At 32.6% G+C, this 144,179-nt stretch overlaps 1 protein-coding gene and 1 long non-coding RNA gene across 2 annotated transcripts; one reads left to right on the top strand and one right to left on the bottom strand.

The window, feature by feature from the left end:
• The first annotated feature begins 6,347 nt into the window (after positions 1–6,347).
• Positions 6,348–110,044, top strand: LOC124357496 (neuropeptides capa receptor). The gene is made up of 7 exons (XM_046809350.1): positions 6,348–6,457; positions 43,912–44,218; positions 71,301–71,391; positions 81,659–81,833; positions 92,025–92,295; positions 103,099–103,403; positions 109,834–110,044. The coding sequence occupies exons 2-7, from the start codon at positions 43,960–43,962 to the stop codon at positions 110,017–110,019; spliced, it is 1,287 nt and encodes a 428-aa protein (XP_046665306.1). The 5' UTR covers positions 6,348–6,457; positions 43,912–43,959; the 3' UTR covers positions 110,020–110,044.
• Positions 16,458–23,379, bottom strand: LOC124357497. Its single transcript, XR_006921953.1, has 2 exons — positions 23,217–23,379; positions 16,458–16,923 (listed from the first exon to the last, which is right to left on the bottom strand). It is a non-coding gene; the product is annotated as an uncharacterized LOC124357497 (long non-coding RNA).
• Positions 110,045–144,179: the final 34,135 nt, after the last annotated feature.

The following is a 144,179-nucleotide window of genomic DNA, read 5'->3' on the forward strand; positions in this document are numbered from 1 at the left end:
GTCTATGTATAAATAAATGTTTATGCAAAATTTAAAGCCTACAAAAGACATTTTACTCGAAATATTTTACCAAACGGTAAATTCACGTATTTGTTCCTAATGTTCATAGTATTGTTGAAGTTATTAGAGATCCAGTTGGGTGGGGTGGCTAGTACAAATCAAATCTTGTCACTGACTTTTAACATTATTTTTCTTTCTTATTATATGAATACAAATGACACGTGTTAAAATCACACATGAATGTACTCTATTTGTTATGCTATTTTCCCATTGTTGCAAATATGTAAGTTGAAATATTTTAGGGTCTTCTAATATTGTAATGTCCACGTATAGGTAGAACGATCCAAGTGTGTAATCCTCTATAGTCTATTGGTAAAGAGTTAATTAAGGTAATAGTGCGCTTAGATCACTAATAGTTTGCGACAAGTACGCCAGCGCCAGCTCGAACTTGTCCATTAGAGTGTCGTAACTTTCACTAAGTGTCATGATTTAGTGGTGAGCAACCAAGTGTCATAGGGAATGGAAGGTGGTGTAGTGATTATGCTAGCACGTCCTTTATTGACTGAGAGTAAAAGAGCCTTTCCTGTAAATTCGGAAAAGTTGTTTGCGTCTGTAACCTCATTGTAATGATTGAAATATTCAGTAATTTAAAGCTGTTTATGTACACCGCTATTCACACAAAAGACATCAATCGCTTTTGATTACTGCAGATCGATAAGAATGCAAATTGTTAAGGAAAATATAATTATTTCTATATCATATTATATAAAATTCATGTTAAAATATCAAATACACATTTAAGTTTCCAATTTTTATTGCGATTTGTACAGTATTTTTTCTAGTACGCATTAGCAAGTACCCCTACGGGTAAAAGAGCTTAGAGGTCACTGACCGTCTGCATCAGTTTTTCAGAATTATATTTCTAGCCATTAATGTAGGCTACTGTAATGCTTCCAGATTGTAATAGACAATATCATTATCAGAAAGATTCAAATGCACTAACACCGTAAAGTGTCTATGGAAAAGTTCTGAATAAAAAAAATTGAAATCTTAACCAAATTTCTTGCAATCTTGAAGAAACATAACTTTGAATGAAAAATAGAAACAAATTCTAAAGGAAAGAGTAAAAAAATAAAACTGTAAGATGAAGACATTTTAAGGTTCTATTGTTTTCCTATGATAATGGACAGAGATCATTAGCGAGGAGTGGTGATGTGTTATTACACTACTCGTAATGAGTTCTTAATTACTCTGAGAAAGTTCCTAGTTTGGTTAGCAAAATCCTTTATAATTTTTCCTGAAGCCAGTAGGGATTTTAGATGTCCGAAGGAAGAAATTGTGCCATAGGCAATCGCAGCAATTGCTGGAGTTATTTTTGTCTTTTTTTTAAAACTGACACATCAGAACACATATTTGCCTTATTCTTTCACATTCGACAGCATAGTTGTGTTATTCTCCCGAACGCATTCTTAGAGTATGATTAAGGCATTCTCCTCAGGAACAAAGGAGCATATAGAATTTTCGAGACCTTCGGAATATGGAGACAATGCAACTTTTAGGCTATCAACTGAAAAGTCAGCTAGTTTGATCCAAGCACTGAAAGCTAAATTAAAAAATGATGAAATATGAAAGAACGAATTCTACGTGTCCTTTTACACCAAATATTATAGTAAAAACATTGTGATACGTTCTATTTATTTGAGATAACATATTGTTTTCATTGTGATAGAGGATTTTAATTTATATCAAGTGAGCTGATCTGTTCTCAGTTATAAGGGTATTGCTACAATTAAACGGTCCCTTATAATCCCCATGGCAACGGTCAAATGGAACGACTGAGTGGAATTATTTGGCAGACTACCTCTCTTACCTTGATAAGTATAAATCCACAATTTAATCAATGGAATGAAGTCATAAATGACTTCTTGAACACAGCGAGATCTGTCCTGTGCACTATTAGAAACTCGACACCACATGCACCATATTTATAGATAGCAACAGCTCATCACAAGTGGTCCATTCAAATCTTAATTAAGAATTCTTGCACAAATATCTTTTTAGCTATTCGCAGAAAGGTATATACGGATTCTCTATATTCTATGATCCGAGAGCCAATTAGCACTGTGTAAGCACAAAACATTGTTTTTTTTTTAATAAATAGATAGCGGAATTCAGTGGAAGATAAAAATCGTACATCAGCCAAGCAAATTTTTGGTTGAAATGGGCAGTTATTAATATGAAACGTTTTTTACAGTCAACCATCAAATACCCATCAAAATCACATCAAATAACCACATGCAGATCTTTAACTACTATACAATACCTGTATAGCTATAAAACATACAGTGGAAACTTTCAGGCTCTTTATCTAGTTGTCTGGCAGTAATACAGGTATTATTTGTACTCCTGATTGTTGAAATGTATCAGACTGCCAATGATGCATCATTGTTCCTGATGCATCAACCTTTGAAAATATAATCCAAGAAAACAAAACCGTCAATAATTTTAATTCTTTGGATAACCTTCCATTTCGACTTTCACCAAAATTATCGCGGCTGATCATCATTTATTTCTTAGAAACATTGATAAATCGATTTCGAGAAAAACCAGGTGATGTGCAGCAGACTAAAATGGTATAGACAAGTTTCACTACAGCGCAAATTGGCTCTAGGCTCCTGAACTAATGGTAGATGAACTTACTGTTGCTCAACCCGTACAAGTTATCTCCACTTGTCTACTCAAGGTATTTAGTAAATGCTCTTCTTTACTAGAAAATGGATCTGCACATACAGCAAACCACTACTATTCGTTCCACATCAACAATGTCGTCACAAATCTGTAGAGATCAGTGAGAACTTTCCATATTCCATGTTCATATTGGGGTGTAAACTCACAGCATTACATTTAAACAATAAAAGAATCAACAATTAACTCTCCTAAAAAGGCACAGTTGTGAACAGGAGAAGTAATGAAAATCCTTAACTTAGATGATCCTATAATTGGAAGCATTCACTTCACTACCTGAGAAACTATTGTACAAGACGGTGAAAAGGAATTTCTAAAACATACGTGATTAAACGTGTATCTGAATACTTTAAATTCTATACAATAGAATGTGTTTACTTGTTATGTTACGATATTTTCCTTATAAATTTGTTGTAAAATTATTAAAACTATCTTTTACTAACAGAGGTTTTACTTAATACATAAAGGATTACATATCTAAACTATTAGACCAACACAAAACATGAGAGGCCAACTGTGACTCCTAATGGGACATCTCAAAACTATAAGATTTGTGTATAAATAATACGATTGGTAATTCTATATTAAACCAATCCAATTATATGACCACTGATGTCCGAATGAGCTCATTAACATTGTTATAGTAGTACCTAGTAGACGTCATTAGTCTCTAGATGGTTACAGAACAACACCCTACTTTCCGTAGTACACGGTGTTAATCCTTCTAATATCTTTGATGGTGCAATTTTATTATTCGTTTTACATAATGTACCTAGTCAGATTATCTTCATAGGATTATAAACGCCTGAATAATTCTTGTACGTCTCTAGCTTACAGTAAAAAATCAGATACAGCTGAGAATCTAAGGTCTCAATCTAGATGGTTACAGAACAACACCCCCACTTTCCGTAGTATACGGTGTTAATCCTTCTAATATCTTTGATAGTGCAATTTTATTATTAGTTTTACATAATGTACCTAGTCAGATTATCTTCATAGGATTATAAAACGCCTGAATAATTCTTGTACGTCTCTAGCTTACAGTAAAAATCAGATACAGCTGAGAATCTAAGGTCTCAATCTAGATGGTTACAGAACAACAACACCCCACTTTCCGTAGTATACGGTGTTAATCCTTCTAATATCTTTGATAGTGCAATTTTTATTATTAGTTTTACATAATGTACCTAGTCAGATTATCTTCATAGGATTATAAACGCCTGAACAATTCTTGTACGTCTCTAGCTTACAGTAAAAATCAGATACAGCTAAGAATCTAAGGTCTCAATCTAGATGGTTACAGAACAACACCCCACTTTCCGTAGTATACGGTGTTAATCCTTCTAATATCTTTGATAGTGCAATTTTATTATTAGTTTTACATTAATGTACCTAGTCAGATTATCTTCATAGGATTATAAACGCCTGAATAATTCTTGTACGTCTCTAGCTTACAGTAAAAATCAGATACAGCTGAGAATCTAAGGTCTCAATCTAGATGGTTACAGAACAACACCCCACTTTCCGTAGTATACGGTGTTAATCCTTCTAATATCTTTGATAGTGCAATTTTATTATTAGTTTTACATAATGTACCTAGTCAGATTATCTTCATAGGATTATAAACGCCTGAACAATTCTTGTACGTCTCTAGCTTACAGTAAAAATCAGATACAGCTGAGAATCTAAGGTCTCAATCTAGATGGTTACAGAACAACACCCCACTTTCCGTAGTATACGGTGTTAATCCTTCTAATATCTTTGATAGTGCAATTTTATTATTAGTTTTACATAATGTACCTAGTCAGAAATTATCTTCATAGGATTATAAAACGCCTGAATAATTCTTGTACGTCTCTAGCTTACAGTAAAAAAATCAGATACAGCTGAGAATCTAAGGTCTCAATCTAGATGGTTACAGAACAACACCCCACTTTCCGTAGTATACGGTGTTAATTCCTTCTAATATCTTTGATAGTGCAATTTTATTATTAGTTTTACAGAATGTACCTAGTCAGATTATCTTCATAGGATTATAAACGCCTGAATAATTCTTGTACGTCTCTAGCTTAGAGTAAAAATCAGATACAGCTGAGAATCTAAGGTCTCAATCTAGATGTTACAGAACAACACCCTACTTTCCGTAGTACACGGTGTTAATCCTTCTAATATCTTTGATGGTGCAATTTTATTATTAGTTTTACATAATGTACCTAGTCAGATTATCTTCATAGGATTATAAAACGCCTGAATAATTCTTGTACGTCTCTAGCTTAGAGTAAAAAATCAGATACAGCTGAGAATCTAAGGTCTCAATCTAGATGGTTACAGAACAACACCCCACTTTCCGTAGTATACGGTGTTAATCCTTCTAATATCTTTGATAGTGCAATTTTATTATTAGTTTTACATAATGTACCTAGTCAGATTATCTTCATAGGATTATAAACGCCTGAATAATTCTTGTACGTCTCTAGCTTACAGTAAAAATCAGATACAGCTGAGATCTAAGGTCTCAATCTAGATGGTTACAGAACAACACCCCACTTTCCGTAGTATACGGTGTTAATCCTTCTAATATCTTTGATAGTGCAATTTTATTATTAGTTTTACATAATGTACCTAGTCAGATTATCTTCATAGGATTATAAACGCCTGAATAATTCTTGTACGTCTCTAGCTTAGAGTAGTAAAAATCAGATACAGCTGAGAATCTAAGGTCTCAATCTAGATGGTTACAGAACAACACCCCACTTTCCGTAGTATACGGTGTTAAGCCCTTCTAATATCTTTGATAGTGCAATTTTATTATTAGTTTTACATAATGTACCTAGTCAGATTATCTTCATAGGATTATAAACGCCTGAATAATTCTTGTACGTCTCTAGCTTATAGTAAAAATCAGATACAGCTGAGAATCTAAGGTCTCAATCTAGATGGTTACAGAACAACACCCCACTTTCCATAGTATACGGTGTTAATCCTTCTAATATCTTTGATAGTTGCAATTTTATTATTAGTTTTACATAATGTATCTAGTCAGATTATCTTCATAGGATTATAAACGCCTGAATAATTCTTGTACGTCTCTAGCTTAGAGTAAAAATCAGATACAGCTGAGAATCTAAGGTCTCAATCTAGATGGTTACAGAACAACACCCCCACTTTCCGTAGTATACGGTGTTAACCCTTCTAATATCTTTGATGGTGCAATTTTATTATTAGTTTTACATAATGTACCTACTCAGATTATCTTCATAGGATTATAAACGCCTGAATAATTCTTGTACGTCTCTAGCTTACAGTAAAAATCAGATACGGCTGAGAATCTAAGGTCTCAACATAACATAAAAAAAGAGGCACCGCATAGATGGACAGAAAGACAGACGACAGTTACACGATTTTAAGAAGGCCATGATGGGGCCTTCCTTAATAACCGTTACAATTCTTGGAAGATAAACATTTAGCACTTTAGGACAAATTATTAGTCATCAATGATCATGTCGGTGAGTTGAGGATGGAGCGGCACAGAAGTGTTTGGGGTTGTCGGGTGGGGGTGTGGGTGGGGGTGTGTAGAAGGTGGGGTGGGCGTCACATTCACACGGCGCTTCTAGCTGTCAGTGCGCGGTCTGGTGACGTCCGAGATAACTACATACAACCTGCGTGTGTTTGGTGACAACCGCAACTAAATTGCGAGTTACGTTCCAGCAAAGTAAGTTACAACAATGCAAAAAGATACATTATACACTAAAAAGTTAACTTTATTTTCAAATAAAATTACGAATAGAAATGTTATAGCTATTAATAATGCCAATAAATAATTGTTTCGTAAATAATAAATTATATTAGTTAAACATACTCACAGACTAACATTTAGTAGCCAATATTAAAGGATTTTGGTTAATAATAAGCTACATTATATTAAATTACTCTATAGTGTATAAAATCTTTTAGTTCAAATTAATGATGGTCAGTAATCAACACAAATACAATTTAACACACACATTTTTGTGTCTTTAGGAATGTGTATATGATATGTTATGCGATTATCAAAAGTAGTTTAATAAAGACGAAGATCGGTATTATTTCAAGTTGTGTATCAATGATTCATATATTAAATTACTAATTAATTTTATCAAGATATAATAATGACGATCACAAAACCAGGGACTCATTACAAAAATTAATATGTTTAGTGGAACAATTTTAATCTCTATATAAATTCAAACAAAAACCATTCTTCCAAATAACATTAAAGCAAAACGCAATAGAACGTTTAAGATATTTCACAATGTTAATTAAAACACGAATATGGTCATGAGAAAGTGAAAATTACAAGGTAGTGTACAAAAGTGTACTTTATTTGAATAAAACTATATTGTTGAATCACAATAACTGGAGGTTATATTTCTACCATCTTTAACTCTTTTCTAATTGTAATCTAAAATAATGAATTTTTATTCTCCATAAATGTGATCTAAGATTAATTAATATATAAATAATTGGCATTAGATTTCAATAATTACTTAATTATTATATTATAATTTGCTGTAGATTACACGGGAATTGAGTAACAGTTATAAGTCGTACAGTTTTATTTTGATTGCACACTATAATTTTTAGAGCTCTTACAAACGATAACTCATACAATAAGGGAAGTTCAATGAAGTTAGTAAAGGTAGAATACTTTATATTGACAATGTAGTTTATTTGCGTCTAAATAATTATTTTTCATATTCAACTCAGTCCAAACATGTTATTTTATCTAAATTGTAACTCAAATTTGTAACATCACTATCCAAACAATAAGGAATTCCGCGAATTTATATGCATTAATTTGTTATATTTCTGATATTACGTTGGATTTTCATCTATATTTGAAACATATTCTGTTCGTTGATTCTGGAGTGGCCTGTTATTGTACGTGGTTCAAAATTACACTTTTTTCACAGACACTTTTTAATTAATTTTTCAACTTTTACATTACATTAAACAAGTCCTTGGAAATCATATTGATTATAAACGTATTAAAAACTTCAATTCTAAGTAAATATACGGTTGTACTACACTAAGGTGTGAATTCAACACGTAGGTATCATATCCGACAAGATGTGACACATTGCGGTAAATCTCACCTTTAATTAAACGTGATAATGGTGCGGCCTGTTCATTGGCCTTGTAATTAGTAGACTCGGATCAGCTAATAAGGGAAATAAGCCATTGGTATTACTCTCGATTACACTGGTTACACAAAGGAGTATCAGTCAAGTGACACACAACAGTGAGCAGGCTAAACCAATCTTATATTTTAACACATGTGGAAATCTTAGTTTATTATCAACTTTTATTATTGGCTGAGCGTTAGCGAAGTCTGTAACTTGACGAGTGGGACAATATTCATTGTTGTCTGTTTACATGTCCCAAAAATTTAACGAGAACAAATTGACCTATAGGTTTGATATTTTGTACGAAGTTTCATCTCTATATAAGAAGCATCGAGTTAGATGCTAGTGCACGACCCTACATGGGATTTGACTGAACCTTAGCAAAAATCTTTACATTAATTACACAGGTATCCATGATGGAAACGAGAATCATGTCAAATTTTGTCATGTAAAATGGCAACCCGTATAGCCTTACTAGCCCAAAACCTCATAACTTCATGACTCGGTCCGTGGACGTTTATTATTTTTTAATTACCACAGTACTCCAACTTATTAAATATAAATGTGAATATAGTATGTGACAAGATATCTCAAGAAAAGTTTTATATGCAAATTCTACATTGAACATTCTGGTGTCTGTCTATCCATGGGATTTATTTGAGCGCCATGGAAGTATATCACTCAGTACGCTAGCACAATTTCTTTCTGTTTCTCGGGTCTTTTATAAATGTCGTTTAAGTGTGACAATTATCAGTTGGTTTGTCTATATGCACAAAATCTTAATAATAAATGAGCTATGGTCTGGAAATTGTACATTGAACTTCAGCGAAGACTTTTACAAGTCACGATGTGTGAAGTACTCGTATCTCGTAGAGTATGTAAGTATGTGTATTTGTGTTGTGGGTGAGAGTAAACATACATAACGTTTAAAACTGATTTCAACAAGCTCTTCAAACTTCCTCTCTAACGAAGTGAACCCATGATCTTAGATGGGTTCATTGGTTGGCGAAAACCGATTGAGAACAGGTTTACGAATTTTGCTTGCTAAAATTTCAGTTTGTTTTGTATGTACAAAGATTTTTCCAAATGATAACTTAATGATGACCAAACTTAAACCTAAAGGACTCAATAACAAATGTTCGGAAATGATAAAAATGCCAGAAGTTATATTTACACCCTAAAACAGTTATAAGATGTAAAAAATAATAATGATTTCCACCAAAATGAATATTAAAAGTAATTTTTCAACCCTTATTTGGGAAATTTCATATTTGTACTATGTTTTACCTTATAAATAAATTCAGTTATGTTTCATAAAGTCATAGAGTATGTTTATGTTTTGTTGGATCAGTAAGGTAAGCCATAATACAACATAAATAATATTACAGCCATAATTGTGAAGTTTTGGTAAAAAGCTACATGATGAATTTAAAGAAGAATTGTAGTTTTCCTATCTTAAGGGTATCTAATGAAATCTCGTAAACCAAATTAATTATTTCGGAATAGTTATACTGTAACAGGTTCACTAAGAAAGTGGTCCCCCTCCAATTTCAAGTTTTAATTTTTTGTAAATTTCAAAATAAATGTCAAATATTGAATAGAAAGTTCACTACCGAGATAAAAGTCTTTACATCTCAAAATAAATGAGATGTATCGGATTGGAAATTTTATGCAGAGAAAAAAATGTATTTTTTACGTTTAAAACTTAATGAGATATATTGTATTGAAATTTTTCTACAGAGAAAAAAAAAGTTCTTCAGATTTCCAATTGAAATGTAACTACAGATAGAATACCATGACATTTTCTGAAAATGTTTTCACTTAACAGTGATTACTAATTATAAAGCACCACCGATGTTTAAAACTAAAACTAAGGTGAAATATCTCAAAATAATGGAAACAGATACCCTGGAGTTTTCAATACATATCCAGGAAACTTCAGACATGCGCAATAAAAACGAATCGACCTACTTTAGAGCCGTGACCCACTGGCATTGACATTCAATGACTCGGAAGTTGTTCCAGGGACGGGAATATCTCCAATAACTACCACTCAAGAACCATTGGGATACTCAGACACAGAGAATTTTAACAAGAGGTTGCCTGTGATACTTCTGTGTGGGCATATCATTTGGACAATTCATCATAACATGCTCCTGTACTGAGGGACATATAATAATACTATTGAATGCGATATCAAGACATTCAAAAGCATTTAATCATCTAAATTTCATTCTTGTCTACTGTGTAAACTACATAAGATAACTACACACACACACTTAATGAGCACATGCAACCAGGGTCGATCCTTTACATTGCTATTCATCATATTTAATTAGAACCGCTTAATAAATTGCTTAACTCAACCTGAAATTATGGAAACACATACACTGAATTTATAGTTGAATTACAATTTCAAACATACAAGAACCTACGATGATATAATTCAAGTTATTACTGGATACAAATAGATTAAAATATCACGATGAGTGTAGCCGTGGATAAGAGTTAAAATAAACACGGTTTGAAAAGAAAATACAGCTACATAGTAAGCATTACAGAGAGTAATGCAACCACAAAGACATTGAACGACCTACATCTAGAAAAGTACTGGAACACCGGTGAACATCGTTGTAGATTTATTTATCAACCTATCAGTCAACGTTTATAAGTTTTACTTTCAGTGGATGTACTTCTTTATCTTGTTTAAAACAATTTACACTTTAGAGACATTGAAAAATAGTATTTGTATAAGAAGTGTTTTATATAAGTTAAAAATATTATTCTCAAAAAAGTAAAACGTCGTTTTACCTTATGATTTATCTATAAATTTTTCCCAAGAAAATGAAAAACGTAACTGAAAGTGCGTTGGAAGTGAAACAGTTTGAATGAAACAAAATGAATAAGGACTTGATTTAAAAGCTGTCACCCAATCAGCGTTAGTTTTGTTACTCTTAACAACTTTTACTCTAATAATAGTTTATTACAACAGACTACAAGTTTTAATTAATAAAGTCATATTAAATTTAAATAATAACTCATAATTGCTTTGGCTTAATTTAGTAGAGTTACAAGAATATTTCTTAATTCTTGAAGCATTCTTGTTGATATTAAGTACATGGTTTTGATTTTATTTCAATAAATCTTATAATGTATGTATTGAATTTAATAAACGATGCAATTTTAGACAAGAAGATGGGGTTCAATAGAATGTTTATGTTTATACCGAAAGTATTGGTACGACTGTTTTAAAAACATCAAGTAAAACAGACACATTGTTTATGAATTTTGTTAAGAAGAAAATAAAATATATTTTGATTTTAAAAGTGATTGAATGCAATAATAATAATAAAATGTTTACCTTAAACGTGTTGAGATTTACAAGGTACTTCGTCAATGGTATAATCGAAATCATTAATGAAACTAATCCTCAGCAACTTTTGTACTGGGTACTTTAGTCTATTACAACCCTAGTGTAAAATAACACTACCGTACCTCTAATCATTTACTACATGTTTTGTTAATAGCCCTACTAATCTGCAGCTGCATTTTAGGCAATATAGCTGTGTAGATGACCTTTACTACTGTAGTGCACAAACCATCTTGAGACTGTAATAATTGTTCGACGTCATTTACACTGCTCGTAATATTCTGTTCTGCTGGTAACGGATTGATTAAGGTTCATAACGAATGTAATATTGCAATATCGTACTGTGGCTATAGCCAGTAAGGTGCTGATTTATCAGTGTCATACATTATAGCCAGTGAGGTGCTGATTTATCAGTGTCATACATTATAGCCAGAGAGGTGCTGATCTATCAGTGTCGTACATTATAGCCAATGAGGTGCTGATGCATCAGCGTTGTACGCTATATACAATTAGGTGCTGACGTATCAACATAATACATTATAGCCAATGAGGTGCTGATGCATCAGCGTTGTACACTATAGTCAGTGAGGTGCTAACGTATCAACATAATACATTATACCCCGTGAGGTGATTATGTATCAGAGTCGTACTCTAAGCCACTAAGGTGTTTCAGTGTCGTACATTATAGCCAATGAGGTGCTGATGCATCAGCGTTGTACACTATAGTCAGTGAGGTGCTAACGTATCAACATAATACATTATACCCAGTGAGGTGATTATGTATCAGCGTTGTACACTATAGTCAATGAGGTGCTGACGTATCAACATAATACATTATACCCAGTGAGGTGATTATGTATCAGCGTTGTACACTATAGTCAGTGAGGTGCTAACGTATCAACATAATACATTATACCCAGTGAGGTGATTATGTCAAATCAAATCAAATCAGCTTTATTGCAGCGACAATATTACAATGTATAGCAAATGTCACAAATTTTAATCTAAAATTTCTTACATTCATGCCACAAAATTCTCATTTACACATACAATTTTACACTTATGCATCTTTCATCCTTCGCCAATATATCCCACTTTAAACAGCAGAATCAGTCGTGTAATTGGGCGGTCTCCCAGTTAAATGCTAAAAACTCCCCTGCATTATAAAATGCTTGTGACACCAAGAGGTGTTTAAGGCGACTTTTGAACGCCTTGGGCGTTAGGGAATTTGTTATTGAATTTGGCAGTCTGTTAATAAAATTAACACCTGCCTGTGAGGGCAGGTGTTCAAAAACCACTGTTCTGTGGCTAGCAGTTCGTAGTAATTCTCTACCTCGTGTCTCGCGTATGTATGTCCCGGCCTCTGGTTAAGGCACACTTATACATACAAAACAAAGTGGTTTCTAAAATGTACAGACACGGGAGAGTTAACAGCTGTAATTCCTTAAAAGCTTGCCTGCACGACTCTCTGAATTTTATTTTTGCAATTATTCGGATAGCTTTTTTTTGGAGTTTGAATGCTCTTTGAAACTGAGAGCTTGCACACGCTCCCCACAGGACCACTCCGTAAGACAAATGGGGGTAAATTAAGCCATAATACGCCGTTATCAGTACCTGACTTGGGCAGTATTTTGCTAAGGATCTCAAAACATAAATGCCTGAGGAAATTTTTGCGCAAACATGATTGATGTGTTCATTCCAAGTCAACCCTTGATCAAGGTGTATTCCTAGGAACTTTGAAGAGAGGACTTCTTCCAGTGTGGAATCAGCTAACAAGACGGCGGATCCACAATGGTTGCCTACATCGCGCAAAGCAAAATTTAAAACGTTGGATTTTGAGGAGTTTGTTGTGAGATTGAGGCTTTGGAAGTATTGTATACAGTTATTGATGTCAACAAAGGCCTGTTGTTCCAACACTTCACTTGATCTTGCACTAAAACAGAGAGTCGTATCATCAGCATACTGCACTAGTCCTCCATGCAGAAGTGATGATCCTATGTCGTTGACATAAAGCAGGAAAAGCATAGGACTGAGAATGGATCCCTGGGGAACACCGTACCTCAGTTCTATTGGTTTTGACAATTGATTTGATATTTGGACAACTTGGGATCTATGACTTAGAAATGAGCTAAGCCATTTAAGGGGCACGCCTCTGATGCCATGGGACCCAAGTCTGTCGAGCAGTATGCTATGGTCAACGCAGTCGAATGTTTTGGACAAGTCTAAGAACACACTCATTGTGTGGTTCCGACATTCTATTCCCTCTACAATCATATCGACAAGATTTGGAGACATCGTATGCTTTCGCAGCTTGGATCACTTTCTGGTAAATTTTTTTGTATTTTTTGAAGAATGTTTTGAAATTTTCATTACAAGTACGTTTGTTAATTTCAGAGAAAAATTTCACTTTCTCTCTCGAGATCAGAATACCTTTTGTGATCCATCAGTTTTTTGACGTTTTTTCGCAAATATTAATCGTTTTTGTAGGACAGCATGTGTTAATATGGAAATTTAGGACGTCGTTAAATGTTTTGAACTGCTGCTCTACAGATTGAGAAGAGTGAAGGAAACTCCACTTTTCTGTTGACAGGGAAGTGTTGAGGTGAGCGATGTTTTCTGGCCTTGTGTCTCTTATTGTTTGGTTAATTTTGGGCTCCCTTTCAAGTTTCATTCCACTGACGACAGCTTCTTGCCCGTAGTGGTCAGATATAGCTGTGTTTACCACAGACACCGCGACACTTGGATGGTTGGTGATGATGTTGTCGATAGCCGATTGGGTTGTAGCCGTCACTCTCGTCGGAGTTTTGACTAACAACTCCAGGTCGAATGACCTAAGTAAATCAACTAATCGAACTGTGAAATGGTGTGTGTTGTCCAACGCGTCAATGTTAAAATCCCCCATCACGACATATTCCTGACGTTGATCAGTCAGGTCTGTCAGTAATTGTTCGAATTTTGAGAAAAAAAAATATCTTCGTTTTTACTGGGAGACATATATATTCCGATCACTACTAATTTTGATTTGTATGTATCAGCGTTGTACACTACAGTCAATGAGGTGCTGACGTATCAACATGATACATTATACCCAGTGAGGTGATTATGTATCAGCGTTGTACACTATAGTCAATGAGGTGCTGACGTATCAACATAATACATTATACCCAGTGAGGTGATTATGTATCAGCGTTGTACACTATAGTCAGTGAGGTGCTGACGTATCAACACAATACATTATAGCCAATGAGGTGCTGATGCATCAGCGTTGTACACTATAGTCAGTGAGATGCTAACGTATCAACATAATACATTATACCCAGTGAAGTGATTATGCATTAGCGTTGTACACTATAGTCAGTGAGTTGCTAACGTATCAACATAATACATTATACCCAGTGAGGTGATTATGTATCAGCGTTGTACACTATAGTCAATGAGGTGCTGACGTATCAACATAATACATTATACCCAGTGAGGTGATTATGCATTAGCGTTGTACACTATAGTCAGTGAGTTGCTAACGTATCAACATAATACATTATACCCAGTGAGGTGATTATGTATCAGCGTTGTACACTACAGTCAATGAGGTGCTGACGTATCAACATAATACATTATACCCAGAGAGGTGCTGATGCATCAGCGTTGTACACTATAGTCAGCGAGGTGCTGACGTATCAACATAATACATTATACCCAGTGAGGTGATTATGTATTAGCGTTGTACACTATAGTCAGCGAGGTGCTGACGTATCAACATAATACATTATACCCAGTAAGGTGATTATGTATTAGCGTTGTACACTATAGTCAGTGAGGTGTTAACGTATCAACATAATACATTATACCCAGTGAGGTGATTATGTATTAGCGTTGTACACTATAGTCAGTGAGGTGCTAACGTATCAACATAATACATTATACCCAGTGAGGTGATTATGTATCTGCGTTGTACACTATAGTTAGTGAGGTGCTGACGTATCAACATAATACATTATACCCAGTGAGGTGATTATGTATCAGCGTTGTACACTACAGTCAATGAGGTGCTGACGTATCAACATAATACATTATACCCAGAGAGGTGCTGATGCATCAGCGTTGTACACTATAGTCAGCGAGGTGCTGACGTATCAACATAATACATTATACCCAGTGAGGTGATTATGTATTAGCGTTGTACACTATAGTCAGTGAGGTGTTAACGTATCAACATAATACATTATACCCAGTGAGGTGATTATGTATTAGCGTTGTACACTATAGTCAGTGAGGTGCTAACGTATCAACATAATACATTATACCCAGTGAGGTGATTATGTATCAGCGTTGTACACTATAGTTAGTGAGGTGCTGACGTATCAACATAATACATTATACCCAGTGAGGTGATTATGTATTAGCCTTGTACACTATAGTCAATGAGGTGCTGACGTATCAACATATTACATTATACTCAGTGAGATGATTATGTATTAGCGTTGTACAATATAGTCAGTGAGGTGCTGACGTATCAACATAATACATTATAGCCAATGAGGTGCTGATGCATCAGCGTTGTACACTATAGTCAGTGAGGTGCTAACGTATCAACATAATACATTATACCCAGTGAGGTGATTATGTATCAGCGTTGTACATTATAGTCAGTGAGGTGCTAACGTATCAACATAATACATTATACCCAGTGAGGTGATTATGTATCAGCGTTGTACATTATAGTCAGTGAGGTGCTAACGTATCAACATAATACATTATACCCAGTGAGGTGATTATGTATCAGCGTTGTACATTATAGTCAGTGAGGTGCTAACGTATCAACATAATACATTATACCCAGTGAGGTGATTATGTATCAGCGTTGTACATTATAGTCAGTGAGGTGCTAACGTATCAACATAATACATTATACCCAGTGATGTGATTATGTATCAGAGTCGTGCTCTAAGCCACTAAAGTGTTTCAGTGTCGTACACTATAATCACATACGTGGATGTACCTCACTTCATTATATGTGATGTGTTGACGTAACAACATCATACGCTATATTCAGTGAGATGATAACGTATCAGCATGGTACACTATACTCATAATGCGTGGATATACCTCCCCTTTATGTTATCTTTCCATTTACACTTAATGATTAGTTGTATAAGGTAATGCCTCTCAAATAATACTTCATAGTAAAAACTTTACTCAGTAGATGTATGGGGTGGTCATCCAGGATCGGGTTTGCTCCACTGACCTTGTTTCTCCTAATTAATTCAGATTTTTTACATTATTGGTGGTTGTAAAAAGTTAAAAAACAAATACCTAGACAGTTCTTAGATTATGAATCCTCTTCTTGGCTATTAGGAATAAAGGGTATTATGTTGATATTGTTGGTGTTTCCTACTGTTGAACAAAGTTTTCCGCCACAGTCCGTCTTTTATGACATCACAGAATGCAATTAGTTTCTAATATGCCTCTGGCTATGCTGACATCATATGCGTAGTAAAAGCAGGTAGGTATATTTTTGGTTAGTTTACCAACACAACAAAGAGTCTCTGTTCCTTCACCATTGAGAGTTGATCCTTTCTTACAAAGTGAATTTTCACAAATAAAGAAGCTCTCCGCTCATCCTCTTCACCCGTCCTCTGATTTCTGAAACACCACCGGTCCATGTAGCTATGGATTTATGAAGCTATGACAGTGATGGAGATGAATTATACATGAAGTTCGACAGCCTTTATACCTACTCCATTGCTTATTGCGTCATAGCAGATTGCTTCTACTAATTGGATTTATGTTAAACAGATTGCTTTGTACCATAGAATAATGTATTACATAAAAATAAAAATATGGTAAGCAACCACTTGCTGTTTTTCAAAAAGCAAGACAAAGGAAAGCATCACAGAGAAAACCAAAGACAGTTTTGATTGAGAATAATATAAGATGTTAAGAAATTAACTAAATTGTCTGATACGTAATGCAAAAATATTTCTTAAAATAAAAACTCCCTAAAGACACGTGGACTTTTGAAGTAATACGACATAGTTTATGTCACATTAACCCACAAGAATCTTCACGTTCTGTAGAAAAGTCTTGGCAGTTTCTGGTAGAGTGTTTGTTGGGAATTCATTGAGGAGGATGAAATTATATACTAGATATAAAAACCAAGTTAGAATTGAGTATTGTGACATCCGATCTTATCAAATTGAAAATTATGTCTCAGGGTTGCAGTCTTGGGCCTTTGCTGTTCAACTTGAACACCTGATTTCTTCGCGCGAGTTCAAAATTTATATTAGTAAAAATGGTTGAATTCTAAATGGAATTATTGTTTAGAAATAACCACTTTAATTTTCAAGAATTTCATTAGTGTTATGTATTGTTTTCTATATAATTTTGTTCATACCTGTATTTGTGACAATTTTACCTCTTTGGTTATATTTTTCACCACTTGATTACCTATTACATGAGATACTAGATTTTAATCAGCTAAAACTGTATGTACAAAACTGACGTTTGTTAGCTAAACGATCAAATATACTTAGTTTATTTAGATCTGTTGACCATCTGTATAATGTAATAATTTTAAAACCCTTGCATGAGTTCTAATACTGATTGGGTTAAAGCCCTATTATCACAGCAGGCATTGGTAAAGCGACTGCAGCCGGATGTCACGTCTAGGATGGCAATAAGTAAACTGTGATTGCTTTGGACCCTGTCTTACACAATCTTAAATCCCAAAGGATCACTAGAGACTTTATAACAAAAGCAATGAAGTAATTAAATTTTTCTAGTAGATAGCTTAAAACGTGTCACAAATTTCTTAAATTTTAAGAGTATTAGTTTGAAAAAATAAAATAAATAATTAGTTAATACAAAATTATAAGCAAAATTACTATAATTAAACTAAATTAATACAATTCCTTTTCAGGCACTAAAAGCATTTTCTATTTTCGTTGACCTCTTATGTAGAAAAAGTAACCAACTTAAATCAATTGCAAATTCTTAACCGTAGTAATATGAGTAGTTTTAAAAAACATTATCTAAACCCAATAATAAAAAAAAAAAACACCATTAGTATTTTTCCAATTAAATAACGTTTGTATGAATAGGTTATTTAGTTAAAAAGGTTATTTAGTTAAAATGGGAATGCCGGTGGCCGAGTGGTCTAAGACGTTGGAATTTGAGTCTGAGTTAGAGATAGCGCAGGTTCGAATCCTGTCTGTGACCGTTGCACTTTTTATCAGTACCAGCGACTTATATGTACTGTATCGACTCTCCCCCTTATTCTGTTTGATAAGATCCTCGCACAGGCCAGTGGCCCATAAGGACGGGCAGAATAAGGCTTAAAAGGGGATCGGCTTCTCCTTTAAAAAAAAGTTCTATTTAGGTTGTTGTCGTAAAAAATAGTAAATAAGTCAAAATGTTTTGCTCTAAAACTGTAAAAATATCTCCATTAAGCTTCAAAGTGGTTTAGCGATTTTTATAATCTACGTACATTTCGTTTTATCTGCTAATAATCCATAATATAGACTCTATACTTGATTTTGTGCATTAAAAACTAGATTTTATCTGTTGAATGGATTTATTAAAACGCATGGTTGTCTATACTATTATCTGAGGATTACCGTTATAGACATTTCCCCATCACAAAGGGTCGCATTTAAAACATTAAAGTTCTTCGTAAAAAGAATAGTATAGTTTTCTATGGGAAGTGCTTTAAGGTTTTTGGATATAAGACAAAATTTCGTTGCAGTGTTCAGAAATTTATATAAAAAATCTGTTCAAAGCACAGAACGATCAAAGCAGAAAGAAATACAGCAAATCGTCGGAAGGTGAGTTTACCATAAATGTTTACAATAAAGGATGTTTCTTTCGTCTAGTTGGAAGATCCAAACAAATTATTTCGATAAGAAAGAGGAAAGAAGTTGAAGGAGTAAAATTCCAACACATTTGTTCGTCACATTCACAAAGCCTAATTTATGTTGAAGCTTCTTCGTACAATTTAAATGACACGACCACAGTTTTCAGTAATGGTTTTTTGCTCCGTTACCATTTCTTCAAGCTAAATTGACAAAGATTCAGAACGATAACCTGATCCTTAGATTTTTGAAAGTTATCAATTTCAAAAGTTACTAGATCAATTTATCAGAAATAATAATGCATCATACGCAGAAAAGATGGTTGCATTGGTTGTGAGTTTATACACTTGGTTGTTAAATGCACGTCATATTACATAAAATATGAATTTATTGTGCACAACTGATTAAATCTGCAACTGGCTTGCCTTCGGACGAAGCTCTTCAGAATCCCTTACAGTAGTAAACAACCCGAATTCACACATACGACGATATTTTCCACAAGATATCAGAATATGCTGACATGACACACAACTGATTTGTGGCCAGAGCTCAAAATAAAACACCTTTCTACAAGCGCGGAAGCTCTAGTTTTGCTACTATACAAATAAATGAAGTTTCATAATTATACTTTCCTTTTTTATATATTTTTATAACTATCCCACACAAAAAATCAAAACGTAATTTGTGCTAGTTACATATTTGAATTTAATGTATATGATAAACATAATATATAGTATTTTAAATTGTAAAAATAAATTCAAGGCTTATCGCGCTTAGGTATGACAAGGTAATTAAGTCAAAAGTTTAATTTTTATTTTTAATTTCATTACATTTTTTTATTTTACTATACATGGAATTAAATCCTACGTTAAAAAAGGTGTTTAAATTCTACTAGGGGTTTTGCGTTTGATGAAATTCAAGAACTAATTCAGCTGTTTTAAAAGTAGGATGATTAGGGATTTAGTTAATTTGGCCAGATTTCAAACAAACTTAGTGGCTGTTTGATTTAAAACAGAAACTTAACAATGGTGTTTGTGTATTGTTTATCTCAACCGATATATAGATGTCATGGTACACTTTGATATGTTACGAACGTATTAGCTATACTTAACATGAACAAGGCTGCAGATTACAAATCGTAATTATATTACACAAATAATATAATAATATAACACAATTATATTTTATTATATTACCTTAATACTTATTCAACACTACGTCTTACACGAATATACTTATCTACGTTAAATGTGGTTAGTATTTTTAAGTAACCAGCAACCTCATAAGTAGCTTCCCTTTCTACAATATATACTATACAGTTCTATTATGAAAGTAAACTATAGTACATATAAATTATACGTATACACAGACGTATAAAATATTAATGACAATACAGGACAGTATTGTTATTCTAAGAGAAACACTGCCAAAGTGGAGAGTGTGATACTCATTCAACTCATATCAGTGAGGGTGGCTTCACAGCGCAAATCATAGCCTCGCTTGAGCTTGGGTTCCTTGTAATTTGGATTGCTACAGAATTATAATGTATATTTCATTAAGGTAATTATATTTATGTATTTGTAATCTGAATTTCATTACTGAACTGGATTTGTAATACAGCTAGTACTTATCGCCTGCAATTGCTCTGCATTGCATTGTATCTAATATTCCATTCCATTTCATTGAGTAGTCTCATCGATTTCAGTAAAACCTGTACTATTTTATACGAATGCGATGAAACCCACCATACGAAGTCAATAGCTTCTTAGTGAAAGCATTTGTGATATAATAAGAGTGGAGTGTTAAATGGACGTAATGTCATTTTACGATTTTATGTCATTAACAAATTGCATTTAGTGACTGGTGTACTGTTTTGTGTTTCCACTTGCAGTGCAGTTACCCGCGGCTTCGCGCAGAATTTAGTAGGGTTTGCATGGATATGAATGAGAACTTCTGGTTCGAGTGGATTATATTTCCGACGCCAATGTCGAAGTTATTAAATGCCACGATTTAACGTGTATTTATGGCCATTGTAATTTACACGGGTCTTAGTAATTTTTTAATCCATATTTGGCTTTGTCTTGTATTCCGATGGAGAAAATTATAATACATAGATATGTGGAGCCTAACTCTGTCAAAAGACAACTAAGATGGTTTAAACAGTCTTCAAATTTACTATCTTCATTACAGTACTAACCAAGCACTGCATATATTTGCTCAATTGTACAGTTAAAAGGATAATTTTTATTTATATTTTCTAAGTGTATGCTCAACAGCGGTTTCAGAAAAGTTTAAATAAGAATTATTGTTACTACCAAGCTTACTTTTTGTTTTCAAGAGTACAAATCTAAACAAATGAAAATAATGGTTAATTAATCACAATATAAATATGTTTTTGCTGTCATAAAACAATTGTTACAAAAAACAGATGATTAAATTGATCAAACTCTTTCAATTAATAATATTGGTTTGCTGTAATGCAAATTTAAAGATCAATATGGTATTGTTCGCAACTATAGAGACCAGTGGGGCGTAGCCCGAAGGGACATCCGAAATAAGAATAGGGCTATATTCATACCAGGGACCCTAAGCATGTCTATGTAAAAATATACACAAAAATATATACATTTGGTTGAATAGTTTAACAGTTTGAATAGTTTGAATGGGCTTAAAACAATGTCGATCTCTTCCTAAGTGAGTAACCTACCTAAGACATAACTACGATATTAATTAATATAAACAAATGATAAAAAGACGTTGCGACATCCTATAGTTGACAAAAACGTGTGTTGTCAGCTCTATGCTCATTATCTCCAAAAGAAACTAAATACCAATTCAAATGAATTAATATAGAAAATACAGGTCAAGATATATCTGCTCGCTACAAACAACCACTGACAACTGATAAGTAGCCAACTCGGCCAACTCGTTTCATGAGGCATATACCGATGAAAAGTCGTAAAATCTCAATACAATGAAGTTAGACGTGGATAGATCTGACTTCAACCTTGATTTCAATTTCTTCTAATACATTGGCACTTGTAATAAAATGTTATCACTATACCATGGATTTACATACAAAAATCTTTACTTTTGACGCACAGATGTAAAAACCCCCATGTGTTTTTGTTGCCCCATATGTAGTTCTGCCTATGAATAAGTTCAAATATCTATTGAATTTAATTCGTTCTTAATGAAAGGAATAGTTTTCATAATGCATTGATTATCACTAAACCAAATTATGCATTTTCATATTCCTAAAACATGATTGCAACATAACGATTTAGATCAACCTGTCTGTACGTTATGCTGGACTTCAATTTAATTTAAACTTGCACACAAAAGATCCATATAAAGTGTGCATGGAAATTTTTCTACACGTGTGAAGCAGAAATATTACATAGAAGATTAAAATGTCAATTCTAGAACAATAGTTAACAACGCTTTTCTGACGATGCTTTAATGAGATGTGAATAACACTGAATGTTAATGACAATGTCTTGTACAGTCTGACCTTCAAAACTTCGCCCCTAGGAGACAATCAATTTCTTTGTTATTAATGGAAATTATCTGATCTTCGCACAATTTCACAAAAAAGTTACAAAAGGAGTTAAGCACATTAAAAACTTGTGCTTTACAAGGTATAACTCCAGTATTATCTATGACTGTAATACATTACAGTTATCAGTTTTTTTTTGGCTGTTATTAATAAAGCGTCGACAAGAAATAAAAGCAAAAGTAGCGGATGACACTCAGAGTTAAAAGATTTAATACATGGTAATACTCAAATGATAACAGTACTTTTAACACTAAATTTTTTATGTAATTTAAAATTATTTCCTTGGTTTTTATTTAAAAGTTTACACGAAGTAGACCTATATGTTAAATTCTATGGTTGTTAAGATTACTTTATTTTAATATTGAGAGAGGACTTCGAAATAGAATTTTACTATCGAGTGTCGCTCAGAGACGTTATAAAACATGAAAGATAGTAAATTGAAACATGCAGTAATTTTATATTATTTATGATATATTAAAAAATATTTGTAGAAAAAGATTTTTAATTTATTAGGATTTAAGACTTACTGACTCATGTTGACTTAAATACTTAAAATACACAATTTCAATGTTTTAGAGTTTCTATACAAATATATCAAATATTTTGGATAGGTTTCCTGAAACCAAATATATCCACTTTATAAAGTTCAAGCCACTATAATAATATTCAGTGTTTGTTCTCTGCTGACAGTTTGCCTCATCAACTAAAACTGTCTATGTATATAGAAGTTATATACATGCCTTATCGCATATTGCATAATCATGTTAACATATCAATAACATGATTATAACATATCAATACTGCATAATAGCAGTATTGATACGATCATGCCTTGCAAGTTTACGTTAAACCAATAGTCGCTTCTGACTGAAAGCCTATTTTTAGTCTTTGAAATAAAAAAATACACAACCGGAAATGGATTTTAAAATATTTTATATTAATGTGGTATACTCGGGCTTCAGAAAACATCTTTTTACTAGAACTGGAGCCACGAAAAGTGTTTGATATAAATGAACAATAATAAAACTTTTAAGACTTTTGTAGATGTAATGTGTACACTGTACAAATATTTTTATTGATTGATTGATAGTTAATTCCTGTACCATTTACTGATTTTTCAGTCATTTAGAGAAAATTAAATTGGCACAATAATTTATTTAATTAATCAGCTGATTATGTAATCGTTTTATAACTGATTCGTCATTATATTATATGTATATAACGTATTAAAATGTGCGTTATGAGCATAGTTAGAGATGTTTAGCCTACTATTATGTGTTTTATTTTTGTCCGTTTCGACGCTATAGCTGCTGCGAAGTTAATACTGAAATGTTGTCTCACACTGTTGTTTGTACCTGTCCCAGGAGTCGGAGTGTGTCTATTCCGAGTCTCCCTCCTTTATTATACAATACATAACTAGAGGCTATGCAGTATGTGAACTAATAATTCATACATGTGGTAAGCAACTAGAACCACTTCTCATACATAACCACATATTACATAACGGTGATAGGCAGAACTACGTAAACTCCTCTCAGCATTTCATTACTTTGTTCTCAAATTATGTGTCTATTTTATATATGGTGGTTTATATGTATTGATTATAGCAGCTGGGAAACTATAAGACTTTTAAACGTTTATTGCAACGCTGAGTTAAGTAGGAAATGATTGCCTTTAAAATTAATTTTTAACAAGGCCACCACGATGCCACAAGACACTTGCCACCACACACCAATCTCCCTAAGTTCGTCTTTGTCACAGTTATCTCACTTCACTTCGCCCTTCCTGCGCACAAGCAGGATCCATGCTAACATATCAGGTACGCAGATAACAAGAGGATGAAGTGACTCAGGGGTGCAAAAAGTAAATACAAGGTGTTTTATATAAAGTTTCTGAAATTTTTTGTTTGAGACCAGATTATCCTTGAATAGTGAAATAAACCATTTCACTCCAAAATCTAAAATTTAACCTTTGAGAATAATTAAATAGAAATATTTTCATTAATTTTGAATGTGTCAAAATTTGGAGGTAGGGGTGTGAATTTATTCACTTCTTTATAAATTTGAACACATATCGTAAATTACTTCAAAGGAATTTATTTATCTGAAAGTCATTCATTGGAGAAAACGAAACTTAATTATCTATTTTGTTTTGGAATGGCAGACAAATAACTATCCAATGTTGGATTCTATTAATGGGCGTGGAATTGGATATAACACATCAAAGTTTCAAATTCTTCATTGGCCTAATATGGAATGAGAGTTAGATAATACATTATCAGGGTCCCAGGTATGAATATAGGCCTATTATTATTTCGAAAAATTCCCCGGGGTAAGCCCCACTGGTTTCTAACGTAGGGAAAATCCCATCTTGGTCTCCAAAGTTGGGAAATATTAATTAGAAGAACCTGTTAAATTCTCTGCAAACATTGTTTTGTAACTGCACAATCACATGTTTAATTATTTTAACTACTATTTTCAGTTTATTTACATTTATAGTGTGTAAGCTTGATATTAACTACACTCCTTGTTTCAAAACTTCCTGCAACCGCTGTTGAGCACAGAATAAGAAAATATCCACACACAAAATCAAAAGTTTTGGTAAAATATACTTTTAACTGTAGATTTTTGGCAAATGTTTACTAGCTATTAATTAGATATAATGGACAAAGTTATTATGTAAATAACAATATTATAAATTTAAAGACTGCTAGAAAACCTATGTTAGTTGTTTTTTAGCAGAAGTATTCTTCTAAGATCTGTAAAGGTATACATGTACTCTCTTAATCAAAAAAATACTAAATCGACTATGGCAAAAAATAATAAAACCGGAGTACAGTAAAATGGCCAAAAAACCAAGCATAGCATTATCAACACCAGCAAATCAATAATGAATAAATCAATCGAAAGTAAGTAGTTGCACATAGTCCAGACACGAGTGTTTTGTATTAGGAGTGTCGCACAAGACACTCAAGGATATTGGATACAACAGTTGGTGGCGTTGGTGACAGGAGAAGTGCCGGTGGTGGATGGATTGCAATTGCGCTTCGCAGCACTAGGAGTTAAATAACAACACCTTTTCTTGCTCCTTATGTTTTCACAGCAAGTGATTAGAATAGATTTGGGACAAATTATGCACACAGCGTTGTAAATATATTGGTTTCCATTCTAGATATACTTCGTTAGTTGAAACAACAATCATGTTGTTATATCAATAACAACGGATTATGTCCGGAATTTCAAAATTTTACATTTGCTATAAAGGAAACGAAAATAAATAGTTGTAAATTACACTCTCTTCTTTTAACTCCACCAGCTGCTAATTGTATTACAGGCCTCGAGTGGAAATCAACGCCTAATAGTTTTCTCTGGTCGGTGAGTGAAAACATGAGGCACAATAATATCATGAACTGATAACAAAGTTGCAGACGTTGTTAAATGATGTCAATAGTCACATGAAGAGTCCATGAACACTTTTAGAAAAGGTACAGTTCCTGGTGCTATGATTTCAATGTTGTCATTAATACCGATAGAAAGGGACGTTGATACTCATGTAGATAGATTCATTGCTCCGTCGCGTTGGCGTGACAAATAGTTCTGGGGATCGTTAATCAGCAGTTCATGAAGTGCGGTATTGTAGTGAATATCAATGATAGAAAACTACAGTAAACAAGTATAAGAAATCGTTGGAGTACCAACTGTTGTTTTATTTTACTTTGGCGAAGATAGGTGCTCAATCAATACATCCCAGAGTGACCTCGAGATCACCTACCTACAGCAGAAAACAAGGCAAACAACCAAAACTCAATTTCAACAGTTACGTGAAGCCGTTGAGACAAGTACAAAACAAGTCTCTCAGACGCCATCACCGTACGTCAGATATATAGTACGTTAGAGAACAGTGTGTAAGAAATGCCTGGTTGATTGAGCGTAGTGATGGTTTGCAAAGGAGACGGTTCGTAACCAAAAAAATTAATTGTCAGTGTATAAATCAATTCTTCATAAAAGTAATTTTCATGGATAATAAACAATATTTTATAAAAATAAAAACCCATTACTAAATGAAAAAACCTCTTTAGGTTGTATTTTACTGATTAAAGCCCTGATAAGATTGAAAATAGAGATAAACATAATATATTGGAAAAAATGAAAAGGTGCCGTTAATATTACGTGCAATACAAGTACCGTATTTTGTTTGTATATCATGTTTTGTGAATAAAGTTATTTTGTTCTCTAAAATAGACTATACTACAATGTATTATCCTATCTTGCATTACATTAACCTTTGTTCCAAACTCGATCTTTAACATTTATTGTACTGGATATTTTCCATTTTGTTTTAGTTCTTTTTTTTAACTTATGTGCGCATAGTCTAATAGTCCAAGAGACAGCTCGGATAAGCAAGCTTTTACTGAAAGTAGCTTTCACAAAAACACTGCAAGAATTTGTTGGACCAGTTATACAACCTTTGAATGATTTATCAGGCGTTTCTTGAAGACTGTTAGGTATTTTTCGGAGATCAAAGAAGGTGAGATTCGGGTAGAAGGAGATTCAAAAGTCAAAGGGATGATCGATTACTGAGGAGAGTCAGCAACGATTACTGAGGTGCAAAATTTGCTAGCAAAAGTAAGAAATGTGCGGGTTTCAATTATAACCCTTCGAAGGTGTCTTTGAGACGTATACAAGGCCAGCACGGGACCATAGCTCACCGGAGACCATCGGCTAGATTAGCTAAGGTTTGCGCGGGTTCTATTTATAGATGAAACAACAATAAGTTTAAGTACTCCAGTGGACGCCAATGTGGAGAAGTGAAAGGGCTGCTTAACACTGCATTTCTTATAGAGTAGTGGGTCTCATGTTGCTGTAGCTCGTACATGAGTTTGTAGTCAAACCAAGGCCAGATCATAACGCTGAATAAATGCGGTATCCTTCAGTTCTAGATTTTATCTTAATGTATGACAATGCCCGCCCACCCTCTGCTGCAGTGACAGACTGCTTTTATAAAGTGAGCATTGAAGCATTGAATTGACCACCTAGGAGCCCAGATCGAAATCCGATTGAACATATCTGGGACAACCTCAAGAGCTCGCAGACATGGCTGATCTAAAAGTAGCTGCTCAAGAAAAATGGTATAAAAGAACATTGAAAAACATCCAACACCTGATCTCAAGGATGTAAAGGAGGCTAATCTTATTAAGGCAAGGAAAGGTACCAAAGGCAATTATAATCACGGAGAATTGTAATCCTAAAGGTTTCTAATGTAGCTAAAATTTCCTTAACAAAAAACTTATCCCAGTAAGGTGATTGATTCATCGTTTTTATTTAATTAACACCTCAATTAAAGTATTACCTAAATTATTTTGTCCTTTATTTACCAAAACAGTCAAGAAATAACAACCGATTTTGAAAATATTTTCATCTTTAAAATAAATTTATGAAGACAATACAAATTTACGATTATCGACTACATTTATTTAAGTTGTGCGTTTTTCCTAAAAGTGTAGTTTTCTGTCAACGTTACTGCTTGTTATAAATCTTGCTTTGTGCATATGCTATTTCTTTAAATATTTTACACCTATGACAAAACTGACATTTCAATAGGAAAAACTTTAATAAACTCCTATATGTAATTATAATGCATAACCTAGATCTTCCCTAGAAAAAATAGATTATGTTCAAGATAGTATCTGTTTGGGTGGCGTGAACTTAAATACAAATGTGTAATAATATATCAGCGATACAGAACATTATTTCATCATATGTATTTATCAAAATAATGTATTTATAATCATGAACTACAAAAGGAAATGTAGTATATACAGTAAAATTTATGTTTTTCAATACATTTAGTGAGAATATCCCGGATTTAAAATCTTGTAGACCTATTTAACTGTCTCTTATAGCAATTAAGACGTGAAAACCTTGTCTTTCCAACAATTTGGCAACACTGAAAAATTCAGAAATGTGCCTTAGTACAAAGAGCTTAGTACAAAGGACGCTCAGTCGTCCTTTAGTGCGGTCTTGTAAAGCGTCCTCTCCCACTGTTGCAATTCTCTCCCGCGTTTTATAATACACTGGCAATACAACTAATGGAAATATGAGTTGGACAGTGGCTAAACACATTAGTTTGCAATTAGTCTAATTGTCCCTGTGTAATATAACAGTAATTTAACATTTGTTAAAATTGTATATTAATTTAAATAACTAATTACTTCACTGTGATTCTCTATGAACAGTAGATATCACAATATTAAAATATCATCTGACTCCATTAATTTACACAATAATATGAGTAAGAGAATATTAACTATAATAAAATGATACATTTAGCAAACTAACTCACCTATTTTCAACATATTAATAAGTCGTATAAGTAGGTACAGCGAAGCTGAAAATACCATGCACTTCGGTGCTCTATAAATAGAACGTATCTAAATTTCATAAATAAATATATCTAATAAAGTATATATACTAAACCACTTATACTGTGATATACAATATACTAAGCTCCTACATAAATAAACATATTAATACATAATGTATATTACCTCTCGCCAAGATATACATACAGCCATGTACAGAAGCAATAAGAGGAGCCCCTTGTCACTGAAATCTACAATACAAAACTTAATAATATACGTTGATAATATTAGGAACTGAAAAACCCCAGGAGAGACCCCTGCACTAGTTTAGTGCAATGTTTAGTTGTTCATTTCACTAAACTCATTTAATTAACTATTAATCAAGTTTGGTTTCACAGATTGCTTTATATATGTGTGAAAATATGTAGGTAACTATAATTATGTAAGAATATTGTAACCAGCCATATAACTATCAAACAGCATAAAATCAATTCCTCGTATTCCACGTAACAGAATGGAAAGTCAATGTTAAAGTCGGTGGGAAGATTTTATGGGGACTCTTGCGTTGTAGACCACACCGAAACTTTTATTATTTAAAGCTATGACACATTAAACACAGCTATGAAACTTAACACAATTAACAAAAATGTGTATTTATCATGTGGCTAGATCGAGAAAGATCAAATGTAGACTTCAACTTGCATGAAATTCATTTTACTTAGGCAAGAAAGAGTTGTACTATACATGCAAGAATTGTGCATGTCCATTTCAACCATGGAATTTGGTTGAGCGTCATTAAAGCTCTCAGTAGGCTGAAAGAATTTCTCTTTTGTCAGCAGTAGGATTTACAATTCTTTTCTGTTTGATTGCCTGTCTGTTTTTTTGTCTAAAGGACATCGCGAGGATGAAATAAGCTCTATATTTGAAATTTCGTATGTAATCTCTCGTGGCGTGACGTACTCCTATGTTGTTCTTAAGTCATATTCAAGGACATGGCCTATACAAATAGATTGGAATTCAAAGGGAATTGAGAAGTAGATTAAAATTTAGGTGGTAACTTTGTCTTTGATATCTGCAGCACTCGCTAAGTATCAAGAACTGCCTACGTAATATTTCCTAAAATTTACAGTTAACAGTACATTTATAAAAATTTACAGTAAAAATGTATTTATCTAAAATTCCCAGTTTTACTATCAGGGTATATTCTGTGATCAACAGTGATTACAGAAAAGATTGATATAAGAAGTGTTATTACTTTTAAGATAACTCTAAGTTTGAAGACATACATGTAAAGAAAATTAAAGTAGCACTTACATTGGGTAAACACATGATTGTGTTTTCACACAATAATGTTTACGAAGAAAACATGTTAACGTTTTAACAGGCTCTTTGAATTAGTAAGATGTGTTTTCAGCAATTCATGTTTTATGGTGATTTTCACTACTTTAGAGGCAAGTGGGAACGAGCCCTGTGGTCGGAGAGAAAATGCTCCCTAGTGCGCCTGTAGGACAGAAGATACACTTATGTACCAAATTCATGTATCTTTCTTGATTTTTTTTGTACTTTGATGAATCAGTCAGCCATTTTAGCACCACGGGTCGACGCGACAAGTCCGGAAGACAAAAGAGTTTAAGTATTCACTGGTCTGACACAATTTAAATGCTGACTAAACTGTAGTAATAATGAAAGACAACCAGAAGAAACAGTCACTTTTACCTTCTAGTTGAACCTACGCTGGGTACAGCAAAGACCAGGGTGTCAATCAAATCTGGGTTACTCTATGGATGGCAAACTACTGACCGTAAATGTCGAGATACTCGGGTGCATGGTCGGATGGATAGGTCTACTACGGATGATGACTGTTGGCGTGGGTGGATCTCCTTTAGTTAAAGGGTGTGCCTAACCTGTACATGGAGTGCTATCTCTCTTTGGCTGGAAACGCTGGAACAGATATGGCTTCCCCTTCTTCCAAGCTGATATAACAGATATTGTACAAGCCAACCGTCCTCTCGGGATCTCGACAGGAAGCAGTCTCTAACCCTACCCCTCCTAATCTTGAATATCGTATTACTCTGGAAGCAAGAACAAAGGCCATTTTAGGACTATACGTATTGAAGGGGTTTTCAGCTTCTTTTCCTAATTTAACAAAAACATTTTTTAGGAAAACTAAGTTCTCGTTCCCCTCTCACCTTTGTAGCTGACAACTTTTGGTAGTGGGTAAGAAACTTGACGCGCGGCACGATCACGAACCGTTAGGCATAAAATATTGTACCCATACTGATTTAAAGGCAAAACATATTTAATTACGAAAATTGTATTATATAAAATTAATTTCTTTAATATTTTATGAAATTTAAAGTAATAAATGACAAGATTGTTACAGAAGAAAGCTTTAAGAATATCCTAAATTGGTAAAACCTTTCTAGAATTATTTATGACGCGTTTTTAGTAGAGCCACATACCACAGCTACCTAGTTTTATAAGGATTCATCAATTGCATTGCTGCGTTTTAATAAAATATTTAGCCAATATTAAACTCTGATACTATATCTAAAGTTCCTTTTCATTATAATGTACATTATATATATTTGTAGGATTTCCATTCAGTATCTAACTGATAAAGTCTATAAATTGCATTGAATATGACATACAACCCAAACTGTCAAAAACTAATTTCCAATATATCAGTAGATGGTCAACCAACGATAGACAACAACTCGTATTGGACAAAACCCGCCCCTGATATTTATCATTTCCTTTAATAAATATATTGTAATTTTGAGATGGATAAAGAGAAATTTCCCATTCATTTATCTCAAATGTCAGTACGCATCAGGCTTATAAACCAAAATCAACAGTTCAAGGAAAAAGATTTTCAAAATGTGCTCTGCAATGTATAAATGCTTTGATGTATACAAACTAATTATGCTTCCTAGTTATATAGTCTTAACATAATTCATATATAAAGGGTGTACAAAAGGTCCCCTGCCAGTCCTTGATAATTGCCGAAGGATTACAGGTAAAGCAATAAAGCTTGGTACATCATTACTTCACTCATAAATCTACTTTATGAAATATCAACCATTGACATGTCAGGAGGATGGCCCGCAAAGAGTTAGAACAGATGGAAATCTTAAATTAGAGCATAGGTCGAGTAGTACATTAAATTAAAGGTCTCTATTAGCAGAGTACGATGCCACAAATCTGATCTGAGGTTCTTTCTTTAAGAAATTACGCTGCTTTAAGTTTAAAACACAACGTAGGTCCTTTTCTAGGTGGTGTAGTATTCTTGTCTTGACTCAAGTTGTGAAAGTTAAACTTATTAAATAATTACTGGACTTAAGAAATAGTTTTTAGGTAGTTATTGAATCTTCACATCCAATGGAGGACGGTCTATAAATTTAAAATAACGTACATCTTGGGATATGCTTACTTCAAAATGTTTTGCCGAACACCTTGTAGATCATTCTTGTAGATAATTTATAAAAAAGCAACATATAATTTAAATTTAATATATAGCACAGGCTATGAGCCAATAATTCAATCTTTTTTAATAATATTATTTTTTATTTAAGTGCTATACAGTGTGGCGTACATAAATAAATAAATCACATAATAAGAAAATATCCATACCCAAAATTAAAAGTTTTAGTAAAATATATTTTTAACTGTTTTTAGCAAATGTTAACTAGATATTAATTAGATATAACGGACAAAGTTATTATTTAAAGACTGTTATAAAACCTATGTTAGTTGTTTTTTTAACAGAAGTATGCTTTAAGATCTGTAGTGTATATATTCTCTTAATAAAAAAAAATACTAAATCGACTATGGCAAAAAATAATAAAACCGGAGTACATTAAAATGGCCAAAAAACCGAGCATAGCATTATCAACACCAGCAAATCAATAATGAATAAATCAATCGAAAGTAAGTATTTATAGTTGCACATAGTCTAGACCGTAGTGTTTTGTATTAGGAGTGTCGTAAAAGACAGACTCAAGGATATTGGATACAACAGTTGGTGGCGTTGGTGACAGGAGAAGTGCCGGTGGTGGATTGATTGCAATTGCGCTTCGCAGCACTAGGATTTAAATAACAACACATTTTCGAGCTCCTTATGTTTTCACAGCAAGTGATTAGAATAGATTTAGGACATAAATTATGCATACAGCGTTTTAAATATGTTTGTTTCCATTCTAGATATACTTCGTTAGTTGAAACAACATGATATAACAGCGGATTATGTCCGGAATTTCAAAATTTTACATTTGCAGACTATAAAGGAAACGAAAATAAATAGTTGTAAATTACACTCTCTTCTTTTAATTCCATCAGCTGCAAATTGTATTACAGGCCTAGAGTGGAAATCAACGCATAATAGTCTTCTCTGGTCGGTGAGTGAAAACATGAGGCACAATAATATCATGAACTGATAACAAAGTTACAGATGTTGTTAAATGATGTCAATACTTACATGAAGAGTCCACACTTTTGGAAAAGGTACAGTTCCTGGTGCTATGATTTCAATGTTGTCATTAATACTGATACCTTTAGAGCCAAACATAAGTAATTATAATATGGTATTATGAACTAACACTTTTCTGGGACGAACTGCTGACAGTCTATGAAAAAAAATTTACTATAGCCCTGAACACTTTCTTTTTTACCAATACAAGGTTCTTAAACGAATTTCCTAATAAAATATCTACCGTTAAGTCTTCTGTATGCATGATCATGCAAGCTAGTAACCTCGAAATGTTGACTACGAAATGCTGACCTCAAAAATGTTAACCACAGAATGTTGCTAACGAACCAACCTAAAAAACCACAAACTAATTAGCTTTAAGCCGCAACGTTAATTAATAAAATGAAAACTGCTTTACCGGAAGTGTTAAGCACGTGCAAATTCGTCCTTACTGCCTTTCATAAAAAACGAAAAGGTAAGAACTGAGTTTCATAATTTTCATTTACAGTGCAATACAACACTGAATGTTAATACTAAAACGAAATTCCCGGCTTGGTTACTATGCACCAAATTAATACTTACGGACACAACTCGGGCAATTTGGTTTCGTGTCTGAGACGGGCTAATTTTTCTTACAGACATTAGCTCACTTATCTCCAATGTGGTTGTTTAACTCAGCAACGTTAGAAAAGGACTAGAGACCGTGTTACTGATTTTATCATATTATCCTACATTATACTATAACAGGTATAATGCAATCTTAAAATGACTACATTCTTAAAATCGACCATTTACTAATTAACAAAATTTCTCCGTAAATAACAATTGTTAAAATAAAACTTTAAAATACAACATAATTATTTTTATTTTTAATTAGTTATTTTAATCACCTCATCAGTTAGGAGCGGATATTTAATATCGTAGTAGTAGTAAAAACAACCTAAAATATAAACCTGTAGTGACAACTTTTACCACCTATACGGCATTACCCTTTAGCTCATTAAAGATTAATTGTGTTCAATTATTTTATACCTAACTTGATTACATATATTACTTTCACATGAAATAGTACACCACTCATTTATAGGGAACATATCAGGAGACAATGGAAAGCATGAAGTGTCCTTGAATGTGCACTCAGTTCACCTTTATTTAGTAAAACACATTGAAAGAACTCTCTTCTTCTTATTCGTTTTTTTCAAGTTCAAAAATATTTGTTTAGGAAATCGTTGAATACATGCAAAACATATACATTTCATGCAGAAGATTCAGAAAACTAATACATGCAGTTTTTTAATACCCCCATGCACCTTTTAGGTGCGTGCGGGAAGTAAGCTGGCATAACTTGATAATTATAATAATATATTTAAATCTGGGCAATAGACTCTTAACAAGTGTTATAATTTGAAGCTATATTTGATACGTAAAAACCTTTTAATTGATATATCTATTTCCTTCTTTTCTTCATTAATTGGACAAGATAAAACACGTTCTACAGATACAAATTAGAATATCTTTTTCCTTGAACTTATTAAAAATACAGCTGGAGTATTTGTATTTCTTACTTTGGCATATGCTATACATCTCTATTCCATCTTAGTCACAATTAATTATATTATACATTAAGCCTTACCTCATTACCTTATTTACCTTATGAATGAAGAACTTGAGGCCCACAGCATCCATTTCCAATATGGTTGACAGAAGACGTACGAAAACAGCGCATACGTTAAACACTAAACTCATATACAAATAAAAAATATCTACATACATACAGCTTTAGAAACACTTAAATTTCATATGGAAGGAAAACGTTTTAATAGAATAAACTCATGAGAAATTAACGGAAGTTCACTAGTCACGTCTACTCCAACTGACCGTTGGATGAATGTAGCATTTGTACGAGTAGTATTATTCTTTATTAAAATGGGGCACACTAAAATCGTACATATAAAGTACTATTATCTATTATTTATAGAGCTTATATTTCAAAATGCGCATTGTTATCAACTCTTTAATAAAAATTCAAATTTAATTTCAATTATTTGTAATCAACCTTTTTACAAAATGACTCTCTCGTTTTGATTTTTCGCGTTTAAATAAAAGAAGTATGGGAATATAGAGCTTACTACAGTAGCTATTTGTAAATTATGATAACGAAAAGGAAATTTCTCAAATGAAAAACTCCAAAAAAGATATTCTTGCAAATCAAGTAATATTTTTTTCTTAATTGAACATGTTCTGTAGAGTATCCTCCAATCAAATCATGTCAATCAAAAATCCGTATAAATTGAATAGGAAGCAAATCACACCTTTATTGAGGTCGTAACAATAAATACGTATTCAAATAACAGTAGCTCATCTGCAATGGAGTCAAAACTACGAGAATATAGTATATTTCATTCGGGATATTCTTATTAATTGTTATAATCAATTAATGCCTTCAGACTGATAAAATGTAAAATATTCTTGTGGGAGATAGTTTTTAAATTTTAAGCTTGGTTTAGTTGAGGTGTACTGCAGATGCACGTGGAAGAAATGATATTAGCATATTGCTCAGAAATCAATGCAAACGGGACTATTATTACCTCTTTTCTTCGAATTTTTAAAACGAGTTTTATTGCAGTGCAAATACAATAGCGTTATAACAAATTATTAGTCTATTAGTATATATATATATATATACTATATATGTATGTACTTAATTTACTTGTTTTGATACCATATGTTTTTGTTGTTTGAAATGTTTTTATAACCTTCATTCTTGTGTTTGTTTATATTTTATTATATACATGCTTTTGATAATGTTACTGAAAAGTAACGAAATATTAAGCATTTCAATTTGAAGAAACGTGTTTTGTTTTCTTTTATACATATATATATATATATATATATATATATATATATATATATATATATATATATATATATATATATATACGTATATATATATCATTAGTTCATGTTATCTAGCCTCACTTCTTTTATGCTTACAGATTTAGATCAATTAATACGGGTTCGAATCCCCTGAAAGTAAAAAATATTATTTGTGATATGAAATACAATTATTGGTTGAGTGTTAAGAACCTTATGACTGAAGTGATTGGTAAATTTTCTCTTATGCCTATCTTTGTACTTGCAGGATATCTCGAGAACAAATTCAGCTAAAGGTAAAGTTTCACATCAAGTATTGACACACACACACACACACACACACACACACACACACACACACACACACACACACACACACACACACACACACACACACACACACACACAATATCATTATTTGGATGTTTACCAACAGCAAACAAGCAATCACACAGAAGAGAATATTTTCACATCCCCCACAGATAAATTAGAAGTTCTGCTAGAATACTAGTTTATTAGCATGGCCAAATCCCATTGATGGAGAATTGGACATGCACTATTTACAACTCATTCTCGTCTTTGTAGAAATTTCATGTACAATTTTAGGTTTACAGATGAAGTCTTTCTCGAGATATCTTACGGACAGATAGGCTACATCCATTACTATGTTATGTGTTAAAATGCCTTACATTTAGTGTACAAATTTATTTATTCTGCGATTACATCGTTATCATCTTAGTTACGCACAATACCGTTAAAATCGGTTCCAAATATCATGGAGTGACATGCACCATCCCAGAACACGATGTTGCCTATATAGAAATAAAGTTTCATGGAAAATGTCATGTCTAAGGATAATTTCCATAATTAATTTCGGATTTTATAATTTTAAGAACTTTCGAAAAATTATATAAAATATTTACCTCTTTTCTGCAGTGAAGAAAACCGGGTGTAACGTTTGTACGAAATTATTGGACCGAGTTGTAGAGAAAGATACAAAAATATACAATAACAGGGATTGTTAGATTTACAGCAAATACAAAGGTGCAAAAGTTTGAACATTTATTAAATCATATTTTAAAATGTCCTTTATAACACACGTTTTTAATATAATAATATAAGTTGATAGCATATTTATAGCTTAACTAATGTTTTTTACATCCAATTAAACATTATTTGAATTTAATTATGTTACTCTAGTAGCCACTTGTGACACTCGTACTAACATTATTTAAAACGGTACATCTTAAGAAACGGCAGAAACTAATACGGAATTCTATTCTAGACGATAATATGCGAGTCATGTCTTCTTCCGACAATAGGATGCTGAATATTCCTGGAATTCGCATGTACTGGGACTGATTTTGCGAATTATGTATGAAGTAGTTCCGTTATGTAACGAATATTTCCTTCTTCTAAAAATGAATATGAATATAAAAGTAAGTCTAATTAAATACTATTAGACAAATTCAGATTTGTAATAAATTTGCAGTGTGCAACACACATCCTTTACTCTAGTGTATTTGGCATCATATTTTCTACCAGTTCTGTTATAAAGAAAGTATGTGAGAAATTGTGATCACTCACGTAGTTAGATGATAGTTATTTATTGGAAAACAATGATGTGAAGGAGCTGGTATCTGCTAAGGATGAAAATATCTTATAGGATTTTGTCCATAAACAATGGATATTCTAATACTAAATCCTGTTTGCTTTTGTCTTATTCAGAGGTTACAGCAACTTCTGACACAATACGTCCCTTGGAAATGCAACTTACAACTTTCTCTGTGGTACTAGACTTAAATTTTATTTATGAACAGGAACTTCTTCCACTTGTACATATCTGCTCTAATATATACTACAGTAGTATATTAGAGGCATATTGTCTCACTGATAATTTAGCGGGAAGTTACGAAAGTCCTTAACTACAGTAGACCACTCTGGCCCAATCTTATTCCTAAGCATAACGAAGATATGGGGGGGGAGGGGGATTATGATTAAATACGAATGTTAATTTCAGGTCCATTCACCTCCCGTATAGTGCACTGTCTGGGATCTTCTGGGATAGTGATGATTTGGGATCGTGTCTGAAACATTGTAGTCTACTCAATTGTGCACCTAATGAGTCAATGAGGACACTAGCATCTGGGTGTCTCTTATGCAAAGAGTTTTATGCTTCCTCATCGCCTACTTTTATAGATGTCTTCAGACTGACGTTGATTCCAAACTTTAGTCACAGCGCGAAGTCTGTGACAGCGGCAGATTTCAGACTTTAGTCACAGAGTGAAGTCTGTGACAGCGGCAGATTTCAGACTTTAGTCACAGAGTGAAGTCTGTGACAGCGGCAGATTTCAGACTTTAGTCACAGAGTGAAGTCTGTGACAGCGGCAGATTTCAGACTTTAGTCACAGCGTGAAGTCTGTGACAGCGGCAGATTTCAGACTTTAGTCACAGAGTGAAGTCTGTGACAGCGGCAGATTTCAGACTTTAGTCACAGAGTGAAGTCTGTGACAGCGGCAGATTTCAGACTTTAGTCACAGAGTGAAGTCTGTGACAGCGACAGATTCCAGACTTTAGTCACAGAGTGAAGTCTGTGACAGAGACAGATTCCAGACTTTAGTCACAGAGTGAAGTCTGTGACAGCGGCAGATTTCAGACTTTAGTCACAGTGTGAAGTCTGTGACAGCGACAGATTCCAGACTTTAGTCACAGAGTGAAGTCTGTGACAGCGGCAGATTTCAGACTTTAGTCACAGAGTGAAGTCTGTGACAACGACAGATTCCAGACTTTAGTCACAGAGTGAAGTCTGTGACAGCGACAGATTCCAGACTTTAGTCATAGAGTGAAGTCTGTGACAGCGGCAGATTTCAGACGCTGCACTAAGCGGAAGATAAAATAGAGCTGAACTTAACATTCATACTTATTCTTAAGGCCGCATGCACGGTCCCTTAAAGTTCAACTGTTATCAATTCCACCAATACTTGGCCATTCAACAAACATCTCCTACGCCTTGCCTCCCGAGCAGGCTTAAACGTAGTCTGGACTTGAAGACCAGAAGAAACAGCCGGGAGGGAGGGGGGTCACTGAAGATTGTTTTAGCTTATTAACCTAGGTCTTATGGTGATTTATTTAGCAAATCGGAATTAATTTTCTCAAATTTATAATTTAAAAAAGTATGAATATTATCCACTCCTTTCATGAAAGGCCGACTTAATTTCGAATAACCCCAAGCTATTTCAGGGGTGCCGTTGAGCCCTTGACTTTATAATGACGTAAGAAAAAATTACTTAAAATTTAGGAACTTATTATACAGTACCGAAATTTCCAACTTTGGGTCGTTTATCATATGTTTCGTTATTTCGTTGTTATTTTTCTGTTGCGTCTCTCCTAAATTTACAGGTACAATGTTTATATTTTTGGAACAGATTTTTCTTAAAATTTTTTTAATTTGGTGTGTTTTGTTATATGTCTGAACTTTTTACGCTTTTGGGCGATTTACGTTATGTCTTACCTAAAGAAGAGAGCACATTTTTCAAAACGTCGTGCTCTTTTTTGCTTTCTACATAACGAATGGAAATGCCTTTATTACTGTTATACTTTTAAATCATTATCTTCAATAAAGAACTTTATAAAAGAACATACATATACATGAGGATAAATAAGACTTATCCTCATAAGGTTGTACCTTATTTATCACGACGCGCGTGTACGTTTCAACCTCTCAGAGCTTATTTAGCCATTACTTGTTGTGTGTATTGTCATGACAAGACAGCTCACGGTCCTTGTGTCACGTAAAGATCATTCATAACAATAACATTTTATAGTACACACCATGTGTTTACCTAATGTTAATGTTAAGTGTTTACAGTAAACTATATTGACATTCCTTGTTGTGTGTATTGTCATGACAAGACAGCTCACGGTCCTTGTGTCACGTAAAGATCATTCATAACAATAACATTTTATAGTACACCATGTGTTTACCTAATGTTAATGTTAAGTGTTTACAGTAAACTATATTGACATTACTTGTTGTGTGTATTGTCATGACAAGACAGCTCACGGTCCTTGTGTCACGTAAAGATCATTCATAACAATAACATTTTATAGTACACCATGTGTTTACCTAATGTTAATGTTAAGTGTTTACAGTAAACTATATTGACATTCCTTGTTTCTTGCTATTTGTTATAAAATTAAGGATATCACTTTGATCAAAATAGAGGTGGACTTAGTGTGTGCGTATCATCTATATATCATGACACTGAACATGCATTATTACCTTTAATTTGTATTACCACACATTTTCACACAGTTGTTGCTTTGACGTATTGCTAATGAGTGGCATTTTAATATATATACACACATATAAGTCTCACCTTCTTATAAACACAAAAATTACAATATATTAAAATAATAATGAACTCATAAGTAAAATTTCTAAAAATGTGCACTTGATCAGATTGCAATCAGTTAGATATGTTTGTAGACGTACTCACTTGTATTGATTAGACGTTGTCGTACAATGTTTGCACAAATTTATACGACAACAACGTTGAAATCTTATATAAAAAACTTGTAGAAACAGCAGAATTCAAAAAATCTTCTCTAAGTTCCCTAATAACTAGGATATAATTCCTTTCATAATATTTGAATTGTCACCATCTGAAAACCTTGAGTTGTAAAACTGAAGTAAATACAAAATCTATTGTAATTGCTCAAAATTTATACAGATATATCATTTTTGTCAAAAAACGTTTTGAACAGATGTGTACACCATTATCTATAAATTTTAATTAGATTAAGATGAGCTAATATACTTATCCAATATATTTAAGTACTATCTTCACACCAAGTTTAGTTTCAATCATTTAAGATTACAGCTATTATTGTGTTTATTCTTATTTCCGATATTAAATATTTACATTATTATGAAATTATTACATAGCGGAAATAAAATTAAACTCAATAATAGCCGTAATTTTATTTTGTTAACTCTCATTTCCGCTATGTTACTGTCAAATTCTCAAAAGTTTTTGTATTGCCACTGTCTTACAAACTTAAAATAAAACTGATTAGTAAGAACAGTAGTAGTTGTTAATTACTTGAGAATTATAAAATCCTTTCTCGTTTTGCTCTATGATGTTACTGAAAAATAACCATTCCACTTGAAAACTTTGAACGGCAATCATCTTAAACCTTGAGAGGTATCAAAGAGAGCGTTATTGGAACTGTTTGAAATTAGTTGAAATTTTATTTTCATATTTTGTATATATTGTTATATAGCAGGGATAAAAATACTGCTACCTAGACATTTGTTCTCTAGCACTAAATAAGTTTGGCCGACATAGCTCTCCGTACCAGGTTTAGTATAAACCAGTTAGGAATTACGGCAGTGTTTTATGCACATTTGTGTAAAACACAAAGTAAATATTGCAAAAGTAGTGATTTTGGATTCCCAAGATCTAATAGTTGCTTTATAGCTGTAAAACCAAGAAAAATATAACCTGAAGAAATTATAATATCATTACAATTATAATTTTAACTCTTCTGATACTCTATTTACCTCCACCAAAAACACTAGCGTGACTGACGATATTTTCTTTTTCTTTGGGGAAATGTATTTCAAGAAAAACCAGGTTTTATGCTTTTACAATGCACGATGGCTCTCGGCTCCTGGACGCATATATCCACCGAGTCGCATATTTTCCGATACTGCATCACGAATTCGCTTCAGCCTCGTGACATTTAGATCATTTCCGCTCACGCCTTCCTTTCCCTTCAGATGGCTTTCTTTATCTTCTTTTTTATTTTCCTCTGACTGGTGAGAAATGTTTTGCTTCTTAAATCCGTCTTTCTCGAATTCCGAGTGGTACTGGCCAGAGTAGGGTTGGTTAGTTATTATGCATGAACTTTGGTAGAATAATAGCTTCTCGTCCCAAAGGAGAATATGTATAAAGGTGAATATTACGGATAATAAATTCTGACTAATCGGAATATAAGACCGGTTATATAGTATGGTGAGCAAAGGTACATAACCTTACCTTCTACTACCTTCTTGTTTTTATTGGTGGAGGAATTTCTTACATTTCTAAACATGGATCAAGTGAAAGAATAGGTACTGAAAAGAAATCAGAAGAGGGTTGTAGGATAGTTTTACGTTTATAGCTACAATCTCAATGTTTAGGTAAGAGCGGATGTTGAGGAGCACCTTGAATTCAGAAGGCTCCGCTTAAATGTTTACTGACAGCACCCGGTTACGTATTTACCGACTGTTTACATTCTTTTCTTTGATATAAACGCTAAAAGAAAAAACAACACACACGAATAACAAGAGTAGTTAAATAGAAGAAGGTTACATAGAGAGAGGGAAAAGGGACCATTAAGTTGAAATAATGTCAGCCACAGACATAAACAGTAATAGTATTCTGGGTAGTAGGGAACATCGGGCTTGTATCTATTTCAGTACTAAGGTAATCAGTGTTTGCGAGATCTCTTGTGGACTCAAGTCTAGGATCCACTGGGATTAGTACACTCTCATCTTAATCAAACGGCATTTACCAATTTCCCAAATGGTTAATAGTAGTTATTAAAGTATGAGTAATATAATTGAATATCACAGCTAATCATTTAATGACATGTTCGTTGTCATGCTATTTACTATTCTACGTATTATAAAAGTCACCATTATTAACATAGATGCAGTTCTTAGCCCTAAATTCAAGAGGGACACTAACTTCAAGTGATGTATTGTATAGTACATCTATAACATTGTTAACATATTACATTGTTATGTAGAACTATAGCTATAGATGTGTTGTTATACATACTTATCATGAATATTATACATTTACTATTATGATATATTGATGTATACAAAAAGTTATACTGTTAAAACAACCATTGTATAATGGTTTGAAACATTTATAAATTTTAATAGATATGGTGCACGTCTTGAGATAAATAAAAACTTTTTAAATATTAAAAATCTAATATGAAAGAAAAGAAAGTAATAACTGTAACAAAAAAACAACAAATATTATAAAATAAATGCAATGGATCAGCTACCAAAAATATTTAAAAATTTCCTTTGATAAATGATTAAGTAGTAGGAAACATGAATATTTATCTTAATTAAGGCCTCTTGGATGTGTGTTTGCAGAACTAGTTTGTATACATTCTTTGCACACACGTGGGGGCGCGCGCCCACACACACACACACACACACACACACACACACACACATACACATATTGATAATAGAATATTAAATTATTTACTATACCAATGAATCAATTTTTATTTAATTCAAGTAAATTAGTAATATGTGAACGAGTAAATCGCATTCTAGTAAAATTAATAGCTGTGGAAATTCAATATTTAAATATGAGTGTTTTCGTTCACTTCAGAGATATAATATATGCAACTGCTATATTGAATAAGTAATTAAATGATCACTTGTGTGTACTACCTTACAGGTATACAGCATTCAAAGATCTATGAGTTGTACATTTTCCAGGTACACTGGCTAGAACTGCTCAGAATGCACAACTGTCGTTAGAGCGGTATGTCATTGGACGAACTATGGCTGAACCAGACACTGAATATGACCTTGGAAGAGTACCTGATGATGATGCGTGGCCCCAAGCGTCTTCCCTTGGAAGTGGTCGTACCCATCACAGTGATCTACTGCACGATCTTCCTGACAGGGGTCCTCGGCAACCTGGCCATATGTGTGGTGATCGCCACCAATGCCAACATGCACACCGCCACCAACTACTACCTGTTCAGTCTCGCGGTCTCTGACGTCACGTTGTTACTTCTTGGTAAGTCTTGTTTCATGCTGTATTATTTACATGGAATTTATACCCATGCTTAATAAATTGTGTTAGAAAATTATAAAACAGTTACTATTGTTTTGTATTTTTATTTGTTTTTACAATACCTAATAAATCTTTTATAAGCTTGATTTCAATTTCAATTTATAATTAAATAATACATAAATAAGCACTGCAGGACTATTTGATAAGAATACAAAGAGTTTAATTTAATAATAAATTAAAATATATATGCAATTAAATTAGGAAATAAGATGATCATAAGGATAATTAAGGTAAGTTAATGTAATGAGTGGGTCATACCTTTGTGATTCAATACAATATGTTTATAATATGCATAGTGATTGGCAAGAATAAGTAAAATATACTTTAATAATGAGCTACTACTGAAATTTACACTTAATTATACTTTTAATTGTGGAAAATAACCAAAGGAAATTACTAAGATTTGTTTGCTATATTTAGTCATTATAACACATAGTGTACCTGCCAGTATGACATTTTAACGCGTTTTAAAGTTACGGTAAATAGATACTACGGTCACAATTGTGTTGTGTCAAAGCACTCAATATGACATTTCAGTCAGTAAGGTTTTTTTCCGACGGTTTCTATTGTATCCTAATTAAAGGACCTTCTTCTTCGTTTAACTATTTAACTCACTAAATGCACATCTATAGGTAATTTCAAACATAAAATAAAACAATTGCATAATGTTTACAAAAGTGCTTAAATTTATTACTTAACTGCTTTAAAAATATACAAAATATTATTGAAATTTAAATGAAACTAAAATTTAAAAATCAATTACCGCTTTAGAGAAGTAAACGCAAATAAAAATAATAGATCTCTTTTTCTCAAGATATATTAATATTTATAGAAAAAAAATTAGTAAAAAGGCTTTCGTTTTGTAATACAATAATTTAGTTTTACGATTATAAAGATTATTTTACAGGAATATAAATTATTCAAATGCTCTTCATTATTTTATGAAATTTTACTACGTAATAAAAATGAATTGAATTTTATTAGTTGTAATTTAAATCTATATAACATCTAAATATGACAGATTTTATTCTAAACTAAGGGCTGTAAATCAGTGAGCAAATCTAATGGTAAACGGTTTCTTAAAATCACACCAGTATTTAATATACTATATATGTATATACACACACACACACACACACACACACACACACACACACACACACACACACACACACATATATATATATTGAATCGTAAAAAGTGAGGGCTCTATGGTGTAATGGGTAGCACATTCACATTCACTGACAGATCCGGGTTCGAGTCCCAGCGGAGCAAATACTTTTTGTAATTCAATGTTAATTGAAAAATTATATATATATATATATATATATATATATATATATATATATATATATATTTATTTATTAAAGTTTCTTTACACATTTTCTTATATTTTAGTTTTCATTTTTTGGAAGTCAAGTTCAGCTACCAGGAGTAAAACTTTGTAATAAATTATTATGCATCTATATGTGTTATATTCAGCAAAAAAATAAAGCTTGTAAATATAATATGAACATATAAATACTAGGAAGTTTCTAAATCTAATTTACTAGAATCCAATTTTTAAGATGTATTTAAATATAAGTATAATCAAAAGGTAAAATTAAAAGATTTGTTTAAACTTCCAATCCTGAGCTATTACATATTTCTTAATATATGGTTGAATACCCAAAGTATGAGATATAGTATACTCAGAAAGCAGAATTTAAAATTGTATCCAATAAATAAACAGGACTCGAGGTCAAATAATAGAACTGAGTATTACACTGAAATGTGAGACAAAGATTAGTCTTTCAAAGTTTCCACATATTTTGGCACTTTGATGCGAGATACCTCAATAGGTTGCAGCTGATAATGTTTCATGAATCCTTGCTTTTGTTTCATTTTACGTATGTGATGATTTTTTAAAACAAACTCTTATTGCAATTTCAGACACTTAACTTTCTGACGCTCTCCAAAACTCACTCACAAAACACCTGGTGTGACAGGGTTATGAAAGATAATCTAATCTTTTCTTTTACGGATATAGTCCAGGAGAAATAGCAGTTTAAAAATGGTCAAATAAATAAATGTTTTCTTACAGCAAACTAATGGCACAATTTAGTCAAATACATCATAAATAAATAAAAAAAACCATTCCGAACCAAAATCGTCCTATTAGGGGGTATAGGAGGGGTGGTTTTTAGGGGGTGAAAATGGTTTTTTTTGCAATTTGTGAGTAAACAATGCATCTTATTGAAAAAAGTTAAATGTAAAAGTTGTTGGAAATAAAAAAATCTACAACTTTTTTGTAGTAATCATTTTTGCCCTAACCTCAAAAATTTCCCCAAAAAAATTCAAAAAAAACCGTTTTTTTTGTTTTTAATTTTTTTCTTTTACAAAAATGGTTCGATTGAGCTGAAAGTTTTATGAAATATACTTTGTGCTATTCTAAAAATACTGTATTTTTTTCATTAAGAAAATATTCAGCCGTTATAATAAAATTTCACTTTAAAAAAAAATTTTGATAATTTTCAATCACCATTTTGAAACATTTTTTTTTAAAATCAAAAAAGGTTCTCTGACGGCTCATTATTTTAGTTTTTTTTTGTCTATTTTGAAGAAATTAAATAAAAAATATGAAGTATAATTGAAAAAAAAACTGCAGAGAAAAATTGAAAATAAACAAAATATTGACATTTTTCATTATACATTGTATTATTTTACGTGGAAAAATTGTTATTATTTATTTAAATTATAATTTCTTTTATACCAGTGTTATTTGTAAGCATTAGGCAAAATAATAATGAATTATGCATATTTAACAACTACGTGGAAATTTTTAAATAAATCAAAAAACAGGATTCGAGTCTTAGTAATTTTTTTTTTAATTTGTATTTTCCATCATATATTTTTTATTTCTTTAAAATATTTTTTTTACAATTCTTATTGAAATTAATCAAGAAACCATTATTTCTTTTCCAAAAGTTTTTTTTTTTGAATATTTATGTTTTTTTTCAGTGAACTTAAAAATATAAAAATATATTTTTTTTCATATTCTACGTCATCTGATCGTGATTCATACCATATTCTACTCAATTTTTTTCCCTGCTTTTTTAAAATGTAATGATTGTATCTCCTTTCATTGAAGGAAACACAAGATCGTTATCAAAACTATCACTCAATTTTTTTTTTTAATGTATTTAATGTTGGGATAATCACCAATTTCGTTGGCAAAATTGGCACTCGGATGAATTTTTTTAAAGTAATACACGCAGTAACTTATGAAATCTTTAGAATCTACACTCGCTGTATGTCTACAAGATGTTGAGCTTGTCCCCATCATAAAAAGATGACATGCACCTATTATGATAATAAGCTTGAACTTCATCTGATTCTTTGAGGAAATTCAGTCTAACTAACAGACTTTTATTAAATGATTCTGAAACATCTCTTCCCTTTAAAGTTGATAAAATTTTTCATTAGTCTCCAGCCTTCTGCATGCCGCGAAATGCTCTATTTTGGTTACAAGGTTCTTCACAAAAAACACAATGATGCTCAAAATTAAAATCACATGCTTCTTTCATAATCTTCTTCCCAATAGATTTTGATCGAGGTCTATTGTATGCTGGTCGACAACCATCATGAATGTGTGCTTCAGTCAATTTCTGAAATGTTTTGTACCGCTGATCTTTGCTTTGTTTACTTGACGAAATAAGAGTATCTATCCCTCGACTTTTTATTTTCACCAAATCTCCATCGCGGCTTTTACAAATGATACAAGAAGGTACCTTTTCCACCATTTACATGAGTCTATAAAAATGCAGAAAGCACGATAAAATTAGTATACTGAAAATACGTAAAAATTACTAGATAAATAGCATGCGTAAAATTGTATGCACAGAGACAAAGATTTATGATCTGTATTATTTTTAATAATTTTTTATTGAATAATTTGTATAACATTTTTGTTTTGCAAAAGTTTTACTTACGATTTGTATTTTATATGGACAAAAATCTTGTAAATTGCTAATCACGAGGCTTATTTCACGACACTACTCCAAATATAACTTGACTGACGACAAAGCAGCTGTTTATTGAATGCTTAGAAACATACTGAGACCCGTATAAATAGAAGAATAGATTGACCCCACCCCTTTTACTTCAAGGACACTATTAAATACCTGTACTATATATACCTGTAATCCAACTTCCACATTCAACAATGTTTCTAAATACTTTTTCAAAATATTCGAGAATTCTTCAACATTAAAAAAAATTATAATTTTAAATAAATAATAACAATTTTTCCACGTAAATAATACAATGTATAATGAAAAAATGTCAATATTTTGTTATTTTTCAATTTTTCTGCAGTTTTTTTCAATTAAACTACATATTTTTTATTTAATTTCTTCAAAATAGACAAAAAAACTAAAATAATGAGCCGTCAGAGAACCTTTTTTGATTAAAAAAAAATGTTTCAAAATGGTGATTGAAAATTATCAAAATATTTTTTTTAAAGTGAAATTTTATTATAACGGCTGAATATTTCTTAATGAAAAAAATACAGTATTTTTAGAATAGCACAAAGTATATTTTCATAAAACTTTCAGCTCAATCGAACCAATTTTTGTAAAAGAAAAAAATTAAAAACAAAAAAAAAAAAAACGGTTTTTTGAATTTTTTGGGGAAATTTTTGAGGTTAGGGCAAAAATGATTACTACAAAAAGTTGTAGATTTTTTTTATTTCCAACAACTTTTACATTTAACTTTTTTCAATAAGATGCATTGTTTACTCACAAATTGCAAAAAACCATTTTCACCCCTAAAAAAACCACCCCTCCTATACCCCCTAATAGACGATTTTTGGTTCGGAATGGTTTTTTTTTATTTATTTATGATGTATTTGACTAAATTGTGCCATTAGTTTGCTGTAAGAAAACATTTATTTTTTCAATCAGGTAATACGACTGGACTAATATTATACCTCAAAGTTCTGACCGGCGAATCGGTCTTTTTGGAATCTGAAATTGTCTTTTTTTTAAATATTAACCTTAATATTACAAAATTTTCTGACTAAGTGCTTAAACATGATGTTAATGTTTTAAAGAGGCATTACATTTATCACCGCACTCAATTTATTTTAGATTGGTGATTTAGAAATGCTTTAAATATAAGAAGAATTGAATTGTATCCATTTCAGTTAAAACTTTCCTTTAACTTAGATTTCTTAAATCCTATGCACGAAAACTGAAACATCGTTAAAAATTACCTCATTTAAACCTCATTTAAAGGAATTTTACAAGCAAGATCCAAAATACAAGCCGCTGAGTAAGTGTAGAACTGGCAAGCAACAAACAATTGTGCTGGGATCAACTAGGATTAAGTGGGCTATGTTTCCACAGCGGCAGTAACTTGCACCTAACTGAAGTGGCAACCCTAGTAATTAGTTGATCAATAGTAAATGTGCACAAACTGTACAGCTTCAAGATTATTTTTTAGACTAATACTCGCATTTTTAAATCGTACCAAAATTCCTGTGCTGTGTATATTTGGTTTTGCTTCAAATCTTAATTTAAATTGAGTGTTACGTAAAATCACGTAAAAATTAGAGGAATACTGAAATTAATTAATATTTCATATCTCAACATGAAATACAATATTTTTTAGCTATAAAATATTTTGTATTTTATTTACCGTGTTAATTTGAACTCAATAGTGTGATTGGTTGTGATATCATAACACTTTTAGTTTTTTCTGGTTCTAACTCTAAAATGACATTACAATGCAGATAAGAAGCATGTTTGTATTATAGGAGCCTATACGTAAAAAATTCTTTATGAGATTATTAATAATTATTTATCTTAATATCTTGACAGAAGAGATGTCATGTGAGATATTTTATGCAAAATAATTGGTAGCAAGAATGCTGAATTATATGGTGATTTTAATATTTACATTTTTACCGTAAGCAACAAATTTGTACATATGATATGGTGATTTGTGTGGTTACTCAGGTTGTATCACAAACACTTGTTTGTTTGGAGATTCATTTGGAGGCCTATTAAACTAATGTAAACATCAATAATTAGTCATTTAATTATCGTAAGACGTCATATCTACAACGATAGTTAATTATAGTCATTTGTATAGATTATAGATCCGTACCTATTCACTGACTTGTTTTGTGTAGACTTTTAATAAATACTTACCCGCGTATACTTATTTTGTAGTCCCAATAAATATTCTCGAGATAGCAACATAGTGAAAAATAATTATTCGTTTTAGAAGAAAATATAAACGTTAGCAGTTTCAGAGGAAATTGTGGGTTTACTATAATTGGAGGTAATAAAAATAAGGAAATCCAACATAATATTTGTTTACAAAACTTTGGTTCAAAAGTAGCAAAGTTTGCATATGTTTTACGTATGATATGCAGTAATATTAAAGTTCTATTTTCTTTTGAAACACTGTTGAAAATGTTTTATTTCGAACCTCGACTTTGTAACTTCTATCAATATTTAATAACGAGCTTTAACATCTAAGAACATCACTTTATTTGAAAAGCTATTAGTTTAAATCTTTGTAACTAACATCCAATCAAATTATATAACCAAGAGTGACCCAATATTCTATATGTTAGAAAGTACCACAAACCACAATACCACAAACTGTGTTTTAAGATGATTAAAAATAAAACACATTATTCACAATTGAAGCGTGTGAAATAATTAAACTTTAAAACTAGGATTAAAACAGAGATTGTATTTGATCTTTACCTATGAATTACTTTGTGGAATGACTATTTCCTTTGCCTCTACTGAGTGAGATGCAAGGTAATTTCCTCTGCTCCAAGCCTTCTAGGAACCACTCCGCCACTCCCTTCCTTATTCAGTTAATCACAACCAACGCTTCTGAGGAAGATTGATAAACTAATTTGTTTATCCGCTTTGCCTTCACTCAACGAGAGTACTTTTTTTTAGCAAAAGTCCCAAAAGGAATATGGGTTTTAGTGGTTGGCCAACCGGAAGGAACCCCCTATTCCTAGTTAGTAGAACACGGGGTTTGTACGAACCCTGTGTGCATGCGTGTTTTGTGGAAGGAAGAGAGAAGAGAACAAAGTATGTAGACTAATTTTCCTCAAACTTTGGCAGGCAAATCTTCGGTTATAAATGATCACGAGTTAACCTGTCATAGTAAGTACTGTGATTGTGTAAGTACTGCTGTGTCCGTATGGGTAAAATATATTGTTACGTGTTAAACAATAGTTTTACTAGCCAGTTTAATTTGTTAATCGGTGAAATTTTATTATATTATTTTATTTTTCTGTTGAGTCATTAGATATAGATATTTTTATGCATTTTACAACATAATGTTTATTTGTTATCTCACAATAAAGCTAAATAAAAATTAAGTTTCATACAGCCTAAATCAAATTTACCAGCTAATAATGGTATATTTGAAAACTATAGGAGCTTCCATACTTCTGTTTTTTTATCGACAAATTTATAAACATACATAAAATTTGATTTTACAAACTTTACACTTACTTTTGAATAAATGTCCTAAAATACGATTGAAAGAGTGTTTCCGTATTTGAAACATTGCCACATGATTGGCCTCTGCAGTAAATAATACTAATATTTTTGTGCTTTTCTACCTCGTTCAAAACACATTACAGTATATGGTGTCCTATGACCAACTATTGGATCTCTGGTGGCGTGACTCAAGTAATCAGAGGTTGGTCGTAAATATTTCTTTACACATACCTCAACAAGCTTTATATAAAATTAAAATTATGTAATAGATAATAAACTCAGCGCAGTATATAGGAACGATTTTACTTTTATAATAGATGCGAATTAGGCTGCGGAATCTGCTATTAGCTTTAATGCAGGCGCTTAATACATGTTTTGCTTCTAAGCCAATGTTCAATAGCATCAATGGAATAACATTTTCGCGTGGAATCCATTACCGCCTGCGTGTTCGAGTTCAGAGCTGAATCATTAGTCAAGCTGAAGTACGTGTTTTAACACCGAGAGTATCCTTTTACCTCGTAATAAAATCGTGGTACTTGGCATAAATCAAACACAAATTCACATTTCACGGAAGTTATGCAGTAATCTTGTGTCTTCTTCACTTTTATGGACGTTTCTTTAATACAACTTCAATGCTTTTCCTGTAAGTTTCTTTTATAGCAAATATAGCATGCAACATGGTTATTCACTTACGAAGAAATTTATGCATCGTTTATTGTTTCTCTGTTATTATGACACCGTTATTTAATTGTTGCAATAGCCACATGTAGGACTAAAGTATTGTTCACGAAATATTCAATATGCCAATAATGATTGCGTGTATTCTAGGATAAGATATTTCTCAAAACGGGTAACAAAGATTTGATGTAATAAAATAGCATCATTACAGTTGAGTGTTCCACGCATTAATGCTAAGAGCCCCTCTAAAATAAATAGTGCGTAAACTACTAGCACCTGTTAAATAATAATTAAATTTGTTAATTTATCTTTAACATTATACAATATCTTCTTTAAATTAAATAAAACTCGATAGTGTATATAAAAATTATAAAGTAACGGAATATTCAAGGGTTTGACCTTAATGAATCACCAAGCGACATGCAATAGCTTGGAGATTGACCTGCCCGGAGATGACGGCACAAATCAAGATATCGGCCTCGTGAACGTTTACATCCAGGAGTTGGCTGTGAGACACGACGCTCGATTCCTGGATTTTAACCAGTTAGACCGGAAGATGTTCACGAGGCACGGCATGCATCTGTCCCAGCGAGGCAAGAGAAAACTAGCTGGTTTGATACAGCGAAGCCTCGCCAAGATGCATAAGCCCACCTCGAGGCCTTCTCCTAAGGTGCCACCTCCATCCTCGGGTGAGCCGCCGTCATCAACTACGCAGTCTCCGAGCGTCACCACCGCGGAACCGCGATGTCTGCCGATGCCGTCGCCGGCTGCCGACACCGTGGTCCCCTATGTGCCGCCCAGCCCGGCTACACCCTGGACATCACCCCACAACAGCTACGCGGAGGCAGTGAGATCTTCACCTTCATACGAACGCTCTACAGTTGTTGTTGATGAAAAATCAAACTCTGTTTTTTTTAGGGACCCCACTTGGAAACAGCGGACTAAATTGACAGACAAAACCCAATTAAAACTAACAAACACTAAAAAACAAACTAAAGTAAGACTGCTTCATAAAAATTTTCAATTTGCAACCAACAAACTGGATCAAATCCAACTTATGTGCGAGGATCTGAAAACCGATCTCCTTGTATTAACCGAAAGCGGTTTCAACATGGAGATCGTCGCACTCTGCAAAATTCCAAATTATAAATTGGCTTCCGCGTTTTGTCGAACTCACTCCAAAGGAGCAGGTGTTAGCATTTTTCTTAAACAAAATTTCTTGTTTACCCCCTTTCCGATCCAAGAATTAATCGAAAAAGATTTTGAAGCAGTCGGGATCAAACTTCAAACGCATCAATCAAAATTAGTCGTGATCGGAATTTATAGGTCTCCTAGTGGAAATGTAGACACTTTTTTTCTAAATTCGAAAAATTATTGACATGCCTGACTAACCAACGTCAGGAATTTGTCGTGATGGGAGATTTCAACATTGACGCGTTGGACATCACTCACCATTACACAATTCGATTAGTCGATTTACTTAGGTGATTTGACCTGGAGTTGCTAGTCAGAACTCCGACGAGAGTGACGGCTACAACACAATCTGCTATCGACAATATCATCACCAACCACTCAAGTGTCGCGGTGTCTGTAGTGAATACAGCTGTCTCAGACCACTATGGCCAAGAAGCCGTCATTAGTGGGGTACAACTCAAAAGGGAGCCCAAAATTAAACAAATAGTAAGAGACATAAGGCCAGAAAACATCGCTCACCTCAACACTTCTCTTTCTAATGAAAGATGGGATTTTCTAAATTCATTTCAACCTGTAGAGCAGCAGTTTAGATTGTTTAACGACACTCTAAATTTCCACATTAACATTTGCTGCCCTACAAAAATTATCAATGTTTGCGAAAAAACTTCCAAAAATAACTGGATCACAGCGGGTATCTTAGTTTCTAGAGAAAAACTAAAATTTTTCTCCGAAATTTACAAAACCACTTCAAACGAACAATTTAAAACTTTTTTCAAGAATTACAAAAAAAAAAAAAACATTCAGGAAAGTGATCGAAGCTGCAAAAGCATATGATGTCTCAAAATCTATTCTCTCTTCCAAAAATGTTTCAAAAACAACTTGGGGCATCATTAATAATAAAACGAAAACTCATAAATCAGTCAAAATTAAAATTGGGTTTAGGCTTGTGGACGATGAAACGGAGATTGCCGATCAGTTTAATAACTTTTTTGCATCCGTTGCTGATGGGCGGGGTCCTCGGCCATCTGAACCTCAAGTACGCCCCTTGCAAAGACAGAGCCCCACATCGTCAATGGTGTTGGCGCCCGTCGTTGAGGATGAGCTTCACCGAAAAAATCAAACGACCTCAATATAATGTCTCCATGGCTCATACAAAAATGCTGCAAGCATTTAGTGAGACCCTTAACCCTTATTCATTCAATTTTTGGAGTGTTTCCCTCTCTCCTGAAAATTGCTAAAGTTATTCCTATTTTTAAGAAAGACGACCCAGCTTCAATTACTAACTATCGGCCTGTCTCAATTTTGCCAGTGATAAGCAAAATTTTTGAAAAGCTATTTCTTATAAGAATGCTTCACTTTTTGGACAAATATAATCAGCTCTCAAGTGATCAATTTGGTTTCAGAAAGGGCAAATCGACAACAGACGCAGTTGTGAGTCTTGTCGATATGATTGTAGAGGGAATTGAATGTCGAAACCACACAATGAGTGTGTTTTTAGACCTGTCCAAAGCATTCGACTGCGTAGATCACGGTACACTGCTCGACAAACTTGAGTCCCTACGGCATTCAAGGCGTGCCTCTTAAATGGCTTAGCTCGTTCCTAAGTCAGAGATCTCAAGTTGTCCAAATATAAAATAAATCATCCAAACCAATAGACCTGAGATATGGAGTCCCTCAAGGGTCTATCCTCAGTCCTGTGCTTTTCCTGCTTTACGTGAACGATATAAAATCATCGCTTCTGCATGGAAAATTGGAGCGGTTTTCCGATGATATGACTCTTTTTTTCAATGCAATGTCAAGCGAAGTTTTGGAACAACAGGCTTTTGTTGACATCAACAACTGTGTCCAATACTTCCACAGCCTAAATCTAACAACAAACTCTTCAAAAACCAACGTTTTGAATTTTGCCTTGCGCACTGCAGGCAACCAGTGTGAGCCGGCCATTTTGTTAGATGACTCCACACTGGAAGAAGTCTGCTCTTCAAAATTTCTAGGAATGCACCTCGATCGAGGGCTGACTTGGAATGAGCACATTGACCATGTTTGCGCAAAAATCTGCCCAGGCATTTTTGTTTTGAGATCTTTAGCCAAATACTGTCCGAGTCAGGTACTGATTACGGCGTATTACGGATTGATTTACCCCCATCTTGCCTACGGAGTGGTCCTTTGGGGAGCTTGCGCAAACACTCAGTTTCAAAGAGTATTCAGACTCCAAAAAAAAGCAATTAGAGTAATCGCCAAAATCAAGTTTAGAGAGTCGTGCAAGGAAGTTTTCAAGAAATTGCAGCTGTTGACTCTGCCGTGCCTCTACATTTCGGAAACAACTTTGTTTTGTATGGGAGACACAGAACGGTAGTTTATGAACGCCTACACTTGCAAGCGGATGTGCATTTCCTCAACAGACTGCCCAATTCAATTAAACATGCCCCAACGCCTAAGGCGTTAAAGACTCGCCTCAAACACTTCTTGGTGTCTCAGGCATTCTATAATGCGGGTGAGTTTTTGGCATTTGACTGGGAGACCACCGAATTAGAAGACTGACTCTGCTGTGCTAAGTGGGCTGCATTGTCGAAGAATGAAAGAGGCGTGATTGTAAAATTGTAAGTATGAATGTGTATTGTGTGTATGAATGCCTGGAATTTCTAGAAACCCCGTATTGACGTTTGCCATACAATGTATATACAATGTCGCTGCAATAAAAAAGATTTTGATTTTTGAATAGCAATATAGCTACAGCAAATTGGTTTGGACATTAGTGCGCAAACAGATTCTAAGATAATGCTGTCATAACATAGTACATCATCCCATACAAATTAGATAAAAAGTTTCTCCTATTTATATCTCAATTATGTGTGTTTACCAGTTTATGTTTGTGGATAACACCAACATGATGTTACCATGATGGTAACAAAAGGTGAAATATGTAACTTATTCAATAGCATTGGACAAGATAGCCATTTTAATTGGACCCATTAAAATACACTAGTATGTGGAAATCACATCGACAGAACAGTAATTTATTCTTTCATCAATTAATGAAGGACTCAAGAAAATCTTTCTTCACTTCTAATAGAAGATCTAAGAAAGGAGTACAAAGTTTAATTTTACAAAACCAAAAATAAGAAAGTTTTACTTATTAAATGTACTGAATGCGCGAATGAACAATATTTCAACATTTTATGAAGAATTCTTGCTTATGTGATGTTGCCGTCAGCACTAAAAGTAGATCAATGACTTCACTCACTATAAATGTTTTACACCTGAAAGAGCCAATCGAAGTTGCTGTTGTCGCAATTAAAGAGTCAGCGCCTTTTGTTTCCTGGTGTTAGCACAGCTGTTGGCCTCACGGAACTTCTTTTCTCACCAATAACTTTTCCTGTGAAACCTTATCTAGGTTTTCCATCGAAGGATTTTTGTAAAACTTCTATTTTACTTTAAAGAATGTGTCATATTACATATAGTGTAGTAAAATATAATTTATTTTATTGCATTAAATGATATTACTTGTTTAGTACATACTTCAGAGCGGTTCAGAGTGATAAATTGCAATGCTAAATAGTTGTAACGGTTATGGACAGATGGACGTGAGCATACGAGAGAGGCTTACAGTAATTGGGATAATTTAAAGGTAGACTGTGGCTCACTCAATGACGATTCGGACAGTCCTAAGGCAATAATGCAGATTTTACAGTTCATTTCAAAGTACGAGTATTTGGGAGCGAGCAGTTTTTAGGAAAGTTCTATGAAGATGAATAGGTTTCCAAACCATTTAAAATATACTATGTTAACTTGATTATCGGGGCGAGCAAGAGGATAAATTGATACCACTGCCACAATCAGACAGGGGAGGATATGGCATGCTTTTAAATAACCAGTAAAAAATAACTGGGCTAGAAAAGAGGCTCCTTATGTAATGGTTAGCATTCTCGCCCCACAGAAGCTAGAAGTCATTGTCTTCAAACCACAACGCGCAGCGATAATTTTCGTATTATATTGAAATGGGGTTGATGAGGTAATAATATTTTACCATGATAGGTCAAAAGAAATGGCTGCACGCACAATCAGGGGTTTATCAATCTACGAAGTTTCACAGATAATTAGATTAAGTATATTTGTATACACAAACTATTTTAATTATTGTCTTTGGTTGTGTCCGTGTAAGAAATACGCAGCAAGTGGGATGAGTAACATTGCACGAAAATGTCCTGAGAGTTTGCATACGTTGTTTTTACCTTAACCCAATAATAATTTCTGTTCTCGCGAGAGAATGATAAAAATCATCAATTCAATTTCTGTATTTGGGACGACCCTTTTTCAACATGAATTATTTTTTAAATAATACCGATAATTATATTAAACTTAAGGGCAGTCCAACTCAAACATATTTTATAATATTCCATTTTCAGCTTTTGGTTGATTATTATTTTCTAAAATCTCCTCTTTAAAATGATATACAACACTTAGTATATCAAAATTATTTTATATTTGAAAAAAAAAACATTTGTAAATACATGTCACTCAGTTTTTAGACGAGATTTTGAGCCTCTTGTAGCAATGTGTTTCATATATACTGATTATTCACAGAAATGATACAATTTCGTTCTGTTGTAGTTCTGTGCTGGTAACAAAAACAGACTAAAAACAGCAGGCAGCCAAGTTTGTTTACTTTCATTATTTATTAAAGAAAAGAGATATCTATAGTGCTTTCTGACGGTAAAAAAACTGGACGAAAAAAACCGTTTGACCAATACGGCTATTCAAAAGCTCCAAGTGTTCTCTATGGTTTACCCATACGAAGAAACACGAAGAACTGTGTGGGCTCTGTAATTTCATGTCCAGACCACAAATGACCACCCAACCCACAACCTGTACCCCGCGACTTCAGATACTGGGTGTAAGTTCAACCAAGCTCGTATAAAAGAAGAGACATATGAACATAAAAACCACTTCCACTTACCAGAAACAGTTATGTTAGAGCTAACAGACACCTTCAGAGACCTGTCCAAAACAGAACTTCTGGAAAAGTGCCTTTCCGGAAAATCCCAAAATCCAAATGAATCCCTCAATAACTTGATTTGGACTCGCGTCCCCAAAAGAACATTTGTATCCCTGGAAACACTAAAATTTGGAACATTTGAAGCTATATTGATATACTATGATGGTTACTTTAGCAAGATTACAGTTTTGGAGCACTTGGGACTTCAAGCCGGCCGTTATATGGTGGATGCTATGAAAAAACTTGATAGAAGCCGAGTACGTAAGTCAGAGAAAGCTGTGATGGACTTGGAAAAAAAATTCGTCAAAAAAGAAGCCTATCCAAAAGAAAACTGGAGGACTTGTATGATGACCAGGAGGACCAAGACAACCCTTTCTACAGTGCAGGACACTATTAGCCACATTATATTATAAGTAATGACAGTTTTTCAGCAAAGTTAACTTTGTTTTCGCGTTTTCCGAAAAGTTACTTTTTTAAACTTTGATGTAAGCTGGATCAAAATTAGAGATATCTCCACGAAATGTGTTTTGCTTATACTTGGCATAAATATCTAGTTTCTGACACAAGGATATTGCAATATCTTTATGTAGGGCTGAGTAAAAAAATAATTTAGGCAAAAAAAGTGTTTGCAACAATTTTTAAATTAAGTTTTAAAAAGTACGTTTAGTTGGAAAAACAAAAAAACCCCTGTGTGTTGAACTAGATAAAGAGCACACCTATAAAAGAAAACAAAAAGTAGGCCTCTATCTCTAATAGTTGCTGAGATATCTTGCATCTAGTTAACATGGAGTTCTTATGTAAACTTTATAACTTATACATAAATTATGCTTTATTTGTTTTATAAATATTTCACCATCCCCTTACAAGTCTTAATATTTGACCAACGACATAATAATTATTACAGCAGTGTTGAAAGTAAGTGAGTAGGGCAGCAGCACGACTGCTGACAATGCAGAATCAGCACCTACGTGTGCTGGAAGGCAATTTAGATCAGACTTCAATAATGTGTGCATCTCGGTAATATGTGATTCTCTGTAGCTATATCATAAAATTTTCTAAATTCCTTAAACAATGTAGTTCAATATCATATGTTAAATTAGACATGTTCTCCTATTTAAACCATTCAGAATTTAAAAAATTTTGAAATCGATTAGTAGAATAAACAGTGATTTTTGAAGTTTAAACTTTGCTGTAGAAATATTCATTTCTTTAACGGAATCATCCGGTGATGGCAGCAGTTTCTACCTATATTTCAAATATCCCCTTTTGGACGCGTTACATACTTAACGAATTCGTTACGTTCAACTATATTAGATTTAATATTGGAGGTCTGATTACTTTTTATTTTGCAAGTGTAAAAGTGGATACGTTTTGCAGGAACAAACCTACATAAAAATAAATACAATTGTTATAACTGGTTTTATTTTTAAACGTGATTTGGGTAAAACCATTCACCGTAGTCTATATCCTACTCATTTGTGTTATACTTACATTTCACTTATAACGAGCCATTCAGTGGTCAAGGGGAGTAAGTTAATGGCCATATTGTAATGAAAAATGCAAAAATAAAATAGTTGTGGTTTACAGACAAACATTTATATCATGTAAAGTATTTAATGGTTTTATATCATTCATTAGACATTTTATTATTCAAGACATTTCGTGTAAGCACAATGGCGAATGATAATTAGTAGCGCAAGATTTGAGGGAAAATCAATAAATGGTTATCACGGGTTGTACAATAAATCATAACAGACAAATAAATACAAACAACAAAATATGATGCGAACTAAATCAAAATCACAAGTAAAGTATTAATAAAGTAAGTCACATTGTAAACATAGAATACTTTGCAATGCACATAAATAAATAAATAAATATAATTAGTAACATAATATGCCAACATATAAACTAAAACTGTATACGAAGTTTACGTGAAAGTTACAGTATAAAAATGCAATATTGATAGTATACAAGGTGATTCAAAAAGAATACCACAACTTTAAAAAGTTATATTTAGTGGAATAAACATAATAAAACCTTCTGTTATACATCATTACAAAGAGTATTAAAAGAATTTTTTGTCTCCTTAAAAAAGTTTAGAGATGTTCAATATGACCCCCTCCAGACACTCGAGCAATATCAACCCGATACTCAAAGTCATTTCACACTCTCAGTAGCATTTCAGGCGTAACAGTTTGGATAGCTGTTGTTATTTCTTGATTCAAACCATCAATGGTGGCTGGAAGAGGTGGCCGAAACACCATATCCTTAACATACCCCACCCCAAAAAATCGCAGGGGGTAAGGTCAAGACTGCGATGAAGTGCTCTGTCACGGGCTGCCTGGCGGCCGATCCATCGCCTCGGATAGTTAGCGTTCAGGTAGTCACGGACAGATAAGTACCAATGTGATGGTGCTCCATTTTGCTGAAATATGAATTGTTGTTCTTCTTGTTCGAGCTGAGGGAAAATCAAATTCTCCAACATATCCAGTTTTACTGTAGTCCACTTTCTGTAGCACCTTCGAAGAAAAAGGGACCAAAAATTTTATTGGCTGAAATTGCACAGAAACGTTCACCTTAGGCGAGTCACGTTCATGCTCGATTGTTTCCCGCGGATTCCGTTAGTGTAGAAAGTAGGTTCATCACTACAATCTTTGAAACGAAAGATTCATCTATTGCCATTTGAGCAAGGATAAACTCACAGAAATCGATTCTTTTAATCTCATCAGTTGCAGAAAGGGCTTGAACAAATTTCAGAAGATAAGGTTTTATTACTAAACTTTTTCGTAGGACTCTTAATAAAGTTGTTTGTAGAAGTTACAGCTCTCTGCTAGCTCTTCGAGCCGATTTACCTGGGCTGCGAACAAATGCTTGCTATATGCGTTCTACATTTTCGTCACTTGTGCGCGGCCGTCCAGAACTTTTCCCTTTGCACAAACACCCATTCTCTATAAACTGTTTATACCTACGTTTGATACACCACCTATCAGGAGTTTGAACACTATAGCCTACTTCGTTCAAAATGCACGCTGAACAACTGTCGTCGATTCATTTCTGCCGTACCCAATAACCCAAAAAGCTTTCTTTTTAGCAGTCACCATCTTATCGTCAACTGACGCTGACGCCTTCTCAACAGCACCTCAAGTGAACAAATGAGCAACTAAATTAAACTTTAGAGCTTCCTTAATTCGCCGACAGATAGTGCTTAGCTCTCCTTTTATCTCTGCTGAATTATAAATTTCTAAAATTGTGGTATTCTTTTTGAATCACCCTGTATAATGTATAATAATTAAACGAAACAAACTAATTTAAAAGTATACACAACTAAAATGTACAAAAATTACTGAGCTTATTATGTAGAACGGTTCATAATGAGTAGGACCCTAAGTAGGAGATAATTGGCTTCAGTAGGGGTCCAGCAGTGTGTGTAAGGTGGTTACACCCGGGTGGGGTCGGCTCTCAACCGGCAGCTGGCAGCACTGCGACTCCGACGTTGGCGGTTGACGAGCTCGTAGTTAGCTACTTCTCTACATTGTTTTAAAGTCCAGATTGTTAAATTCAAATTAAAATTAGTGAAGAAATAAATATTCAGCTATATAGTATTTTCAGTAACACTAAAACATTTTAAACTCATTAAACGTACGCATAAAAAGTATTGCATTGTCTGTATTGAACTACGGATCCTCAAGTTCTAAGAAAGCCTTCTAGCTACGCTCCTTACGTGTGTAACATTAATGGAAAGTCTCAGTATTTTCACATGAACAGAAAACAACAATTCTTTACGCTGCTATAATGTTAGTTACAATAGCGTAAATCAATCGTAACCTCAATGAATGTGTTATTTGGCTGTTACTGTTACTTCTTTGAACAATAATGAAAGCTCTAGGAGGTGAAAATCATCACAGTATCGTCAACTACTTACAAAATTATTGGAAAACCGCAAAACAAACGCTCGTATCAACAACGCGACCTATATGATGTTATATTCTTACTATAATATGGTATGTTTGAAATAAAATATGTTATAAGAGAAATACGTATAAAACTTTTTCTTACTTAACATCCCTGAAGCGATGTAGGTCCTGCTGGATTGGTCACCGTGACCTACGACCCCAGTCCTGATGGTCACCGAGACAGTAGGCAAAATTCGTCCTTGAAATAATGAGTGCAACCACGGTTACACGTTTACATGTTGCCACAAAATATATATATTTCTATCTTTAGTCTGAGATGTTACCGTCTGACCATCAGAGTCGGAGGAGCTGCGCAGATTAATCGAGTAAACTACAATATTGTTCGTTACGTAATTGAAACGAGTACGAGACTGATGGTCGAAGATCGAGATGGATGCTGATGATGTAACGGTCTGGTCTACACTTCACAGCTATTTAGTCTGGGGCTAGGAAAAATGAACGGAATGAATAGTTGAATTAAGAGAGATATTTTTGAGTATGGACTGGGAAGGATCGGCGGAGGGTATATATGAGGTATTTATAGACGTTAAGATACCAACTAGTTTTGAATTCAATTATGAAGGAAAGGGTTTTGCTCTTTACGTTACAACTATATTGCTTTATTATGTAAATACACTATTGTTCTTCTTCTCTTTGTATATTGCTTGTCCTAGCACAAAGTAAACAGTTGTTACGTACATTACCATCACACTCCGATATCTTAGTTTAATCTTGTGTCTGTTAAACTATAAAATAATAGTTTTGCTAATTAAAGGCGTACCGTAAATATTAATACAAATGTAATAGGTTTTAAAACAACATTTAATGGAAATTAGGTATATGCTATTTTAAACTATTTATTGTTCCATAATGGTAAGAACTCAACTCAAACTTGAAGCATTTTAACCAGTTGTTCATCTTTGTTCTCTAATGTAAAATCTAATTTATTTAGAACATTTTTATAAATAAAACAACATTAAAACATTATAGGTTCCTTTTATATATTAATAACTTAGGTTCATATTGTTTCTATTATTTTATGAGAAAAATAATGTTTGTGATTACTATAAAGGTTTTACTTATAATTGACCTAAATTTAAAATCAACTATATTTGTATTAATAAAAAAAGAGGTTTATACTTTAAAAGTTCAAAAATAATCTTAACCAGCCTGATCTGAATAAGGCCAATATTGTAACCCTGATTACCGCTGTAAGACAAAAGCTGGCTTCCCTAAGCCGCTTTCCTTGGTGGCTTGGTTTATTAAAACCAATATTTGACTTTCTTTACTTCGCTTATAAATCATCGATGGTTTACATTTGTTATTATCTACAACACTTAAACCAAAAAATATGATGGTTCATTTTGTGAAATATACACTTTTGATTATTAGCTGAACATTAGCGAAGGCTCTAAAAATGCATTTTCTGCCTGTCTGTCTCTACAAACGAGACCTCTAAAATGAACTAACAAATAAACTTTAAATTTTGCATGAAGCTTCATTTCTTGGAAACCAAGTTTGATGATGACGCATGTCACTCTATAGAATTTGGTAGAGCTTTTTCTAACATTTTTAAATTGGTCTTATGCGTAACTATGATGGCAACGAGAAAATAGCTGAATAAATCAAATCTTTAGTAGACAATTTAACATGTGACTATATTAAAACATTAGCATAACGAGCCCAATATACAACAAAATCACTTGTTTATTTTATGTCATTAAAGCCCTCGTTACGCTGCTATGAAACCCAAAGAATAAACATGAAAATGTATGATGCGGCAAGATTTATTTGGGTCAAAATCAATCTTTTGACAGTCAGCAAAGATTGTACTAAAAATGACAAATGTCTATGCTCCTGATTAGTATGCTATGCGCGCAGTTCAGCGGACAGCTGGTGTTCTGGGCACAGGGTGGAATAAGAATATCAATTTTATTAGTCATCACACTGTTATATCAAACATTGTCATCGTCAAATTAAAATATTATAACACTAAAAACATATAGTTTTAAAATATAATAAAAGACATAAATAGAGTGAATTATTATTATTAGTATAAATTGAAAACCTCTTTGGGAAGTTTAATTATAGCAAACTTGAAACATAATGCTTATAAAGTAGGCACACATATTTAAATGAACGTGCATAAATTTACATTTTAATTTATAATTAATATACTACTTCTTGTTTATTTATTTATAATATTATTGGCTATAGTTAAAGAAAATTATTAGTAAAATAATCACGTATAATTATTATAAAACAAGAAATATCACTATTACAATGTGATACAATGTAAGTAAATTTTATAACAAAAAAATCCCTTTGGTCGGAATAAAGGTAGATTTCAGATGTCGTCATCTCGAAATGACCAACTGGTGATACATCAGTAATTTAGATGTTTATTTTGGACAAATTAGCTTTCAATGTTGGAATGTTAATACTGTATAATCACAACACTTTTAAACATTTAGAAGCTCCATAATCTAGTGACCTTACTAAACAAAATTGTTATACTCATATAAATTTCTTTGTAAACCCAAGGGCTTGATTTAGTTACAATTAATCCGAAATTATGTTTCTAAACATATGTTATTATAACGGTTCTATATTATACTTCTACAATTTTATACTGCCACCATATTGTAAATCAAGAGTGTTGTTGAAAAAAGGTAATAATAAATGTTGCTAGAAATCGCTTTACAATTTTAATGAATGCTGTATTTATGTTACCAAATTATCTTACATACATTTTTCCCCGAATCTGAAATATCACCATTTTCAAATATTCTATTGATTAATATTGGCTAACGAACTCAACCAAACTGCTTGTAAATACGGTTTTTGTATAACGTTTAGTCTGAATATATTAAGAACTACAGTTTACGTATACAACTATTCCAGAAATACTGTATACACTACTTAAAATTTTTTCGCCCCTTACCTCGCATGTAAATTCGACGAAATACAATACAATATGAAAGAACAAACATTGTTTGCCTTACTCTTTTGTTTTGAGCTATAATGTGTATTAAACTTATATATGACCATTTCTTCTCCAAACTTTGGTTAACGTTAAAAACGTACAATAATAAAAGTTGTTTATAATGATCTTATATATTTTTTTAAATTTACCAATTTTGGTCTATGTTGAAATGTTTTATAGTTTACATACATACAAATGGTTTATAAATGTTTCTTCGATCATGAACAAAGGATCCAAAACTAACATAATCCGAAAATGTATATTCAAACGTAGACAGTACGTCACTCCTGGCCCACTTCCAGAAAAGATCGATATAACATCTCTGTTTATTAATCGTCATGAATAAATTTATGTAAATAGACAGAAAATCTTACAATCAGCGCAACTTGAAAAAGTCAAAAATATTAGTTTTAAATTTAATCAACGAATAAATAAAAAAAATATGCCTATATTATTGTAATATTCTAAAAATTTAAAATCTATGAACAAAAATGTAAATAAAAACAAAATTTAAAATCTGTTAAAAAATATAAAAGTCTTGAGAATGAATAAAAATTATGTTGGAATGGACAGAAATTATTTATAAAATAATAAAACTCTGTTGAGATTAAATAAAAACTCTTTAACCTTAACCTTATTGTTATTATTATTAATTCTACACAGTGTTTAAGATTACGATAATTTTGGATCCTGGGAATCATGATGGGAGAAAATGAAAAAAATCTACCGGAAATTCCGTTTATGAGGGTAATTGCAATAAGCAGATTTGTATGACATCTACTTAAAATCTATATGGCACATGCAAATACTTACATCAGAAGCCACTCTTATTCTTTCGGTGCTTAATAGTAAACGGAATAAATTAAAGTAATATCTATAAAATGTAATGACAATTCTTTATTCTACACAATAGAACTTTAGGAATTCTATATCTTTAATTATCACTTCTCCAACATTAATTAAATATAAATTATTTTTTATTTATTTTCTTAACATTTTATCATCTAGAATATTACAAACTCAATAGGTAAATGTAATTTAAAACCTTTTAATTCTGTTATAATTGAAAACCAAAATTTATCCGTCATTTTCAACAAACTCGAAGTTTTTTTCCCCTATTTTAATTAATCAAATCAATATTTTTTAAGTCTAATTCTATAACTATTTTTATCCTTCAAAGTTTATTTAACAAAAAGAATGTATTAACACATCATTTATGAGAAATTAAAAATATTTAAATTTAAATTCGCAAACCTTTTTGTGAGAAAAGTTGTTAAATATAAATATGAAATGTGTAGAAAATCAATATAATATTGATTGAGAATGTTGTCAATTTTTTACATATCAAGATAAAATGACAAACTTAAATGTAGAATCCATACCAACTTTAGTTGAATGTGTAAATAAAAATAAAATTCTGTTTCGAATATTAATATTCTGATAAAAATAAATAAACTACATCTCGATTAAATTAGACATCTGTTAAAAATTAATAAAACATAATTTTTGGAGTCGCCTGATGATGAAACCTTCGGTTTCGACAGGCCTCGTCCAAAACAATAAATCATTCGGAAAAGTATTGTATTATTTACATTTAGTAACATTTTAAAGTTTTTTTTTTCAATTGCTCTAATAGTCTTCAAATTCTTAAAATGAATTAAAATTCTGAAAAATATTATGTAGTCATTTTTTTCAAATTTAACATTAAAATTTTTAGATTGTTTAAAGTACCTACCTCAGATTGTAATAGTTTTTATTTATTTACATAGATTCATTTGTATTAAATTTTTATTATATTTGTGACAAAATTTTTATTTAATATGCACAAAGTTTTGTTATTCGATAAATAATATCTATTCTTTCCAGTCAGAAGTTTTACGAACGTTATTTTTTAACAGATTTTAAAATTAATGTTTTACAAATTTTTCATTATTTAATAGATTTGACGTTTTGAACAGATGATACAATAGTTTTCAACAGATTTTACATTTATTCTCTAACAGAATTTTAACTTAACATATTGGACTTTTTTTAAGTACCGCAGATTGTAACATTTTCTTTTTCTTTATGTAGATTCATTTGTAGTGTTTGGATAGAGACTTTACATTGATTTATTGTTGTATATATTGTTTTTATATATATATATATATATATATATATATATATATATATATATATTTAAGATTATGATAGTTTTGGATCCTGGGAATCACGAGAAAGAAAATGAAAAGAATCTCCTGGAAATTCCGTTATGAGGTCAATTACAATAGGCAGATTTCTGTGACATCTACCTAAAATATATATGGGGAATACAAATAGTTACATTCGAAGCCACTCATATTCTTTTGGCGATTAATCACAAAATATTTGTCGTTTCTTTAAGATTTGGACCTGACTTTTTAAAATATATAGAGCGTGACTCGTGGTTTTGTCATTATGTGATTTCATAAGTTCTAAGGCAGACATTTTGATAAAATGTTGCAGCAGTCATCAAGGTTTCAAGATTCACTATGACTCTTCTCGGAAAATAAAGCATACATGATAGGTATGATTGAATAATATTAGGCCACCTGCTTGTAAGATAATAATATAATACATTGTGCTAAGAGTTATATTATTTTCGCTTGGTTTTGCTGATCTAATCAATCATACATTGACGTTTTATATCTCGTTGAACTCAAACAGATTTGTACTGGATTTCTAACTAAGCCTCATATCTACTAATTCTGCCAGTAATGTTAGCTAGTAATGCAAATAAAAATTACTCAAATTAGTCACCAAAGTTTCACTGGCAGAGACATAGTAATTACTGTCCGACCGTGTTCAGTTGGCGGCATGGTGGAGAGTTTACTGTGTAGCTGTTGTAAACCTAGTTACCGCCCCACTGGTGACATTGCACTCGTGCATTTCTCTTTACTTTGCATAACTCAATTAATTACTCCACCTTGTAGACCCTAACAGTGAGAACATTACATCTAAGAAACAACAAAATTTTACTCGAATTGAATTCCTTAGTTTTGTATAAAGCAATAAATCTTTTCAGAAAAATTACATTTATATGCGTGATTTGATTTTGTTACGAGAATACACTGTTTGTAACATAATGTAAGTTTTAAAATACGGTTAGATCACTGCCTACATACCATGGTTTCACAGATAACTATATATAGAAAAATGTATTATGGTGTTTCTTTAAATTATGGTTATGATATAAATTAAAAGGGATGTTAACCACGGCTTGACACGTATTTTTCCATAAAGAAACAAAGGCATCGTAGGCGATTCCCCTTTTTAACGATATCCCAAACTGCTATAGAACAGGTTACTTACTCTCGTCTAATGATTTTATCATTACAAGTCATGGTATTTTGGTCTGTAGCTCCTAAATCTCACAAATTTAGTTGTTGCTCTAAATTTAATTTAGAGTGCTGTGGAACCTTGTTCTGACGTCATGCATACCCATTGCATGTACCCATCTAGTAGAACATGAAATCTGTTTAAAATTATACTGATTTTTTATTACAATTGAATGTAAATATAACATTTAGTATTCTTTAAATTTTTTTTGTATTACAGGCATACAGGTTAGTTGTCAAACATTTATAATATATTTCAATTATAGTTGAGGAATTGCGAACTGATGAAATTCTTATCTGATTAGTTATATTGTAACTATGCACTATTATAATGTACATTATTACATAATAGTGGAAGGCAATTTTGCTCTCACGAGCCTTTCTGTACTGAATGTAGAGATTGTTCCTACCTCTCGCTAGGTCTTAGCCTTGTACGAAGTATAACATGACAAGCTATACATGACCACCTCCAATACAAAGACACAAGGTTTGCAGGTTTAGTTTCCATAATGCATCAGTACAGCTCTAGCAATTTTAGTTTGAGCGTGATTCGAATTGCATGTTTGAGTTCAAACATCCTTTCCAGTTTGCATTTGGCATAACCTTACCAGAATATCACAGCATAAAACAGATTGGAGTACATCAGACCGAAATAGGCAATTTTATTGGTATCCAGGAAGCTATACTATTCCAGATTAAAAGCATTGTTTTTAAAATTATTTCAAAAATGTGCTGGATGCTAGATACCTAGCTCAACAGAGATTTGATTTCCAAAACTTGGCTATCAACATTTCGAACCATCTCTCTATTAAAAATATCTTTATTAGTGTATATAATGCATGAAAAGTTGACTTAAATAAGGAAAAACGCATACCCAAGAATTGATCATTGGGGGATCCCACAAGGGATTAAAATGTTTGTGTTGGTACGTTTGCCAATTAGTCACACCTCGACCACTCTTTGAGAGGCCGAGGAAAATGCTGAGCACCTGTTCTCGCTTTTCCATCCTACCGGTTAAAACTTGTAAATATTGCAACTGTGGATTAGATACACGAGTGACTAACCTCATAGAGTATTAGTTATTGCATTAAACATGGGTTTATTTTCCCTTATATTTCATAGTCATCCATAATTTAAAGGTCCCACTAGTTTACTATTCACCCTTAAATCTTATAATTTTCGTCAAGGAAGTCTTGACATTTTGCTGAGAAAAGGGAGGATTGAAATTGGACGATTGTTAGCTTTTTGAACCAGAAGTGACTTTGTCTACTTTCAGAATGAAAGGAAAAGTATGATTATAATTCCTTGTATTACGTTATAAATATGAATACATATCTGTAATTATATATATATAGTATATTTATATCAAATGCTAATAAAAACTTTTTAGGTTGCCATTCTTGCGCGAAGACAAGCGATCTGCTACGTGAGAAATTCTAAACCCTTGAAAATGTTTTTACAAGTAGCAAAACTAATAAAATATACAAAGTTTAAATAACATTAACTGTAAATTAAAGAATGTAATTTATTGGTTGTCTTGAACATTTTGTCCCAAGGTCTATACTAGTTTAACTAAAAATCCCTTAAATATTAGGATGAATAACCATCAGTCTTCATTCAACAGGTAAGACGAAAAATTGGTTTCGTCAACATGCACGGTTCACAACGAAACTTTTAACAATAGCTACTTATTGAAAGGGGTTAGTACAGTACCAGAAGATTCTGCCAAAATTCTATTAGACAGTTTAGAATCTAAGACCAAGTACCAATTGGTCCCAAAATAAAAATCTAAATAAAGATCTTTTGGTCTAAATATGGGATAAGCTATTCTCTCGATTACGAAAGACAAATTTTATTTATCTGTATACTTCTTCTAAATTTAAATTATGTATACGCATTCCAAAAACTACGGATATTGATTAAGTATCGTATTAATTTTAATTTTTACTTGAGTATAAAACATTTGGCAAAAGTTTGTATTATAATTTCGAAGCCAGTTTGCAAAACAATTTTTAGTGTACCAAGGAGTACACAAATAGAAATACACAAATAAAAATAACAGTATAAATTTGTATTTAAAGTGATGTTAGAACAATTCAGCTTATAAAAAATATTATATATTTCTACTTTTTATTTTCCTGTTTGTATACACCTTATATTCTTGTTGAGAACTACAATTTAGTCGAAATATTAAAGGATTGTGAAGAGTCTACTTCTTTATTTAATATAAGAAGCCTTTGTGCACTTATTTTTCCATATTATATATATATATATATATATATATATATATATATATATATAAATGTGCAAATGTACAACATTACTTGTATGTGTTTCAGGTCTGCCTAACGACTTGAGCGTGTTCTGGCAACAATATCCGTGGGTCCTAGGCGAGGCGCTGTGCAAGGTTAGGGCCCTGGTCTCAGAGATGTAAGTTACCTTATTGCTCGATAATACGTCAGCGTTTACTTGCGATTATAACATTTTATAACTCTAAAACACACATATTACATTTGAAAAGTGTAGCGGACATATGTAATGTTATGAATATCATATATTATAATATTTGTAAGACCAAAACCACTTTGGTAACTGCTATTAATCCTAAGAGTGCAAATTGTACATTTAAACGGTACTCTTATACAATGGTTGACACTGTACAAGTGTTGTGTTTAGTTTTTTACTAAGTGTTTGTTTTAGAGTTAGTGAAGTTGACACACAACGTGGTAGTTGTAATTCCTGACTGATTCCTGAGCGTTTCACAACGCTCTGATTGCAGATCTCGAAACGTAGTGTTACTGATTTTTGTATCACTAAATGATGGAAAATGTCCGAAAATCCTGTTTCCTTCACAATCCTTCCATCGTCAAAAATAAACTTCAAACAAAGAATTTCAAGACTGTTACATTTCTGTTTTGAACACCTGTAGATTCAGAAAACAAAATTCTGTTTTAACGATAGAGATATTTTTATAAACTCTATAAGCATTCATGTAAAGAAAGAGATTAAAAAGATAATTTTGACTTGTTTGACTCCATGAAACTATTGTAAATACAAGCAATATACATTATGAACATGCATTTTAAAACAGAAAAGCAACAAAATTATATAACAAGGCTGTTTACATTGATTCGGGTACTGGATAGTTTTGGCTGTAAATTCAAGCACATGGACAGACGAATCTTCCCTAGAGTGCTTAATGTTTTAAGTGCTCATTTTAAAAGCCACAGGTCTTTTCTTTTTCTTTTGATAAATCAACTACGTCGCGCTGACTTGCATAAGTAATGCGAGCTCCTTCTTAAGTTTCATCTTACACTCAAGACAATGGTCCCGGTAAAGCATGGTTACACTTGGTTTTGAGTAGTGTAAAAAGTGTTTGTAACAGAGTTTTATTCTTTTTTGCTAAATTCGTAATATACAGGAATTTCACAAAATATCAGGATTTTCGAAATATATTTGAAAAGTCTTATGCTGGCAGTAATGAGTTTTATATTGAGGACAAGATTTGAGTTTAGTTTTATCAACTTAAAATGCTTTCGTCTAGCTTATGAGTTAGGTTATTTATTATATTTTCCGCGATAGTATTGGAACATTTAAAACAACAAAACACGTTTGAAACTGAATATCTTAATACATACTTGAAATTAGTTGAAAATAAACTTATGGCAACCGTTTTTCTTTACTCTGTCTAAGTCTACTAAGTACATATAAGTGTTCAGGTATGCTTTCTGTTAGTCATTAATACAGTTTGTATTTTCATATTTATACAAAAAGGTAGCAAGAAATGTGTGTTGAACCGATTTGTGAGTTTTAGGATACAAATTATCACAATGTTATCTTAATCAGAAAAGACATCAACTTTAATTTCGAATCACGTTTATTTGCAGCTGTCATTTACTAAGATAAATACTTCAAAACAAATCTAAAAATCCTCGAAAATGAGTAAAAATAACACCCTTCATTTCTTTGTAACTTGCCATTTTTATGTTTTTCATTCTTGTGAGAATATTCACAAGAAAAGGTTCTCTTTTCTTCCTTCCTATAACATGTTCCACTGTTTCATTCAGCAATAACAATGTCAGAAGCATTCTTTTATTAAAACCAACGCTGACAGCACAATAGCACGCTAAACAAACAGCCTATTGACAGTAGTCTGTGACTGTTGTGAAACCAGCGGTGCATAGAGTAATACAAACTTGAATAGAGGTCCCAGTTTAAAAGATAAAAGATAAAACTTGGCGAGTATCATCGTAGTAAGTAGCACCCTTCTTTAGGAAATGGCCTCGTTTTAAATAATACTATTGAATTATGTATGTGTGGTATAAAAGTTATTTAATACAATATAAGTTAAAAATTAAAAAAAAAACCAACTCAAATATTCTGTAAAATGTCTAGGTAGTTTTTACTCTTAGAAAACAGAAATCAAATATTTTCCAGCTATCAAAACAGATGATTTAAGAAAAATATCTTATTAAATTACTAATCCAAAACTTATTTGTTATGTAAAAATTTTCCGTTATTCCCTTCAAACAGTGTTTCGTTTACTTCATCAATTTGAAAAAAGTTCGGTGATAATTTCAGTAGTATTTTATGAATTTAAAATTTTAAAAGATTTTAAGTTCTGTTTGCTTTGATAATAATATTCAAGCAATTTTTTAATTTTTACTGTGTAACGTATCCTGCACTTAATTAGGAATTCAGATGAAGACGTTCAGGAACTAGCACCTGACGTTTTGTGACGGTAGTTAATAAATTTGTATTTTAGTCGGAGAACGAGTCAATATTTCATGAGTCATTCATACAACCAACTCTTTAAAACATACGCTGTAATGTCTGAGGTTTGTCAAGGTCATTTAGAAAATTCGAAAGATCTGCACATTAAATCCTGACATAATTTTCCGTGGTATATATTTTACGCTAACTTTAACTGAAGCCATCCCTACTATTAAGGAAAATAATTAAGTTTATCCTAGCATTACTTCATTAAGTCGTAGTAAATGGTATCCAAGCCCCTTCTCTGTAGACTAATCAGTCTGGACACTGAACAATAAAGTTATTGACTTATCAACCACGGTGGGAGGAAGTGGTGATACTTGATAAATCCGTGTGATATATATATATATATATATATATATATATATATAGGGTGTCCCATGAGAAACCCGACATACTTCTCAGGTGGTTTCTTCTCATCAAAATAGTGGAAAAAGTTAATATAAATATATGTCCGGAAACGCTTTGTTAGCGAGCTATAGCTAGCAAAATATATTCGTCTGAAAGGACGGAAATAAAGTGAAACTTACGTTTTTGTGACGTAAAGATAGTTTATTGGATTAAATTTATTGGATTTTATGTTCAATGAACTATAAAACGTAATAAAATACGTCTTAGATCTGTGAGACTACACATTTTTGAGGTATTAAACCAAATATACAAAATTCGGTCTCGAAAACATTATTTGTTTAGATTTGAAGTACATTAACTTCATTAAATGGGTAATAAACGCCAAACTTTATAACCAAACCGTTTAAAGAATTTAATTCCGAAGAGAATAAAATAGGCTAATAATAAAACAACCACAAAGTTTCAAAAAATTCATGTTTAATTAAATCATTACATATGAAAATTAAGATAGAAACTACAATACGTCCTGTTTATTAAATTAACGTTCTTCGTAGGAACAAAACATTTAATAATGTTTTTTTTTAGACAAGTAAATAGTTACAAAACGTTTAAAGTACAAACCATTGTAAGTTGAGAAACAAGATTATAAAAATACAGCGTCAATTGAATTGCGTTTAGTTTATTGAAAATCGAGAGTTGGCAACACTGCTGCAACAATACCTGAACACAAGTTATTATTGTACAACTGTCCAACAATTCAGCTGTCTGCAGTACAACTCGTATATCATCTTTGGTTTGTGCAGTGTATGCGTATTATTGTATTATTTGTACTTTATTCGTGCTTTTTAACGTCAAAATACCATTTACACTTTCAAATCAAGAGTACGCAGATATTGTTTTAATCTATGGTTTGGCAATGGAAATCGTCGTGCAGCTAAACGTGAATATCAAAGACGATTACCGAATATAAAAACACCTACTCAAGTAACATTTGCATCGGTTTTCAATTACTTACGAGCAAATGGATCTTTTCCAACTGTTAATTGTTTGGTAGACCGTCCTGTAATATAGCCTTTACGCTAACAAGATAATATCTTTGACATGATACAACGCAGTCCTCAACTTAGCACTCGCCGACTTTCAAATAGATTAAACACATCTCGTAAATGCGTAAAACATCTCATGCTTTACGCATGTGTTCATTTAAATAAACATTTTATTTTTTAACTTTTTATTAGTTTATTATTAGCCTATTTTAAATTATTCCCTTCAAAATTAAATTCTCGAAAAGTTTTGTCTCAAAATTATGCGTGTTATGCGTTAATGAAGTTAATGTACTTCAGATCTAAACAAAGCATATTTTTTAAGACTGAAGTTTGCATGTTTTGTCTATTATCTCAGAAATAGGTGGTTTAACGGGTCTGAGACGTAATTTTTTCAGTTTTTCATGTCATTTTACATAAAATAAAAAAGATTAAACAACTATCTTTATGGAATAAAAACATCATTTTCGCTTTATTTCCGTCCTTTCCTAGAAAATTGGACGAAATCTTTTGCTAGCAGCAGCTCGCCAACAAAGCGTTCCCGGACATGAAATGTTTATGTAACATTTTTTTATTATTTTGATGAGAGGAAACCACCTGAGAAGTTTGTCGGGATATTCGTATATATATATTGTATAATATGTATATATGTATATAAAAATAATTTCAAATAAACATTGAATAAAAAAAAGTATTAGCTCCACCGGGACTCGAACCTCGATCTGTCACTTGCTGGGTGAGTGCACTACCACTATACTACAGAGCCCTTGCTTTTTACTATTCACTTATTTTGTGTTTGGTTGTTTCTGTCACACACGTGTTTAAATAAGAAACAGCTAATGCCTCTCAACTGTAACATGTTTGTTGCTCTCTGCTTGTGCAAGCGTGGCTTTAAAGTGGTCGTGCTCACTTATACGTTGTCGGATTTCATTGAATGAGGTACCGTTGGAATTGTAATACAAATTTTAAAACATTTTGTAACTATACTTCTTTTTTGTTATATGTCCTTAAACATTTACAACAGACAATATTTTGTTTATATTACATAGAATAACACATTCATTCTTTATGATATGTGTATCTTAGGATATTTGGTATATATAGTTCTAAAGATAATAATTATTTTTATAAAAATACAAAATGGAGACTAGGGGCTTTTGTATAAAACATTTCTCAACCCGTTTATAGGTATTTTTTTCGTTTTGAATCATGACTTCTTCCAGCCAAAGACGTATGTGACACCCTTGTGTGAACAAATATATTCAGATCGAATTGACCTAAAACTTGAAATTTAGCATGGATCTTTATTTATATAAAAGAAATAATCAGGTGATGCATGTCCCTCGTTGTCCTATTGTTAGCGAAACCTAACTCTCCACAGAACAAGTCTCAAGAGTGGATTGACTTGGAACTTTGCAAATTTTGTTAGAGCTCAGGAAGCTGGGAAAATTCTTCTATGTGGCTATCTGCTTGTAAGTCCTGCACAGGATGTCTTGAGAATAAAATGATTTATACACTTTAAATGTTATATGTATGTATGTTAATTTTACATAGGCTAGATTGAGTTTGACTTTATAGTACATCCACCCTTGATATTTGGCTAAGCGTCAGTTAAGCCCCCCCTCCCTAGGAGGATATCTCGAGAACGAGTTGAGCTATAACTCTAGATGAAATCTCATTTCTACATATATAAGATCGAGTTCGATGATGTACACTCTATGGGGATTGGCTCAGCGAATCCTACCTCTCTGCAACATATTTCGAGAACAGAATGATCTATAGACTTGTTATATGAACATTCAATTTTACATAGGCAAGATTGAAATCAATTATGGTGCTATATCATTCTGTATGATTTGGCTGAGAGGTACTCAAACGTGTTACTCAGGGAATACCTCGATTTATAATTGAGCTATAGGTTTAAAATTTTAATGAAACTTCATTTCTACATAAGAAAGCGCGATCCTTCCCTTGTCCATGGGGAGGGGCGCGAGGAGGCAGTAGTCCTTTTGCTATGATTACAGTACTTTTTGGTAGTTAGGTCAAGGCAATTTTCGGAAAATATGATGAACCATATCCAAACAAAATATTGGTGAGATTACGCCCATAGTCTCGAAATTAGCGAAGACTGATAGTGACACATGGTCCGGTGTTCTAGTACTTCGAAACTTCTTAAAGACTTTTTCAAAGTAGGCGTTGTCTGGTATTGTGACATGAATGATATCTTGTCACAGCATTCAAGGCAGCCATGTAAATTTTTTAATCCCCACATCTGCCCTTTTACCCATCTCGCAGTCCCATGATTGATAGGCCTACTAATTGCACCCAACAGGAACGTTAACATAAACAATGAAACGACCCATAGCATAACTGACGCAAGTAAGTGATGGTCTTTGCTAAAAACATTTCAGTAATATTCCTCGTTGCTACATATCATGTGTCTATGGTCTCCAAGAGGAACCCTGTCATATACAAAGAAATACGTCATATCACTGATGTAACGCAATTTTATTTGCAAATCCCAGTCTCTGCACTATATTATTTCTTTCTGTCTTGGTATAGATTAGACACTACCTAAGACAGGTTTGTCATTCAACACACCGGTACAAGCAGCAAAATACTTCTTATTTTCCGTGATGGTCATTGAAAAAATCTTATTCCAAACTATTCCTATAATTCATGTCTATAATTTCATAAAACCCTGATGTAAAGAGGGAAATTTATTTCAGATTCTTTGTAGTAACTTGTGGCTATAAGGAACACATGAATTCTAGTCAATCAAATATCTCCAGAACAGATTTGTATTACATAAAATAGGTGGGATATTCCGAATCCAAACACAAAACGTGAATTGATACATAGCACTACAGAGATAAGGCAAATAATTTGAATAAAAGTGCATCGCTGTAATCTGCTGTATATGGATTTTGCATTGGTTATCTGTAATCTGATTAGTGCTACGTCCCACGTGGTGTACAGAATATATACGCCTTCGCCTTTTAAATAATTGGACTGTCACTATTGGAGGTGGGATTATTTCTTTCATTCGAAACAAATCAATTAAATTAGTTTTGGACAATCACAAAGTAGGTATACAAATGAATGTTATGATCTTCTTGTTTTTGTAGGAGGTTATAAATGAGTGCCGGTAATAAACTGTATTATTTAATATTTTATATATAATTTAAATTCAATTATCTGATTGAAATATATTGTAGTATCATCTATGTATATGTTTAAATTCATAAATTTATGACTGTATGCTGACTTTTTCACACATTTTTATGGCATAATTTTTCAAATTTTCTTTGTATTTAGCGTTTTTTTAGAACATAAATTGTTTACAAATCGAAAATTTTACTATTCAGATTTATTTAGTCAGGCGTTAGATTGAAGGATTTACGTGTTAGTGGTTGTGATAAAATTAAATAACCAAAGAAGCAATTTATAAAGTGATTTATAGCCATATTTTAGTCTTTAACTGACCAATAACAGTACAACATTTAGTTTCATTCATCGATTATTAGTAATCCATTAGCTGTATCGTCTGAGGGAAGTGTAAATTACTGACGTGGACATGTAAAACCTCGTTACTGATGATCGCGGATTTCGCGACAGAGATATATGACCTGTCATACTTAGCTCCCTTTCCTCATATCGAGGTTCGGTGGATTTTCACATTATTATAACTTTGTGACTCTTGTACCATGGAAACTATATTTTGTTTCTAAAAGCCTCCACTCCTTGTTCTTGAGGATTGTGGCTGTTTAAAATATTAAGCACATTTAAAAATCAAATCGATATACATCACCAAAAATAATACTTTATTTACTAACTGACATACAATTATATAAAAAATGACATAAACCCTAAATTTATCCAGTTTGCAATGCATAGTTCTCGATAAACAAATCTTTAGACCAATCATCTTTAACACCACTAGTTTCCTTAACCTTATGGAAATTTTCTGATATTCTTCAACAATTCAAATTTTACTCTGTACCATATCGTACCATATTTAGTATATTTCCACCCGGTTACCAGCAGCGAAATGGTTCTTGTTGAAAAATCGCTTACATATTCTCAAAAAGGTTGGCCACAGTCGATGCTCAAGTCTAGACTGACACCTCTGACAAAAAAAACCGCCAACTGTTTATTTGAGTTAGATACAAGCTTCCTAACATACCTTTTATAATTACTTAATTTTTCTGTTTTGGCGGACAGCTAGTACGACCTGAAATTAACGTTAATTACTTCAGCTTGTTTCTTACTTTGGTCATTCGCTTGATAAAACGTAATCGCCCATTCGAACATTAAACTAATTCTGTATCTATAAAGCTTCTTCAACAGTATGAAAAATTTTACAAGAAAGTTAACATTTTATCAGTGCTAAGAGAAACATCTGCAAAGCTACACGATTTAAAAAGACACCGGCAGTAAGTTAGAAAATGGTAAGAATTTTCCCTCTCTTACCTCAATTCATGAAATTAAAATATGTCAAAAACCACAATGGTGCATAGTTCTCAACAGCTTGAATTACTTCACCATAAACCAAAGATAACGGTACTTCCTCATCAGATAACGGTCAAATAGCAATTATGCGATCGGCTTCTTATATTCTGCATCAAAGAGAGTTTAACTTTGTCAGATAATTAATCTTGTTTCGTTGTAATATGATAATCATCAGAAGATTGTTTCCAAAACTTCAACTCATTAGCAACATTACTTCTCTCCAATATCAAATTAGGAGGCAGCTGTGGTGAAGCATTTACAGTTCTAGTTGGTAAGGATCCTTTTTACACTGTAACAAACCAACAGCATCAGTACCAAAACTATATATACACAATCAACCGGAGACTATTTTAACTATTAAATTTAGTGAAAGATCAAATCAATAAAAATCACCAAAATGTTACTTTATTGACTAACTGACATAACATTAACAAAAAAACTACAATAAACCATAAATAAATTAAAAGAGTGTCATACATTTAATTAACATGGTAGGCTACTCATTAACTGTACCAGTTTTAAAATTCGTAATTATAATGTCGGAGGCATTAAGGACATTTTGACTGAAAGTAAGAGGTGAAAAGGAAATATTATAAATTAAGTTTATTCCAAGATAAATATGTTAGATTTCCATAGTAACAGACAGACTTCGTGAGTTTTTTACGGGAATACGGAGAGACACGGCTTGGTCTATCGCGCGAGCCCGAGGCAGATCGAGAGCAGAACAGCTGATCCGGATGTCTGTATATTGTAGAAACATTATTGTGACATGTACCTTTCTTCTGTCTCCTGATTGTGTACCACCCACCTCCCTCCCTCTCTTACTTCCCTCCTTAGTAATTTTATATAGAGATGAGTTCAGTTGCCAAACATATGTTCAAGAAAACATAGGTCTCGTCTCTACAACAGTTAGTCTGTGTTATCACCTTCGATTTCCTATTATAAAATTATCCGATTCTAAATAAAATTTCCTTTTTTAATTACAAGTTTGGAGCCTTCGTTGGAGAGTACGTTAATTAATATTAGAAATTTAAAGAGAGAACAAAAGTGTAATGGATTTGATTGAACTAAATTATAAAGACTCGAGTAACTTGAAAAGATTTTAAATTTTACGATTTAATATTAAATATGGGATTACTCAATAATTTTGAATGCAGTAAAGTGTGGTGTGTAGAAAGTCATTTTAATCCTTGGTTTAATAATTGTAAAATGAATAATATAGTACAAGAAATAATTAAATATATAAAATAAAGTTTTAGTGTTAATGCGTGAGTAATAGTTTCATTTTAAATAGAATATTGCAAACTTACCTCATTTTCAATTTTGACGATCGTTTTATTGAAGAAAATGGCCAATTTTAAGTAAAATTGACCAAAGTGGTAAAATGAAGAGATAAATCTTCTTATGTTTTTGGTTAAAAGTAGGACAGTATTTTGAATATATTTGATAATATCAAGTGTTTAATTTATGAAAGTCTGGTATACTGAAATACCAACTTTATTATTATTTTTAAATTTAATTTAACTATATGTGCTAGTCAATTATGTACTACTTATGCAGTATAATATTAAGAATACGGTAAAAAGCAGTGAATTTCTTTTAGATAGAAAACTGTTGACCTATCATTCCCTTCTTTCCCTTATGCTCTCATCTTTATTATTATTATAACTTGATTTTGGAAATTTCCCATAATTATGTGTTATCACCGTTTCAAGAGCTGTGGCTACCTTCCTCTTCGGGTTACAAAGAAGGAGATAAGGCTAAGCAATTACGTAAATTTATAAATGATCAAGAAGAACATGGAGATGAACGCGCTCAAGTAATACATTACAATGACAAAACTTCAGTTTTTTTGCGTTGCGTCATTAACACAAAAACAACCTACTTCATACGTTACACTTGAGACTCAGTTACTTTGAGACTTACTCTCTTTCATAATATTGGTGTTGGAGGGATTTTGTTACAGTACTGCTGTATGTATGAGTCATGTCTCATTTTCATTATTGCATGGTTTGCAGGACTTCTTACACATCGGTGCTGACGATTGTTGCATTCTCAATGGAGAGGTACCTGGCGATTTGTCACCCTTTGTTGTCTTACGCCATGTCGGGACTCAGGAGGGCGGTCCGTATCATCGCCGTTGTCTGGCTTGTCTCCTTCATCAGCGCACTTCCGTTTGCAGCTTTTACTAAGGTCAGTAATAACGCACTTTAAAATTCTGGAGTCTATTTGGAATGATTACTCTACACCAAAGTTAGACTTGAAGTTTCAAAAACCACGCTGCTAGTGAAATTGTCACTAACGCTATTATGCACAAAATTAGTTATTTTTCACTGCACTATAAGATGACAGTATTGGTAATGCACACCGCTGTTGAGATATATACCGGGAGTTACCCCATGCAGACTCAAACAGTATTCTACTGTAATATTGTTACTCGTATTTTATACAGTACAGTTATTTTCCAAAGAATACATCTAAAAAGATTGAACTAGTTTAAAATATGTGTCCTTATTATTATTAATTTTTGATGTTAACTCATCTGTGTTACTAACCTCTTAAAATAGTGCGACAGCACTACACCCATTTTATATCCAATTTGTTGACTATTGTTTTATTTTTGGCCTGAATAACGTGTGTCAATTCACACAAATGGTTTATTGTGCATTTGCTCCAGATAATATCTTTTCTGGTAAACATAGCAAAAAATTGTTTAGTTGGATGAGCGTTTTCGAAGCCTATCTTTGTCTATAATGGTGTATGCCCACACATGAGATTTGGCTGAGCGTCATTGAAGCAAATTACTCAGTATTCAGGTTGGTCTTTGATCTGCCAAATTATTTTTGAAGTGAAAACTTCTTTAGGCGCGTTGAGCGTTTTGGTAGAGGGTAAAATCCTCGGTTCGTGTCACCGACATGCTAAAGTGGTTTCCATGGAAACGTTAATAATCTTTGGAAAATTTGTTTATTCTATTTTAGTCACTTTGTGCTATTTATGATATATTAAACGCCTAATACTAAATCTACGCAATTTAATATGCTAATGATAATAGTATATCTATAGCTATGGAGAGCCAGACTAGCGCACGCGCAGTAGCCTGTGTACACGTATACACTAATACATCGACTATTTCTGACTGTATTATGTGCGCGTTTGACGCTTTTTGGATAAGTATAATTTTGTGAGTCACGTCAACAATACGTTATAGTAGCAGTACATCTGCAATTGTAAATGTGACGCGTTGTACATTAAGTATTAGAGTGTAGAATACATAAGTAAAGTTAAATTGACCACGTGGGAAGTTCAACTTGTGTGTACTGGATTTTGTTTATTTAAGTGAATTTTTAATTTGACTATTATTGTAATTATTTAATTGAAGGATTACTGTTTATTTATTGAATTTAAATTCATTGACTTCAGTATAAAAGTGAGTATGAAATATATTAATATTTTATACAGATAAATGAATAATGAAAACAACGAATATATTTTTAAACATTGATATTAAGCGGAGACTTTAATATTAACTTCGCAGATGACAAAAATTTATCATTAATTGAATTTTTGAATGAAACATTAGGTTTGACTATGTCTAATGATCGAAAAGTCAGTACAACAAAGTATAAAACGACTATCGATGCTGTTTTTATACGATATTTAGATAAATTTCAATCAAACATTTTTATTTCTTATTTCAGTTACCATAAACCTATTGTATCTTTTTTATAATACAATGAAATGATTGAACGAACAGATAATCTAAGTATTGTCGAAATTAATGATGACAATGATGTAAATAATGAAAATAATGTTCAAACTTGAATTCATTGAAATTCGTGTAAATATAAATACTATTTATAATTAAGATAATTGTATATTAATTATTTTTTCAACCACTTTGTATTTATATTTTGTTCATGATTTGTTTAACCCATCATATGTAACTAATAAATAAAAAATAAAAAATTTCATATAATTTTTGCATATAGTTTTAATTACTCTCAACTTAATAGTTCCGTTTTCACTTCTATCGGCAGTCCCACGACTGCTATTTTTTTTGTACGATTATTTGTCTGTCTGTCTACTGGAAATATCAAACATAAATCGAGCTGTAGACTTGGAATTTTGCATTCAACCTCAGTAAGGCCGATTTCACATAGGTGGTGTTGAGTTCTTATTCATATCTTGTTATTTGAATAGACTTCTTGAATGTTTATGTAATAGAGTTACCTTTTAAGCATTTTGAATGAAAGAATCTTTAAAAATGCATTATATTTTATATAGGTAACATTTAGTTTATAAGTATTGATCAGTTACGTGGCATAAATGTAACGCAAGATGTTATCGAAAAAACAGCTATGTACACTAGAAATAAAGGGATTTTATTTGTAAATTTATGAACTATAATTGTTGAAAGTGCTATATATATATATACTCCAATATAGCTATAAAGATTAAAAATGCTATAGATTTACTATTAGCTTTTGGATGCAAATAATTGCATTATATATAAATACGTATATAAACTATATTAATATTAGCTATATATAGAAAAAGTTGTATGTAATGAAGCTGTGCTGACATTTGTAAACCAATTTCCGAACAAACATTTTGCATTTCATCAACTCGTCCAATAATTTCATCAGTTCTGTTTGCTCGGATATCAACTGTTTACCAGTTCGTGGGAAAAAAGGAGACAGTGTATTTTATTATTTAATGTTTTCTCCTGCCTTAAGTTCAATAGTTTTATAATAATGCAATTTTCTGTGTAAACAAAGTCTCAATAACTGGATTATATACTTTTGGTGAATGTACCAATAAAGTATCTGGATTAATTATTCATAAACACCATTGTGTTAAGTAAGATTTGATGGCCAAGGTACCATCATCATTATCAGTTATCAAAGATGGTTGGGGGTTCTCATCGATTATAATGTGATATGGTGGAGCTCTATGATAATTTATGAATCGGGGGTAGACATGATTAAGAAAATATTCTTATCTGTGTTTATTCTTATATGAATCGTATAAAGTAAAAACAAATTTTCACTGGCTCTTATTTCAGGTTTTGCACGTGAAGAAGCATTTATGGTTCGAATTAATTATATTTCACGTATTATAGTGGAGTTTTCCTTGTTGCCAAACTTATAATAGAATATAAAGGGGTCCATCATTAGAATCTCAGAAAGTAATTATTTTACAGCAAACTTTAAATTGAGAACTTTACCTTAGTTATTATGGTCATTATAATTACATAATTGCAATTTTAAAAATAGATCGCCATTTTCCATTATGGCCGTTAACTTTGAAATTTCTTACGGAAACACCTCTTTTGACGGTTTAGGGTTACTATCCAATTCTATGAATTTTGACTTTTTATTCTTGGTGTTATTTTCATATCTTAACCCTCTAGCCACTAGAAGCGCTGAAAGTTACAGAAATTCTTTTGCATTAAAAAAATGTTACTCAGAACATATTACTTTTTATATGAAATGTTTGAAAGCAGTTGAAATTTCACAAATACTTGTTTTCATACAAAAAGGGGTGTCCCCATAGAAAGACATCTAGTACGACTAGTTCTGAGTACCTTGCTGGTACATTTCTGTTTGAGACAATTTGTTTTCGAATTATGCCCTTTTTTAGTCGTCATAACAGTCATTACTGGTCAACAGGAAACCCTGCGGTTGTAAGAGAGCTTTATCACCAAGTTAGATTATTCATAATTCCATAAACATAATATTCTTGACTTTGATTTCAGAAAGTATGTAGCTTGTCTAATGTGTGTGTGTGCTTTAAACCATTACTTTACACTGATCACATACGTTCTGAATCTAGACTATACAAACAAGTTCATGAGTGAGTTGAGTTTCTTCTTCATGCTTTTGAAAAGTCCTCAAAATCTTAACAGTACTATCGGCAGTAGTCTATTAAGAAGTATTATACTATGCCATTAGAGTACGCGTTCTGCTCATATATAGGGGTATTACTAATGCATGATAAAAAAATTATGGTTGCCTGTAAAGTCGGTTTTACGGGCGAAGATTTTACGTGACAACGTCTTTTTCTCGGTAGAATATTTATTGATATGAATATTATTAAATTGCACAATAGGAACAGGGAATTGAATGAATATAAGAATTGCACAAATTTTAACTATAGAAATATATTTTGTTTACTAAAACATTGTACATAATTTGAAATTAATTAAAATTTGTTATTGTAAATGGTAAAGTTGAATAAAACATTTACTAAAATTGGAATTTGAAATTCTTGCTAAACACAGTTAAATTCTAACTCCGCGCGTGGTGATTGGTCGGTTTAGTTCGTTTGTTTGGTCGCACTGTTATGACAGGTTAGAGGTTATAATTTGTTATTTTAAATGTTTGACTAGCAATACGCGCTGTTTCTTCTCAATCGACTGAATTACGATTGATTGCAGAGTGATTTAAACTAATAATTTACTTAACACTATCAACATTTGTCAATAGTATGACATAACCTATAAACTCAGTTTCTCAACTTTTGTGTCAATCTAACAATTAATCAATCAATCATAGTTTACGATAATGAAATATCAGTGTACAATTATTTACCTTTATTGTTGTAGTTGTTGTAAATGACGAATCTAAGCACTCCACATTTTCACGAATAAACATAGTTATCTGCTTTATCCCGTGCGGCGGACCCACAGTTATCTGCTTTATCCCGTGCGGATCCCGTGCGGCGGACCCACTGGACGGGCATCGTAACGTTACCGGGCGTTACACTTTTTCATGAGTGACTCCGAGCCGCAACCTAATTTAAGACGTTGTCACGTCAAAAAATTAACATTTATTGCTTGTAATAATACAAAAGTAGATTAAAATCAAATTCAATACGTACGTCATCCACAACAAAGACACATTTAGTTTCAAATTGAATGCAAGAAAAAGTTTACACAAAGTTCTTGGTGAGTGCTTCTGTGAGGAGAAGGTTAATGTATACATATTAAGCATAAAAATAATTTAGTTCTAAAGCTATATACCTGTATGCATTTGTATTATTTAATACGTAAAGTAACGTTGCGTAAGCTTTATCGTTCCACAAACCAGTGTAGAGACCACCCAAATAAAGGACTTAAATTGATTGTAGGTGCTTTAATTGTCATTTGAAATTTACTACCTGTTATGGGCGTTTTCGTAATATTTCATGTATAGAGGGAACACAATGTAAATGCTGTTGTTTTTAGTACTCTTGGTGATGTAGTACACTTAATAATAGCCTGTTAAAGACTTTCATTGCAATTAAAAATATGTAATTTATATGTAAAAATGGATTATTAGTGGTCAAAAATAGTTTTTTTTGCGTTTGAAACCATAAAACTTATATTAGCAGTCCACTAAGCTAATAAAAGAGACATTCGTTTTATTACACAATGTTTCATACTCATATTGATGACCAAATAGATGTAGAAACAGCAGTTTACTACCCAGAGTTCTTCGTTGAAGGCTAACGTATGATGGGTTCATACCTATTTACCTTTGATTTATATGTGCAGCATGCAAACTGAATCTAATATTTTCATTCAGTTGTGTACATTTTACGTGATAGTATAATACGAAACAGTTATTTAAACCTTTGAAATTTTTATGTAAAATATTAATCCAGCCAAGTGAAAATAAATACAAATTTATTTTAAAATATTTGCTCTATATTTAATCCAAATCAGTAAATAAAAATAATCAGGCACCAATTATAACATAGCGGATAGGTGAAGTTTTCTACAGCTGTAACGCTATGTACGTAATGATTATTTACGATTTTTGCAATTCTTAACACTCTATTTGCGGGTTAAGAGTGATGGATTAGAATTCACATAATTCTCTTTTAAACCTGCATTATAGAATTTAAAAAAAAAGCTTATCGGCGAGTTTCCATAACGAAAATGAGTTAATGCGGCATCCTTCGTAGACATATCCAAGCTTAAGACAGGAAAAAGTACGAGGGTTGCGAGCACAGTTTTCAAAAGAAGTTTGGAGTGGTTTCTGAAAACTTTCTTGTGTAAGCGTAGATGCTTGAACGTATTCCTTTCCCTTTAGTCGTGACGTTATGTGGTCCTGTATTTATTTAACTCTAGAAGTGTGACAGGTAAAAAACATCTAATATCAAAACACCGAATGTAATCGCATTGACAACGTAAAAAAATGTATATATAAAACATAGTCCATGATCTAAGGACCAATTTGCATTGTATGACATAACCGAGTTTTTGTTGAGATCAACAGAGGGATTTAAGAAAGAAATGGATCGTCAGCATTACATCTTTAGGTGGAGGTCAAATGAGAGAATATCAAAAGGGTTCGCTAGGAAAAATATTATCTCAGAAAAAGATATAGTTTAATAATTGTAACTATTTTGATACCTTCCCATTGAGATCCAGAACCAGGTAGATTGCAAGAAAAACTAGTTTGTGTGCTTATACAATGAAATTTGGCTCCTAGACCATACAGGGAAATTTATAGGTGAACAGCATCCGTTCATCAAATTTGACTGCCAAGTTTCAATATAATTAATTAGTAAGAATGAACAAACTGATTCAGTAGTTTGTTTCACTCTTATTTCGACAGAGTCGAATATAGGAAACAGAGGGAAAACAAATAGTCATTAAAGATAGCTATAAACACAAGACCCTCTGTCAAGACTTCATGTAAAAGAGATTGCCTGCACTGTAGCACATGATTTACACCTTCATTTATTTCCGATTCTAACAAATTTTGTTATTTACTTTGTTTTTATGATTTAAAATGTTCATGTGAATAAATATGTTGTACTGACTTGCCAACACACTCCCACCAAATAAAGCTCTCCAAAACCTCATAATTTACTACTAGCAATAGAAAAAATTCAGCTTTTTACATATAACATTTTTTATATAAAGCAATATATCCATACATTTCAGGTTTCCAATCCATCAATCTAATACAGAAAAAACTAATAATTTATTACGTACTTAGTTTTTAACATACTAAGAATGTTCCGAGGATTTGCGGCGAAACATAATGTTTATATTATATATATACAGGGTGTACATAAAGTCCTGCACGGGTATAATATTTTCTGAACGATAACAGATAAATCAACAAGATTTGGTACATCAATACTACACCTAAAAATCTACTTTTTGAAGGAACTATCAGTTTTCTGTAATATCATGGGGACGTCCCGCAAGGAGTCAGAAGGAAATCTTAAATAGGAGCATAGGTCAATATGCACATCATTTTAAAGGGCTTATCTAGCAGCTCATCTTAATGCCGCAAACCGCACTCAAAAAGATTGATCCAGTACAAAATGGCGGCTGTTCAAAGGTTTTACTTGGTTACATTTTATTAGTAGCCCTAATCCCAGTAAAGCAAAACTGCAACCAAACGAATACTGCAGCTAACTACTACATTATGCTTGTCAGTTGTACAGAAGTGAATTATGACGTTAGTTATCCTCAAGGGTTACAAATTTGGTCCTAATATATTAATAACGGGGAAAACCTGATAACAGTAACAATTAGAAATCTCTTACCTTTGGGTCGCAGTTTGACCTATGCTCCTATTTAAGATTTCCTTCTGACTCCTTGCGGGACGTCCCCATGATATTACAGAAAACTGATAGTTCTTTCAAAAAGTAGATTTTTAGGTGTAGTATTGATGTACCAAATCTTGTTGATTTATCTGTTATCGTTCAGAAAATATTATACCCGTGCAGGACTTTATGTACACCCTGTATATATATATATATATATATATATATATATATATATATATACATATATATATATATATACATAATATATATGTATTAGTAGGTTTAATAAAACTTCTCCAACAGAATATATTAACATTTTGTAAATATATATATGGATGTGTGACTGTGTGTAGATCTAAAAAACCTAATCTTGTCAAAAAGCGTTCACTTTCTGTGTACATTTCTAGTGCCATATTATAATACCCCACGTCTCCTCATAAATAGAGTATATGTAACGTACAACTGAGAAGCCTACTTCGGCCAAACACCAAAAGCCGTCTAATTGAGGTCTATATTATAATGTTTTAATGTTGACAGTTAACAGTCTAATGTATTTATGCTGTGAAATTTGAGTTTATTTTATTATCCCGACCAAGAAAATATATACATATCTCAGTCTCAAAAAACTACTTTTCTCAAAAGAAAAGAGTCTACTTACGTCTATGGCAACCTTATTTTGATATAAGATACTTACAGACTCATAGTTGAGTTTGCCTTGTTGTCACGACAAAGACAATAAACATACATCTTGGGGCTGAGAACAGCAGTTTAGTGTCAGTTAAATTTGGTCATGAAACATAAATATTATAAGTAAAATAGTGGTTAAATTAAATAGACATATTATTGTGTTGTCATAATACAATGATTACACAGAACAGTTAAATATATATGTCAGGCTTGTTTAATTAATATTACACAACTTCAAAGACCAATATGGGATTTTTCGCTACTTTAAAGACCAGTGGGGCGTAGCCCTTAAGGATTTTTTGAATAAAAATAGGCCTATATTCATCTCAGGATCCGTAAGAATATCTGTATAAAATACATTGAGAACAATCGATTGAGTAGTTACCGCGTGGAAAACAAAATAGGCAAACAAAGACAATTTTGCATTTCTAATATTACTAGGATGTAAATTGTTTTTATTGATCTGTGTATCTAATCTCCTGTAATAATACTCTCTGTACTGTGATTCGTTATCCCATATGTAGATTACATGATTTTTATTCAATACACCGAACTTATTGACGAAATGATGGTGAGATTTATCGTTCATATATCTAATGGTATTTGTTGATTTTCTGGGTACCGAATGGCTAGTCTAATTTTTCTCGTCAACACCATGTTCAAAAATGGTAAACGCCCATTCAAACTCCGACTTTAGGGTTCTAAAATATTGCTCTTTAATCTTCCAGTACAATGTATTGAGAAAGGACATAGACTTGTGCCTATGACGTACTTGTTATTAATAGAAAATCGAGTGCAAAGCGGTGAGTAATTGCTAGTTCATCCTATAAAACTAAAATGAGTGAGGATATAATGAGGGAATGACAAGTACGAATGTTACAATTCTTCTGAAAAACAACCCATTTATGCTACAATTTCCAATTTTTTCAAAATATTGAAATTAAATCTCTTAAATACGTGTTCGAGAATAAACACAAAAGAGCACAAATAAAACATGAGAAAGGGGTTAACAGAAAAGTAAAAAATTGAACATAGTTGTTGGTTCTAAGACCACCTTATGAATTGGGATGAAGTCCACATAATACATCGGGAATCTCATTTCTTTAATAGGATCAGTTGAAATATATTCTTTACCAACTAAAAGTTTCAATATGGTGGCCATTATAATTTGTGCATTAGTTAATCTCGATTAATTCTCAACGTAAACCTAAAAAGAAACGTTCAGCAAATTCAAGCAGCTTTTAAGCTTATACATTTTTTATATTCATAATAGAAATATACTATGCCCTATGTTTGTGGTATTAAGCATTATAGAATAAAACAGAATAGTTGTTTAATATTCTAGGGATATTTACAGCAATATTTGTTCTTGCATCTTTTCTTGATACAAGTCTTCGTTTTAAGAATGTGGTCGTCCAAGGTATGCCATTTATACTTTGAGATAATATAATCACATTGTAGGAACATACTTTAAATCCACAGTTATTGCAATTTATAATGGATTTACACTAAACTTGATGCACCGTTAGTATTTAGTTTGAATACGAGTATGTTCATAAGCCAGTCTCAAGCAATATATAATTTCATGTTAACGACAGTTTGTAATTTGCTTATTTTTAACTCAGTTAACGGATAAATACATTTATTTTCAGCAACATACTAAAGTACAATAATACATATACTGCTGTATTTATATATTTTTGTTCTCACATGTTATGGCTATCATAACGGATTTCAAGTGTATCATAAGTATACAATAGCATCGAACCATTTGAAGTGAATATATTTACAAACATTCTAATTGTAAGAAAATCAAAGCCACATTTTGTACAAACGCCATTACAGCTAACACATGAAATCTAATTCCATTTGCGTCGAAAAGAATATTTGAGAAAGAATTTTAACAGGTCAAATATGTTGTTTTTTAATGAGTTATTCTTTGTTTGCTAAATCACGCCAATGATTCTAATCCGTGGGGTATATCACATACTAAATCAATCCATTAGGAAAATACTAAATCCTATGAAAATTTAAGTAAATGTTATCATAGAACTTACCTTGTTTTTTGGAAATAATACCATAGTAAGAAACTTGCTGTTAGATAGGCAATTAAGTAGCGTAACATTATGCTTTCTCTCACAGGTGAACTACATTAACTACCCACCGAATTCAAATATCGTAGTTGAGGAGTCGGCCTTCTGCGGGATGTTGGAGGAAAACGTACCAAAGCACTTTCCCATATACGAGCTGAGTTTTGTGATATTCTTCTTCATACCACTGTGCGTGATCGTCGCTCTGTACGCCAAGATCGGGCTACAGATCCGCTCCAACTCCTTGGACAAGAGCGTAGACGGCACTGTACACGGAGAGACCAAAAAGTCCCAATCCAGGAAGTCAATAATCAGGATGCTGAGTTAGTGTTGTCTTTACTTTTAAGTTTTAATTTTATTACTATCCTTATTAGATGTTATCAAAGTTGATAATGACATGAATATTAATGTAACAGAACTAATTCATTTAAGGTTCATGTTCCCTACTTGGTTTGGTTAGAAAACAGCAAATTGTACAGCCTGGTTCACTCCCCAGATTGATTTTTTCCTTTGGGGAACTCCCTCTGTGGAAATGAGAGGTTATAGAGAGGGTTCTAAACCAGACAAATCCCAATACGAATTCACACTGTGTGTTTTAATAGTCGTATACTCTCCTTCCCGAGGGGGAATTCATTCCATATGCCCAATTGTCAACACTTTGATTCCTGATTCCTTGAAACAAGAAAGGTACGAGAATGTCCCAAATCACAAAGGTGAATTTTGTAATATTGGATGAACTCATACATTAGTTTATGTAGAATATACATAGAAAATACATATTAATGATGTTTTGAAAATAATAAATACAAGCGTATTGTATTAGAGAATAATTACGCATGCGCATGTCAATAGTATTATGACATAGATACTGCATGCATCGAATTCTTAAACCACAGATGTGATTTCTTTCAGTACACGTAATTTAATTTGATTAATGATTGAATATTTAGTACGTTTATTGACTGAGCGTAAGCGTAAGAGTTTTACATTGGGCTTATGTGTACACATGATGGCTACGAGAAAATAGCAGAATATTCCCGACGCCAATGTTGAGTTTGCTTTGTTTCAGCGAGTATGAAAATATGTGTAAAAGTATATATTTATGACCATTTCTCTATTTTTTTTACTATTTATCGTATTTTTTTGTTTCATAGTTGATTTTACCTTGTTTTGATCATACCAAGCACCTGCATATTTAATACTGACTAAAAGGTAGAGTTAAAAGTATATTTTTTACTCAAACTTTCGTTTATTATCTGAATATTTTCTTTCTATATGCTTAACAGTGGTTTCAGAAAATATAATATAAGTTGTATTTTTACTATCAAGCTTTTCTATGCTTTCAAGACTATATACTAAACAAATTTAAAATAGTGGTAAAATTTTAATTGTACGTGTGGGACGTAGCTCGGAGGGATTTTCGAAATAAGAATAGGCCTATATTATGTTAATCAGGAACCCTAAGAATGTCCATTTAAAATTTCAGTACAACACCAAACAGACACACACACACACACACACACACACACACACACACACACATTTAAACACGCGCGCACACACACACACACACACACACACACGCACAAACGCGCGCGCGCGCGTGCTCCATCCACTGGTAGACACCAGATTGTAAATATTGGATATGTTGGAAGAAGATTTTGGATTTTTGAATTACGTATTAAGTTGAAATTTAGGTTTGAATAGCTATGTCAGGATAAATTGTTATCATTGCATATTGCTTATACAAGGAACCACCAGAGAGTGCAGTTGGCGGCGACCAATAGAATGGACTGGCCTGCGCGACGTTGCCACACAACTGCCGCTGCCGCCCGGCACGGCTGGCGCATTGTGGCTGATAAACCGCTGCGCTATCACAAACTAAAACTGATACTGAATATTTAAAACTTATCAGTATAATTGAAAAACAATATTTAAAATGTGTTGACAGCTATATTATATTTAAATTACTTGTATAGTTTATTAATGTTATTACAAACTAACTATCGATTAAAACAAACAAATCCTCCCGTCAGTTAGTCAGAGTAAAGTACTTGCTTATTTCCATACGATACAACAATCTTTTCAGTGATTTTAAACGATTACTAAACACATACAAAATTAATATACATGTTGCTTATATTGGACACTGCATGACGTATTGCTTGATTAAAAATAATTAAAAAAATATAACAATATAATCAATTTTAAAATTATAGAACAATTATATTTTTAAAATTTGAAATAATCCAATTTTCCACTAAATAGCTTTTAGAGCCTACTATTTTAAAATGAAATACGTTAAAAAGCATGATTGACTTAATAATATTCTTACCTTTGCACTTGTATATTATTTATTCGCTCTCAGGCGGCAATATCGTAGCCAAAACCTCGGAGTCTTCTTCATTTTCACGGAATATTAACGGGAAATTAACGTTTTTGCGGTATTTTTATGTTTTCTTTTTAATTTATATTTCGGCTAAAGATTTTAATCCTACGATCTTCGTATATGAGTAATATAATACAATAATTTATTTCAATCCATTTAACTCAACATGGAAATAAGCTACAGAGATGTACTTTTTTTTAAATGATCGTAAAATTACATTTTGTAATACGTAGTTAATTAATTCAAGACAGCTCTAACATTTCTTTCGAGCGTAACGGTTAAGTATTTTAAGAACGCTGGACTCGCGCGGCTTGTGGTTACAGCGGGGAACAAGTTTGGCAACGTCGCTCAGTTCTCGTTGGCCGCTCCAAGGTCACGGGCAAAATAGGGTCCTCCCTCAACTGCACTCTCTTGTGGTTTTTTGTATAGTTATCAAGTTATTGCTTGCTGGTATAGTTTATCATTTTATAGTTAGTATAATAAACTGTTATTGTTATATTATTATTGAACACATATTGCTGTTGTTGCAATTTTTTCTGTTGTAACTGTTGTAAAATTATTTCTTGTGAACTAATTTAGGAATATATGGCACAGCTAAAACTAAATATATACTTATCCAGTTGGTGTTAAAACATAACATGAATACCAATATTTAACATTACAGCACAATGGGTTTAACACTTGAGGCAAAGAACACAATTAAATTAAAGGTAAAATTAATTCTTTAAACGTTTAAATAATTCAGGCGAACGCATGGCCGAGGTTCAGACTATAAACACCTCAACTGATAACAAGTGAACTGTATACGCTGCCTATTGTCTATAGCATTGGCCGGATTTAATTATTCAATAAATATTATACTAAGAAGTATTTCATATCATACTTTAACACGAATGTTTCAAATTGATATGTAAAGTTAGAAGTTGTTTTCTTGTAAGTTCGACTGTTGCCACAGAATTACTATATCTATATCTATGTAACTATTTAAATCACTGGTAAACGTAGCAACTAAATCCTAAGACTCAAATATTTTTAAATGGCTTTCTTTACTGCTGTAATAAAGTATTTATTCTTTATTTATGTATTTATTACTTCTAGGTCAGACTGGTATCCCTTATATTTAAAATTGTCTCCGCTTTACATTATATATAATACGTAAAACAATGAGGAAATACACATTATTAGTAATATATTAACACTTCTTGTATTATATCTGAATATTGCCTACTGCCGAAAATTGTCCTTAATGTACAAAATGTAGGAGTCAAAATTAGGTTTCGCATTTTAATTTGGGCAATATATCTAGAAAACATTCCACACATTATATTTACCATTTGATGATTTTTTTAATTTGAGAGGGGAATTATTACAGTTTTATTAACTCTTCTTAAAGTAAAGAAATATATATATATATATAGTATATATATATATATATATATATATATATATATATATATATATATATATATATATGCATCAAGTTCTTATAAATCATTACATTATTTTTAATATTGATCGATTTTCCGTGTAACGATATCGTAAAATATTGTGTCATTAAAATTAAACACATACTAGTTTCCAAAGAATGAAAAACTTTCTATTTATTTATTTTTATTTATTTTACATTTCAACGGACATCTCCATTTTTACAGTTTTGAACATAATATTAAACAATGAAAGTAAACAACCACAGTGACAAATAGAGCAATAACGATTAATAAACTATTTAAGTGACGAAAGGATATAAACTATGAATGACAATAACGTAATTAATTATTAGTGTACCGTGATTTGAACTATGGAAAACAACGAACCAATAACAGCAATAAATTAGCACGAAACAATGAGAATAAACAAGATTAGACAAGAAATAACAAGACACAATATATAAATAAACAGCAATGAGAGGACGTACAGATAAAGTGTAAGAACGAAATGTCTTCCCTCATTGTGCAACTCCTAGGCAGATAACTCATGCAGATCGGCGATCTTCCTCTTGAGCACTGGTATACTGTCCACAAAAAAGTCAACGATGTCGGCGACGTTATTACCAGAACTCCTGAAGTCGGTACATCGTATCGTTTGCTGCGTAGTTGGTGCGATGTTGCTGCCTAGCGAACAGGTCTCTGGAGCGAGTGGCTGAAGGGGTCCTGAAGAGGATCTGGCTCAGCATATCGGGACAGTCGATCTTGCCGTTAAGGATCTTTGACAGCAGTACAACGTCAGCGGAGAATCTGCGATCCGCAAGAGTCAGGAGTCCCCAGATCACGAGACACTTCCCCGATGGGAACCTGACGATAGAGAAGGACCACTCCTGACACCCACTATTCGAAATAAATCTTCTTTGAATAGTCTCTAGTTCATCTATGAGAAACTTCTGGTGGGGGTTCCACACTGGAGAGCCATATTCAAGGATTTGGCGTACCAAAGCACAATACAAAGTTTTTAAAGCCGTGTCACTTAAGCCTTTTGAGAATCGGGAGACAAATCCAAGCATTTTGTTTGCTCTGCTGCAAATGTTTCGCACATGCAACTCAGGATTCAGTGAAGGTACTAATGTAATACCAAGATCTTTTACCTGCAGTTACACGAGTTAAGGGCTCCGTGCGTATATTGTACTCATGGACAACGGGGGAGAGATTCCGAATGGAAGGTCATCACTTGGCATTTCTTAGTGTGAGTTTCATTTTGTTCTCTTCGCACCAGCGGTCGATCGCACAAAGATCTTCCTGGATTCGTAGGCAGTCCTCTTCAGTGGATACGATGGAAAACAGTTTCACATCATCAGCAAACAGAAGTGAGTCGCATTGTAGAGCCTCAGGAAGGTCATTTATGAAGAGTGAAAAGAGATAGGGTCCTAACAGCGATCCTTGGGGAACTCCAGAGTATGAAATGAATTCTGATGAAGTGGCCGAAGCAAACTTGATGAAATGAACGCCGGTTTGAGAGGTAGCTTGTCAGCCACTTTAATTTCCGTGCTTCCAAATCCTTGATCAAGCAATTTTCTCAAAAGTAGTGTGTGGTCTACTGTGTCGAAAGCCTTGGAGAAATCCAGATATAATGGCATCTAACTGATTATTGACGGTGAAGGCTTCATGTATTTTGGACTGAAATAAACGTTAAGTTTCGACACAGTAGACCTCCCACTCATGAAACCATGCTGCTGTGGGCAGATTAAGCCAGCCAGTTTATGCTTTATACGGTCAAGAAAGAGGTCCTCAAAAACTTTGGCAATAGCTGGCAAAATCGAGATTGGTCTATAGTTAGCAACATCTTCAATGGCCCCCATTTTTGTGGAGGGGAACAACGTAGGCTAATTTTAAAGATTCTGGGAAGACACCAGATGACAGTGACGCATTGAATAGATCACAAATTGGTCCCCGCCAACAGACCACTGCAATGTTTCAAAACCATCGGGGGAATTTCATCAGGACCCCATCCTTTGGTCTCATCGAGCTTCCTCAGCTTGCTCAATACTTCTTGGTGTGAGAGATTCTTGAAAAAATGGAGTTTCCAAAGTGGTCACCACTAACAGGTATAAATATCTCCGTGGGCTTCGTATACACTGAGGAGAAAAAATCCCTGAACAGTTCGCACATCCCTTGAGGTTCCTTTGATTCGATGTCGTTGTAAAACATGCGTGAGGGGCAGCGAGGAAGAGTTTCTAATAGCGTTAACGTGGCTCCAGAAGAAACGAAGGTTCACACGGATACTCCCTGATCCACTTTGTCTAAGTACTGACGGTAGTCTCTCTTCGCAGATAACTTACAAGACGCTCTCATATTGGAGAAACGAAGGTAATTGCAGGCTGTCGGTCGCTCCTTATACTGTCTGTGTAGAGTTTTTTTTGCAATTACCAGATCTTTTGTTTCATGTTTCATCTAATATAAAACTACAGTTTAATTCCATGTGGGGGAAAAGGAAACTAAACTAAAATCACAGTGTTAAATTAAATAGAAGAGCGGGTATTTGTGGCAATACTTCACAGAAGCCACTTCATAAAACTGGCATACGTCATGGCAAAGCAAATATTTCATTAAACCTATATTAAGAAACAAAGGATTGACGTGTACAGTATCCATGTACGTATTCGTTCCATGCAAACATGCCAGTGCTACAGCATTTCCTGAACCGAAAGGCAATTAAGTGGTGAATACAAAAATATACGCATCCTTTATCAGTTTTGAAATTGAGTTTAAAGAAAAATGTGTTTATCTGCGTGATTTTGTTTTGGAAAAAACATGTCAATTAACCTTTAATTGCAATTACACAAAATAGAAAGAATTTTACTCATTGAAACTTTTCTTAGCTTTAAAAATGTTTGAAAATTCAAAGTCAATATCAAAAGTTGTAATTAAAGTGTGCCAGACCACAATTATAATGAATTGTTATAGCTATATTACCACAACTTTCTTGCTTACTTATCTAATTATTCTTTCTTTGTTGTTAGAAACATACAGGAACATACACATTATGCATAGCAGTTTTAAACAGTTTATAGTAATTATAATTAACTTGGTATTTAACCCTGTAAGTGTCTATCAGAATTTCTAAAATGTCGACACTTTTCATGCAATTTGCAGGCTCTTACGGTAAAATTCATAAAAATAATGTTTTTTTAATTTAAGTATAAAGTGTTATACATCAATGTTTTTGTTATAAAACAGAGAATAAAACTAAATAAGTTTTAATAGGAAATTTTAAAAAATTAAAAAAGTATGCCATGTATTGTGAGTATAATTTTATGTGTGAAAAAATTATGTTACATAAAACTATATTCATCTTACAAAACTTTAAGATGAATAGAACATTTAGGATAGCCAAATTGTAGCAAATTTAGTTTATAAACACAAAAATATATAGTTTTATTGGTTAACAAATTTAAAAAAGTGATAACAATAATGTTTATACAGAAAAGTGCAAGTTTGCCTTTTTTCAGTTGCTAGGCAACACAATGAAATAAGTACTATCAAACAAATATTCAATATGTTTCTTACCTTTTTTATGTTTGATGATATAGAGCAGTATATAAAACAGTTTTTAACATTTTAGAATTAAAGAAAAAAAACAAAATATATTTACACTAGGTTTTTGGTTTTCTCACTCTGAGTCACTTGCCTCTTCTGGCAGTACATCAGATTCCATGAGCATATTATAAATATCACTAGATCCACATGGATCAGCCATTACTAGTTTTAAAATGAAACTAATTATATTAAAACTGGACACAAATCACGAATACGCACTCCCAAACAAACAAGAAATGATTTGTTTACAACCGGCAATCTCCGCTACACAGATACGATCGAGCACAATGACAGCTTATAAAGTTAAGCTGGTTGCCATCTAGATACAGCACAAAAGATAATCAAAGACCAATAAACATTAAAAGTAACTCATAAGCAATAGATTGATTATAATTTAAAGGTCTGGACCGGTAATATGCATTTTATGCGGTTAGTGTTGATTGCACTTTAGAAGTGACCTCATCAACACGAAATGGGTCGACCGAAACTTCCAGGTTTAAATAAAATTAGATTTTTAAAAGTTCTGAGACAATATGATTTTTTGAAACGTTTAGTGGCCACGATATTGAAACTATTTACAAATGAGACATTCTTATCCAAGATATTTTAAATTCTATCCTTTTTTCTTTTTATTGCGAAAAAGAGGGTCCAATTCCCACCATTAAGTCTTTTTCTGCCCGTCCTCATGAGCTACTTGCTTATACGAGGATCTTATCATACAGAATAAGTAAAAGGGTCAATGCAATACAAGGTTTATCCATGGTAATGATAAAAAATGAACATATCACAGACAGGATTTGAAATTGCACTAAATCTAACTCAGATCTGAAGTCTTAGACCGCTCGGCCATCTGTACTTCCGATGTAATTTCCATGTATTTTATATACATACATAACAGTGAACAAAAATAAAATTTGGGGTTTTGTGTTTCACATATTATAAAGTATATTATTATTCATGTTAATAATGTAACAGTCTTTCACAAAAATTAATATTGTTTAGAAATAGGCTCCTGCTCAGTTCTGATGCAGGCCGTCACACAGCTGTTTCACGCGAACACTTAACAGATGCTTCAATAAATACAGTACATAGTAATTTTGCAAAACATTCTTGTAACTTAAAAGTGGCCAGAAGGGTTAGAAAAATTCGTACTAAACGATATTTTAATTTAGAGACTATAAATGTCTAATAACAAAATTTAATAAATACCCCGAAATCTGACACATAATGTACATTCACAATATCTCACAAATATGTGCTAAAATATGGCTACACTGTATAATTTCAGGGCTTCATTTACTGACATTACATTTTTAAATATGAGTCACGGAATATTGATAAACAGGCAATCTAAATTGAGATATATGTGAAACAAGAAAAACTTACCTTTTATTTAAAAAAAAATAGCTTCGTTTGTACTTAAAATCATAGATTTTATCTGAATAAAAAGCAAATGATAATAAATCATGTGCATGCTTCTAAGTTCTTGTACATCAAAAACAATATAAATATTTAATTTAGAAGATGATATACAGTGTATAGGTTAAAATAAATATAGACCAAGACTGATGCATGTTGATTGTTACTAAAAAGTAATTTTACTCTACACTTATTGGGTAGCTCAATAGTTTTCATTATTTCATTGGTTTCGATTATATTAACAATTTTATAACCATATAAAATTAAAGCAAAAAAAATATAAATTTAAAATGTACTGAATTAAATATACGTATTGAAAGTTTGATTTTATAGATCTTGAAATAAAAGAACATGGAAGTAAAGCAATAATACAGATCTTTGAACTGTGACCTGGGTAGGTAATCAGCTCCTATTGTAGCGAGCTCACATTTAGTGTAGCGACAGGTACGGGGTATGTTCGAACGAATTGAACTATTCCAAAAATGTCCCTACCCTAACCTTCTAACGCAGTCCATGCCTACCCCAGTGTATACTTGCTTTCCGCACTTATTAATTCACTTCCTTATGTAAAATAAGACTATACTTTTAATAGTTATTAACAGTATAGTTAATCCTGTTAATTATTTAATCAGCACTCGTCATTTAGGAATTTAGAACAATGTGTTGATATCCATCATGTGTAACATATGCAGAGTGCTTATTTAAATATATAAATATTATTTGGTATAAAGTTCCTAATTTATGGTAACTATCAGGAGGCGGCCGACAATTTTGAATTTGTGTTATCAATACTGCGTAATGCATGTATTTTAAACGTATGCAATAAATTGATAAATACAAAAGTAACGATACAATTAATAATAAATAATAAACAATGTTACAATCGTATTAGAATAATTACCAATATTATAATTACTAACCATTGAAATTAGACTAATATAGAAAAATAAAAAAAGAAATATAAACGAACAACGTGGTGAATAATACTATGCAAACATTTATTCTTCCAGTTAAAAAAATATAAAGTAAATTTATAATAATTTATTGTAATTAAAACATTAAATACATAAATCTATTTCATTAAAAAATGTAAGACAATTATTCATAGTTTGGCACGCACAATGTTTTTAGACTTTCCGCTGCTTCACTCGTGAACTCCAAACAGTAATTTTACCAGTCAGGCGGTGTTTAGTTTCTTGTATAAAATGAAGAACATGGTTTTAGTAAGTGAATATGTAGTTTAAATTCAGTCGTACGAAATCAGGAGGGATCTTGGAGATGGAGATATTTTCAAATTTATATAAAAATTGCTTCAGAAATACCTATAATTAAATGGTTGCATACGAAAACTACTCTATATATCCTGTAGGCTTATATCAGTATGTTTTTACAGTGTACACTTTGCAATCCGCTCTCATCGTGTCAGAATTTCTGAGCTTAAAATATATAAATAAAGATATATAAATATCTCCGATATGGACTTTTATGGACGAGCGTAATGTGCTTGTACAGTGGAATTCGTGGATAAACAATTAGCTTACGTCTATTATCCGTGACAAAATGGTCAATTATATTGCAAGAGAAATTTAATAACTACATAAGTTTTTGTTCTAAACCACTTAAGTTTCAGTATACAAAAACTAATTTTATGATTGTACACTTTACAAGGAAAGAAATTACTGAATTTAAAGAAGCATTGTGAACTAGTCTTAATCTAATAACATATGTTTATAATTATATAGAAACCCATGAAGATTGTGTCTCGTATTGCTGCTGCTGGAGTATGTGTTTATTTTATGCTAATGGCTTAAACGTCTCTAAACGATGTTGGTTCTGTTAGAGACAGAATTGTTCTTGAGATGTATGGTCTCCCTTTGTAAAGGGTGATTTGTTTTTAGAGAGCAATTAACGTTAGAGGCTTTAAATGTTTCACCAAGAAACCCAGAATCACCTTAGTCCTTCAATATGTACACAATCGTAATATTAAGGCCTGAGTAACTGACTCGCTAACTTACTGCCTCAGCCTGAATTATGGAACCATAATCGAGGCTCTTAGTGTGTGACACAGAAGTTAGCAGCATGAATTATAATTTTGGAACTTTGAGGTCGAAGTTTTGAGTACACTCAAACTGTAATGATTTAATTTATGGGATATTTTAAGGGCAAATTAATTCCAATGTATTTTTATGGGAAACAAAGAAAAAGTTGTTTAAGCCCAAAAAATGCTTGTTTAAGAACTAGTTTAATCTTGAACAAACTTGAAATGTAACGTATTATAAATCTGTTCCCAGCGGCCGTGGTGATAACGTTCTTCCTGTGCTGGGCGCCGTTCCACGCACAACGTCTGCTGTACGTGTACGGCCGTAACACGACGCACTTCTACACCATCAACGAGTGGCTCTACTACATAGCCGGCTGTTTCTACTACTTCTCGTCAACAGTGAACCCGGTGCTGTACAACATCATGTCTGCCAACTACCGCAACGCGTTCCGCGCCACCCTGTTCGGTCGCGGGCGTCACCGCGAGTATCACTCCAGTATACGGGAGAGCTACGTAGAGGGCCGGTGGCAGCGTACGCTCACGTGGCGCAACCAGGTCTATAGTTGAACAATTTATATATTGTGTTCTCTCTGTCTCTCCCTGCGTTTACAGAGGAGGAAGTTCAGTTGCCTTGATGTAGTATGGCCTATTAATTTTACTTCGCGTTAGCCTACTGTAATGAGAGACTATAAAGTTAGAGTGGAATATTTTTTTATAATATTTCATTAAATCTATAGTCAGGTAATTTTAATTAACAAATTAATAGTTCAAAACATTGATGCTACTTATAAAGTATAACTCTCTTCAGTAAATCAGAAATCCAACAATATTGGTTGATTCGTTTATCTGCACTTCTGTTACAGTTTTAATATTAACTATTGGTGGAGATAGACAGAAGAATACTTTTTCAAATAATTGTAAATATTTTTCATTAAACAACAGTATTTACATTTAATAACGTAATCTTGATCTAAAATCCCAAATATTTAATTTTAATTAACCAATTAATTACAGGACCACTAGTTTTTGAAAAGTCTTTCTCAAGAAAGGTCTTAAAATAAATGTAATTAAAATTTAATTTATATACGTACATACAATAAATCAACTTATTCTCTCTTATAAGAGTAACTTATAAAAGTTAATTTAAAACTTCGTGTCTCGAGTTCAACTTCCTGTTTGAGTTGGTACAGATTCAAAGTGAAAACTGTATTTATACTATATTTCTTCCAAAATTATTTACTTCAAACCTTAAAAATTTGTCTATTTTTACTGTTGAATATTAAACTGCAAGCAACTTTTAGATACATTTAAAATTGAAAGATTTACTGAAACAAAATTTTGCTTGAAGTGGTAATATCTTGCAATCATGCGTTAATAATTGTCGAATTGTATTAAAATAATAAATATTTTTCCCGTGAAAAAGAAACCTAATTAGTTGACAGTAATTTCCCTTACAAATATCGTAATGGGAATGAATCTAAATACTTTATAACAGCCGCATGTGAAATCTGACTCACTCACTCACTGTATATATAGATACAAATTCTAACATAGCTTCTAGAAGTGCTGGAAACTTGAAATTTGGCAATGCAGGTACCTTTCGCCGTATATACCAAACAGGAAAAGGTCTGAAAACCGAGGGAAAATTTTTAATTTTAAACCCCTCAAAAAAATTAAAAACCCGTTGAAACTGTTGAAAAACTCCTGGTGGTAGTTTTTTTGGCTTTCGAGCCGTCTAGCGACCTAAACCGTGTTGGTTAGTTAGCCTCAAATCTAATTTTAACGGGTTTTTTAGCAAATTTTATGATCTAACAGAATGGCACATTATTAAGACTTCCCTGCATCTCCTAACCTGGTCGGTCCACCCGAAACCAATGCTCTTCAAATTTCGAAAATATTAGTCAAATTTTGACGAATATTCGCTTGTAGATTTTTGTTTGAAGGCTCTGTAGCGTCTAAACCGTAGGTTATGTAGCTCGGCATCTGATGATTAATCGTTAGTGGGGAATGAAGTGTTTTTCTACCAAATAAAAGGTCTAGTCACTTTTTGATGACACTATCTCGTGTGGTGTTTAAAGCGTCAAAAACGCGGGAATGTTTGACATTCCATAGATTTTTTTTGCTTAAAATAAAGTTTCGCGAGCCTGATAGTGGCCGAACGGTAGGTCGTAGCTCAAATCCTGATTGACCCATCAAAGCTTAGGAAAATTGCGGCGATCTACATAAAAGGTCCAAGTGACTTTTATGCTCTAACTCCCAGTGGTTCAGGCCGAAAAAACGTGATTATGTGCAACTTATTTTGTAATTTTTTTACGTGAAACGTTTTTTCGGGCTCGATATGCGGCGAAACCATTGGTCTGATAGATCGAAATAAGACAAGCGTTGGAGTTAGGAAATGAAGGTTGATCTACTAAAAAATGGGTAAGTCGAGTAACCTCTTTACATCTATCTCCTATTGGTTTTGGCCGCAAAACTGCGTTTATAAGTATTGATTTTTTAAAGTTTTTAACGTGACATTTTTAAACTGCTCCAGTGCAGGTCTTTTGTCCTAAAGCTCTGTACTCTGGCCTAAATTAATATGTCTAGTTCTGTTAGTTGGGCTTAAAATTCATGATGGCATAAGTCGAAAGACATAAATTAAATGTTCTGGACAAGAAATGTGCAGCTCACTATTTGTCACATCTCAAACGGTTATCTAAATAACTTATACAGTCCGCAATGTGTAAACTGACGGCGTCCACATCACTCACTGATATATAGATACAAATTCCTAAACATAACTTCTAAGAAGTGCTGGAAACTGTGAAAAAAACTTTGGCATGCCAGGTACCTTTCGCCGTATAACCAACCAGAAAAGTCCCTGAAAACCGGGAATTTTTTAATTTTAAACCCCTCAAAAAATATTAAAAACCGGTTGAAAACTGCTGTGTGAAAATCACTGGTGGTTTTTTAAAAAAAAAAAGTTTTTTTGCTTTCACGAGCCGTCTAGCGACTAAATCCGTTGGTAGTAGCTCAAAATCTAATTTTTGAACGGGTTTTAAGCAAATTTTAATGATCCTACAGAATGGGCACATTATACTTCCCTGCAATCTCTACCGCTCCACACTTCCGAAACATGCTTCTCAAATTTCGAAAATATTGGTCAAATTTTGACGATGTTTCGCGTTGGTAGAATTTTTGTTTGAGGCTCAGTAGCGTCTAAACCGTAAGGTTGTAGCTGCTCGATCTGATGATTAATCGTTAGTGGGGTGAAATGAAGTTGTTCTTTCTACAAAAGAAGGTCTAGTGTTCACTTTTTGTCCTATCTCGTGTGGTTAAGCGTCAAAACGCGGGAATGTTTTGACATTCCAAGAGATTTTTTTGCTTAACATAAGAGTCCGAGCCTGATAGTGGCCGAACGGTAAAGGTCGTAAGCTCAAAATCTGATTGACTCCATCAAATTAGGAAATAGCGCGATCTTTACATAAAAGGTCCAGTGACTTTTTGCTCTAACACCAGTGTTCAGCCGAAAAAAACGTGGATTATGTGCAATTATTTTGTAATTTTTTACGTGAAACTTTGTTTATTCGGGCTCGATAGCGGCGAAACCATAGGTCGGAGATCGAAATAAGACAAGCGTTGGAGTTAGGAAATTGAGGTGATCTACAAAAATGTGCCAGTAAACTTCTTTACTCTCTAATCTCCATTGGTTTTGGCCCGCAGAAACGCGTTTTAATTATTGATTTTTTAAGTTTTACGTGACAGTATTAAAACATGCCCAGTGCAGTCCTTATGTTCCCTACAAGCTCTGTACATTGCCTAAATTATAGGTCGTAGCATAAATCTGATGTCATAATCGAAAGACAAAATTTAAATTTCTGTCAAGAAATGTGCAGTCACTTTTATGTCCACACTCTCTAACGTTATCTAAATACTTATACAGCCCGCATGTGACACTGACTCACTCAACTCACCTGATATAAAATAGAAACAAAAATTCTAACATACTTACTAGAAGTGCTGTGAAACTTGAAAATCTTTGTGCATGCATGTACCTAGTCGCCGTATAAACCAACAGGAAAAAGTCCTGAAAACCTGGGCATTTTATAATTTTAAAACCCCTCAAAAAAAATTAAAAAATCCGGTGTTGAAACTGGTTTGAAAACTGGTGTATTATTTTTGCTTTCCGATCCGTCTAGCGACTTAAACCGTTGGTAGTAGCTACAAATCTAATTTTTAACGTGGTTTTAGCAAATTTTTATGATCTACAGAATGGGCACATTATACTTCCCTGCATCTCTAACCGGTCCCACCCGACAAACATTCTCTCAAATTTTATCGAAAATATTGTCAAATTTTGAGACGATTTTCGCTTGTAGATTTTTGGTTTGAGGCCTCTGTAAGCGTCCTAAACCGTATGGTTTGTAGCTCGATCTGATGATTAATCCGTTTAGTTGGGGAATGAAGTGTTCAAACAAAAAAGCGTCTAGTCACACTTTTGTCCTATCTCGTGTGGGTTAAGACGTCAAAACGCGGGAATGTTTTGACATTTCCAGAGATTTTTTTTGCTTAAAATAAAGTTTCGAGCCTGATAGTGGCCGAACGGTAATAGGTCGTAGCTCAAATCCTGATTGACGCCATCAAATTAGGAAATTGCGCTAGTCTACATACAAGGTCCAGTGACTTTTTGCTCTAACCTCCAATGGTTTTTCAGCCGAAAAGACTTGATTATGAGCAATTTATTTTGTAATTTTTTTACGTGAAACATGTTATTCGGGACTCGATAGCGGCAGAAACCATTGGTCTGAATCGAAATAAGACAAGCGTTTGGAGTTAGGAAATGAGGTGAATCCTACTAAAAATGTGCCAGTAACACTCATTACTTCTATCCTCCATTGGTTTGGGCCGCAAAACGCGTTTTTATAGTATTGATATTGTAAGTGTTACGTGACAATTTTTTAAACTAGCCCAGTGGCAAGTCTTTTGTCCTAAAGCTTCTGTACTGGCCCTAAAATTTTATAGGTCGTAGCTTAAATCTGATGGCATAATCGAAAGACAAAATTAAATTTTTTTCTGACAAGAAATTGTGCAGTCATCTTTTTTGTCGTATCTATCTCGAACGGTTTAAACCGCAAAAATGCCCTCAAAGTCAAAAGTTTTTTACGAAATCCGGAAAAAAATCTATGAAAAAGGTCAATTTTTTTAAATCCCATGTTCATTTACTTAATGTCCGGACTTAACCAGTCACCGAAATTCCGCTTATGCCCCGAATTTGCAAGCGTTTACCTTTGGGGGTCCTGTGGGGCGTAGCCCCCAGCGAGCCGAAGGCGAGTAATAAAAATGTTATACTTACGCAAATGGTTTTTGGACACCAATAAAAAAACAAAACCAAATAATACGTCAGAGCCTTATATAACGTCCTCTACTCTAATCTAAATTACCTCATAACCGACGCGCTTGTTTTGCCCCCATCTACCCTAAGGCTTGAGAAAGTGTCAACTCTCGTACTTTATTGTAAGGAGTTATCGTGGTTGAATTCTAGAGAATCAGCTGTCTCTCTGAACTATTACCTACCTTGGCGGTTGTTTTCTAGAACAATTGCATTTTTGATTTATGAATTAACAATTATATTAAAAATATGTAAAATATGTCTGTATATATTTTCCCCCATAACTATTTATTAATTAAAACTTTTTGAAAATGTTGCAGATGCTACGCCTACGTACAGCTCAGCTTTTATTACATTAAATTAAGTCAAACAATTAATGAAATTTAAATTATATAAATTTTGGACACTTTATTAAAAGCGGAATAGCATTCTTGTAAGAAACCCACCCGAGGATTTTTTAATCAAGCAGTAATACAAATTATATACTTTGGTAATAATATACGCTTAATATTTTTGATGTCGGTTTCCAATACGATAGAATGTAAGACTTTGTAAATATACGCTATATAAGTAATATTACCGTAAAAACAAGTTGTTCGAATTGCACACCCTTAATTACTTTTCATGAGTGGATTAAAGGCTCACAATGTTTATTTATTTTCTAATAAAAGCCTAAATATAAATTGTAAGGAAATCTGTTTAAACAGTACAAATAAGCAATAATCTGAATGCCTTATTAGCATTTGCTGTTTATTATCAGTTTGATGGCTGGAAATAACTAATAAAATGTTACTCTAAACTGGACGACAATCAGAAAGTATTTCGGTGAAAGTTTTCATCCTATTACTAGGAGAAATCATTATTAGGTTTAAAATAATTAGGAATTTTTTGGTTTTTAGATTTTTAATAGCAACTAGTTACCTAAATTCTGGAAATATCATTATTTAAAATGATATATTTTCATTTCCAAATACATAATCTTTATTCCCTCGAGGAGTGTTTCCATCCTTTTATTGATATTCACATCAATAGTTAAAAAATTTGGAAAATATTCAATACGATTGATTAACACTACAATCTACTGAATTGAATTAAACTTATGTATAGGTGTAAGATCGAATTCAGTACCATATCGCCGGCCAAATGCTATACTATTAGAATTAATACTAAGAGTTACTATTGACTAAACATTGCTGAGAATAACCATGCGACATCCAGTTAAGAATAACCATTATCTATACGCCAAACATCATCTTTGTTTTATATTTCAGAGTCCACCTTCGAGCCGTGATGTGGTAGTGATGATTGCACCGGATAAATGCTGTACTACCGTCACTACCAAGACTCGCCTTTGGCCCAAAACTTTACTCAGAGTGACCATGCGACTTCCAGATAAGAATAAAAATTATATATACACCAAACATTATATTTGTTTTATATTTCAGAGTCTACCTTCGAGCCGTGATGTGGTAGTGATGATTACACCGGATATGCTGTACTACCGTCACTACCAAGACTCGCCTTTGGCCCAAAACTTTGCTCAGAGTGACCATGCGACTTCCAGATAAGAATAACAATTATATATACACCAAACATTATATTTGTTTTATATTTCAGAGTCCACCTTCGAGCCGTGATGTGGTAGTGATGATTACACCGGATAAATGCTGTACTACCGTCACTACCAAGACTCGCCTTTGGCCCAAAACTTTGCTCAGAGTAACCATGAGACCTCCAGATCCACCAGAGACACAAATAGACATGCCCAATAAAGTCTGTATTCAGATGGAGACTTGCATTTGAAAGGTCTATTTGCATTTTATCTACATTGCCAAATAAATCAGTATTTTAAATTACCACAGTTTCAAACTTCATCTCCACAGTTATCTTACAACTCCTTTTATAAATTGCTTAAACGCCCTTAATATATAAATTTGAGATACACAAAAACGTAGTAAACATTACTGTACTACTTGTTGCGTTATAATATATTACTTTTAATATTATTCAAGTACGGTTGGAAAAAATGTGGAGTTTTAATATACAGGGTTACCATAAAAGAATCTTGCGGTTTCGAATATGTTTAAAAGAATATACTATATAATGTACTATACTCAACCCCTCTCAAAACATTTGTTAACATATCTTCGGTTATGATTGTCTTTGCTTCATTAATCCTGTGTTTTAAGTGGTTCAGGTCACGAATGTTTTGTGAATAAACAACGGTTTTGATGTACTCATACAAGAAAAATCAGAAGATATCAGTTCGGGACTCCTTGGAGGCTACAGGGCAAGTCCTTGTTGGCTTATCCATGGAACTCTAAGTTTTTCGTTTAAAGCGTAGGTGACCAATGCACTGTGGGGTAGCGCCATCTTCTTGGAAATTAAGTTGATGAATGTTTTCGAGTTCATCTAGCTGAGGAAAGCAATAATTAGTTAACAGGTCAAGATACACAACTCCATTAATTTTTTTGTCAATAAAGAAGAAAGGTCCTATTTCCCGATTTTATATCACACCACACCGAACATTAGTTTTAGGCGAATCACGTTGTTTCTTAAACATTACGTGCGAGTTTTCAGAGCCTCATATTTGTGAACTTGTCTGTTACCATATCCATTCACAAGGAATTAGTTTCGCCTGTAAAAATTATATAATCTAAAATTGATTCGTTTTCACTTATTCTGTCCAACATTTCCAACAACGAAATCGTTACGGTTTACACAATCATTGGGTTTCAATTACTGCAGTATCTGGATTTTATAATCGTTTAATTTGATTTGTTTATGTAAACAGTGTTTTTGGAATACCTTATTCAACGCTTCTACGAGGGATGGACTTCCCGGGAATTGTAATTGCCGATTGCTTAATTGTAAAATAATGAGTTTCGTCTAGTACATCTGGTCTGCCAGTTTCTGTTTCTTAACTGATCCAGTCTCTTCGAGTTGTTCAAACCAACGTGTTTATGTTACTTTTGTATGGCGAATCTCTTCTAATTCCCGTCGGAAAGCAGGTTGTATAAAAATTACGGATTTTAATTACTGAATTTGGCACAACCTTGATAAAAAATCCTAATGACTATTAGACTTTACCAATTTTGATCAAAATATTATGCGTTATCATACAAAACCTTTAATTACGTATATTGCCTGCAAATTGTATTAACACGTTGACTAGGATATAAGCTATAGTGTATCATATACACACTGTTACGACCAATCAATTCCAGGTGTTGGTCAACCACAACGAAGGTCTTACATACAATAATGCCAGGTGTGTCTTACAATCAAATCAGCTAAATATGTTTTTTAAACAAACCGTTTTTTTAGTGTTGAATTCGACTAAGCTGATACAATATTATCCTTTAAGATGGCGATTGTGGGTCTTGGGTACATAATCGGAGGCAATGCAAAACGTTTCCAAATGATATTCCTATGAAATTCACAGACAATATTCGTATTTACTCTATTTATAAATAATATAAAACTTAAATAAATGCCATGTGGGATAATTTCTGTATCACTTGTAATAATTGAAAGAAGAATAATTACTCCTATATTTCAAATTTATATTCCTATTACAGTCTGTACATGTTTGAAAGATACAAAGCTACATATTCAGAAAAGTATTTAAATATTTTACGGTTTGTCAATAGGTTTAAGACAAAGTATTTCAATTTGTATTGTTCAATTAGCGAAAGGATTTGACGATATTCCTCATTGTTTTTAGTGCTTATCGGAGGGTTTTCAGGATTTGTAAGATTGGTGGTAGGGTCGCCTCTTGTCGAGATCTCATAACGGGGCCTGTATTTTTCAGTCATATAACCTTGGATAAGGTAGCTGTGTACCAGCCTCCTGCAGACAAAGCAGACTGGGGAAGGTTTCAGCAACAAGCATTTAACACCAGGAGAGCTGCTCACACTCCTTCAGTCATCCTCCGAAACAGATTAGACCTATCAATTCACTCTTTAGCCCTATATTTTGACAATTTTGGTTAATGACAATAGGTTCCTGGACATCCAGTTCAGATGGAGGTCACACATTGGTTTTTTTCTGTACCCAATGTAGGATCAATTGGAAAGGTAAAGCCAGCCAGAATCGATTTTTTCTCGGGGAGGAATTTAATTTACTATCATACCCAACTATGTACAGATTAACATTTAAATTAGATTAATAAATATTTATAAATACTATTTTGATTTATAGTATATTCAAACTTTGTTTCATTCCCCTTTCTACACACTCTCACAAAAGGTTATTTTTTTGGTTCAATAATATAAAGGATTATTGGCACAAAGTTTAAAGGTTTTAAAACGCATTCTCATGCCTTATTATAACATAATTGTTATGATTATTATTGTAGTTCAATGAGAACAAACGACCTCTAAATGATGTGTTATTAGGGTTATGGAGTAGCTTTTCGTGGAAATAAGTCTTACTATCTTCTTTTCAGTGGTGCGCCCAGAAATCTTTCCTGGTAGAAGGTTACTACTAGCAGGGGGGTTCCGGGAACCCTACACCGAGAAATATATGAAATGCTAGATAATAAATGCGTTAAATGTAGTACTTCTGAACTAATAAAAGGAGGGTGAAGAACATGGCATAGTGTATAAAATTTACAGTCAAACCAATCTACTATCAATCTCTAGGGGAAGCTTATACAGGGACAAATAAAAATCTTCTCCGTTTATATGGTGTATTAAACTACAAAAAAATTATTATAACATAAAAAAATATTAAAACTTAATTGTGAATTTAAATCACAAATTAAGAACAAAGATAAACCTTGATGTCTACACTGGAATCAAAAAGTTCATTTTACGAGTACTAGTTTGAAAGTTGACCACAAAATAATAGAGCTACAGTAACGGGAGTTATATTAATATTTAGCTCGTTTATTTATACCTTCCTACTAACTGTTTAACAACACCTCGCAGTTTTATATCGATGGCAAAGAAATAATACCGGTATTGGTGATTTTGAACCAAAGTCCATGTTGAAAAATCCATAGCTCGAAAATATAATAGTAACTAAGCAAATAAAATTTAAGAACAGTATGAAAACATTGTTTATTAAATTACCAACTTGACTCGAGTCAACTCGACCGTGTGGTTCACAAAACTCGGCATTGATCATATTATGGAGCTTAGTCATTATCTTGAACGTTTAATTTTGTAAATCATTAATTAAAACGTGTAATTTTTCTCACTTATTTAACTGAACAAGATTTGTTAATTCAGTGTCACCGGTAACTGTTCGTGTTAACGCGCAATCACCAGACCTCCCAGGGCGGTTTTGCTTCACAGTGACGAATGACAACAAACTAAAACAGTATATAACTGTTCAGAGCTTGGCAACTCACTACTGTGACAACTTATCACGTTGGGACTTCTGTAAAAGATACCTTTTGTTCCAGTTACTCGTCTGTAAGGATAGTAAAAGCTACCGCAAACCGAATATACCCGGTAAAAGATTATTGTTACAAATACATAACACCCTTCCTGCTGTTCCTGGTACAAAGTACTCAGCTTCTTAGTACTCAGCTGTTACATGTAGTACTTGAAAATCTCAAAAGACCCAATACTTTGCACACTTACAATACTTTTAAAATTAAGTCCTGATACGCCTGGATATATTACAAACGGATTGAGAAATCGGTGTACGTAAAATCTTCACCATACCTATTAAAATCCTTTTTTGAATGTTTGAAGGATAAAAATACTAACCCCCCTTTTTCAAAGGAAGGTAGAAGGGGGTTACTTTAAATGTTCAAACTGCAACCCCCATTTTGTGACATGTCATTTGTAAGGTATGACATGACCTTTACAAATAAAACACGATGACATGACCAAAACATCTCTACGACGATCCTAGAAAAAGTTATGAGCAAACAACCCCTTACATCTAAGGGTGTAAATTAAGTCCTGATACGCCAGTATATATCCCAAACGGATTGAGATATCAATTTAAAACCTTCACCTTACTTATTAAATTACATTTTTATTTTTATACTTTTTTGGATATGCTGACAAAACTCCACCACCAACGAGCAATACAATAAGTCTCCAAAAAAAAACAAACTAATAAATGGTACACTAAAGGTAAGCAATACTTACATTTTATTACAATAATACAAATATTATTAATATTTACACTGTCACAAAATGTACCTACTTCTTTCGGCTTAATTGGAAGGACTATATTTCGTACAATTTTCGAAGTGGAAACTGCTATAGGTATTTAACATGTATTTTTACTTCAATAATGAATACAACTAAGTGAAGTTACAATGAATACAATGGAGTGAAGTGGATAGTCAAATAAAATTAGGGAAATTTGTTCGAGTCGAGTTGAGCTGAGCCAGGTAAGAGAGAAAGCAGCTTGCATTTTAAACTTTTATTTTACTCTATTCCACCTCAGACGTTTAACCTATTTATTTAACATTTACGAAAAAAAACGTATATGCATTAATTATTAAGAATGAGAATTTTGTGAAATCACAGGGCAATTATAGATATAGGGAATTGTAGAATTGTCACTCTACAAGTTACGTCTTTAGTAGTTCTTAGTGACATCATTTACCAAGTTAAAAAATCTACAAATAGTTTTAAAAGGTGCTTTTTCACTATATGTACTACAAAGAAATGATTAAATTGCTAACCATGTAATGTGGAACTTACTCTCTCATCACATACACAGAGAAAATGAAATGCAAATGGTAAAAAGGAAAATACTTTTTTCAACAATGTTCGATTTTTCACTACATGTGTATAAAACTTTTGACTATCTTTAACAGTTTCAAAATTTTAAATGCTAAGCAACAGTTAATTCTTTTTTTAAATTACGTTTATGTTGTTTTAGTCAGAATCTTGAACTTTAAATAACCTTTATAAGTTCCTCTTGTGGTATTTGTTCCATAAAACTTCAATACGAACTTTTTTTGAAGCCAGTGCGCAATGAATGAAGTTTAGATCAGTTATGTGTGTTTGTACTAGAGATTTGGCTCTTTGGGTTCCATTGGTTAAGGCCAAGTGTATCCATGAAGTCATATTTTCCTTATAAAGCGTTGATTCCGATTTTGTTAATATCAGTTTAGAATGGTTAATTTGGTATTTACACACAGACAGAGCCCTTGTGTCTATAAAAATAGCGCATTAAGTAGCATTGTATATATATCAAATAAATTAGTAAAAACATTAGTGTTCTTAAATGATATATTTTCTACGTATGGGAATAAAACATTTAAAAACTAAGGCATGAACATTTGGTTCTACTCGCCCATTAGAATTACCACTTTGCCTGTATACGTATTCATTTAAGTTGTTAAAAAACAAACTTAGATTCTGCACGAATAAAATTAATAAGATTTCGCATTTTTTGAGTAGTGACAATTAAATAAAGTTTGATATAAATTATTATTCGAGATTTGTAGTATCAGTAATTGTATCCTAACTGTACACTTCAATAGTTATATTGTACAACATAACAAAGATAGAACAAAATTATGATTGAAAATGCTTGAGGCGAGTAGAGAATAAGGATCACAATATCATGTTACACAAACAGTGTCAATGTGCAGTATCCGATTCTCCTTTGAGCAAAACTACAATCATGTTTCTCAGAGTTTTAGCTATTAAATAAAACCCGCAACAAGTCTAATGACAAAATTATCGTTTTAATATAAGAAACATTGTTACTGGAGCGTTGTACGAGTACATTTGTAAGTAAAACTTGGTGGAGGTTAATGTTCCAGTTGACAATAAACTCCAGTTTTATACGGATAACGTTGTTTGACGTTCTTAAACATAATGATTCTTAGAGCTTTTCTTAGCAAAGTGGAATTTGATATGATAAATGGTATTGTTAATGTTTAATTTGAGAGGTTTAAAAGGAAGGATATCTACCTGCTTTATAATGGTTGGGACATAATTATAAGCATAACGTTTTTTTGCTTACACGTTAATGACGTTAATTACCCATGTATTCAGTAGCTTGTTCGTGTTTTATGAGCTATAAATATTATTATTAGTTGTTTCAGAGGTGTAAAACCGTCATAGTATATGTGTTTTTGGACTTGTGAACACTCTTCTAGTTCGTTATGACATAAATAGCGATAAATAGTCTTGGAATATGTACGAAATTACTATATGCCAGTTACGTAGTGCATTTGATATTGTTGTTGGAATTAGAAATTGATACTATTCACATAATAAGTTAGTTATTTATCAAGCAAATACTAATTTCACGTATAAAAAATTACTTTAATTTTAATTTTACTGTAGAATTCGTAACATCGTAAAATCGCAAAGCACGGAACATTATAAAGCCAATTTGAAGTGTTTCAAATTAGTTGACTGTATCTAAGATAGGGAATTAAACTTGAGACTGTTACAATGGTATTAGGGATTTCATTGGAGATTGCCACGAGAGCTAATTAATAAGGGACCTTTTAAGTGCGACCTTTTATCCCCTAGTGGGGGTGGAACTTAATGTGTCTGAAATTGTAATCTCTTTAAATTAGCAAGCTATAGTAATTCATTCAACAATACTTGTCATCGTAGCAAGAAAACATCTTAAAATTTAATATGATAAAATTAATAATGACATCAAAATGTACCATAATTTCCAGGAAATATAGGTTCTATAGCTGAAATTAATTTAGTAGTTGAGTTAATTAAATATTCTGCAATGCTAAATTCTATAACTAATTTACTATTCAAAAATGTTATACAGTGCTTTACCTGAATACTTTTACAAATTACTGTAGTGGATGTACTATACTTAATTATTGGCTGAGCGTGAACGAAGCCTATTACTCAAAGGGATGGAAAAATATATTTCCTCTGTCCGCATGACATTTCGAAAACGAACGAACATGTTGACTTAAAATTTTTTATAAAGCTTAATTTGCATATAGGCAACATAGCTTTGATGATGGTGAACATCGCTTCATAGGAGTTGTCTAAGCATTAGTCAGTACTTTTACATAGATCTTAGGTGTAAGCACAATGGCAACGAGAAAATAACAGAATAAATAAATTCATAAACAAACTGAGTACAGTTATATCCTAACATACAGAGTTATTTCCATAGAAGAATGATATAATTATTTATTAAAGAGAATACAGTAGAGATAATGCTATAAAATGGTGACACGATTTGATTTCAGCGCACTATAACCCTCCTTGTTCACCCAAACTTGTATTACTTGAACACTGCTATGAAAAATATTTTGATGGCTGATGAAAATTTCATCTTTACATTTTACATGAATATTTTTTTATAAATTGATAAGAATGAGAATCGGTGCATGTCCAACCATGAAATTTGGCTGTGCGTCATTGAAGCCTGTCACAGTAAGCTGACACAATGTATATTTTCCGATAGGAAGAGGGGGGGGGCGTGAGACATTCTTTTCAGTTGGATTGTCCGTGTGTCTAACCGTCTGCAGGACATCTTGAAGAATAAGATATTGTTTTGAAATTTTGCATCCGACCACATCAGACTGTTACGTAACACGTGATTTGGCGTACTCTTACCTTGTTAAAACAATATTTCTTACGTTTTAATTCTAAAGCAATGATTTCAATTGAAACATTGATTTATAAAACACAACGGAACGCTTTGACTTGACTAATGCTCACTCAGCATTTCAATAATTATTTACAGCTTGTACTACATAATAATATAAAACAATAGTAAGAATAAAGCTATGCTTCAACAAATATTCCTTAAGTGAAGTGAAGTAACCCAATAGAACTATAATAGTACCCAATAGTACTAACTAATAACGTTTAGGCTCTGTAATTTTTTTACTGGGATCCCTCTACCAAAAAAATTTCTTAATATACATACGTTTTTAGATATAGTCATGAATATTTTATACGTGTCTATACGTAAATAATATTGCTTACAAACTATATATAATGTTAGAAATTGAATTTAATTTATGATTTCTTTCGAAATTACCGTGCACTTTCCGATAGAACCCCCTTAATTCTCTGGTTCTGTCTAAGCAGTGAAAATAAATGTATACAATGCAGCGAAAAATAGATTATGGAATATTTTTACAGTCAAAACAATTATTTTACTGGATTTGAATGGTTTATTAATATAATTGGAAACTGTAATGTAGTTGGATAATAGAAACAGTTATTTTAAACTAATGTTTCAAAGGGATTTGCAGTCCTATTAAATTTATTTGGAAAGGATAAACAGTAAATATAATTTTTACTTTGTAATAATCAATGAAAACATCAGTATTAAATATAGAGGGAAAAAATTTTTCCAATGTATTAGGTAATTTATTTTATTTAAATCTTTTAGTAATGCATAGGTCATCAAAATTGACGTCTACTATATGAAGCCCTTTGAAACACTAGTTGGAAATAAATGCATCCTTCAATAATGTACTTGTGTTATTACACTTTGATCATGGCTGGATAGTGTGTAGGTGACTAGGTAACTGTCAGAAACAAAGTAACGCTGTGATGCACATAATGTAAAAGCAATGCATCAGTTTGACGTTGAGCTGACATCTCACACCGCACTGGCTTCGAGCTCGCTGAGTCAGTGTCATTTTATCATTCCATAGCAGGTCTTTACTTGATACTTTAATATTTACACAATCAGATTAAAACTTATCTAATCAAACAAACGATGAAAAACGTATTTCCCCATTAAATTAATAATAACAACTTTCCGCTCATCACTGGAAAGGCTAGACAAATTTTAACTCTGCTGTGAATATGTTCGCATTATATCTCTAGAATAAACTAACCTTTAAACTTAAATTGTTGCATAAAGTTTCATAACTATAAAAGCAACATCGGATTTAATGATGGTGCATGTCACTACATAGAGTTTAGTTCAGCATTAGTGAACATTTTACATTGGTCTTATATGTAAACTGCTCTTAATGATGAAAAACGAGGAACTTGCAAAATAAATAAATTTGTAAACAAAACGACTACGAATCTTTGAGATTTTTACATGTAATATATTAACACATCTAGCCCCACTACTCTAACATATACGACATCATCAATGATTAGTGACTGGGTCTGTAGATATTATTAACTAACATGATACCCAACTTAATGATCAAACGTATGAGATTTTCTACTTGTAACATAGTAACACATCTAGCCCCACTACTCTAACATATACGACATCATCAATGATTAGTGACTGGGTCTGTAGATATTATTAACTAACATGATACCCAACTTAATGATCAAACGTATGAGATTTTCTACTTGTAACATAGTAACACATATAGCCCCACTACTCTAACATATACGACATCATCAATGATTAGTGACTGGGTCTGTAGATATTATTAACTAACATGATACCCAACTTAATGATCAAACGTATGAGATTTTCTACTTGTAACATAGTAGCACATCTAGCCCCACTACTCTAACATATACGACATCATCAATGATTAGTGACTGGGTCTGTAGATATTATTAACTAACATGATACCCAACTTAATGATCAAACGTATGAGATTTTCTACTTGTAACATAGTAACACATCTAGCCCCGCTACTCTAACATATACGACATCATCAATGATTAGTGACTGGGTCTGTAGATATTATTAACTAACATGATACCCAACTTAATGATCAATCGTATGAGATTTTCTACTTGTAACATAGTAACACATCTAGCCCCACTACTCGATTAGTGACTTGGTCTGTAGATATTATTAACTAATATGATATCCAACTTAATGATCAAACGTATGAGATTTTCTACTTGTAACATAGTAACACATCTAGCCCCACTACTCGATTAGTGACTTGGTCTGTAGATATTATTAACTAATATGATATCCAACTTAATGATCAAACGTATGAGATTTTCTACTTGTAACATAGTAACACATCTAGCCCCACTACTCTAACATATACGACATCATCAATGATTAATGACTGGGTCTGTAGATATTATTAACTAATATGATATCCAACGTAATGATCAAACGTATGAGATTTTCTACTTGTAACATAGTAACACATCTAGCCCCACTACTCTAACATATACGACATCATCAATGATTAGTGACTGGGTCTGTAGATATTATTAACTAACATGATACCCAACTTGATGATCAAACGTATGAGATTTTCTACTTGTAACATAGTAACACATCTAGCCCCACTACTCTAACATATACGACATCATCAATGATTAGTGACTGGGTCTGTAGATATTATTAACTAACATGATACCCAACTTAATGATCAAACGTATTAGATTTTCTACTTGTAACATAGTAACACATCTAGTCCCACTACTCGATTAGTGACTTGGTCTGTAGATATTATTAACTAATATGATATCCAACTTAATGATCAAACGTATGAGATTTTCTACTCGTAACATAGTAACACATCTAGTCCCACTACTCGATTAGTGACTTGGTCTGTAGATATTATTAACTAATATGATATCCAACTTAATGATCAAACGTATGAGATTTTCTACTTGTAACATAGTAACACATCTAGCCCCACTACTCGATTAGTGACTTGGTTTGTAGATATTATTAACTAATATGATATCCAACTTAATGATCAAACGTATGAGATTTTCTACTTGTAACATAGTAACACATCTAGCCCCACTACTCGATTAGTGACTTGGTCTGTAGATATTATTAACTAATATGATATCCAACTTAATGATCAAACGTATGAGATTTTCTACTTGTAACATAGTAACACATCTAGCCCCACTACTCGATTAGTGACTTGGTCTGTAGATATTATTAACTAATATGATATCCAACTTAATGATCAAACGTATGAGATTTTCTACTTGTAACATAGTAACACATCTAGCCCCACTACTCGATTAGTGACTTGGTCTGTAGATATTATTAACTAATATGATATCCAACTTAATGATCAAACGTATGAGATTTTCTACTTGTAACATAGTAACACATCTAGCCCCACTACTCTAACATATACGACATCATCAATGATTAGTGACTGGGTCTGTAGATATTATTAACTAATATGATATCCAACGTAATGATCAAACGTATGAGATTTTCTACTTGTAACATAGTAACACATCTAGCCCCACTACTCTAACATATACGACATCATCAATGATTAGTGACTGGGTCTGTAGATATTATTAACTAACATGATACCCAACTTGATGATCAAACGTATGAGATTTTCTACTTGTAACATAGTAACACATCTAGCCCCACTACTCTAACATATACGACATCATCAATGATTAGTGACTGGGTCTGTAGATATTATTAACTAACATGATACCCAACTTAATGATCAAACGTATTAGATTTTCTACTTGTAACATAGTAACACATCTAGTCCCACTACTCGATTAGTGACTTGGTCTGTAGATATTATTAACTAATATGATATCCAACTTAATGATCAAACGTATGAGATTTTCTACTTGTAACATAGTAACACATCTAGTCCCACTACTCGATTAGTGACTTGGTCTGTAGATATTATTAACTAATATGATATCCAACTTAATGATCAAACGTATGAGATTTTCTACTTGTAACATAGTAACACATCTAGCCCCACTACTCGATTAGTGACTTGGTTTGTAGATATTATTAACTAATATGATATCCAACTTAATGATCAAACGTATGAGATTTTCTACTTGTAACATAGTAACACATCTAGCCCCACTACTCGATTAGTGACTTGGTCTGTAGATATTATTAACTAATATGATATCCAACTTAATGATCAAACGTATGAGATTTTCTACTTGTAACATAGTAACACATCTAGCCCCACTACTCGATTAGTGAACTTGGTCTGTAGATATTATTAACTAATATGATATCCAACTTAATGATCAAACGTATGAGATTTTCTACTTGTAACATAGTAACACATCTAGTCCCACTACTCGATTAGTGACTTGGTCTGTAGATATTATTAACTAATATGATATCCAACTTAATGATCAAACGTATGAGATTTTCTACTTGTAACATAGTAACACATCTAGTCCCACTACTCGATTAGTGACTTGGTCTGTAGATATTATTAACTAATATGCTATCCAACTTAATGATCAAACGTATGAGATTTTCTACTCGTAACATAGTAACACATCTAGTCCCACTACTCGATTAGTGACTTGGTCTGTAGATATTATTAACTAATATGATATCCAACTTAATGATCAAACGTATGAGATTTTCTACTTGTAACATAGTAACACATCTAGCCCCACTACTCGATTAGTGACTTGGTTTGTAGATATTATTAACTAATATGATATCCAACTTAATGATCAAACGTATGAGATTTTCTACTTGTAACATAGTAACACATCTAGCCCCACTACTCGATTAGTGACTTGGTCTGTAGATATTATTAACTAATATGATATCCAACTTAATGATCAAACGTATGAGATTTTCTACTTGTAACATAGTAACACATCTAGCCCCACTACTCGATTAGTGACTTGGTCTGTAGATATTATTAACTAATATGATATCCAACTTAATGATCAAACGTATGAGATTTTCTACTTGTAACATAGTAACACATCTAGCCCCACTACTCTAACATATACGACATCATCAATGATTAGTGACTGGGTCTGTAGATATTATTAACTAATATGATATCCAACGTAATGATCAAACGTATGAGATTTTCTACTTGTAACATAGTAACACATCTAGCCCCACTACTCTAACATATACGACATCATCAATGATTAGTGACTGGGTCTGTAGATATTATTAACTAACATGATACCCAACTTGATGATCAAACGTATGAGATTTTCTACTTGTAACATAGTAACACATCTAGCCCCACTACTCTAACATATACGACATCATCAATGATTAGTGACTGGGTCTGTAGATATTATTAACTAACATGATACCCAACTTAATGATCAAACGTATTAGATTTTCTACTTGTAACATAGTAACACATCTAGTCCCACTACTCGATTAGTGACTTGGTCTGTAGATATTATTAACTAATATGATATCCAACTTAATGATCAAACGTATGAGATTTTCTACTTGTAACATAGTAACACATCTAGTCCCACTACTCGATTAGTGACTTGGTCTGTAGATATTATTAACTAATATGATATCCAACATAATGATCAAACGTATGAGATTTTCTACTCGTAACATAGTAACACATCTAGTCCCACTACTCGATTAGTGACTTGGTCTGTAGATATTATTAACTAATATGATATCCAACTTAATGATCAAACGTATGAGATTTTCTACTTGTAACATAGTAACACATCTAGCCCCACTACTCGATTAGTGACTTGGTTTGTAGATATTATTAACTAATATGATATCCAACTTAATGATCAAACGTATGAGATTTTCTACTTGTAACATAGTAACACATCTAGCCCCACTACTCGATTAGTGACTTGGTCTGTAGATATTATTAACTAATATGATATCCAACTTAATGATCAAACGTATGAGATTTTCTACTTGTAACATAGTAACACATCTAGCCCCACTACTCGATTAGTGACTTGGTCTGTAGATATTATTAACTAATATGATATCCAACTTAATGATCAAACGTATGAGATTTTCTACTTGTAACATAGTAACACATCTAGCCCCACTACTCGATTAGTGACTTAGTCTGTAGATATTATTAACTAATATGATATCCAACTTAATGATCAAACGTATGAGATTTTCCACTTGTAACATAGTAACACATCTAGCCCCACTACTCGATTAGTGACTTGGTCTGTAGATATTATTAACTAATATGATATCCAACTTAATGATCAAACGTATGAGATTTTCTACTTGTAATATAGTAACACATCTAGCCCCACTACTCTAACATATACGACATCATCAATGATTAGTTACTTGTTCTGTAGATATTATTAACTAATATGATATCCAACTTAATGATCAAACGTATGAGATTTTCTACTTGTAACATAGTAACACATCTAGCCCCACTACTCGATTAGTGACTGGGTCTGTAGATATTATTAACTAATATGATATCCAACTTAATGATCAAACGTATGAGATTTTCTACTTGTAATATAGTAACACATCTAGCCCCACTACTCTAACATATACGACATCATCAATGATTAGTTACTTGTTCTGTAGATATTATTAACTAATATGATATCCAACTTAATGATCAAACGTATGAGATTTTCTACTTGTAACATAGTAACACATCTAGCCACACTACTCGATTAGTGACTGGGTCTGTAGATATTACTCACTCATACGATACACAACTTATTGAACAATCATGTGAATGTATCACATTTCAAGATATTTAAAAAAATCTGTAAACTTTGTGCATCACTGAATTCTATCATCCAGTAGGCTGACAAAATTAGTTACTCTTGTCTGCGAGGGAATTTATTTCCGGTGTGAGTATCCGTTGGTCTGTCTACAGGATATCTCAAGACTGAAATGAGCATTTTACGGGACACGTGGTGTGAAAAAATCCTACATTGCTATTATGAAACGCATGTGCCAATTTTGAGATAGTAAAACTAATACAGAGACAATATAAATAGTTAATCATACCAATAAACCAAATGTATAGCTTATATCACATAACAGAGGTTATCGTTTGACGTTTATATATATATATAATATATATATTATTCACTGTTTATTTACTTTCGTTTGTACTGTTTTCTTTTATATTTTATACAATTTTTGCACCTGAAGACGATTTTCACCGAAATATAGTGCCATTGTTTTAAAAACACTTTGTTTTAACTGTACAGTAATTTACTAAAAATAATATATATATACGAGTATATATATATATATATATATATATATATATATATATATATATATATGTGTGTGTGTGTGTGCGTTGGATTAGAAATATAACTGAAAATATAATTTTTACTTAGTAAGAAGCTCTCCATATGACACTTCATTCATTTGACACACTTGTAGTGGTTAAAAATGAATTTTGTATAAATTAAATAGTGTAATAATTGAAATAACTAGGCCTGACGAAGTGGAATTGATGAAGAGAATTCTCAGAAATCATAATTATAAATTTATTATTGCTGTTCCAGGAATTCCAAGAGACATTTCGTCATCCACATTAATGAGGTCAGAAATATTCATTACGCCTCGTTAATCTTGGGGTGGTTAGATAACAAACTACACTATAACTCAGTAATAATTTGGAGTAGAGTAGTATACGTGCATGTCGTCAATAAGAATTTCTTTATTTTTGGGTAGGCAGGATTCGGAAACAGTTACAATTCTAGATTGGCCAATATTTTCTGTGTATGTTCTAAGTGCACTGGTATATAGTTTGAAACAACTGATTATTAAAACATAAATGTGTTGTTCAGGCAGTTAAACTCAATACACTAAACAACTTAATATCTCCTGATTTTTATCTTCATTGTTTAATTAAATATTTTATAAAATTAAATTTGATGACTAAACTTGTGAGTGTGGGCACGACTTGATGTATAATTCGCTCCATGACTACTAAAAGGGGTGATTGGCAACTAAAATTAAAAACGACCAACATAGACGGTGTAGTAAATGTTAGTGTTTTTAAGTTTGCAATAATGTGTGTATTATTACTTTAATTTGATTTATTACCTTTATTTGGAGCTTTATTTAAAATTATTATATTATTAAATTTAAATTTTTCAAAATGTAGAATTATTTAAATTTTTTAAAATTTAAATTTATTAAATTTTTTTAATTTAAATTTATTAAAATTTTAATATTATTAAATTATTCTAATAAGTCTCCAAGTATCATTTTGAATCGGGTTTTTTTATGTTTTCTAACTTATTCTCTCAAATGTTAGATCAGAATTGCTTTGTGATTCTACTGGTTTTAATCACGGACTCACTGCGCTGGTTTGTCTCCTTAAATTGTAGTTTTTGTTGAATTAACTCCCCAGTGTTTGGTTCTTCAGCTGCTGTGAAATCTTAACAATAAAGTAGTGCCATCAATTTTGAGTAAAAAAATGTTTGCCCTGTTAAAGCTATAGCCCATTAAAGGAATTTTCCTTGATACAGAAAAAGTGAAACTTGTAGAGTTTAAGAAAATGTGATATTACATGTCCTTGTTATTTGTAAAAATGTAATGTTTTTCTATACAAACATTAAAACATGTAATTTTTGAATTACATTTCAGTTGAAAAATATAATTTTCTTAAGTTGTAAACGAAATAAATTCATAAAACGTCCTAAACTACAACTCATGTACACACTATACCAATTTAAAAGTTTACTTCAGTCACTATCAATCTATATGAAACAAATGAATCCAAAATATATAGTAATATGTATATGTTCATCTGAGTACTTGTGTGTGTGTGTGTGTGTGTTGTGTCGTGCAATGCTAAAAGAGTGGAAATAACCTTAAAATCGGAATATAACGAAACCATTGACTTAGTGTGAGATTTTGACCATCTCAGCGAAAATGAAGGTGCCTTCATCGACCTCGCCTCCCCTGTAAAGTTGTTCGCTCGTTAAATAATTCATCTTAGAATGTCTACGATTTCCTTTTCAAGTCGCGTGAGAAAACTGAACTTATCTTTCAGCAAATAGAAATTTTATTGTTCAATAACTTAGTGTTTCATTACGTACAGTTAACGCAACGCTACTCAATTCAACAAACGCATTTGATGCATTTAGTTATAATCTAACAATAAAGCATAGTGGATCAATGCCAGGTCCTCAATATACCTTATAATATTTGTATAAGACGGAGTTTAAATTTGTACCATGAAAAAGAGCTTTTGATGCACCAAACATATTAAGTAATACCAAAATTAATAAATTCTTCAATAATGTAGATAATATCAGAAGAATCAGGGCATGCAAGATATAGTTTTATGTTTAATTTTCCTTTATGAAAATAAAAGTTATAGTTATTTTATTTATTAAACCGATTTCTCTCCTTTTAATATTTTCCATGGTTTTTATTTTGGGCCTGTATATAGCTGATATCATTCGGACCCACTTCAAACAAAATTAACGTTAAATTGGTTTAAATTTGGTTTTGGAATATAATTAACATTATTACAGTGGTCTTGCATTAAACGGAAACTAGATAGAGTAATGTTTACCCGAGTGTGAGTAATCTTTACACTGCTCCTAATTACTTGACGAGATTCTCGTGTAATAAAGTCAGTGGCAGTAGTTATTACTCCTCCGTATAGTAGATAGAGTCCACTCCAGTACTAATCTACAAGCTCAATTAGAATGTAATATTATGATCTGAGGAATATATGTTTAATGTTTTCCGAATTATTACTCAAAACTGTGTACTTTTATAAGAAATCCACGATTATTAGGGTTATAATCTCTTTAAGTCTCTAGGACATTTCTATCAAGAGTTAACATTCAGACGGACAGACTACATGACTACGATTTTAAGAAAATCCTGTATAGCCCTTAATAGCGCTGGAAACTTAACGGATTTTATAATTTGATATGTTTATAACGCAATACTTGTGGATATGTTAATAGCTCTGCACTTTTATTTTCTATTACTGTGGATGTCTTTGATGATTTTTATTAATACGCAATTAAACTAGCCATTAATATCATTTTTAAACATCTAGTGTTTTTTAAATAAAGTTTGTTCTTAGTCAAAAAGGCAATTTTTATGAAACGCGTTTTAACGATTTTGTTAAAAAGTTGCAACCTGTAGACAATCATATCCAACGAAAATGTACGTTTAGTGATAAGACACAAAGTTAAATTTCAATTTCTTAAATGATAATTTTATTATTTCTAAAAGAGTGACATAAGTTACAAATTTGGCTAACCAAACACCGTAACTCTAAGTTTGTCAACATTATGAGTTTGTTTGTATATGTTCAACTTACGTACTAAGTTATATTAATTTACAGTATACTTGATGTTCTTGAACAGTAAAAATCTATTCCCCTTTAAAATAACCTCCTCGATGCAAAAAACTACAACACCATTTTTGTTATCACAAGACAGTATAAACGGCAGTAGATAAGTAGAGAAGTTTTAAGTGTGTGCATGAGTTATGTTTACATTTTTTTAAATATTCCAACAGAAAACCGAGTTCATAAACGCGCTTAGTAACCGACGTGCCAGGCTGCTTCCAGATAAGATTGAACTTGTGAATTTGTGTGTTGGCCTTGTACATTTAACGGAATTTAACGTCTGCACTACCAGGGAATGAGTTACTGTTTTAAAAACAGGTAGTAAGAATTATAGATATGTTCACCAAACAAACCCCACAAAATCTAAATTTACTTTCTAGGACTGGGTAAATGGATACTCGCTTTGGTTGTATTAGTTACACAGGATTATAACTAACTGAGTTGTCAGGGCCCCGCTAGGGTTGCGTCACAATCGCTATGTGCACATGCCCAGTCTCTTTCATTGACATCGGCAGCATTCAATAGAAAGCAGCCCCGCCTGCTAATCGGTAATGAATCGCGATCCTCACCTCTCTTTCAGTCAGCATCGCTGCATGGTGTTATCTGTTATGAAATGTTTACATTCAAAGGTTATTTATAAGTCAGGGTTAACCTTCAGAATATACTCCGTTGCTAATAGCCGTCTCAAGTTCTTGTTGATCCCAACTGTGCAATTGCAGTATTGAGCCTGAGACTGACCAGACCACACGACAAGACGGGTCCGATCTCACATGCACTCTCAGAAACGATGAAAGTCTAAAGTACTGCTGTTTTCAATACTAGCTTGAACACCATATGTCACCATGTTAGCTGTGAATGTAATCATAACAACAACGATTTTAAATTCTGCACTGATACTAATATATTGTACATATTTATATGTTAGTAATCTACAGCAGTGTCCGACCAACATGTTTAAACGTTTGATTTTATATTACTTGCCCATTTATGAACCGAACATTTTCAAACTCTTCATAATTAATATAGTACATTTAAAAAAATATTCTGTGAAAGTTAAAGCTCCCTAACAATTGTAGAAATAAAATGGTGACATATTGAAAATGTTACCATTTTGCTTCCTATAAAAAACAATTTCATTAATTACCTGATGTGATTACTGCGTTGGAGTTTTAAAGAACAGCTGTATAATAATGCTCATTGTTGAAAACAGCTATTTGATTGAAGAATATTGCTTGTGCTATAAAAACATAACCTAACCTCCCCAATTACAGTTTTACTGATATTGAATTTTGATAAATGGTTTATAATGTTGAAGAAAAATTAAAGTGTTGTGCGTGGGATATTGCTTTTGGCATCATTACAGAAACAATTAGACAATATCAGGTTGCCTACCCAGGAGTTGAACCATTTAGCAATCCAATAATAACTAAGTGGAAAAATCTTCTGTTAGAAACCTGGAAGTGTCGTAAAAAAGTACAATAGAGGATAAAATGAGGATAGAGAAGTACTATTATGCGCATAAATACTCCGCTCACCAGGTAAACCGAAATCACTAAGAAAGGTTGAACCTGAAACTGGTGTTGCAAAGTCTTCAGTACGGAGAATAATCAAGAAAAACAAAAATCAAATTTTACAAATAGTTTTTCACATAGTCAACAATATTCTTGAAGAGGAGAGCCCATATTCCGAACAGGAGAGTGGAATTTTATTCTCTTATCATTGAGTTTCATGCGCTAGATTTTTTTTTATACGAGTCCAATTTCTACTGGAATGTTGCTGTAAATAGGCATAATTGTAATTACTAAAACACCAGTAATTCACACATTCTTGAACAGTCTCTACTCAAATGAAAAGGAATTACTGTTTGGGCAGCTGTCAGTTGTAATGGAGTGCGACATTTCAGACAGGTCAATGAATGGGAATAGGTATGAACAGGTTTTAAATGAACAAGTTTTGCCTCATTTTATGGTTCCAGAAATGGACCAAGCAATCTTCCAAAAAGATAGTGCTCCTCCTTATTTCGCAAATTCTGTCAAGTTATTACTAAATGACAACCTTTATGGCCGTTGGATTGGTCGTGGAAGTGATTTTTTAGATTGGCCACCTCGATCCCCAGATTTAACTGTGCGTGATTTCCTTCTATGGATATTACGGATACCACAGAATGTCTATGTAAGAGCTTATGATTCATTTGTTAAGCGCTGTTATCAGTGTGTCACTGTGGATGGATTACAGATCGAATAATCGTGGACTGTAATTGTAGGGTTTTTAATAGGCTATGTTGTAATTATTTGATTAAAACCTTTATTTCTCTAGAATATGACAATAAATCATTTTACAAAACCAAAAATACAGATTTTTTACTATTTTTTTCTATGTTTTCAAAATACCACCATTTTATTTTAACATCTGCTAGAGAGCTTAAATTTTCACAGACATTTTTAAAACCTATTTAATGAATTGTATAGAGTTTGAAGATGTTCGGTGCATAAATGGGCAAGTAATATAAAATCAAACGTTTAAACCTCTTCGTGGGACACCAGGTATATCTATTTACATACACAATCATATGCATACTAATAGTTCTATTAGCTGCTTATCTACCTTTCTCCTGTTTGTGTTTTGTACCATAACATTTGTTAAGAACGTATAAAAATTGTTTATGCAAGTTTTGATTGAAAGTATGTACTAATTATATAAATTAACTGATTAAAAAACGTACCAAATATAATTTTTAAAAGTTTCAGAAAAGCAACACAAAACTCTTCAGTAAAGCAATTTACTCACAATGCCTTATGGATACTTTGGCTTGTTCAAATGTGTTTAAAAAGGGTTATGAGTAGGGGAAAAAATTAGTAGCAATCAGCGATAAAGTAAAAATATAGATTATTGAACTTAAAACTTCAATTCCAAAATTACAATACACTACCCAACAATTTATTTGGTAGTGTCCAGAAAACAAATAAAACATAATTATCAAGTTGAGCCACACAAATTCCAGATTATGTCAACATTACATACAGTGAGTTTACTACTAGTATGTCTTGTACAATGGGTTTGTAACGCACTAACAAGGGTTAGTATTTCAAAATTTTTATTTACACTTATTTTTGACGTGACAACGTCTTAAATTAGGTTGCGGCTCGGAGTCACTCATGAAAAAGTGTAACGCCCGGTAACGTTACGATGCCCGTCCAGTGAGTCCGCCGCACGGGATCCGCACGGGATAAAGCAGATAACTGTGGGTCCGCCGCACGGGATAAAGCAGATAACTATGTTTATTCGTGAAAATGTGGAGTGCTTAGATTCGTCATTTACAACAACTACAACAATAAAGGTAATTGTACACTGATATTTCATTATCGTAAACTATGATTGATTGATTAATTGTTAGATTGACACAAAAGTTGAGAAACTGAGTTTATAGGTTATGTCATACTATTGACAAATGTTGATAGTGTTAAGTAAATTATTAGTTTAAATCACTCTGCAATCAATCGTAATTCAGTCGATTGAGAAGAAACAGCGCGTATTGCTAGTCAAACATTTAAAATAACAAATTATAACCTCTAACCTGTCATAACAGTGCGACCAAACAAACGAACTAAACCGACCAATCACCACGCGCGGAGTTAGAATTTAACTGTGTTTAGCAAGAATTTCAAATTCCAATTTTAGTAAATGTTTTATTCAACTTTACCATTTACAATAACAAATTTTAATTAATTTCAAATTATGTACAATGTTTTAGTAAACAAAATATATTTCTATAGTAAAAATTTGTGCAATTCTTATTTTCATTCAATTCCTTGTTCCTATTGTGCAATTTAATAATATTCATATCAATAAATATTCTACCGAGAAAAAGACGTTGTCACGTAAAATCTTCGCCCGTAAAACCGACTTTACAGGCAACCATAATTTTTTTCCAAACGTTTTTAAGATTGGAAAAAAGTAATTTTATTCTATGTAACTATTTTCAAGTAAGTGTAGGGTTATTGGCTGTAATGACATTATGTTTATAGTGTATAACGAATGAGCTTACACTCTTCCCAAGATAGAAGAGCGGGGAGTGAAGCTACTGTAACGAGTTTTTCACTTTAAGTAACATATTGTGTAAGTCACAGCGCAGCGTGAAGGTAGGACCCAGGGGCAATCTGTTTCCACTAAGAGAGATCTATATCTTGTCTCGGTTTATATGTTCACTGGAGAGTCTTAGATTAATTAGACAATAGTTAAGAAGAACACACTTACATTTTTAATACTGTGAAAATGTAGTTTTCCAAACCTTTACTGCGACACAATTTATGATTTTAGGACAGAGGGAGTAGTAGTGAAAGTGTTAAATTTAAATATTTCTAGTGCATTTTTTATAAATAACACAGGCCATATTCACTACTTACCTCATAGGGTTCCTATGTCTTTTTTAAGTTTATTTGACTATCAACAAAGGCGTTGGCTTGGCCTTATGGTAGTATTTATATTTATGGTAATATTTATTTCTATTTATTATATTTTATAGCTTTACCAGTGTTTTGCCTCCAGGAATGTGAGTTTTTTCATGCACATTATGCAATAAATACCACAGTATTTTCAGCAAGACGTATTTCCTATTCTACGCTGGAAGAATAGGTATGAGGGGATCAAGTAATGAGTTGTTTTAGTATAAATTAGATGCTGAAACAAATTACTTATAACGGTGTCTCTCTTATGGACTCATAATTCTGCTTTTCTGATCTTTCTGAAATTGGCCCCTGTAAATCTTGCAACTAATTCGAGTGTTATTTTATTAAAAATGTGTAACCTAACGTAACATAACCCATAAAACCAATGTACCAGCTCATATATCATTTATAGCCATGATGTAGTCGGCAAGGGTGTCTGAGGAGTCCGGACCACCCCAAAATTTTAATTTTTTTTAAACGATTATTATTATTGAATTAATTCAATATTACTGACATGTACTGCTGAAAGATCGTTTTCAACAAAGAAATGGGTCGAGAACATTTTATGGAACAAAATGGGGCTTTAATCTGTCTGCACCTCCACAAGCAAACTTTTTCCTGGCTACGTTCTTGATTTTAAGATGTAGCAAAATCAATTGACAGAGTGAGTCAGTTTTTCATTGGTACTGTTTTACATACTTATGAATACAAAACAGTTTGAAGTGGCAGTCAGTACTCAGCAGGTTGACCTGCCATCGCACCAGGTTTAACCGGTCCTTGGAAAGATTTGTGACCTTAGATTAATCCTCCATTTGTATTTTGACGATTGGTGTTACCCCTCTGTAGTGAAATATTCTTACAATATCTATTTCAAATATTATAATCAATCATACTTTCTAATCCTCCATTTGTATTTTGACGATTGGTGTTACCCCTCTGTAGTGAAATATTCTTACAATATCTATTTCAAATATTATAATCAATCATACTTTCTAATGTTTTTCACATCTTAACGTTGTTCTGTCGTAAACATGATCAAACTAAGTTAGCTTTTACGTTAAATCTTAGGAAGTTTTTAAGATTTAGTTGAATTGAACACTGTTAGTTGCATGGACCTTGATAGTGTGTGATTGGCAGTTTATATTGTGAGTGACAATTGTGTTGTTTCATTCCTTGCCGTTGATTTTGTTTTTGTCGACTTGTTGATTTTTACGTTGTTTCGTTGTACTCTACAAATTTAATTGGCCGAAATTCTTTAGTGTTTTAAGATCAATGTGAATAATATACAGTACTTCTATAATAATTATAAAGTGAGCTATATTTATAAAAAAAGTAAAATATTTTTGTCACTGAATTCTTTACTTCGGAATCGGGATAACTATTCACTTCACGTAGAATATTATAGGAGAAATGCGCGTCTATAAATAGGTGGGAGATACTAACTAAAATTAATACATGACATGACAAAAAGTAATAATATATTTTATTCTTCATTTGTTTCGTAATGGTAAAATCGAGTGTTTACTTAAATGTTATGATACACAAACACCGTAGTTAATTGGACAAGTTTTAAAGGTCAGTGGGTCGGAACCCCGACGTCAAAATAAACCTGTTTGTCAACAGTTAGTTCTGCGACAACTTAAAGTTTCATGTGCTACTTTCTGAAACGTGGAAAACCACCACTGGACATTTAATATATCACTACTCTCTTGTCGAAAGTAGTCTTGTTTACAGTTGCTTGGTTTAAACTAGAACGAACGAACGTTACCGCGTCCCCAGGCCCCTAGTAAATATACAAGACACTGAAATGTTTCATCGCACTACTTTTCCCAAAAAGATTTTTTAGAAAATTCTTATCTGCCTGTACAATACGTATGTTTTTATTCTTAATGAGTATAAATATTTGAATCCAAACAACAATAAATAAGTATATTACCCTATCTTCCTCCGAACGGGCACCTATGTAGTATAAATTCAGCATATCTTTTCCTATTGACACGTAGGATTATGATGCAATCGATCGACATTGAGTTTTAGTACTTAAGAACTGTAGGGGAGTCTGACGTCAATTTTTGGAAATAGTTTAGATTTTATTTTTATATTCTTTTCTTGTTATTTATTATTTTCTGGTCATTTTGAGATATAATACTTATATATTTCATTTTACTAAGGCACATAAATAAATTTTACAAAGTTATAACACATATTGTTTGAATTTGATATTCTCGACTTTCATACTGTACTCATTTTGTAACTTTTGAAATATTGATATTTATGTTTTATATTTTATGTTGGCTACACTGCTCCCTTTACTTAAATCACCTGCTTGATTTTAACAGCTGTCTGTGTGTTTTGGTTACCGTATTGTTGGCTTCTAAAATTGCGCAATGACTGCTAAAATGAAAAACTTGAGGATGGTAAGTGGTTGTCAGGTAAAAATCGGCTTACTCTAGAAGCAGCTACTCAATTGCAGACATATTATGGTCTAGCAATTAGAAGGAACATTGATAATCTTGTCAACGTGTACAAAGCTGTTTGGTCAACTTTTCTTCACAGACTATCAACTGATGAAAGCCCACAACATGAACTTTTTCCTAAGGGAGAAGATTCTTGGTGTAAATACCAACGTTCCCTAGTAACTAAAGATGCATTCACCCATAAAAAGTCACTCCCTTAGCTGTTATGAACACAATTAAACCTATCTACAGAGATTTGTCTAACAAAACTCTACTGAGGAAATGCCTACACGGAAAGACTCAAAATCCAAACGAGTCGTTCAATAATATTGTATGGTCACGGGTCCCAAAACGCGTGTTCGTTGCGCTTGAAACACTCAAAATAGGAGTTTGGGATTCTGTAATAACTTACAACTCAGGTTATTTAGGTAGGGTAAAGGTTTTGCAAGAACTCTTTGGTCAGGCTGGTGCAAATTGTGTATTTGGACTAAAGGAACTTGACCAACTGCGGCAAATAAAAGCCGATAAAAAAGCTAAGGAAGTGACCAAGGCGGTCGGAGTAGCAGCAAGAATTAAAAAGTGGAAGCTGGAAGACATGGAAGAAGAAGAGGAGCTGTATGGACCTGGGGATTGATGCTGTTGTGTGAAAAAAGACAATATTTTCTTTCCGCTTCGTTTCCCGAAATCTTCAAATTCTCAACTTAAAGTACATTTTCCAACTCTTTTTTTTCCAACATTTCTCAATGTATTGCCTTGTCATTTTCACCACACGTTCCTTTCAACCTCCTTTACATGTTAAACCTACTGTATAACGTTACTGTATAATAACAAATAAACAAATAAATATTTAATATCTTAAGAGTTTTTTAGTGTAATTGTTTTACAATATATATATATATATATATATATATATATATATATATATATATATATATATATATATATATATGTATATATATATATATATATATAATATTATTGTACAAAAACCTGATCATATATAAATTTAATTTTAGGTTTAATATTAAGTTGAAGAGTCATAACAACAAGTTATGAAATTTGGTTTACCTTACTGTAGTAGTTTTTAAGAAAATGGTACTGAAATATGACAAATTTAACATTAGGTTAAATGAGAAATCAGACTCCCCACACTTTTAAGGTACTATTATCGGTAGCATAATTATAGTTGATGTCTCATTAATTAAAGTAAAGTGTACACTTTTTAGTATTTTAATGAAAAACCGCTAAACTAATTTTCTAGATTTTTCTAGAAACGACGAAAAATACAGGTTGTATGCGTTTATACTATATCTTTTAAATGATACATTACGACCGAGAATATGGGCGTCAAAGTGTTTCAGTTTCAACATTATTTTTACGGGAATAAAATCAAGACGGGAGTCAGTACAGCCGCCTCTTAATATTGCCGCCTGAAGCAAGAGATAAACTGAGTTTAAACTGGATTAAAGGCACATCTATGTGATTATACCGCTCTCCTGAGAATTCAACATGTCTTACTTCAACATGACAAATAAGACAAGATTATGTAAGACATTTATGTAAGGAAGTATCTTGCTCTGTGTCGAAAGGGTTATATTTCAGAGTACGGGTGTTCATACAAACAAAAAATAGACTGTTACACATCACCTTGGCCCATACAAGGTTGGCGGCTCAATAAACCCGAAAATTCTCGACAACGTTTTAAATATTACTGGATTCCATTCAATATAGTATCAAGTACTCTTCAGAGTTCACAGTAGCGTACATTTGGCACTAACTCCGTGAAACTGTCAGTTACAACAAAGCCGGTCGCAGTCAAAGGTCTGTCTGATATATTAATATATCATCACAACGTGAAGCTGACACAATTTCTATTACGCTTTTGACAAAATAACACGCATTATGTTGACCGATTTTGCAATTTTAAGTCAGTTATAAATGGTTTAGTACTTACAGTCATCCTACGTAATAACACAAAATATTGTTGGGAAAACCACAAAAATCATGCTCATCGTAATAATACCAACGATTTGTCACCGTAAAATTTGAAAATACGTTATTAAACAAGATTTATGCCGGACGTTTGCCATCGTTTAGTATGCAGCCAAACTAATAACACTGCGTTTCAATATCTTCAGTCTGATGTCTTTCCCAAGTGGATAACTAATAATATACAAAACAAACTACGAGAATAATACTCGTAATAATACCAACGATTTGTCACCGTAAAATTCGAAAATACGTTATTAAACAAGATTTATGTCGGACGTTTGCCATCGTTTAGTATGCAGCCAAACTAATAACACTGTGTTTCAATATCTTCAGTCTGATGTATTTCCCAGGTGGATAACAACCTAATACGCAACTACAATATACAAAACAAACTACGAGAATAATACTCGTAATAATACCCGTAAGGTTGTGTCACGCTTATGTCAGGAATTCTTATTTATTGTAAGTCATGATCTGTGACACTAAATTTCACTACTAACAGATTTGGGAGGAATTTTAAGTACCATAAGAGAAATTAAAGAACCGGAAGAAAGATTATAAGTTAAAGGAAAGAGGTCTGGCTTAAAAATCCAAAATTTGTGTTGAGACAAGAGCAAGAGACTGTTTGACAAGTTTTACGTGTACCGTCAAGTCTAGGTACAGTCTATTGATATTCGTACTCAGGACTTACTCACGGGATCACGGATTGTAAATGATAAATTAATTCATAGAAAATCTAAAAATAGTATCTATCTCGCAAGCCTCTTTATACCATTTTGGTACTATGGTTACACTCGTGCATTTACCTAAAGTGTATTCACGTCTTATTTGAGCAAAAGAACGAGCAATTGTCCACCAATGCAATTTTGAATTGAAAAATACAATTTTAGATAGGCTGGAACGAAGCACTTATTCCAAGGCAGGGACAAAGTTATATATTATGATCTCGGCACCTGAATATCCTGTCAAACTGGAAGCGGCTCATAGACCTTTTGGGTTTATGTAGAAATGGATTTCTATACTGACAAGGATAAAGAAAAAGAAAACTAGAATGATAAGATATTACCGGCAATACGCAGTAATGTGAATTAGTTGCTATGTGGATGTTTGCGGGCAAGACCCAGAATAGATGATATACCCAATAGTCGATTTTGGTACACAAATTCCTTGGTTTAAAGGTACTGCGTTTTACAAGGGCTCTAAAACATCTATAACGTCGAATTTTTGTATCAAGAACACGTTCATGGATAATCTCCCGTTTAGTTTGCTAAATAATAAGCGAAACTGCACAATGTGTATAAACTGACTTCGACCTCTTCATCAGTCGTAAATCTTTGAATCTCTATACTCGTTTAAAACGATTTTAACCTTGAATGTTTTATTTACTTCATCAGGTTGTAGGTTTTGGTGATACAATTCAGAATTTAGGAATTTTGTATTATTTTTGAGTCTCAACAATGGTTAAAGCCAATTTTATTATTTTGACTAAGGAACTTGCTTTCTTGATATTATAATTTTATAAATGATTGACAAACATTATCACATTAGTTACAATTCTGCTTATCTCTCAGCAGAAGCACTAGGATACGTCTCAATCAATGTTATAGTAAGCACAGGTCGTCGTAACTATAACCAGGTAAATATATTGCAACGTATCGTGTAATAATATTATAATCCCACTACTCGCAACAAACTGTTTTGCTGAATCCCTCAAAGGAAAACGTTTAGTTGTAAAACAATATATAAATTTCTTCATATTTGAAATTTTAAAACATGCTGCCACAGTAAAAAAACACAGTTAATAAAACAGGGGTCAGTGGCTTGTCTCACTCAGGAGACTAGATAACTGCAACGTTCAACGTGACTCAGTAATATTGGTGATGTTCCTCAATAATTATGATTTTTAGTCCCTTGTTGGCTGAGACTTATATGACTATTATTTTAGTGTATGGTGAAATTGGTTTTAAATGTGTAAAGCTAGAAGTGATATGAAAATAATGCAAAATGTGGTGGTTTAACCCTGTTATTAACATATTAACCTTATCTCCATTGTTAGTTTAAAACTTCGACTACGATAAAATGCCTTCGCCTGAAAATTTTTTGTAAATGGATCTTCCTCTGTTGATTTCACAAAAAACTAGATTGGGTTATTGAATTATACAATGTAAATATTCTCTTGACTTCCAGACTTCTGACAACTGGGTTAGTAGTCCCGACGCCAATCAGGAATACGAGGGAATAAAGGAAATTTGTTTTAGGCACAGTATTTTCTAATGCCAAGAAATAATCATCTAATCCTAACCCAGAGTAATGTGGTACTCCTGGTTAGTGCTTAAATAATGTATATCTGAAACAAAGGCTAAATTGTATGGAATGTGAAATAGTGTTCATAGATCAATGGAAAAACAAGCAATAACAGCGCGCAAAACAATATATTGAGAAATTCCGCTCCTAACTATTGTTTCACTGAAAGAATACAGACCAGTAAAATGGATGTAAATGTAATATACACGTGTTTGCCATGTATCGAATGATCTACACGAGCTGTTTTTAATAAAAGTATATGAGATGTATACTGGTGAGATGTATTATGAACAGTTTTTAATAGTGTTGTGTATAATCGGTGAGTTTTATTATATAATAAACCTACAGCATTAGCTACATAGGCAAATTAAATTAAATAGCTAAATTATTAGGGGCGTAAATAGTTTTGTCAAAACATAGGTATAATTAATAATGTAATTTCTCAAGAAACCTCGAATTTATCGGGGTAAAATAGTGGTTGTTCAGTTAACAATTAATTTCTCTAGCCTTGTGATTGGATAGTCTGATGACAATCAAGGACGTCGGTGATGAGATAGTTGTAGTTAAGGAAGGTGTCGGTATAAAAACCTCCAACACGTGCATCTCGGCGTCTTTTTAAGTGTTCGCAGAAGTTAGTTTTCTGTGTTTTTCCGGTTCCTTTTTCATTTAAAAATAAGCCCGGAACTTTGCCTAAGTAGCAATTTTGTAGTCGAATTACAAATTTCATATGGGAAATGTATTGTCAAGTAATGTTAGCTCTTTTTACAGGAATCATTGAATTATATTAATACATAAGGGAATTAAGAAGATTTGGAATTGCTGCAGGAATTATTCAATTAAACTTTCCAATTTTAATACTAGTTAAAGAATCAAATCACGGGAAAAATGAGACACGTCAATGAAACTACCACTTTCTCTACCCTCTATGTTGCTTAGAAAAGTGGCTTATGCAGGGTAACGTTTAAGTCTCATTCCCGCTATTCCTTTTTTATGAATGTAGTTAGAGATTTACCTCGGGGAAGTATACATGTTTCAAAAACTAAATACGAAAACTGTTAATTTAAAAATCCCGTCAAATTACAAATTGTTTACAATATTTAGTTTCATTTTTACGTTATACAATGTACACTCAATCTACATAAAGCTGTGCGTCCGTGGCAATAAATATTGTCTGCCATGACAGATAAACGTATGCTTTGTAGAATTAATTAATTATATAATTATACACAATGAAAATTCAATTTTCATCACTTTAACTTGTTCAAAATACTCAAACAGGTTAAAAATCATATAATACGTTGTTAAATTACTTCAGAAAATTACAATATATACCATTATTAGGGACAGCTTTCCGAGGATGGTCTACCTGACCACTATTAGAGGTTTCTCGTGATCAGGCGTTGTCTTGGAGTACTTGTCTTTCTTGGCGTACTATCTTCAACTCAACCCCTTGGATATCGGTTCTCAGGCCAGAAGAGGTGTGTATCGCTCCAGCACAAAGGACACTTCTAGCTGCAGTAGTGGAAACTAAAAATTTAGCTCGACGGTCAAGGGCGATGATATCTTTTTAATAATCACTCACCATACACCTCAAAACTTCTTCTTTTACAAACATTATGGTAATAACTTCTCCCAAGGACATGTGGCCCAGGGAAGGAAAGTTTTTAGTGGACCTTTAGTGATTTGTATATGACTATCAGTGAGACAAGAGGTGGCACTTTGCTGCAACAGTGAGGTAAGGTCATGAAGAGAACTGCTAGTCCCTACGGGCCTTTACCTTATAGTGGGTGTGATTATTTTTGTCTACAGAATAGATGTAACATGATAAATATACTCACTGGGAATAAATTAGTTCAAGAGGTTTAAATTATACATCGTAATCTCGCAAAAAAGTATGGTTTTGTGGTAAATATTTACTTGACAGATGAGGTTAAGGTGGAAAAATCAATTTTGGGGTTTTAAAAATTTAGATCTATGGACTTTTAAGATAGTTTTCTTTAAGACAGAATAGATACGAACCCATTTTTGATAACTCCAAGAGAAATTAAAGGCATTTAAAGAAGAAAATTAAAAAGTATATTTTAGCATATTTTAATTATTTCTGTGGAAATTATATCAGAATTTCAGTTATCGCATCGTTCTTTTAAATTGTAAGTTGGTTCCATTGTTCTAATTATTTTTATATTGCCTAGGTTTTACACAGAGTATAGAACAATATCTCTTTGTAATAAAGCAGAATACGATGGTAATATAAGTGCCATTTTATAACAAAGGGACTGTACATTTTAAGATTTAATAGACTGTAAAAAGACCACCGTTCATGCTGCGGTCTGTCGACAGCTTTACCTAATGTGATGTTACCACAATACCCCTCCCATAGTCACTCCTTCAATTGCAGAGCTTTTAAACTTGGAATTGTATACTTATATTATATAGTACTCAGTACAATATAATTTTAATAACAGTTTTAAATCTTATATAAATATAAATGCGATAGTTTGGGAAGATGTTTGAATATTTGGATGACCGATACTCTATCACTGAAACCATATTGGACGAAAATTAGCACGTATTTTACTTAAGTGGCACAGCAAAACATAGTTTCACTTTTATTACGGAAAACTACTTACAAATTTTCTTGATACTAACTTAAAAAAGATATATTTACTGTTAAAATAAGCAATATTTTTGACAGCTGAGCGAGTAACTGAATGCAACGTGCCATATAATATACCACTTCTTGGTACGTATTTGCATGAATAAATACCATGTATAGTTTATTCTGGTGTAGATATAATGACGAAACCTTTATGATACGGACAGAAATATATTAAAGACCTTTAGCATTCACAAAAGCATTGAAATTTCTCGATAACGACTTAAAATTTATTTTCAATATTTCCACAGGTTGAATGTCAATTCTATTCAGAAACGTTGTGACTTTACGTGCGTTACATCAACGATTATTACTTTAAACAAAAAATTAACTTAAATCCTAAATACTTTTTAATCTCTTCACCACAACACAGTCGCCATCATGTATGTGTAAAGGATACATTCCTGAAACCCCAATAATACGAACAACAGAATTAAGCAGCGAAACTGAATGTTTGAAAAAAAAAACAATACTTCGGTATTCGATACATTTTAAAAACATTCATGTCCTGTAAAGATGTTGAAAGAAAATCTATAGGTAAATGAAAAAATACTTACTAGCAAATATGGTGAGAAGAAAGATTATGCAGATTAGGATAATTAGACATGGGGTGTAGTACCACAGGCTATATAGAACATTACTCTAGAGGATGCTATAAACCTATATCCATCCCACACCTGGTCTACACAGTTATATCTTGATTATGTTTACTTACATACGCATCAATCACTATAACTCAGCAATGTGTGACATTTAGACGGTTATCGCATGACTCTAAAGTTGGAACTCTCAACCCGGGGTCACGGAATGGTCGTGGAAGAAAAAGCTACGTTTTTATACTAGCTGTCAGCTCGAAATTTCGTAAGATAATACTCGTATGTATCTAACTGTGACGGTTTCTTCGTTAAGATTATTTTGTATTGATTACTATATGTATTTTTATTAATCGATAAACCTTCCAATGTGAGATTGAAGCACTGAACAAGGAACTAGTGTAATAGTAATATTGTAATGGTAGCATTAATGGTAGGTCTCTAGTCAGGTAAGTGTAAGGTTGTAGCACGGCTCTTGGGCTCGGGATCACGCTTGCGGTGATGATGTAGTATCGCCACCGCTCTTCTCTTCCGACATTACTGCTGCATTGACCTCTCCAACCTCCACCTTTTCCTATCCATTAGAATAGATTCGAGGCATACAATATCTTTACGTCTTATATCGAACTAACTAACTAATCCAAATGGTAAACAAAATTAAATATGCTGTTGAATTATGTAAAACAGTATGCTACTTTATTTTTATGATTATTAATTAAACGAACATATTCCTAGAAAAAGATACGTAACTGTATACAAGTATAATGGATGTTTCAAAACACACTATTTATAAGTGGCAATACAAATAATAAATATAATACAATACAATAAATCATCTTCTTATTCTAAACCCTAAGCTCATTGCTCAAAACATAAATAAACTCAATTAGATAAAAATGAGCTACATGGATTTCGTAATAGCAAAATAAAATGAATTATTCCTACCCTACCTATCAATAAAAGTAACATTTAGATATCCATTGGCCAGGAGGTAAGACCTGTTAAAAAAGCTACAAGAAAAGAGGCTAATTTCACTCTTAGATGATCATACTTAACAATAAATAAAATTAAACAAAAGTTTAAATGCTTTAAAAATATGTAACTTATTTAACTTATACATGAAATATTAGTTTAACAAATAGTTGGATAGACCCATCGATATTAAAGATCACAGTAGCTTTTATGAACAAATAATACATGCATTCTCCTACTGTGTAGTGAGAAACTGGTTTACAAAATATGGTCCTCATCGATTGCTTCACCGATTTCAAATCGGACGAAACGTTTGAGAACACCTGTCAATGTCAGTCAATTCGTCCAATTTTTATTGAAGACCTCACTTTTGTTTTATATGTAGTTTGTTTTTTAATCGATTCCTGAAGTTTCCAACCATAACGGAAATTATTCGTGCTACTGAATCATTTAACATTGCGATGTATTTTTACTTTAAAGCTTCTTGGGGACTAATCACCTATAAAGCAAAGGAATATTGGCATGACGTTTCAATTCTTTTTCTATTTTATGAGGTTACATTAGATAATTTGTAACGGTACGCTATTTGAAGCATGGAGAGCATAT

Source organism: Homalodisca vitripennis, chromosome 3 (genome assembly GCF_021130785.1).
Source record: "Homalodisca vitripennis isolate AUS2020 chromosome 3, UT_GWSS_2.1, whole genome shotgun sequence".
NCBI lineage: Eukaryota > Metazoa > Arthropoda > Insecta > Hemiptera > Cicadellidae > Homalodisca > Homalodisca vitripennis.

What these genes read in the sequence shown, in the direction of transcription:
- LOC124357496 (XM_046809350.1), top strand. Translation starts at nt 43,960, where the DNA reads ATGTCATTGGACGAACTATGGCTGAACCAGACACTGAATATGACCTTG. An exon ending in AGGGCCCTGGTCTCAGAGAT is followed by an intron (nt 71,392 to 81,658) that starts GTAAGTTACCTT and finishes CATGGTTTGCAG; the next exon opens with GACTTCTTACACATCGGTGC. An exon ending in CGTTTGCAGCTTTTACTAAG is followed by an intron (nt 81,834 to 92,024) that starts GTCAGTAATAAC and finishes TTTCTCTCACAG; the next exon opens with GTGAACTACATTAACTACCC.